The sequence below is a fragment of the Mesoplodon bidens genome (genome assembly GCF_964165515.1).
Source record: "Mesoplodon bidens genome assembly, chromosome: 17".
NCBI lineage: Eukaryota > Metazoa > Chordata > Mammalia > Artiodactyla > Ziphiidae > Mesoplodon > Mesoplodon bidens.
In genome coordinates, this window is record NC_138174.1 from 4,813,020 (window position 1) to 4,957,198 (window position 144,179).

General features: G+C 42.9%; 2 protein-coding genes across 3 annotated transcripts; one reads left to right on the top strand and one right to left on the bottom strand.

Moving 5' to 3' along the window:
• Positions 1 to 7,617: 7,617 nt before the first annotated feature.
• Positions 7,618 to 87,306, bottom strand: USP12 (ubiquitin specific peptidase 12). The gene is made up of 9 exons (XM_081214714.1): positions 87,064 to 87,306; positions 51,908 to 51,988; positions 40,104 to 40,317; positions 26,165 to 26,394; positions 22,159 to 22,235; positions 21,962 to 22,045; positions 15,143 to 15,340; positions 12,320 to 12,398; positions 7,618 to 10,793 (listed from the first exon to the last, which is right to left on the bottom strand). Exons 1-9 carry the CDS (start codon positions 87,109 to 87,111, stop codon positions 10,692 to 10,694), a joined length of 1,113 nt encoding a protein of 370 aa, XP_081070840.1. The 5' UTR covers positions 87,112 to 87,306; the 3' UTR covers positions 7,618 to 10,691.
• A 45,048-nt stretch (positions 87,307 to 132,354) lies between these two features.
• Positions 132,355 to 139,672, top strand: RPL21 (ribosomal protein L21). 2 transcript variants are annotated; one of them, XM_081215057.1, is made up of 6 exons: positions 132,355 to 132,582; positions 135,173 to 135,251; positions 135,567 to 135,628; positions 136,428 to 136,540; positions 137,311 to 137,461; positions 137,574 to 139,672. In XM_081215057.1, the coding sequence occupies exons 2-6, from the start codon at positions 135,185 to 135,187 to the stop codon at positions 137,661 to 137,663; spliced, it is 483 nt and encodes a 160-aa protein (XP_081071183.1). In that variant the 5' UTR covers positions 132,355 to 132,582; positions 135,173 to 135,184; the 3' UTR covers positions 137,664 to 139,672. The 2 variants fall into 2 exon arrangements, with proteins under 2 accessions (XP_081071183.1, XP_081071184.1); XM_081215058.1 differs by having other exon boundaries at positions 132,578 to 132,637.
• Positions 139,673 to 144,179: the final 4,507 nt, after the last annotated feature.

Below are 144,179 nucleotides of genomic sequence, written 5' to 3' on the forward strand. Positions count from 1 at the left end.
TGGATGGTGTGTCCAGACATTTTACTTCCCTTTGCGAGTTTGTGATGATCTCTCCACTTGGATGCTCTCAAACCCTGGACCCGCAGCCTGAACCCTGAGACACTGTTCCATGGAAACAACGGATACATCTGATGTTTAGCCCCGTGCCTCGGCGGGAGGTTCGTAAATATCTCTTGAGTAAACGAGGGAGGTGGGGGCAGGTGTGGCGCGTGCCCAGGACTTTGGTGGGGGCCGTACTGCGTTATTGCATCACGTAAACGTCACTGCTCTACCCAGCTGGCCTCGCCGTGGAGGGTCTTGGGTTTGGGAGGCAGCTCCATACGTTCGTGACGATCCGTCCCGCCCGCAGGGGGCCCGGCCGGCCACGGCCCTCTGGTGGCCAGGAGAGCCCAGGACACGACGGCCCAGCGCGGCAGTGGCATCCTGCTGAGGGATCCCTGAGGGCACGGCCTGCTCTAAGGCCCGGGGCAGCAAAGCTGGGCCTGGGAGTGGAGGTGGGCTGAGGGCGGTCCACTGTGCAGGCTGCAAACTCGAGCCCGGCGTCTCCTGGGTCCGGATCCCAGCTTCGCCGCTTCGTGAGCAGCGGACTTCACTCCGCGTCTTCCTCGCCTGGAAAACGGGAACCCGCTCCTCCTGTGAGGCTCCTCCTCTTTCCCAGCTCCCGCAGGGGAGAAGTGCCAGGCGGTGCGAGGGTAGGGCGAGACCCGGCCTGCTCACAAGTGCTCCCTAAGTCGCCCCGTCACTCCTGTTCCTGGGGCTGCAGCCACCGTGCGGCGTGACTGAGGACAGTGCGTGGGCAGAAGCTGCCTCCCGCCCCGGCACTTGGCACACGGCTCGGTAGGTATTAGACGTTCGTCGGAACACAGTCCCTGAATCTCCCACGCTTCCCAGTAAAACAGAGGGCATGACCGCTGCTCCAAGGGGTTGAGGTGGAGATTAAACGAGACGAGACACCTGAACGCTTTCCTGCACGATGCGTGGCCGGAGCAGGTGCACAGTAAAAGCCACGTGAGTCTGACCTCCTCCTGGGTCAACAGGCCTGCTGGGCCTTTCTAAAGCAAGATGTACAAGTTCAGTATTTCTCAAATCCAGGGAATGCCTGTGTTCCATGGGACGCCAATAGTGTTCTGAGAAAAAAAAAATCAGTGCCCAAATACTTTCTGAAATGTATTAAATAGTCAGACACAGAAAGCACCAGGCACTCCGGTGTGCTTGTCTGTATTATTTTTCACTGAAGTGCTACTAAGACGTGAAGACCATGGGGATCACAACTATATGGTCCTGGGACTAGACAGGCAGATCTGGAAGCCAAAGAGAGGGCCCCAGAGAGCTCCAAGTTCATGCGGGATTTCAGGACCTGATGGAGTTGGCATTTCTTCAAATCAATGGGGCAAAGAGGTTTTATCCAGGGAATGACATTGGAACAAGTAGCTGGCTGTCTGATTTCTCCCTTGACTACTTCCAGGAAACATTCTATGTTGTGCACAGAAGACAGATGTAAAAATTTTTAAGCCATTTTTCAAAATCCCCACCTAATGAATATTCAAACATTTGCACTCAGCAAAACACTTGCTCCGTTTAAGACACAGCAGTGAAGCAGCTCGTGCTGAGGATTCCCAGTGAATCAGCCACACGATCTCATTCTGCACTAGCTCGGTCCCATTTCATGTGTGCATTTTAGATGAGTTCTTCCGGCATATATTCAGAAAGTGTGCGCACTTTAAAAAGAGCCCTCAGGGGCTTCCCTGGTGGTGCAGTGGTTAAGAATCCGCCTGCCAATGCAGGGGACACGGTTTCAAGCCCTGGTCCGGGAAGATCCCACATGCTGCGGAGCAACTAAGCCCGTGCACGACAACTACTGAGCCTGCGCTCTAGAGCCCGCGAGCCACAACTACTGAAGCCCGTGGGCCTAGAGCCCGTGCTCCACAACAAGAGAAGCCACCGCAATGAGAAGCCCGTGCACCGCAACGAAGAGTAGCCCCCACTCACCGCAACTAGAGAGAGCCCGTGCACAGCAACGAAGACCCAACGCAGCCAAAAATAAATAAATTAAAAAAAAAAAAAAAAAAGAGCCCTCAAATTTCATTGTGGGGAACGGATTTACCGAGGCCAGGACTGGAGGCCGAAATGCTGATTCGGAGGCAAAGGTGGTGGCGGCCTAGACCAAAGCCATGGCCTAGAGATATCAAAGTAGGTGGGCTCAGGAGCTTTAGAGGGTCGTCCTGAGAGGACCTGAGGTCTGGATGTATTGGCAGGATGGACATAAATGCGCGGAGGACGATTCTGTCTCTGACCTGTGTATGTGAGTGAGGGCAGGATGGGGGTTGAGCCAGTTGAGTCTGAGGTGTCTGTGTAACATCTGGACGGAGCTGCCCACGTGACAACGGGCTAGAAGGGCCTGGAGCTCAAGGCACCTAGGCAAGAGGTAAAGATTGGTCACTAGCATTGCTGATAGTCGGGGGCGTGGAGTAGGTGAGGTTGCCCCAGCAGAGCGTGAAGAGAGGGACAAAACAGCCTGCCTGCAAGAGAAGCCGCAGGAACCCCACCACGGCCGTCACGTCCTAAAGATTCTACCTCAGCGTCTCGTGTCCCAAACCCGCCCCCCGTCCCCAAAGCCACCCCTTGGCCAGGCTCTCACGCCTTCTCAGCTGGATGCCCACAGCCTTCTCACGGGTCTTCCTCTTCCAGGCAGGAGGAATCTACTAAAAGGCTCTTCGCAAGCGTCACTCTGAGAAATCAGTCCTCTGCTTAAAACCCTCCCGAGGTCCCCTCTCTCCATTTTAGAAAAATCCAGACTCCTTACCTGACCCGTTAGGCTCTTGGATTTAGAGCCCTACCTTCCTTGACTCTTGGCTCTGGCCACACGTTACTCAAGTTTTGTCTTCTTCAAATATGAGCTTATTTTCTACACCGTGAGTGCTGTGAGAACAGAAATTGTGTCTTAGCCATCTTTATATCCCCTGCAACAACTGAAGTGATGCTTTTCACATAATAACCATTCAATATCTAAGAAATCAGTACTAGGTTTCTGCTGAAGTTTCTAGACAACGCTGTTGAGGGACTGTCGCCCTGAACTGTACCAGATGTATCTTACATGTACCTCAATTCCATTTATGACATTCCCACAAGATAGCCTTACTTTTGCCATTTTATAAATGAGGAAAGCAGGCTTATGGGCTATGGGACTGGGTCCTGAGGCTCTGAAGGGCTGGCTCGCTGTCCATTTAATGTGTGTCTGATTAGTTCAGCATATAATGGAGAAGGCAATGAACATTACGGTCACCAAGTGACCACCAGTTCAGATCTAGATTGGTGCTAGGAAAGACACCAAGAGACCTGTGTCAGAGAAACTTGACGTCTCAGCAGCTATCTCTGACAAGAGTTCCCCCTGCAGAGAATGGGAGCATCTTTGATACCAGTGAACCATCACACAGCAGGGGGGACTGCAAGGCTGCCCTGGAATCAGCCCTCCTCCTATGGGACTGCAACGCCTGCATCTAACAGAGTGGCACCCGGGTCCTGGGGCAGGTCCATCAGACTCATTGGACTGGACTTCAATCTGTCGAGCAGTAAATTCACTTCACAAAACTTCCTTTGAAAACTTTGCAAGTTGCCCTTCAACTGCATTTTTTTCTCTCGTTCTAAAGCCCCTCCACGGTCCTTAAGACGTATCATCTTTCCATAGAAGGAAATTATTTATGCCAGAGCAGAGGATAGATATGATTCATTTCCAATAAAAGCTTTCAAGACACCCAACATTCTTCACCACGAGGCTGCTACTCTTATCAATCTGTCCTCAGAATCACTGTAGACCTTGTAACACATTCTGGGAGTTCCCTGGCCACAGAGTAATTATCTCAGAAGTACAAGAGCCATTTCAACTTTGTACCTAATCTCAAATTCTAATGTTAAAGCTTTGCCCCGTGGCATGTGGGACAGCGGCTAATAGATCCTGAGCATGTGGATTCCAGTGATTCCCCGGCCATCAGGGCTAGGCCTCCCCAAACTGCCAGGCAACGTGAGTTTGTTAAAAGCAAATGCTTATAAAGAAACGGTGGTACATTCATACCGTGGAGTACTATGACCTAACCCCCAAGCCTGGTCCTCCTCCAGGGTTCTCAGCAGAAGGCTTCTGTCTCGTAAGCTGTGCCAGCGAGACAAATCCAGGAGTCCTCCTGGACACTGCTCCCCTCGCCTGCACCCCAGCCAGCACGTGGCAGAGTCCTGTTGCCCTGAAGCTTCATCACACACACCCACTCCGGCACCTCCAGACCCCTCTCCACACCACAGCTCAGGATTTCCTTCTCAAAGCACAAATCTCCCCACCCCTGCCTGCCTGCTTTGGGTTAGGATCTTAAGCCTTATCTCACTTTGTAACTACATTCAGTAAATCAATGTAATTTCAAACCGGTTCTCGTCAATAGCTTAATATATAGTAAAATAGAGTATATATGATGTATAGAAGTCCAGACACTACATTGCTCATACTTGGGTTCACGATAGGAACTTAAAAAATACATCTGTTGGGCAGAGTGCAACAACTGAGATGGCTTTTAGAACGATAAATCCATGTAATGCTGGGAAAATAGGTAAGATGCTTATATTTTCTGAAGCTTCCATTATCCATCTAATCATCTTATACACGGACAGGCCATTTTGTAAGTCTACCTTCCTCATCATCCTATCATCACTTTTTATTTTTCCTTAAAATAAGTACGACACTCTGGCAGGTTATTAAAAACTAGCCAGTCAAGTCCAGCCAAGAAATTCATTTTTGCCTCCTAAAACAAACTCCATTTGGAAAATGGTTCCTTCCTGAAGGGAAAAGCTACCAGCAAACAGAAGTTTCAGTAAATAGGTTATAAACACCACAAGTAATCATTGCTTTTATCACCCCAAAATGTGCACAGACAGTATGCGATCACTGTCTTGTTCCTGGGCCTTGCAGTGGGCGAGGCTTTGTGACGACATGGCCGCGTACAGTAAAATCACGTCTCTTCTTCGGCAATCTTGTCAATGACCCAACATGCACTTTCCAGGATTTACTGGGCAAGGGCTGCACCACCGCACAAGGTGAGCCTTCGCTCCTCGGTCACTTTTTAATGTCTTCTATCAAGTTGGCCACAATTCGGAGGTTCCTAAATCTGAAGAACCTGAGTGTTCTCCAAAGGAAAGTATTTTGAGACGGTGGAGTGCGTCTTTTATGCAGGGTAGGTCCACCCAAGGTTGTTGTGCCCGCACAAACTGAAGGAATACGAAATCAACTCCTGCCACCTGAAACCTAGAGACTCGTGTGCTTTGCTCAACCCACCTACCTGTTTTCAAGTCAGGGACAGGCAAAGGGGCAACTTGCAAGGAAGCACCCCTTCCTAATGACCAGTGCAATCTAGATTCTCCCTGCCGTAAATGAGAGCACCCTATGTCCAGCTAGTTTAAAAGATGCAGGGTAGGCTTCCCTGGTGGCGCAGTGGTTGAGAGCCCGCCTGCCGATGCAGGGGCCACGGGTTCGTGCCCTGGTCCAGGAAGATCCCACATGCCGCGGAGCAGCTGGGGCCGTGGGCCATGGCCGCTGGGCCTGCGCGTCCAGAGCCCGTGCTCCGCAACGGGAGAGGCCACAACAGTGAGAGGCCCACGTACCGCAAAAAAAAAAAAAATGCAGGGCAGTGAGATGTGGGGCTAAGACGAGCCCCGGCCTGGGACGCACGGCTCCCTGCCCATACGAGCCCCGGCCTGGGACGCACGGCTCCCTGCCCATACGAGCCCCGGCCTGGGATGCATGGCTCCCTGTCCATACGAGCCCCGGCCTGGGACGCACGGCTCCCTGTCCATACGAGCCCCGGCCTGGGATGCACGGCTCCCTGCCCACCCTGTCTCTGCAGCCTCACGTGGGAAGGAGCCTGTGTTTCTAGCACAACCTCTGAGCCGGTCTAGGCACTCCACCTGCCAATGGCAAAACGCGTCCGCTCGAGGCTTCATTTCTTGTCTTCTGTCACTGCTGAACCAACAGAGAGCTTTCCCTTGTACTTAAGGGCCTTTCTGCTCTTCCCACTGCTCCGTCCCAACTCAACCGTAGAAGCAAAACACCCCCTAGACGGCAGCCCTTCAAATGCCGTATTGTAAAGACAAGAGTTCTGTCCCTCTTAAGTATCCCATGAGTGTTCCTTAGATGACTTCACTTGTTGACAATGCTCCCAACAGGCCAACTCTGGATTGGCAGTGAACTTATAGAAACCGTGATCTAGAACTTCAGGTGAGTTCTAACACAGGCCCAAACCTGGATGATTAGAATCACCTGGGAGCCCTTGAGAACTCGATTTCTCATCTTCGGTCAAAATCTTCGGGGATGGATCTCGGGAATCTGAACGTTTGTAAAATTCCTCCAGTGATTCTGCTAATTATCCAGATTTGGGAATGAGCTATCAGTAAAGTGGGACTGTTTTTTTGATCTTCAAAGAGTTTTGCTTTTTGAAAACAATTAGAAGGTATGACGTTTTCCTTAAGTCCTAGATCACTTTAATTATAGGGCAAATCATTGACAGCAGGTGAGGAAATTTAAGAAAGGAACCCATTATTAAGGTGGATTAGAGTAAGTGGCATATGATGAATAGTGTAAGCTTGTTTCTTCAGAAATCAGGGGTCCATAGTGGCTGCTTGAGGGAGAATTCCTGAGAGTAATTTAGAACCTTCCACAGGGAAACAACGGGTTAAGATCCACTGTCACCTGGATCTACTACCTTCCAGCTGAGTGACTTTGGGAAAAATCACGTAACCTCTGAAAAGCCTTAGTTTCTTCTTTTGTAAAATGAACCTCATAGACACTGTCTTCAAGATGAATCTTTAAAAAACGTAAGATGCTGAGTACAGGGCCTATCACATGCTCAACTCAAAGATGATGGGTTATTTCAGCAGCTCTGGAGATTTTTTTAAAAAGGGTTATCACAGAAAACACATCAATGAGAAGAGGGAAAGCTTTCAAATAACACGCACAGGTACTGGAAGACAAGGGAACTTGGAAAAAGGGAGGGGCGGTCTTGGCTTTTCAACAGTCCATGAAAAACTCTTGAAAACAGACCATGTCATTTACTCAAAGTTCAACATGATACAGATGATTATCTCAGCTCCCCACCTCCGGGTACTGTGTCACTCTGAGAACAGTCCTTCAGAGACGTGGATAAACAAGAGCACCTCCAGGCCAGGGTTCCCAAGAACGGTGAGGATAAATAAACAGCCGTCACTCAACGGCTGACGAAGCTTCAAGTTCTCAAGTTCACATGCTGATTTTACAGGAGCAAGTACTACCCTGGGAGGGAGGAGGGGTGCTAGCAACAGTGACTGTTAAGATATTTTGCCCTTTGAGATTCTAAGTTTAAATTTCTAAACTTGGGATTTGGGGAAAGACAATGCTACTAAATAAAGACAAATAAATGCAAGGTACGTGCTGAAGAAACACGCAGGCACGTATAATGCTATTTTACACAAATGGGATGTGTTCTGGGAAAATCTCTTTGGGTCACAAAAGTAGTAACTTTTGAGCAAAACCAGTAACACAGAGTCCAAAGTGTGTACTTCTAGTTTGCAAATGCATTTGAGGAAAAAAGGAAAAAACACACAAAACCCCACAAGCACAAATAAACCAACTTTAATAGATATTATTTTGAATTTATATAGCGCCTTCTTCAAGAACCTTAGATGCTTTACAGACATTATATCTAATTAATCCCCACAACAACCCTGTGAGGTAGGTATTACTCCCATTTTACAAGATAGGGAGACTGAAGCACAGAGAGGTTAAGTGACTTGCCCAAGGTCACACAGTTAAATTCACTGAAGAGCCAGGACCTGAGCGCCTTAGCCTCCCAACTCCCAGGTAAATACCTCATGAGAGAATCTTTATTGAAAAGTAGCTTTAAAGAAAGTATCAAGAGTAGTAAGTTATGGAAGTGAGGTCTTTCTACTGCCGTCAAGGAAAGAAAAAACCCGACACGGATGGTTAGAGGCGACGAGACCCATATATTACATTCCCCACCTCTTCCCTTTGCCTAAAGTCTCAGGGCTCCTGTCTCGAGCCAGCTTCTAAAGGTAAAGCCGCCAAGACAGAAGCCATGTGACTTAGAAGTGAGACTTAATTTAGAATATTTACTTTCAGTTATGATAATTTATAGAAATTTTTATTCCAATATACAAAATATGGGATAGCCATCCCGACAAACATGTACACAGTTAGACAGCAATCAGCCACCATTTACAACGGAAACCCGCCCCCTCATTTAAATCAGTCAGACCAGCACACAACCTCACAACGCGTTCTATATGGGTCACTTTTCTTACTTACTATATCTGCATTTCCCCACCCCGACCCTAACCCTACATGTTTTTAAAGTATACTGTATTTCTGAGAAGCTTCAAAACATTTTATGTAGATGCAGCTACACTTAGAGTGTACAAAGAAAATTGAGAACCATCACCCCATCGTCCCCTCCTGACAAGTCATCCTATTAAACAGGGTGTAGATGTGAACAGTGTGTGACTACCATGGAACTCAAAAACAACGCTAGAACTTGCTTTAATAGGAAATTTAACCTTGGCTTTTACTTCACTGTATGTTTTTCTAAATGCAAAATGTAAAAACAAACACAACATAGTATCCCAATGCTGTACCTTTATGCAAATGACTTCATCTATCTTTCTCATGCACGTTGTGGCCCCAACGCCAAGTAAAAACTGGTTCAGCTTCACGTTCCTCCTCGTCTCCATACTGAAAGCTGCAGAAATTTAGCTTTAAATTCCAAGACAATTTGGCTGAAGCCCTCAAAATAAAAAATGCACCCACCTCCGCAGCTGCCACCCTGCCCACATTCTTGGTTGCGATTCTCTGTGCCATGCTGGTAGATCAGGCAGGCCATGTAATTTGTACAGAACCATTCCAGCCAGGGTAAGGCGTTAGAAACTGTCTCTTAAAAAGCAATCTGTCAAAATATATCATCATTTTCTCCCAGTACATCTGTTTCAACAGCCCAATTAGCTATGCGACCCTGTTAAAGATCTATTCATGGAACGAACAGGTGAAGTCATTTCCTGAGCTAAAAGATACAGATAATAAATGTTAATAATAGCAGCAGACAAAACATTTTTTTTGTTGCTTGTTTTTCAGATTCAACAGTATTAGTGAAATAAGTTTACAAAATTACAACGATTAAAAAAAAAGATTACTGCCTGGAAAAACATGGATAAAGAACATCTAAGACCTGATTGCTATTATCTTGAATACATATTCAATTATTTTCAGCAAGTTACACTCGGCCACTGTCAGACAACTTCTTGATGCATGGAAAAGTGTCAACTGCAACGGTTTACATACATCGTACATCACACATATTACTTCTTGAAACTCCCAAAAGAATGAAGTCTTAAACACAAAGTTAAATTCCAATAACATTTGTAAAGGTGGAAGGGGAAAAAAAACACTTGCTTTCAAAGTACTTCTGGTCGACCTCATTAAAACGTAATCCTCACAGGGTCTGTTAGCTCTCCAGGAGCTGGGGCTGGGATGAATCACTTCTTTCCAGGATAAAGAACATTTGAAAATATCGTTAAGTGCTATGACATGAGTTATCCAAACGTGGCCTCAACCTGAAACAGAGTACTGAAGAACTCTCAAGACCAGCACACCACCACTGCACCAGGATTTCTTAGATCATTCCACAATGACAGGGAATTTTTGATAGTTTTTAATTTTACTGAAATTAAAACTGAATAAAATAACTGACAACTAGACAAATATTTAGCCAGAGATATCAGTTCCTCCTGAAAAAGAATATGTACCTCCTCCCACTGCAATTTTTCTTAAGGTAACTTATGATTTAAAACACGAGTTTAAAATTCACCTTAAAAACAGAAACAAACAAAGGGATTAGTTAAACTGACAAAAACTAATAAAAATATGCTCAAATTTACTGACAGAATCATGGGCACTTCATACAATACTTAGACTCTACCAGTTTTAAGTAAAATAAATAAGGAAAAAAATTATAATTACAAAGCCAGTCTTTCCCCTTGGGGAAACAAAAAGCCACTTTTGACCAACTGTTCCCTAGATATACATATACTGTATATTATTATAAGCTTCTTCAGAGAAGCAAACGTATTTGTCTTCCTGACACTGGATTCTAGTATCTGTTAGTTTCTTTACATCAGGAAGGCAACTGCAAGTGTTGGGCCCAAAAGTATTTCTGGTTTACGCTTGAAAAGACCACCCAGTATTGCTTCTCGACGTGTTCAACCAGGCAAATGTATGCAGTGTGTTCAACATCATCTCCTGCAATTGTCAGTACAATCTCACAGATTCCTTTTCTTTCTACTGCACCCCCAAGGAGTTCAATCATTATTGGTGCAATTAATGAAGAGAAAATGCATGTCAGTTACTGGAAGGCTGTTTTACAAGAGGAGCTGGTATCTCTGATTCCACTGCCTTGTTGTACGGAACTGCGCAGACAGCATGATACCTGAGCAAACCAATCAACTACCATGGTAGGAAGAGCGTGTTCATCCAGTCTTTGCTTTACTGCGTGCAAAGTGTCCTACTGCCCCCTGAGCTTCCTGCATTTCTCTTTTCTTGGAAAACTGGTGCTCGATCCTTTCCCAAATAACCAGAGAAGAAATGAGGCAGAAAGTCTCTCTTCATCGCGGTTCCCTCAGTCCCGGGACTGATAGAAAAGGATGTAACCAGACTCAGAGTTCTTTGAGATATCTGACGTCAACCCGTAGAATTCTTCGATAGCTTGTGCATCTATTTTCTGTGAGGCAAAACATCAACGTGAGTACAAAAACGAGCTCTTTGAACTGCTTAAATCCAATAAAATCTCCAACCTTTCTTAGAATAATGCCTTTCATTTTCTCGTTCATAAAACAGCTCTGTACAATCCAAATGGCTTAAATTAAAAAGACGGATGATGCCAAGTATTGGTGAGAATGCGGAACAAATGGAACTCTCATTCAGAGCTGGGAGGAATGTAAAATGGCACAGATGCTGGGGAAAATGTTTAGCATCATCTTCTAAGGCTGAACATACACAATTACCCTGTGTGTGACCCAGCAATTCTATTCCTGGGTATAGGCTGAACTATAGGAAACCACTAACTGTCAACCATTTGGGACCTACAAAAATGGCTATTTCATATGGTTCAATCTAAAATATACCCAAGAAAAATGAGGGCCTATGTCCAACAAAAGACTTGTACAAGGATAATCAAGGCGGTTTTATTTGTAATAGTCAACAATGGACAAAAAATCAAGTTTCTAACGTGGTATATCCATACAATGGAAAATTAGACAGCAATAAGGAAAGAACTACTATTGCAGGCAACAAGATTGAGTTGCATAGGTACTGACGAGTGAAAAAAGCCAGACACAAAAGCAGTCACACTGGATGAGCCCACTTATATCCAAACATAGGCAAAATTAATCACAGTAACATAATAAAATTCAAAATAGTGGATTCCAGAGGATGGTGGGTAGGGGAGGAAAGCTGTGGGTACTGACCAGGAGGAGGAATAAGGGAGCTTGTTGGGGTGCTGAAAATATACTATATCTTAATCTAGATGGAGGTTTCGTGTGTGTGTGTGTGCACGTGTGCATTCACATGTAAAAATTTAAGTTGTTTAAAATTTGCATACTTTACTGTGTCTTATAGCTCAATAAATTATTTTGTTAATAGTGTTTTTTTTAAACTAGCTCTGTTGTTGAAAGATTTCCTTTGTTTTATTCTAAACATTTTTAAAATTTTATGTATTCATCTATCTATCTATCTATGGCTGCATTGGATCTTCGTTGCTGCACGCAGGCTTTCTCTAGTTGTGGCGAGCAGGGGCTGCTCTTGGTTGCTGTGCAGGTGTGAGGGCTTCTCATTGAGGTGGCTTGTCTTGTTGTGGAGCACAGGCTCTAAGCATGCAGGCTTCAGTAGTTGTGGCACGCGGGCTCAGTAGTTGTGGCTCGCGGGCTCTAGAGCGCAGGCTCAGTAGTTGTGCACAGGCTTACGTGCTCCACGGCATGTGGGATCTTCCTGGACCAGGGATCGAACCCGTGTCCCCTGCATTGGCAGGCGGATTCTTAACCACTGTGCCACCAGGGAAGTGCCTATTCTAAACATTTTAAAGGTTAGCTGACCATTCCAGCAATGGGACTGGATGTTAGGGAGTAAGAAGTAGAAATTAGACTACAATCTGAAGACCTGTCATATACAATGAGAAGCTGGAAGGAAAAAGTCAAGAGCAAAATACATACACAACTTTGAAGAAAAACAAGAAATTAGGAAACTACTTACTTCTACAATGTCGTCATCGAACAACAACCAAAAATCATGACTCTTAACTATTGCAATATAATGGCCTCGATTGGGACCACTAAAACAAAGAGAAATAAAAGTTAATTTTATACAAGGTTTATTAGCATTGCTCTTCTATGCCCTATATTCCACGTTCTATAAAGTAGAAAAACTGAAACAGATAAAAATATTCCTTACCTATTCTTTCCCCCAAAAGATCAAGCTACATTGATCTGAACTGGCATTCAATTTTAAGACCAAATAATCAGTACTCTACTTTGAGAGATATAACCAGTATTCTCTTTATATAAAGGTGTACTATAAAATTCTTTGTTGCCTTTTAAAATTATTATTTTTATTTTTTATTTTTTGGCGATACGCGGGCCTCTCACTGTTGTGGCCTCTCCTGTTGCGGAGCACAGGCTCTGGACGTGCAGGCCCAGTGGCCATGGCTCATGGGCCCAGCCGCTCCATGGCATGTGGGATCTTCCCAGACCAGGGCACGAACCTGTGTCCCCTGCATCGGCAGGCGGACTCTCAACCACTGCGCCACCAGGGAAGCCCTAAAATTATTATTTTGTAAGTAATTTTCCAATTTGCTTCTATAAAAGATTTAAATAAAAATTTCTAGCATTTTTAGGGGGGAGGAGAGGCGATCACAGCCAGAACATGCTGAATTAAACTACAAAACAATGCATGTAGAATTATTTCTGAGTCTTAACCCTTGGCAATAGTTTTTCTCGAGGAAAGATTCCATGTGATGCTTGAAAAAGTAAAGATATCAAATCCTTGGCTCTGAAATCAAGCTCCAACTTCATAAACTTCTTTAAACAAGTGACTTTTTTTAGTATTATTAGTGCTAGCTTTAAGTACTTAACTCTTAGCACCATTATAATTATTATAATTGCCTCTGCATCTCATTTTCAACAAATCTGGAATACAGAAATCTAGAAAAATGTAAAAATAAAGGTGGGATTATTTCTTTTAAAAGAAATTCTTTTTTTTTTTTTGGCTGTGCCTCGTGGCTTGCAGGATCTTAGTTCCCTGACCAGGGATCGAACCCTGTGTCCCCTGCAGTAGAAGCGCAGAGTCCTAACCACTGGACCGCCAGGGAAGTCCCTAAAAGTTCTTTATAAAGAACACGTGAAAGATTTTTAACCTCTCCCAGTTTAAGTATGACTCACTACAAAACCTTATATATAATTTTTAAATCAAATTATAATTCTACCACAATTACTATATTACAGACTTTGAAGTAATTTTCAACACAGATTATTCTTTATGGTGAATACTATTTTAAAAGTAGCAACCTCAGATATAAGAATAAGCTGCCTCCAAGTTTCCTCAGATCTTTGATTCCATAGTTGAGATGAATATCTTAGGTGACAAAATGACACAAAGAGAGTACTTTTTCACTGTAGAGGAAAATACCTCAAAACTTAAAAAAAAAAAACCCACTTTTAATGCTAAAATAAGCCTCCAGTCTGATCACTACACCAGGGTTCTGTAAGGTACCCGATATTGTTTTCCTCTGTTCAGATGTCATCACTATTTCTTTAGAAACATAATGCTCCAAAATGGAAAACAAAGATTATTGCCGAGGATCAGAGACAGGAGATGGGCTGACACAGACCACGGAGGTTAGAGACTGTGACAGAAGTGGACTCCCTCCCAGCCGTCCTGACATATTCTGAGCAGAAAGCTGGGAGAGGGAGGGACAGCTAATGAGAGGCTGGAGTACAACACGCTGTTAGTACAAGTGTCCAACAGCCAGGGGGAAAAGGATGAGTGACCTGTTTTTAAATTATTACAGGAGGAAATTCCCTGGAGGCCCAGTGGTCAGGACTCGGCACTTTCACTGACAGGGCCTGGGTTCCATCCCTGGTCAGGGAACTAAGATCCCGCAAGCTGCACGGTGTGGCCAAAAATAAATAAATAAAAAATAAAATTATTACAGGAAATTCTAAATAGTCAATGAAGACTGTAAGTTCCAAATATAAATGTCGATTATGCGATACTCTTGTGGTTTGAGAATTTTTTGAGCTACTTTATAAATTAAGATCTATAGATGAGATAGTACACTATACTGGCTAACAGGAAACAAACACAGAGACTTATAAAATCAGAAAGCTTGTCTTTGAAGATTATCTCCAAAACCTTTTTAAAGTGTTTTTCACAATCATTAACATGATGAACATATCCAATTAATCTCAGGAATAACTTATTTTGTAAAATCTCTTTAAGCAGTGCTTTTTTTTTTTTTTTTTTACCAATAATCAAGAAAAAAGAAAAGGAAAAGAAAAACTAACAGGACTTAAAGTTCCCAGAATAATATATATATATATATATATATATATTTTTTTTTTTTTTTTTGCGGTACGCGGGCCTCTCACTGTTGTGGCCTCTCCCGTTGCGGAGCACAGGCTCCGGACGTGCAAGCTCAGCGGCCATGGCTCACAGGCCCAGCCGCTCCGCGGCATGTGGGATCTTCCTGGACCAGGGCACGAACCCATGTCCCCTGCATCGGCAGGCGGACTCTCAACCACTGCGCCACCAGGGAAGCCCCCCAGAATAATATTTAAATAATAAGAACAAGTATCAAGTCCAGGCAATAACACACTATTTTAATATATAAAGGTTTTAAGAAGGAAATGGTAAAATGTATCTGAAATACCCATTAGAAATAAACTTATTTTCGTCCTATAGCACCGAGGGCTACAGAAACCTCCAAAAGGCCTGCATATCTGAGTGGCTCACGAGCATCCTGTGCGTGCACTTGCCCACCACTGAGCATCTTGCCAGCATGGCCCACGGCCCTGTTACCTTCCACAGTGAACCACGACGGCCACGAGGTCGTACATTCTGTCAGGATTGGTTGCATCGCCTGAAGTGTTAAATAGACGAAGTTCTAAAGGAAAAACTACCCGGTAAGAAAGTTTTGTATATCGATGAAGTTGATCCATATATTTAAATCTTTTCAGATGCAGAGCTAGAATCATGGGCAGCTTTTTAACTTTCATCCTGTTAAAATAAACATGAAAACAAAATTTCATAAGATATTCACCATGTCCTTAAAAGAATTATCAAACTTCACGATTCAAGTAACAGTTGATAGCTTTCATAGCCTGGCACTGCCCACTTTTGCATATTTCTACCCATGACTTTTGTATTAGCAAAGCAAAATTCTGAAAGTCTTAAGACGGCCCCTGCCCCCCATCATCACCAAACCACATAATCTGACACAGCACTCGGTACGGCTCCCAAAGAGATATGATGGTACATTCCTTTATTAAGAACTCTGTACTTCTGAAATATAGGTCACTGTGCCAGCTGCAGGAAAAACCAGCTCCTTAAGGCCGCTCACTCCTTCAGAGGTGAATGGAGGCTGAGATCCATTTGTTCTATTCAGCTATACAATTCAGTAACAGACTGAGAGCAGGAGACAGTGAGAAAAGCATTAAAGACCATCCATTAAAGGCATTTGCCAGAGACAAGGAACAGCTCCTTAGTAAAAGCAGTGGCTGTGTGCATCCTGGAAAGGGAATAAAATAACCTGGAAACGCAGGAGTGAAGCTTTTACCTGTAAAGCACGGGCCTCCCCATCCCCAAATGCCCTGAAGACCCCTCCGGGCAGCCTCTCCCCTAGACACCACTGCTCCCCAATTTCACTTCAGCGCCAACGCTTGATCTTCTGGCACAAATAACTGTTCTCCTCAACCGTCCATCAGCACTTTACACATTCACTTCATATCTGTACAGTTTATTACACTATAAAACATTTAGATGATTATGGGTCTTTCTCTTCTAGTGTCTGGATTCCGGATGGACAGATACCATCTCTTTTATTATGTTTCTCCACCTAGCACACATAGGTACTTGACAAACACTACAGAACTGAATTCTGTGTGTGTTCAGTGAAGCAAAACACTTTTCATAATTAAAAAATGAAACTTATTAAACCTCTGCCTCTAATGAAGCGAAAACAAATCATTTTATAGCATTATTCTAGATCTGCATTCTACAGATCTTAAATGTGGTGCGGCAGCTTATTATTCCAGAAATGTTTATTAACCTGGCTTTTGGAAAACATTAGCGAAAATAAATGTAAAACCTAATCATTCCTGGAAAGCAATCTAGCAATACGAATTAACAGCCTTTACGGCCTTTACCTCAGTAATCGAAACTAAATATATCATCTCAAATACAAGACTTCTGAAAAGAATTCAGTTCTGGAGTTATTTTATATTGTGAAAAAGTGGGAGAATCCTAGCTATTCAACAACAGGAAATGCTGAAATACATAACAATACAAACACAACAGAATATTATACAACTTCAAACAATGTTGTTGAAAGTTTCTAAATGGCATGGGAAAATACTTACGGAAAGTAAAAAAGTCAAGATATATATTTATATATACAGTAATCCAACTCTTAAACATCAGATGTTCAATTAAACTGGTACAGAGTTGCTAAAACAAACTCTTTCAAAACAGTAAAAGCAAACTATCCTTTGAAAATGTCCAGTGAGGTGCAAACCCACAAGGATTTTTCTAAGTGTTAAATATGTTAGTAGTGTATTAGATGCAGTCAGTTAAGATTAGGAAGAGGAGACAGGTATGGCCCGGGGATTAGGAAAAATGTGCTTTTAGAAATTAAGGCAGAGCAGAGGGGAAAAAGCCCAAATGGAGAAAAGAGAACATGTCCAAATGCTGGCTTATAAAATACGCCCCATCAGACAACACGGGAGGAACACGAATCCTCCCAGCAGCACTTCTTCCCAGAGGAAACCCAACACTTGTGAAGAGACACAGGATAAAGTCAAACACAAATATTTGTGGAGCCACATTTTAAAGATGATGAGAGACTATCTCACAAAATCTTTCTCATACTGAAATGGCTCAGGAAGAAATGAACACATATATAAGCTGAGTCAAATTCATTATGGAGATTGTGCAGCAGAAGGAAGAACAAAGAAGTTGATTTCCTGCTTGAAACACCAATTCCACCAACACACCAAAGAATTGATAGGATTCTGGTTTTCCTTCCATTCAAACGTGTGGAGAAAGGTGACCTTAGGGAGCTCTTGATCTCTGTCACTGTTGTTAAAAAAGTGGTCTCAGAATGTAATGTTTTCTCCAAAAGACAAATATGCCGAAGAAAAAAACGGGAGGACAGAGAACTTTTTTTTCCTTTTTAGTTAAAGTTTGAAATAGACATTGATTTTTAAAGAAATATTTATTTATTTATGCACGCATGCATGCATGCATGCATGCTGTGCCGGGTCTTAGTTGCAACACGTGGGATCTAGTTCCTTGACCAGGGATCGAACCCGGGCCCCCTGCATTGCGAGCACAGAGTCTTAACCCCTGGACCACCAGGGAAGTCCCCGACATTGATTTTTATCTTCTGTAAACTGACTTATAAATTAATTTTCTATTTAGATTTTTTTAAATGGCATTTACCTACTACACAATGATTAAAATTTGGATAAATTTATGATATACATTTTCTTGCTTTTACATCTTTAAAACAATAAGGTGTGTTCATTTTGCACTAACATAAGAGGTATTTACCTTTCTATTATCTAATTATAATTAGATAATATCTAATTATAATTTAAAACTATTTTTAAAAAGTAGAAGGATAGAAAAAGACATTAAATAACAAAGTCAGCAAAGATGGCTCTGGCTGATTCTAATATCAGACAAAGTAGAACCCAAGCCAAGGAGTGTTACTAGAGATAAAGATGGACATTCCATAATAAAGAGGGCCAACTAATCAAGAGGACACAATCTTCAAGTACCAAATACCAAAGCTTCATGCTCCAAATACCAAATTTGATAGAATTAAAGAAATAAACAGATAAATGCACAGAGTTAAAGTCTTTAGCAGACTTCTCTAACAAAAAAAGTCAGTAGGAATAGGGAAGGTATGAACAACCAAATTATAGATCTAATCAACATTTATGGAACACTCCATTTCAAACTGAAGAATATATGTTCTTCTCAAGTACAGCTGGACATTCATTAATGTACTGGACAATGAAAGAAGTCTCAATACAAAAGACAGAGATCACAGGATATATTTTCCTGACAAAAATTAAAAAACAATAAAATAGCAAAAAACCCCTGAAATATGGAAACTAAGCTATATACTTCTAAATAAGCCACGGGACAAAGACAAAATCACAAGGGAAATTAGAATAGATTTTTAAATGGATGATGATGCAAATACAACATGTTAAAATTTGTGGGAACACAGCCAAAGCAGTGTTTAGAGGAAAATTTATAGCTTTAAATTTTTATATTAGAAAAGAAAAAGGGCAAGTCTTGACCACACAGAAAAGCTTAATAATTGTACATAAAATTCCACAGTTTCCTCTTATAAACTTAATGTCAAGCAGGACTAACTGGGGCACGTGGTGCTGGGGGTGAGTGGAACGCGACCTATGACTATGTGTGACTGTCAGCAGACATTTAAGTTGCTTCCACCTCTTCTTGGTTATTGTAAATACTAGAGCAATGAACATGGGAATGCACGTATCTCTTTGAAAATCCTGTTATCAGTTCTTTTGGATATGTACCTAGAAGCAGAATGCTGGATCATACGGTAATTCTATTTTTAATATTTTTGAGGAAGCTTCACACTGTTTTCCACAGTGGCTGCAACATTTTACATTTCCACCAACAATGCACAGTTCCCTTTTCCACACATCCTCATCAACACTCATTATTTTCTCTTTTTATTTGAAAGTGGCCATCCAAACTAATGTGAGGTGGTATCTTATTGTGGTTTTGATTTGCATTTCCCGGATAATTAGTTATGTTATCTTTTCATATGCTTGTTGGCCATCTGTATGTCATCTTTGGAGAAATGTTTACTCAAGTCCTTTGCCCATTTTTTAATTGGGTGATTTGGTTTCTACTGTTGAGTTGTGTGAGTTCTTTATATTCTGGATATTAACCTCTTATCAGATATCTGGTTTTCAAATATTTTCTCCCATTCGGTTAATATTCTGCAAATATTTTCTCCCATTCATGTCACTTCATTCCATTGTTTCCTTTGTTGCACATAAGTTTTTAAGTTTGATATAGTCCCATTTATCTGTTTTTGCTTTTGTTGCTTGTGCTTTTGGTGTCATATTCAAGAAATCACCGCCATACTCAACATCGTGAGGCTTTTTTTCCCCTATGTTTTCTTCTAAGAGTTTTATAGTTTCAGGTGTTATGTTTAGGTCTTTAACCAATTTTGAGTTAATTTTTGTGAATGGTATGAAGTAAGGATCCAACTTCAATCTTTTGCATGTGGATACCCAGTTTTCCCACCACCATCTGTTAAAGATCACTGAGCATATAAATGCGGGTTTATTTCTGGGGGGCAGGGGTGCGGTGATAAGCCTGGCTACCTATAGGGGCACTGACCAAACTATTAAATATATAAGGATAATGGGAGCCAATCTGTACTGTCAGAGGAGGGGCTTACCAATATTAAAAAGGAGAAAACCAGAATAAACCCTATGGTGTTGGATGAAACTGGAGGTACTGTTGTGAATTTGTGGTTTTTCGATACAGATAGACCAACAGATAAATAAGTACAGACGTAAATGTGTGTACATATGTACACACACGAGCACGCATGTCCTCCAGCTCTGTTCACTAAGTGGGCCCAGGAACAGTGACACGGCAACGGCAACGAGCACACCTATACCACAGTCCTGGTTTTTAAAGGTTATTCTCCCCCTAAAAGGAATCAGGGCTCCTTCGAGAAATGGCTGGTACCAGTGTGGGGGGCAAGGAAGGTACAAAGCGAGCCTGGACATCTTGTTGCACTACCGAGTAAAGAGGGGCCGGAGAACAAAGGGACAGGGCAAAAGACACAGGAGGCAGCGGGAGGGGGCTCCTGCCGGCCAAATCGGGATAATGCGGACCTGAAAGTAAACGAGACATCATTACCCACGGGATACAACAGGAGTCCCTGAGTCCTCACTGCGATTTAAAAAATGAAAAAAATTGTAGATATCCCCATTTCTCATCAAACTTTCAATCTCAAAACACGTATGAATTACAACTGGGGAAAAGCACAGCTGCACAGTGAAGGATCCTGGGAGACAGCACCTTAGTCCAGTGTCCAAAGAGAACAGTACCAGTCACGGGATGTGCGAGACAGGGTCCCAGAGCAGGCCTCAGACCGTCCTCGGAAAGGCCGGGTGCAAGGAGGGTCCTGGGTTAACACCTGGGAACTTGACTGGGGGGTGTCCCCACTGTTCCCTAACGGACAAGCGTGTCTTGATGCCCCTGAGAACTGTCTGCAAATCACATGGTTTATGCTGAACACCTGCTTTCCTTCCGGGAGCCTGGAATTTCGGTACAGGCCAGGCAGAGGATGCCTACGTGTCCAGCCCCCAGTAAATCTCGGTCACCGAGTTGGTGATGAGCTTCCCTGGGAGACAACACTTCTCCCATGTTATCACATTTGATGCTGGAGGGACTAAGTACGTCTGTGTGACTCCACGGGGACACGACTCTTGCAAGCTGGCCTGGCTTCCCCTTGGCTGACTGTACTTGTCCCCTTTCCCTGTAATAAATCTCAGCTGTGAGCACGATGATATATGCTGAGTCCTGCAAGTCCTCCTAGTCAATCACCAAATCCAGGAGTGGTCTTGGGAACCCTGACACTTGACACATATTAAAATTGTGTGCCATTTAAAAGAACACAGTGAGAAGAACACAGCATCACTTCTGTGTGATTCGTGCCCAAAATACATAACCTGAACCTAATCATACAAAAAACATGAGACAAACCCAAAGAAGAACATTCTATAAAATAACTAATCTGTAATTTTCAAGTGCCAAGATAATGAAAGTCAAGAAAAGACTAAGGAACTCTTCTAAATGTAAAAAAGACCAAAGAGACATGAATACTAAATGCAATGTGTGATTCTGGACTGGATCCTTTTTTCTATAAAGGACATTATTGGGACATCTGGTGTCACTAAAATAAGGTCTATGATAACAGTAACACATCAGTGTTACTTTCCTGACCTGGATGGATACAGTACATAGGAGACTTCCTTTTTGGTAGGAAACAGCTACCCAAGTGTCCAGGATCTTGGGACGTCATATCAGGAACTCACTCTCAAATGGTTCAGGGTAAAAAAAACATTGTTAGTATTGTTAATGCAACTTTTCTGAGTCTGATTCAAAATAAAAAGTACAATAATCAGGAGGATGATGATGATGATGATGATGATGATGATGATGATTCAATTCCTTGATACCAAAATACCGTCTTTATAATAATATACTGAGAGAAGGTACAAAATCCTATGTAGGAACAGTGGAAACCAGGGTGAGGGTGAGTGAAGTACTTTCCCCTCATCCTTCCTCACCAAGAAAGCTTCAAAGCAAAATATTTTAACTGTATTGGTTTATGATTATTAAACAATCACTAAATGCAGAAAATCGCCTGAGGGTACAGAGTTGAATACTGTTTATCTAGTAATTATCTAATGAATCTGAGCTGTTGGTGATAAAAGAAAGAATGTTTTCTCATTGTAAATTGTCATAGATCGCTTTCAGCTAGAAAAGCCCATCTATTACACTGCCAAAGAATCACTATAAATGTTAAAAACACTAACTTACCGTTTGTGTGCTTCCTGTTTGCTGCGGCATTCTTCACAGTAGTATTTGTATTCACTGCATAGAGTTTCTGTGTTGCTAAAACCCCTGTGTAAAACACAAAATAATTTTGTCTATACCAGAAAATTGTGTATTCATTTAAAAATATTCTAAACCTAAAGACAGTCATTACATGTCAAAATAAATAACTCTGCACTTACCTTAAGCAGTGAGTAATGGATGTGTTTTGTTCCACGTCAACAGAAAGGTCTAAAAAATCTTCATCTTTGCTGCTTATCTGTAAAAATAGGGAAATACCTTTGATTTCTTTTTTTTAAAAACATCTTCACTGGAGTATAATTGCTTTACAACCTTTGATTTCTTTAATCACTGTTCCAAAATGATAGAATTAAGTGCACTCTATTATTAGTATTATTATGTATAATTAAGTATATAAAGAATTCTTTTTCCCCCAAGTTATCCAAAAGGACACTGAATGAATAGCTTTCATTATATGTAGAGGTAAAACACCAAAGTGCACCTGTGACTGATTTTCTTACTGGCAAAGGCTAGTATGATGTGAAATTCCATTACTTCCCCTAATCTTGGTAATACTGTGAAGCATAAAACAAACTGTACCATATACACTATTTCTTAAGAAACGCAGGCCAAGACTGAATGAGAATGTTTGGCAAAGGATGTGATATCTGTATTGTTTTATCATTTAAGAAAAAAATTTAGCCCCAAATGCCAAACTATAATCTTCACTTATGACTTTTTATTTCCCCCCAAAATTGAACAATGTTCTGTTTGAATTATGAATAAATCATCTTATAAAAATGAAGTTACTCTTTATTCATCTGAACTGGCGTAGGACAGAGCTTTAGTCATCACTCTTCCTACGTGCAAGGAGACGACGCGATGCAACGGGAGGGACCTCGACTCGGTTCCCGGGGCCTCCCACTCGCAATGACTCTACACCCATTGATGGTTTGTGATGACTTTTCAATACAACACCGAAAGCATTTAAAGAACATCGAAAGCATTTCCATGAAGGAAAAAACTGGACTTTATTAAAATTAAAATTTAATACTTAAAATTAAAAACTTCTGATCTACCAAAGACACAGTTCAGAGGATGAGAAGACAAGCCACAGACTGAGAGGAAATCTCTGCAAAAGAACACACCTGATAAAGGACTGGTATCCAAAATATCCAAAGAACTCTTAAAACTCAACAACAGGAAAACAAACAACCTGATTTTAAAAATGGGTCAAAGACCAGTACAGATACCTCACCAAAGAAGATATACAGATGGCAAATAAGCACATGAAAAGATGCTCTGCATCACATGTCCTCAGGGAAATGCAAATTAAAACAACAACAAGACACCACTACACATCTACAATAGAATAGCTAAAACCCAAAACACTGACAACAGCACCTGCTGATGAGGATGTGGAGCAACAGGAACTCTCACTCACAGCTGGCGGGAACGTGCGATGGTGCAGCCACTCTGGGAGCTCCTCACACAACTAAACATACTCTTTTTTTTTTTTTTTTTTTTGCGGTACGCGGGCCTCTCACTGTTGTGGCCTCTCCCGTTGCGGAGCACAGGCTCTGGACGCGCAGGCTCAGCAGCCATGGCTCACGGGCCCAGCCACTCCACGGCATGTGGGATCCTCCCAAACCGGGGCACGAACCCGTGTCCCCTGCATCGGCAGGCAGACTCTCAACCATGCACCACTAGGGAAGCCCAAACATACTCTTCTTACCACACGATCCAGCAACTGTGCTCAGCGCTGTACTAACCAAAGAGGCTGAGAAGTTATGCCCACACAAAAACCTGCACATGCACGTTCATAACAGCTTTGTTCATAAAGCAACCTAGATGTCCTTCAGTAGGTGAATGGATAACCTCTGGTACCTCCAGACAATAAAGCATAATTCAGCAGTAAAAAGAAATGAGCTATCAAGCTGTGAACAGACATGCAGCAACCTCAAGTACATACTGCTAAGTGAAAGAAGCCAATCTGAAAAGGCCGCATACTCTACGATTCTAACCACATGGCATCTGGAAAAGGCAAAACTATGGAGGCAGTAAAACAACCAGTGGCTGCCCGGGGTTGAGGAGGAGGGAAGCAGGAATACATGGAGAACAGAGCGAAACCACTCTGTAGGATACTGTAGTGACTGACACAGCATTATACATTTGTCAAAACAAAGAGAAGTCAAAGAACAGACAACACCAAGAATGAACCCTTATGTACACTATGGATTTTAGATAATAACGTATCGACATTGGCCCATCAATTGCAACAAATATATCTTACTAATGCCAAGGATGTTACCATTGGGGGAAGTGGGGAGGGGGGCAATCTGGGAACTCTCTGTACTTTCCACTCCATTTTTCTTAATTTAAAAAGAAAAAAAAAAACAGTTCCTTATTAGTCTCTGTCAGTGTAAGTTTATCTGATTCAGTTAACCGAGTAGACTATGTTATTCTTTCCAACATCCATCAAGCATTTCCCTTACTTTTCTAGCTTGTGGACTCTTTTCCAGTTGACCACGCTACTCTCCTCTGCTATTAAAAACTAGCAGTACAACCATCACAGTAAAGACTGGATTGGGCAAAAATCATCAGTGAATGCTAAGTCTGGGGGGAGATTTTGATGAGGAACAGGAATATTTGTGTTGGGCTTCCCTGGTGGTGCAGTGGTTGAGAGTGCGCCTGCTGATGCAGGGGACATGGGTTCGTGCCCCGGTCCGGGAAGATCCCACATGCCGCGGAGCGGCTGGGCCCATGAGCCATGGCCGCTGAGCCTGCGCGTCCGGAGCCTGTGCTCCGCAAAGGGAGAGGCCGCAACAGTGAGAGGCCCGCGTACCGCAAAAAAAAAAAAAAAAAGAATATTTGTGTCTCCCACAGTCTGCCTACTAGTTACAAGGGCATAAAACACAGTCATTATGAAGTGGAGAAACTGAACAACATCGTGAATCGGAGATCAAAATTAATTTTACCCACGAGGGGCAGAAGGAACTGTGTGCCTGTTTGTGATATCCTGACGAGGACACATTAACTATGAATTGTTCCAGCCAAGAATGTACAACCGGGGCTTCCCTGGTGGCGCAGGGGTTAAGAAACCGCCTGCCAACGCAGGGGACACAGGTTCTAGCCCTGGTCCAGGAAGATCCCACAGGCCACAGAGCAACTAAGCCCATGCACCACAACTACTGAGCCCACGTGCTGCAACTACAACTACTTTAGTCCGTGTGCCTAGGGCCCGTGCTCCAGAACAAGACAAACCACCGCAATGAGAAGCCCGCACAACAAAGCAAAGAGTAGCCCCCGCTTGCCACAACTAGAGAAAGCCAGCATGCAGCAACGAAGACCCAATGCGGCCAGAAATAAAAAATTAATTAATAAAAGAAAAAAAAAGAATGCACAACCTGCATCTAATTAGAAGGAAACGTCAGACAAACTTGATATGAGGAACGTTAGGTTAAAAGGGGGAGGGGCATAGTCTTTAAAAATGTAAGTATCATAAAAGACAAGAAGACTATGAACATGTTCCAGATTGCAGGAGGCTAAAGGAAGCATGGTGACCACATGCGATGCCAACCACTAAACTCTAAAACCAGACCCTGTGCTGAGAGGAGGCTGTGCTGTAAAGGGGGTCACTGGTAGAACTGGATAAAGGTGCCTAAGTAAGAGTCTGACCTTTCATTCGTCAAGGGAGAACAAGGTAAGAACAGGAGGCCTGCGTTATCCGACCCTATGAGTAAATCATTTTCAAGAGATTTACCTACTGCTCGTCTTTACAAACTACCCAGCAAGTGGGTAGTTTCCCTCCTTGAGTGTACACAGTAGGCTTCAGTTTTTATTCCAACCATAAGCAACAAACATAATTGTAGGAAAAGGAGCAACAAATTAATATACTTCCCTGACCTGTAGGTTTCTTATGAGCTCAACTGACTGTAATTTCCAGAATGTGGCTCTATGGTCTCCTGTAGTGAAACAAACTCAAATAGTTCAAACTGCAGCAAGTATTTCTCTGCCACCTCAGTATTCACTATTAATAAGCAGACAACTGAGAGGCACATCTGTCACAGTCATATACTCCACACCTGAGGATTACAACTTTCAAGTTCATCTCTCATACCCATTCTCAAAGAACACTTAATATAATGGATTAGATTTGTTCTATACGAAATTTTAAGATATACTTACAGTTTCACAAGTAAGACATCTGGTTTCATTAGTTAATGTTCCCTGAAAAATCTCATGAACCCACGTTGGGTCTGGTGTGCTGTTGTTATTTTCACTGTCAATATTACCGTTGGGCAAACGACCATTTTGTTTTTCCTGCTTTCTCTCTTCTTGTAAAATATCAGCAATTGTATTTAGTAGGTAATTTAAGAATTCATGGGCATCTTGCTGCATGTAGTTGTCAAAAAGCTCTAAAAATAAGAATATACAGAGACTTATTTCAGAATTAATAACTTCATTAAAAAACTAAATTAAAAAAAGAATAGTAGTCTATCAGAGCTAAGTAAAATGTTTGGAACTGTTATAGTAATGTACAAGAAATAGGTATCTTTCATATATACACATTATGACTGAATTTGGAGAAAATAAAGTTATGATTAAAGAGAATCTTTAAAAAAAATACTAATAAATCAATGAGAAAAGAGCAAAACCTATCCTCACACATAATGTACTGAGAAGATAAGAAACAACTGCTTTTTATTAACTCACTTAATCTATTACTCCACAAATATTACAACATGGCAAGTTTTTTTTTTTTTTTTTGGCTGCTGCATTGGGTCTTTGTTGCTGCATGCAGGCTTTCTCTAGTTGCGGCGAGCGGGGGCTCCTCTTCATTGCGGTGCGCGGGCTTCTCACTGCGGTGGCTTCTCTTGTTGCAGAGCACAGGCTCTAGGCACATGGGCTTCAGTAGTTGTGGCACATGGGCTCAGTAGTTGTGGCTCGCGGGCTCTAGAGTGCAGGCTCCGTAGTTGTGGCGCACGGGCTTAGTTGCTCCGCGGCATGTGGGATCTTCCTGTATCAGGGATCGAACCAGTGTCCCCTGCATTGGCAGGCGGATTCTTAACCACTGCACCACCAGGGAAGTCCCAACATGGTAAGTTTTAAAGTAGAAGCTGGACAACCTCTTGGCAGTGCCAACGCAAATGCATAAGAACCACAGAGGAAGTTGTTAACATTAAAAAATACTGGGCCATACATGCTAGAGATTCTGATTAAGTCAGAGGTGAGGCCTGGAACCTGCACTTTTCAAAGCTCCTCCAGGTGACTCTGCTGTGCAGTCAGGGTTGGGGAACAAAGGCATCCTGAACTACCTATTTAATCCAGAGAATCTCTAAGGCCCCTTCCAAAAGTGAGGTCTGTAACTCTGTGGAACGTTCCCTGTAGTTACAGGAATAAGTAAATGTCGTGGAAACCTGAGGGTCGCTAACATTAAGTGCTTGACCTGTGCTTGCATCACGCACCCTGAGCCTGAAGAGGAAGGACTTCAGGGGCAGGGTCTCATGCCCTGTGACACTGCTATTAACGGTATTTCACAAGCGAGGAAAGGGGATCAAGTGGTAAAGTCACTGCCAGGAAGCGGCAGGGCCCGGATTCAAGCCAGGCCATCCGGCCCCAGCGAGCCACACACAGGCAGCCGGGGCCACCTGGTCACACAAGGCGCCCGCGGTCCAGCCAACAAAACGCACTCAGATGACCACCCAGTCAGGAAGCTTCACCTTCAGAGCTTCCGTAAACATTTAATAAGTGCCAGGAAGTTCACCGTTTACATTTTTTTTAATGATAGAATAGAAATTGAGAAGAAAATTTAGGGAGAGCCTTCCTAAAATAAAAGGAATTAAAAAATTACATTTTAGAAGAGCTACAGACATGACTGCATAAAACTAAGTTCCATGCATTGAACTCATTGAAAAAGTTAAAAACAGTGAAACCTGAAAGTTATTAACATCTTCAACATATAATATAAAGAGTTTATCTCAACACAACAGAAAATACAAAGTTGGCAAAGGACTTGAAATCAACAATTTATAGAAACAAAATTCAAAAGTTTAAATAAAACACATGAAAAAACATTCAACCCCACTGTAACGAAAAAGGTCTTGATTTTCCTGTCTCTAAAATGGAATACCATCTTCCTCTGCAAGGTTATTATAAAGATAAAATGGGAGTGTGAAAATATTCATTTTCATGAATATTAAAAGAAAATAATGATTTTAATCTAGGTGTCAAGAAGACCTTTGAAAAGTATCACATTTAAGGTGCAGGTGCTAGAGCAAGACTGTCTGGATCTATCCTGTGGTTCCACCTCTGGTCACGGGCATGTCACAGGCCAACACAATGATGCTAGGACTGCACCTGGAGCCACACTTCACTTCTCTGCTATAAGTCTGTCCTGAGGGGTTTGATTAGCCTTAAACAACCTCCCTATGTTATTTTTAAGAACAATAAAAGCCCTGAGTCCTAAGAGTTACTGCATCAGCCCATGTGTACTTAACCTCTAACTGATCTTTAATTTGTTGTACTGCGTGTCTTCTGGGTTTTGCCCACGAGGGACAGTGGATCCAAAGCATCTGACACCACTCCCACCACCTGCTCCGGCCGAAGTCACCGCACGCCACCCACATAGTGAGACGCCTGCACCTCTGCAAACACTCCAGCCATCCTCTCCATCTCCAAGATCAAGCCAAGTCATGCTCGGAGCCCTCAGATGGTGCCGCCAATGGACTGGTCTATGCCAAAGTTGAGATACCTGAGGTCAACGACCTTTGCCCTTGCCTCTCAAGGCAATAACCTCCATCCCTAAGAGCACCACCCTGCCCCTCACCCCAGTCTCCTAGTCTCCACTATTACTGTACCTCATTTCCTTCCTCATCCTTGGGATTTTCTTCTTTCACAACCCTTTGTCTGCTGTTCCTTCTAAGAGCTGTTTTAAACTCCCCATTTCTTCAACCTTTGGCATCTTCTAGCTTCCTGCCGCCACCCCTAAACCACTACACTTTCACTTGCATATGAAAACTCTCCCTCAATCAAGAAAGCTCGTAAGATCTGGCCATCCTACCCCTAACCCTCACCCTTCTGTGGTCATGGCTAACCTCCCCTCGCCCACTAATGGCCTGACCCATGGTTTCTCCATCCACCCCGACTCCTGCCCTAACCTGCTCCGTGTCCAGGCAGCTCCTGGACGTGAATGGGACCCCTCAAAAACCAAGAGCTTCCATCTCTCACTTACCCCTCCCCAGGTCACAAATCTAGAATCACCAACCTCAGGAGGCCCACTAAGATGAGGACTGCAGGGAGATTATGCTAGAGGTGATCAGGGGTCTTGAGCAAAGTGGAAACAGACTGGGGGAGTCATGGAGAGTACAGAGGGAGGGATGACGGGAGAGGACCAGGAAAAAGACTTTATAACCACTGCTAAGGGCCTGGTTAGGGTGAGGGATGAATAATTCACCACAGTGGATAGCTACATGATGGTCTAATGCCACAAGCTAAACTCACTCTTTCCTCTTAAAGTATTTTAGCATATATGCATGTTTTTCAAAACAAATATTTTTTGTAAAGCAGAAATATGCAAATGTTTTTATTTTTTTAAAAGATGAAATATCTTTTTTGGGGGGATGTTCCTTTAATACAGAACAATGACATCATATTCAAAGAAAAACCTCAATTGACCTGAATGCTCTACAAATGAGATGCAAAGCAAATCAGAAAATACTCTATTTTGTTAAAAAATTTTAAATATTATAGTCCATTTTCTATAAACATAGTAAACCGAACATACCAGAACTTTGCAGAGTCTAAACTAAGAGCAGCCACTGTAGTTTTAAACATCAACCAAGACCACATAAACATCCGAACATCATCAACTAAATGGCCTCACAACAATCCCTGTAAACTGTATTATATTTAATTTCTAAACTCTTAGCTTTCTTATGGGTGGCTTTCTTCCCTGCAAAGCAGCGTAATGGGCAAGGCGGGCCTCAAACTTGCTTTGGCAAATTAAACAAATTCACTCATTCATTCACTCATCCAACAAATATCTAGTAAGCGTCCCCGATGTGCCAGGAACTGGATTAAGTCCTCGGACTACAAAGGTGCATAGAAACAAATGGGTCCCGGCACTGAGGAACTCACAGTCTAGCGGGAGAGACAGACAGTGTCAATACTAAATAAACGTATATGAAACGTATAAGCTATCGAAGTCCCGGTACAGCTGCAACATCAATACAAAGATATAAAAGAGGTAAACTGAGTCACTGCCTAAAAAGTAAGTTTTCTTCATAATTCAGAAATAGCTACAGCTTTTCATCATACAAAATATCTTTCATGCTCTTTTGGAGAAAAAGGAGTAATGAATATGAGAAATTATTTACTAAAATCTATTTAATAGCTGTTATTTGTGAACAACTGGTTATTTCCTCGCTTGAGGAAGACGAATACTTGAATATGTGTTTATTTTTGTATCTGTGTCTCTCCATAGCACCTACAATGCTGCTGTGTACATACAGGTTCCCTGAGAACAGCACCCTTCCGACTGCATTCACTGCTGTATCCGCAGCACTCAGAACAGTACTGCCACACAGTAGATGTGCCTGACATTTCTTGAGTGAATGAATGAAGGAACAGATAACAGGGGTTGAAACAGCTAAGACGACATGAGAAGAATAAACTTGGCCCCGAACAACAGTGTGAAGAATGCACTTTGCCTCGAGCCAGCTGGTCTGACTCCAAGTCCTCCTTAGATGATCCAGCTGAGTCAACTCTCGGTAAGTCAGGTCACCAACCTGTGTGTTAGTTCTTCTAAACGAGGGAGAGCGGACAGGAGTCAATCATCATAAGCAGACGGCTTCGTCTCCTACCTCCGTGACCGCAGGGGCCTCCCGGCCGGTCGCCGTGCTTCTCCTCGCGCTGCCCACGGGCGCCCCTTCCCGCCGCCAGGCCCCCGGCAGCCAGGGGACCTTCTGATGCAGAGCGGAGCCCTCCAGGGGCCTCCGTGGCTTTCACAATAAACCAGGAGCTGCCTGGCCCTTCTTTCTCTCTGACTTGAGCTTCATCTCACTCCACTCGAGCTGCAGTAGTTTTCTTGCTGTCCTTCAAGCACTCAGGGCAACTGCAGTTTCTGTTCCACCTGCTTGGAACAACCCTGCTTCTGATCTTCAAATGACGTGTCTCTCGCTTCACATCTCCGCTCTCACGTCACTTATCAACGCCCTCATCCTCCACCGCCTTGCCCTGCTTACTTTTATTTGTGGCGATGACACATTATCTTACGTAACTGTTTGTCTGTCTTTCTCGCTAGAACGTCAGCCCCGTGAGGGCAGAGGTTTGTATTATTTCATCATCCCTAATTCCTGCACAGTGCCTGGAACACAGTAGGGACTAAGCATGTGATCATTCGTGCAATGCAAGTATTCCCTGTCGTCAGAGACAACATCCATATGGAGCAAGTGCCGTCACACCACGTGCAGGAGCACCGTGCCACAGTGTCTTCTGCTTTGATTAGGTAACAGAAATTAAAAATGTAAAAACAAAAATCCATTACTGAAATTAAAATAGATTCTTTCCAAGGGATATCTAAATGATTAGTAATATAAAGCAATAGTGGTTAAAACAATATAGAGCTAACATCCACTGGGAATACAGAATGGGAAGTTTTTAACATAACATGGAAGGAGACCGATTTAAGAACACTCCAGAAAATACATTCTAAAGTGGCGCTGTGGGAAGATGCTGAGTTAGCATCTCCCAACTAGGGTGCCTGCCAGCCACTGGTGGGGACCCTGACGCCCAAGGAGACGGGAGGAACCCCCAAGTGAACCGGTAGGACGTCGGGGGACTGAAGGGGGAGGAAAAGTGGAAGCCAGACAGGATCGGAGCCCCTGAGGCCGGGGAGATCAGGAGAGGCAGGCGGGAGGGGCCCTTCGGGAGGAGCGGGAGAGGAACAGAGGGCGATGGCCTGGCCCACTTGGGCCGGGGAGCCTGCTAAGCTCCTAGGCTGGTGCCCCGGCTCCAAAGCCCCCTCCAGGCCTCGTGGGTCCTGGGGACATAGGAGGGAAGACAGGGAGATCAGGAGAGGCAGGCGGAAGGGGCCCTCCAGGAGGACCAGGAGAGGAGCAGAGAGTGACTGCCCCGTCCACTTGGCCCGGGGAGCTTGCTGAGCTCCCAGGCCGGTCCTCTGCCCTCCAGGGCCCACCCCTCCCCCTGGCCACACTGGTCCCGAGGGCATAGGAGGGAGGCCGAGGGGAGAAGAGGAGAGGCAGGTGGGAGGAGCAGGAGAGGAAAGCAGGGCGTTTGCCCCACCCACTCGAGCCCAGGAAGCCTGCTGGGCTCCCAGGTGAGATCCCCTGCCCTCTGAGACCATGGGTGGGGGGCACGCCTGGGCCCCTTCTGTTCCTTGAGCCTAAGCCCCACCCCCCCATAGCTCCCGGGGCCTTTTCCAGCCCTGTGGGTCCTAAGAATAGGCCCCGCCCACCACCCAAACCTCATCCTTGCTTAGGCCCTGCCCTCTACACCCAAGGGCTTTTCCTCCTGTTTTTTCTCCTTTTCTTTCTTTTCTTTTCCTTTTCCCTCCTCCTCTTTTTTTTTACTATTGTGGTACTGATGTACCTTCCGGTTGTTGATTCATCTATATTTTTATTTTTATAGTCTTTCTAACATATGTTAGTTTCCTACTCTAATTTTATCTTTTACTTTGTTTTTGTTTTCTCTCTTTTTTTTTTTGCCACCCCACGTGGCTTGTGGGATCTTGGTTCACGAGTGGGGGGTCTGGCTGAAGCTCCTGCGGTGGGAGCTCTGTGTCCAAACCACTGGACTAACAGAGAACCTCAGACCCAAGGGAATATTCATTGGAGTGAGGTCTCACAAAGGTCCTCATCTCAGCACCAAGACCAAGCTCTACCCAACAGCCTACAAACTCCAGTGTTGGAAGCCTCAAGCCAAACAACCAGTAAGACAGAAACACAATCCCACTTATAAAAAAAAAAAAAAGACTGAGATGACAAAAAATATGTCACAGATGAAGGAGCAAGGTAAAAACCTACAAGACCAAATAAATGAAGAGGAAATAGGCAATCTACCTGAAAAAGAACTCAGAGTAATGATAGTAAAGATGATCCAGAATCTCAGAAATAGAATGGAGGCACGAATTGAGAAAATACAAGAAATGTTTAACAAAGATCTAGAAGAACTAAAGAACAAACAAACACAGATGAACAACACAGTAACTGAAATGAAAAATACACTAGAAGGAATCCATAACAGAACAATTGAGGCAGAAGAATATATAAGTGACCTGGAAGACAGAAAGCTGGAATTCACTGCTGTGGAACAGAATAAAGAAAAAAGAATGAAAAGAAATGAAGACAGCCTAAGAGACGAGTGGGACAACACTAAACACACTGACATTCAAATTATACGGGTCCCAGAAGAGAAAAAGAAAGGGTCTGAGAAAATATTTGAAGAGATTAGAGTCCAAAACTTCCCTAACATGGGAAAGGAAATAGTCACCCAAGTCCAGGAAGCACAGAGAGTCCCATAAAGGATAAACCCTAGGAAAAACACACCAAGACACATACTAATCAAAATAACAAAAATTAAATTCAAAGAAAAAATATTAAAAGCAGCAAGGGAAAAACAAAAAATAACATACAAAGGAATCCCCATAAGGTTATCAGCTGATTTTTCAGCAGAAATTCTACAGGCCAGAAGGGAGTGGCAGGATATACTTCAAGTAAGGAAAGAGAAAAACCTACAACCAAGATTGCTCTACCCAGTAAGGATCTCATTCAGATTCAACAGAGAAATCAAAAGTTTTTCAGACAAGAAAAACCTAACAGAATTCAGCACCACCAAACCAGCTTCACAACAAATGCTAAAGAAACCTCTCCAGGCAGGAAACACGAGAGAAGAAAAAGACCCAAAAAAACAAACCCAAAACAATTAAGAAAATGGTAATAGGAACATACATATCAATAATAACCTTGAATGTAAGTGGATTAAATGCCCCAACCCAAAGACACAGACTGAATGGATACAAAAACATGACCCATATAAATGCTGTCTACAAGAGACCCACTTCAGACCTAGGGACACTTCAGACCCACTTCAGATTGAAAGTGCAGGGATGGAAAAAGATATTCCATGCACATGGAAATCAAAGAAAGCTGAAGTAGCAATACTCGTATCAGATAAAATAGACTTTAAAATAAAGACTGTTACAAGAGATAAGGAGGGACACTACATAATGATCAAAGGATCAATCCAAGAAGAAGATATAACAATTATAAATGTTTATGCACCCAACATAGGAGCACCTCAATACATAAGGCAAATGCTAACACCCATGAAAGGAGAAATCAACAGTAACACAATAATAGTAGGGTCCTTTAACATACCACTTACACCAGTAGGCAGATCATCCAAACAGAAAATAAATAAGGAAATACAAGCTTTAAATGACAAAACAGACCAGATAGATTTAATTGATATTTATAGAACATTCCACCCAAAAGTGGTAGAATACACTTTCTTTTCAAGTGCACAGGGAACATTCTCCAGGATAGATCACATCTTGGGTCACAAATCAAGCCTCAGAAAATTTAAGAAAGTTGAAATCATATCAGTCATCTTTTCTGACCACAATGTTATGAGACTGGAAATCAATTACAGGAAAAAAACTGTAAGAAACACAAACACACAGAAGCTAAACAGTGCGCTACTAAATAACCAACAGATCACTGAAGAAATCAAAGAAGAAATTAAAAAATACATAGAAACAAATGACAATGAAAACATGACGACCCAAAACCTATGGAATGCAGCAAGAGCACTTCTAAGAGGAAAGTTTATAGCAATTCAATCTCACCTCAAGAAACAAGAAAAATCTCAAGTAAACAATCTAACCCTACAGACTTAAAACAACTAGAGAAAGAACAAAGAAAACCCAAAGTCAGTAGAAGGAAAGAAATCATAAAAATCAGAGCAGAAATAAATGAAATAGAAATGAAGAAAACAACAGCAAACATCAATAAAACTAAAAGCTGGTTCTTTGAGAAGATAAACAAAACTGATAAACCCTTAGACAGACTCATCAAGAAAAAACAGGAGAGAACACAAATCAATAAAATTAGAAATGAAAAAGGAGAAATCACAACTGACACTGCAGAAATACAAAGGATTATAAGAGACTACTACAAACAACTATATGCCAATAAAATGTACAACCACAAAGAAATGGACAAATTCTTGGAAAGGTACAATTTTCCAAGAGTGAACCAGGAAGAACTAGAAATAATAAACATACCTATCACAAGTAATGAAATTGAAACCGCAATTAAAAATCTTCCAACAAACAAAAGTCCAGGACCAGATGGCTTCACAGGTGAATTCTATCAAACATTTAGAGAAGAGCTAATACCCATCCTTCTCAAACTCTTCCAGAAAATTGCAGAGGGAGAAACACTCCCAAATTCATTCTATGAAACCACCATCACCCTGATACCAAAACCAGAAACAGGTATCACAAAAAAAGAAAATTATAGACCAATATCACTGATGAACATAGATGCAAAAATCCTGAACAAGATACTAGCAAACAGAATCCAACAGCACACTAAAAGGATCATACACCATGATCAAGTGGGATTTATCCCAGGGATGCAAGGATTCTTCCGTGTATGCAAATCAATCAATGGGACACACCACATTAGCAAATTAAGGAATAAAAATCATATGATCATCTCAGTAGATGCAGAAAAAGCTTTTGACAAAATTTAACACCGATCTATGATAAAAACTCTCCAGAAAATGGGCATAGAGGGAACCTACCTCAACATAATAAAGGCCATATATGACAAACCCACGGCAAGCATCATACTCAATGGTGAAAAACAAAGCACTTCCACTAAGATCAGGACAAGACAAGGATGTCCACTCTTGCCACTCTTACTCAACATAGCTTTGGAAGTCCTAGCCACAGCAATCAGAGAAGGAAAAGAAATAAAAGGAATACAAACTGGAAAAGAAGAAGTAACACTGTTTGCAGATGACATGATACTATACATAGAAAATCCTAAAGATGCCACCAGAAAACTACTAGAACTAATCAATGAATCTGGTAAGGTTGCAGGATACAAAATTAATGCACAGAAATCTCTGGCATTCCTATACACCAACAATGAAAAATCAGAAAGAGAAATTAAGGAAACAATCCCATTTACCATCACAACAAAAAGCATAAAATACCTAGGAATAAACCTGCCTAAGGAGGTGAAAACTTGTACTCAGAAAACTATAAATCACTGATGAAAGAAATCAAAGATGACATAACACATGGAGAAATATACCATGTTCTTGGATTGGAAGAATCAACATTGTGAAAATGACTGTACTACCCAAAGCAATCTACAGATTCAATGCAATCCCTATCAAACTACCAATGGCATTCTTCACAGAATTAAAGCAAAAAATTTTACAATTCATATGGAAACACAAAAGACCCCCGAAGAGCCAAAGCAACCTTGAGAAAGAAAAATGGAGTTGGAGGAATCAGGCTCCCCAACTTCAAACTATACTACAAAGCTACAGTTATCAAGACAGTATGGTACTGGCACAAAAACAGAAATATAGATCAATGGTACAGGATAGAATGCCCAGAGATAAACCCACGCACATATGGGCACCTAATTTATGACAAAGGAGGCAAGAACATACAATGGATAAAAGACAGCCTCTTCAATAAGTGGCGCTGGGAAAACTGGACAGCTACATGTAAAAGAACAAAATTAGAACACTCCCTAATACCATACACAAAAATAAACTCCAAATGGATTAAAGACTTAAATGTAAGACCAGACACTATAAAACCCTCAGAGGAAAACATAGGAAAAACACTCTTTGACATAAACCACAGCAATATCTTTTTTGACCCACCTCCTACAGTAACGGAAATAAAAATAAACACATGGGACTTAATTAAACTTAAAAGCTTTTTCACAGCAAAGGAAACCATAAACAAGACAAAAAGACAACCCTCAGGATAGGAGAATATATTGCAAATGAACAACAAAGGATTAATCTCCAAAATATACAAACAGTTCATGGAGCTCAATATCAAAAAAACAAACAATTCAATTAAAAAATTGGCAGAAGACCTAAATAGACATTTCACCAAAGAAAACATACAGATGGCCAAGAGGCACATGAAAAGACGCTCAACATCACTAATTATTAGGGAAATGCAAATCAAAACTACAATGAGGGGCTTCCCTGGTGGCGCAGTGGTTGAGAGTCCACCTGCTGATGCAGGGGACACGGGTTCATGCCCTGGTCCGGGAAGATCCCACATGCCGCAGAGCGGCTGGGCCCGTGAGCCATGGCCGCTGAGCCTGTGCGTCCGGAGCCTGTGCTCTGCAACGGGACAGGCCACAGCAGTGAGAGGCCCGCGTACCGCAAAAAAAAAAAAAAAAAAAAAAAGAGTGTATAATTAATAAACTAATATGAAGAAAAAAGAACACTCCAACAATGAAAGTTAGTGGAGATATTGAAATAGGTAATACACTTTCCAGAGATTTAAAACAAATCAGTCAATAAAATCTCACTAGAGTTATGCAGTGGATACTTTATTAAATCTTCTTTGATTTGCATGCTCTCCTCTACATTAATTAGCGGGAAAAAAGTCAAAAGCCAAAAATCAAAACATATTTACAAAAGCCAGAAACATCATGTAATAAACATGCTTGTCTATTAAATATTATTTCTGAGGTACAGAAAAATGAAACAAAGCTTATGAAAAGATGGGTTTGGAATATTCATTCTGGAATCAATTTCATTCAACAAAGTAATTAAGAAGTCTATTGTGTATCAACTGACTCTGCCTAAACACTCAAAAAAATTCAAAAAAATTGAACTACTAAGAAATAACAAATACCGGAAAGATATCCCAGCTTTGATAAGCCAACATATAAAGCTGCAAGTATTGAACCACAAAGAGCTTTCAAAACACAGAAACGTGGACTCTGCGTTCAGCAGGAGAGTTGATCTAAATTTAAAAATCATTGTTCATGTAACGATACTGTTATGGACTGCATGCACCTGCCCCTCTCCAAATTCATATGATGGAACCCTTATTGCCAGTATGATGCTATTTGGAGATGGGACCCTTGGGATGTCATTTAGGTCTTAAGGGCTGAGAATAGTGCTCTTAGACTCGAGACCACAGCGAGAAGGTGGCTGTCTGCAAACCAGGAAGACAGCCCTCACCCGTCAGTGAATCTGCCGGCACCTTAACCCTGGACTGCCTGGCCTCCAGACTGTGAGAAATAAATGTTTATTGTTTAACCCACCCAGTCTATGGTATTTTTGTTACAGTAGCCCAAACTAAGACAGAATACATGCGATATATTATTAAACAATAAGGTCAAGGAAAATGTACTATTACATGAAAAGGAAAATAATATGCATTCTGTATAAGTTTATGTTTCCGATGTTGAACATTTCTAAAATACTAACAAAATCACTGAGAAAGGATGGCATGTTCAATTATCATGTACAGCTGACCCTTGAACAAAGCAGGGGTTAGGAGAGGTGACCCTCTGCACAGCTGAAAATCCACATATAACTCACAGTTGGCCCGCTGTATACGTGGTTCCTCTGTACCTGGACCGCACCTGTGGATTCAAGCCACTGCAGATGCTGCAGTGCTATAGTACTGACTATTGAAAAAAATCCTCATATAAGTGAAGCAGCGCAGTCCAAACCCATGTTGTTCACGGGTTAACAGTACATGAGTTTTCTACCAGGACAAAATTTTCTAAGTTTACTACCAACACAGACAAAAAGACTCTCTGAGAAGACTTGAATCACTCAGTCCACATTCTAACAGAGTTGTACTTGGCTTTCTTACCAACGGAAGATACTATACACATCTGTAATTCAAGAAGGTAAGTAGGTTTAGCTTTAGTCAGGGGAACACAAAAAAGATGTGTTTTTGTGATCAATTAATCAACTGATCTATATTTGTATATGGAGAAAATGAACAAAATCTTTAACATAGGTATCAGATTCAAGAGTAGTAACCTAGAGCCATATTATTTCAGCATCTTCATATGTTTTAGGGAACGAGATATGACCCATGCTCATCTCAATTCATGTGATAATGAACAGTGTCAACTGACTTAAGGGCAGGCCTCCCCATTGATGTGTTTAAAAACCAACACTAAAGACTTCTCAAGTCATATTTCTGTGCACATCATTATATTTAATAGATAACAAATCAAACAAAAAATACTACTCAATTTTATTTCTACAATGACTGAAATGCCTACATCCGAACAAACAGAATTCTACCTGTTTCTTGAGTCCATCTGAACCTTCTGAGGTAGCACACCACACTGGACAGAACACTGGGCTCAAATGTCAGGAAGAAGTGTGGGGCTTGACAGGTGACGTTAACGTCTCTGAGAGCCAGTGACATCATGTAAAGTGAGGAAGTAATGTCTAACTTATGCGCTTGCTATGAAAATTAAATGAAAAGTATTTTAAGAGAGAAAAGGGAAGTGGGATGCAATCAGTAACTATTTTTAAAAGCGGGGTGGGGACAGGAGGTGAAGTTAAAACTACCTACACTAAGCCAGAAAGTTTACTTTATTGTGTTAGGTCTTTCCTCTCCCTGGGGTGTGACTCCTGGCAAGTCTTTTAGCTTCTGTTTTTTTCATGACTAAAATGGGGGAAATAACATGCTCTCTCATCAGGTTATCGTAAGGATCAAATGAGTTAACACACATGAAAGCATTATGAGAACAACAAATGAACAATAAGAAAAAAAAAAAAAAAACCCACAACTTTTCTTGATAGAAAAGCCAAGCAGGCAAAAAAGAAATTATGATTTCTCACTTCCTGGCACACAGAATTTGATCTTTGTACAACATACTTCAAACAGCAATCACACCTCACAGTAATCACTGTGACTGTCTCCTCACTAAACTGGCACTGCATTAGACACAGGAATATCACCGTTGGCTTTTCAGCAGCTAACGCACCATCAGGCATAAAGATGCTCAGCTGATGCTTGTTGCACCTGATCTTCCTGTTACGTAAGCAATACATTAAGAAGTAGAAGAATTACCATTTTCTTTCCGTAGCCTTGTTATGAACTTCTTAGGAGGTATGACTCCAACCTTTTTCTTCTGGGTAGCGATGCTGTTGAAGAGGTCTGCTAAGCATGTAAGAAGACTCTCCTTCTTCCTAGGTTGACTCTTGTATGCGAGAACTTTTTCCCGAAATGGACGACAAAAATAAAGTGCTTGAAGAACTGAATTGCAGTAGCAAGTATTCCCAAACTAGAAGAGAAAAAAACATTTTTGTTAAATTTGAGGCAACACATTTTTCAGAGAAAGAATTTCTATGTCTAAAACTGAGAGAAGAGAAAGACAAGATAGGGAACTGATGATCCTCATAACTTAAAAGGTATCTGAGAGTACAAATAATTGTCCTGACTGCAAATTACCCATTCTAACATTAAATGGATGCTCTTGGCATCAGTTTCAGGTTAAAACTGAAGAAAAATACATGGAATAAATGTGGCCTTTATTAAAACTGAGTTAAAGAACTACATAATTTAAACAGCGAGATTAGTTAAGGTTTAGGTTTAGGCTTCTGGAGAATTCCTTTTCCAATTCCCATTGTTATGATAGTATTGGTTGTATACAAAGCATTTTCTATACTGTACATTTAAAAATGTAACTCTCAAAAATTCTTTAAAAAACCCATAAGAGTCAGGTTTACTATCAGGTTCTTCAGTGCCATCCAAAAAATAAACAAAAACAAAAAATAAGGAAAAACAAGATGCTCTGAAATATTAGATGAAAAAGTCATCAACGTGACAGCCTAACAACCACTGAAATGCCGAAATGCCAGGTCACATCATTTTCCATCCGTCAGAAGGACGTGGACTCGGCTCCAGAGTTGAACCCTGAACTGCAGCCCCACCTCTCACTGGCCACGTGGCCTGGAGCAGGTGACTGATCGCTCAGCCTCAGTTTCCTTCTCTTTAATAACAGGGGAGAAAGTCATCCTACTTTACAGAGAAAATAACACAGGGTTTAATAAATATTTTTTGCATTTTTTCCTTCCCATTAATAGACATTGACTCCCAAAGCTGGATAATAAAACCCCTAAAAGTCCATCACTGAGGACCTGGGGAGTAAACAAGGAACGAGGACAATTCTCAGAGAACTGCCATGGGGTGGGGCATACAGTAACCAGAAACAAGCAAGTGGAGAAGAGTGTTGAAGAACGGGCACTCTTCAATTATGTCCATAAACACATGCACACGTTTGCTTATATTTTAAAACTAGGAAGGATATATCCAAAGCTAATAAAAATGGTTATTTATAGACAAAGGGAAAAGAGTAAGAGCAATGAAAGTGAGACTGCTGTACATGTACGTGGTTATAAAAAGTTTACGTTGTACCCATATTTTTAAAAACTAAATTAAAATGAAAAAGAAAGAATATATTCCTAAAATTGAAAATAAATAGAAATAAATCAGACCTAGACGTGTAACAAGTTGGTGGTAGAACTACCTAAAGAAAAGAGTGAGGGCTGCCCTGGTGGTGCAGTGGTTAAGAATCCGCCTGGCGATGCAGGGGACACGGGTTCGAGCCCTGGTCCAGGAAGATCCCACATGCTGTGGAGCAACTAAGCCTATGTGCCACAACTACTGAGCCCGCAAGCCACAACTACTGAAGCCCGCGTGCCTAGAGCCCGTGCTCCGCAACAAGAGAAGCCACCGCAATGAGAAGCCCGCACCACAAGGAAGGGTAGCCCCCGCTCGCCACAACTAGAGAAAGCCCGCGCACAGCAAAAAAAACCCAACACAACCAAATAAAAGTAAATTTTAAATAAATAAATAAATAAATAAAGCTTAAAAAAAAAAAAGAATGACTTCAAATAACTTTAAAACACAGGATTTTTACTATCCATGCCTACTGAACTACAATCTAAGAACAAAAAGAAGTCTTAAAACAGCATTCAGTACTCACACTGTTAGAATTAACCCATTGATATTGCTATTTTGAAACCACTAAAGATATACTGTAAGACAAAGCAAGGAAAGAATTATGTTAATATCCCCTAGGAATCAAAAACATTTTTTTAAAATTTAATTTTGGCTGTGTTGGGTCTTCGTTGCTGCGTGCGGGCTTTCTTGAGTTGTAGCTAGCGGGGGCTACTCTTCGTTGCAGTGCATGGGCTTCTCATTGCGGTGGCTTCTCTTGTTGCGGAGCACGGGCTCTAGGCGCGTGGGCTTCAGCAGTTGTGGCGCACAGACTCAGTAGTTGTGGCTCGTGGGCTCTAGAGTGCAGGCTCAGGAGTTGTGGCGCATGGGCTTAGTTGCTCCGCAGCATGTGGGATCTTCCCGGACCAGGGCTCAAACCCATGTCTCCTGCATTGGCAGGCAGATTCGTAACCACTGCGCCACCAGGGAAGCCCGTAATCAAATTTTTTAACGTAAAGGAAAAAAGATACAATAGTAAAAATCAGAAGAGTAAAAGTCCTTTAAAATTAAATTGGAATTAGAAATAGCAGTATAAACTCATGACTCTTCGTAAATCTTAAAGTAAGTGTGTGTGTGTGTGTGTGTGTGTGTGTGTGTGTGTTCTCAGGTTCTGTGCACTGAAAAGGCCTCCACATCAATAAATTTCCCCTGCATCCAGATTGTGGCCTCTAAAAACCCTTTTCCCACAAAAAGGAACTAGGGTGACTTACAGATATGGCTATACAACATAATGGACAGGAAATGTACAATGTACAAGATTAGCCTGGAATATCTTTTTGTGTGGCTTGAAGAGCCAACTTTCATCAAAAAGAATTACTGCAATGGACTAAAAAGCACATCAACTACACAAATATCTATGTGGTTTATTAGTCTCCAGTGGAAGTTGTAAACAAGAATATAAAAAAGGAAAACATCAAAGTTTTACTCCACCTTTCTCATAAAAACCATATTTCAGGGGGCATTAAAGTTATTGTTTAGAGAATAATTCTGGCTAATAAATCCAGAAGAAATCATTGTAAATAATGGATTGGGTAATAATTATCCCTGGGTACCTAAAACATTTGGTTAAAGGTTGGTGGGGAACTTTAAAATGGGGGGCTCAGACCTGAACGCCCAATGCGTTCCAGCATCATTCAAAATGAACAGCCAAAACTTTAAATCCCGTGATGTGGTGCACCAAGAAATATGTAGCAATTCCTATAAAGTATTCTTGCCTTAAAAAACAAAATAAAATCCCCAAACTTTAACCAAGTGTCTAGATTGAGCTACGAATTTACAACATACTCAGGGAACAGAGGGAGAAGTTAAATACCCCAAAAAAGGAACAAGACAACAGACTCAGCGAAGATTTACAACTTCTATGTTCACATTGCTAGTCGGAGCCAAGAACTGATTTCGTAAAGACAGATGTGTTTACAGGCTTTCCAGAGAAATGCTACAAGTATATGACAATGATGAATTCATATTACTGATCATGAATACAACCATGGATATCCTTCAATAAAGCCTATTCAGGGGCTAAGTACACCTGCAGTAGAATCTCCAATACTACTAAGATTATCTTACCAATTAATCAGTATTAATTAGTCTGAAAAATACTAGTAATTGTACATCTTCTAATGACTCCAATGACCAACAAACTATGGCTTTGTAAACTGAAGAGAAGATACAATCTCCATAATTTGGACATTTGATTAAAGAATAAACAACAGGGAACTCTAACAACTTCCACAGAGCAGTTAGATGAACAAAAGACAGCATCTCACAGTATATTAGAAACATTTATGATGATGAAGCTTGACCTACTAATAAAAAAGCAAATAAAATAAGCTAAGGAACTGCCATGTGGAGAATGCTGAAGTCAGCCTCGTGCTAATCTTCTGACTACAAGCAATAGGTAACATTACAAGCAGTCTTCGAGGCTTTCTATTATGGTCTTGTTTACTTACCTTCATCCACCCCATTAAAGAAAACTTAAAGGTTGAAACTACTACTATTTCTCCAGAATAAACTAACTTTCAATCTTATTGATAACTTTGAAGCTTTTCCTTCAATTTCCCTGATTTTTAGTAGGAACTTTCACTGAAGTCCCTGAAACCTAAAAACATATCCTTCAAGTATACAGCTTTCATGCAAAAGACTGTCCGGGATGATTTCCTCTGCACTCTTGCTTCTGAATAGGGTTGAAACCTACCCTGTGCTTTTTTAGCTGGTTCTGAAGATCAAAGGCATGACCAGGTTTAAAATCAGGGGAGACAAATATTAAAGGTCTGATCACTGACTTCTCAATTGTTTATTGAACACAGTGACCTATCCCTGCTTTCTCTAAGTCTTGAAAAAAAAAAAAAGATTTCTCATATCCCCATCAATAAGATCATTTTGAGCACATATCCCTAATACATGCATATTTGTTTAGAAATAATATATGTACTACATTATGCACACTAAAATATAACAAATGTGATTAAGATGAACATTTCAAATTATTATATTAATTTTTTGTTTTCACTAAAAATTATTAAGAGCAATGAGACTTAGTGTGCTTTTTTGTAAACTATGGGTTACAGATTTTAATAGAGTGATTGACAGTTCAGTTATTTGGCTATGTAGTTTTAAGGGATATCAAAGTTGAAAAAGGGGGCTTCCCTGGTGGCGCAGTGGTTGGGAGTCCGCCTGCCGATGCAGGGGACGTGGGTTCGTGCCCCGGTCCGGGAGGATCCCGCATGCCGCGGAGCGGCTGGGCCCGTGAGCCATGGCCGCTGGGCCTGCGCGTCCGGAGCCTGTGCTCCGCAACGGGAGAGGCCGCAGCAGTGAGAGGCCTGCGTACCGCAAAAAAAAAAAAAAAAAGTTGAAAAAGGTATCTCCGTAAAGATACATACATGGGTCCAAGTGGAAAAGACTCTCTCCTTGACAGCCTTTACTTTCTAAACTATGGTATTAGATAGTCGATCCTAACTACCAAATTTGTTTGAATTCATTTAAGTAATTATCTGTCTTGGTAGCAGCAAAGCCTGGCCACTGAGCACACAGGATCGGAAAGCAAGCTATCTAGGTTCCAGTCTGGTTCTGCTACCCGACCCTAGGAAATTACCAAGCCACTCTCCCTTCATTGGTTTCCTCATCTGTAAATGACATTTCTAACAGCACCCACCTCTACAACCTCGTAAAGAATCAAATGAATGATCTGCATGAAGAACCTGGCCTGGCTGGAATACCTCATCACCACGTGGTTATGTTTGAAACAACCTTTCGGAGCCGTCTGTCCCGTTTGAAGAATTAGCTTAGCTGAAACAGATTAAATCCTGCCACCCCTAAGTCTACACTGGAATCCTAATAGACTGCAACAGCACAAATGAATAGGAGGGGTGATACTGTCAGCCTGTGGTACTATGCAACTTGCAGTGACACAGGACCACTACACACGTGGACAGAGTAGTCTGGGTGCCAGTGTCAACCAATTATTAAGAATTAGTAAAGCTTAGCCTATATCTTTCCTTTTTAGATAAAAAGAAACACTAGAAATGCTCATATTTTGGTCCCCAATGAATCATCTTACATATTTCATTTGGAAACTACCAGCTGTAATCACAATTATGTCAACACTATTACCTTTAAAATATGTTTTTAAATGTTTAAGTGCTCCATAGTCCTCCACACTGGCTGGCGATGGTGCCATCCTGTGAACACCCTCCCTTCTACGGGAAGGCCCTCCTCCCCCAACCACAATCTGTTTAGGTGGCCCTGTTTTACATAAGTCTAGATCCCACATGCCCCTACCCACCCCCTCTCTGCAGCCAGGTGAACCTAATCCAGATTCTCATGGACATCTGTTCCTCCCCCCTCCCTTGCTCCCCTGCCCCAGGCTTCCTCACGGGAACCGACTTCTCTGTGCAAGTTCTGTACGACTGTCAGTCACAAGCTCTTTTGTAGACCCTGCAACAGGGTCGGGCACTGGATCCAATCTGGCCAGAGGCCTTGGGGCAGAGTTCTTTGTCAGGTTTGATATGGACGGTCTGGGATCTCTGATGATATAAGATGGCCATCAGGTGGAGAGAAGCTAAAGGAAAAGGAAACCAATGCAAAAGAAAACAGAACCAAGAGACATAGACCTAATCAACTTTACAACCTACAAATGGAAAGTTCCATTTTTAGTTCTGGCTCTCTTCCATGATGGCCCCCGTCCCCTGGATTCAGAGTTCCAACTAGTGGCTACTAGTAATTCAGGTTAAAAAGACTTTCATAAGATAGTCTAGCTCCACAAACCTACTTGTGTTTGGGAACCTATTGTGTTAGAAAATTAAAATAAAATCATATAATGAAATGATTTTTAAAAGGCTATTAAAAATGGAGAGACTGGGCTTCCCTGCTGGCGCCGTGGTTGGGAATCCGCCTGCCAATGCAGGGGACGAGGGTTCGATCCCTGGTCCGGGAAGATCCCACATGCCGCGGAGCAACTAAGCCCGTGCGCCACAACTACTGAGCCTGCGCTCTAGTAGAGCCCGTGAGCCATAACTACTGAAGCCCACGCGCCTGGAGCCCGTGTTCCGCAACAAGAGAACCCACTGCGGTGAGAGGCCCGGGCACCACAACGAAGAGTAGCCCCCGCTCGCCGCAACTAGAGAAAGCCCGCGCGCAGCAACGAACACCCAGTGCAGCTAAAATAATAATAATAATAAAATTTTTTAAAAATGGAGAGACTGCACAGAAAGTAGGAAAGGGATACTACTAGTCTAAATCACTACTATCAACTTTACTAAAATAAGTACTCATTAGCTACAAGACAAAGGAAAAAGGCAATCTGGTTTATCAGATTAAACAATTTGTTTTCAAAGAATTTAGCTGACTATAAACAGCAGACACGTAACGGGGGTATTTCACAGCAAGAGAAAGCTTCCAAAGGCTCCTCTCCCTCCTCAAGATGGCTTCTGCACCCCGAGCCACACAGTATTTCCCCTCTCCTAACATCCTGTACCATCAGAAATACTAACGTATTCACAAGAGTTAAGCCAACAGGAAATCCCCACTCTATGTATTATGCAAATCACAGTGATGGCATCAGAGTTACCATTAAGAGTAAACGGCCATAAAAGCTATCATTTGTGAAAATATTCCTCCAAGATAAAAACATCTACAACAGAAAATAATGGAGAACAGACTGTTATTAACAAAGTGAAGAGTAACCACTCTGAATTTTCTGGTAGATTAATTAACTGTGGGGTTTCGGGGTTTTTTTTTCCTCTTCTCCATTAAAAAAAAAAAAAAGTCTAATTTTCTAACTGCCCAAATACACACACTATTTCCCCAAAGCAAGTGCTACTGAGTGATTCTACCACTTACTGGTCGGTCGCAAAAAGGGATCCAATCAGGCAGATCTAATGGGAACCCTTTTCAGTATTAGCTTTTTGGAAGAGCAATTAAAATGAACCTGTACACTTAGCTAAGAACAGACTGGTGGAAAGAAAATATACACGTGCCTCACTTTAACAGAATCCAACTGCTAGGGAAGATTAACCACCAAGTGCCTTAAAGCAGCTACCTTCCACGTTGTTTATAACACTAACTACTTGGCAGACAGGCACAGGGACAGGAGGAAGATGTTAAAATGTTCATCTCTCAATTAACTAAGCCATCCCCCCAACCGCTCAAAGCTCCAACCTTAATTTTTTTTTTTTTTTTTTTTTTTTTTCTTTTTGTGGTATGCGGGCCTCTCACTGTTGTGGCCTCTCCCGTTGCGAAGCACAGGCTCCGGACGCGCAGGCCCAGCGGCCACGGCTCACGGGCCCAGCCGCTCCGCGGCATATGGGATCCTCCCAGACCGGGGCACGAACCCGTATCCCCTGCATCGGCAGGCGGACTCTCAACCACTGCGCCACCAGGGAGGCCCTCCAACCTTAATTTTTAAGGGACTCTATAACAGGGTGATAACTCTACAAAGAAAAAAGGGGGAAGGAAACGAGAGAGAAGGGTGATGACAATTTAAGAGCTGAAAACAGGGCTTATGGAAAACGGTTAAAGGTACGCAACACAGCTGCAAAGTAGCCTGAGAGCACAGATCAAAGAAGAAGTTCATCACTATCCTAGTTCTGCTGCATCTACTCGGACCACCAATTTATTTCTGCGTATAATTCAAGGTGTTCCTCAATCTTTCACAGCTGGAGCCCTGGCTACCTTAGGGATCTCAATTCTTCATCATAATAACCAGGCACAGAGATCAGAAACTGTTATCAGAAATTCCTGCTTTCCTTGGTTTTATCGAATCTCGGTTACTCAGCTTCAGGGAGAAATACAAATTCTACCTTTTGAATTTAGATCGATGCACATGAAGTAATAAAAATGATACCTTCTTAGAAACTTTTTTTGTTTTTTTACACACAATCAACACTGGTATTTGGATACTGGTATCCAATTAAAAACAACATATCAGCAGAAGAAAAAATAATATAGAGCTTTAAGACTCATTTACTTGTTTTGAGGTGATCTGCAAAAAAGTCAGTTAGACACAAAATGGGGAGATTGGAATGTTTATGCTGGAGAAGGTAAAGGGAAAACAGCCTTCAATATAGAACATACTACCATTCTAAGGAAAATGGGTTCTTCTGGGACACTAAAAAGGGCACAACTTTTCTACAAGTTAAGACACAAATTAGCTTTGGAGGCTGAGCCGAATAAGGGTGGTAGCCAGCCACAAGGAAAGGGCAATGAGACTGAAGGACTGGGATCTGCCACCCCCAGAACTGAAATGAGGCTCCTGATCACTAGACAACTCTGTAAGTATGAGCACTTCAGATATTAGAAGTAGAGGCCAGACTGCTCAATAAACAAGAAACATTAAATATATTCATTTAACTCTCCTCCCCATGATACCCCAATAAAATGACAGTAAAAGAACAGATCAGGCAAAAACTCAAAAGGCCAAAGAAGACAATGACAGAGTAGAGATACCAGCGAACTTCCAGAAAACAGAAGGCGGACGGAGGAGAAGTAGCCCAAATGCCTCTAAGAGACAAATGGGTAACAACGGACTCACCTCTAAAGGGTCAGAGATGTTTTGTGGGGTGGGGATCTCTGAGAACACAAGTCTGGTCGTCAGTCTTTAAAAGGACCATTTAGACCCCCAGGCACTCAACTCTTCCTTCAGCTGCAGGGTTAGTCTCCACAAAAGATGAAGAGGAGACTCTGGGTGGAGAACCCTTAAGGACAGCAGTGAGGCACCGAGCAGGAAACAGGACCAAATAAAACCCCGAAAAACGCCCCCGCCAGACAGGCACTGGAGGAGGCCTCCCGGCAGAAGATAAACAGCCCCGGAGAGACAGCTCCAGCTACTGAAATGGGATGGGGGCCGTGGGAGGGAGGGGCATTCGCCAGGGGCCACTCCAGACTGAAAGAGCAGCCCCACCACAACACAAGAAGCCCCTGTCACCCTTTCAGCATTTCCCCCTTATAGATGAGTACAATTTGAGGAAAGCTTCCAACAGGAAAGACACCAAAGTTTAAAAGGGCGCGGGGAATAAACTCCAAGGTCTCAGAAGCAATCCAGTAAGCAACAGAAAGCCTCAGCAACAACAAAAACGATAAATGACATCCCGAGAAAAGGAACAGAAAATACTGCCCCCATGAAACAAGAGAAGAAAAAAAAGTAACGTTCTAAGAAATAAAAAATGCAATGAGCTGGACAAAAAAGTTGAAGATATAGTCTAAAATGTAGAATAAGGCAGATGATCAAAAATGGGAGAATAAGAAAAATAAAGAATCAGTCTAAGTGTTTCAATGTACAACTAACCATATCAAAAAAAGACAAAACAGAGAAATTACAATGATAGGAAGAAAATTATCCCAATAATAGTATCAGAAATGTTTTACAACTGAGGGAAATAAATCATCAGTCTGAATGGGTCCATAAACACTCAGCACAACAGGGTCCCCATCAAGACACAGGATGAGATTTCAGAACACTGTGGATAGAGACTATCCTTAAGGCCGCCCAAAAACTTTTTAAAGGGGAAAAAAAAAGCCCTGTACGTAAGAGATCGAGAACCAGAATGGCATCCACCCTCTCAGCATCAGCAGAAGCCAGAAAGCAGTGGAGTAAGCCCTGAAAAATTCTGAAGGAAGGTTGTAACCTAGGATGGATATCTAGCTCTAACAATAACCAAAACAGTCTTAAATATACAAGACCTCCAAGTTTGTATCCATGCACATTTCCTAAACAAGCACCTACAGAAGGTGTTCCACAAAGCAAGGGAGGAAAAACCCGGAAAGAAGTCGGGATGAAGGAAAGGAGACAAGTGCAGGGAATGTGAAGGGCGACGGAAGAGACGTCGCCAGGCACAGGCTGCACAGCAGGAGCACAGGGGGCTGGGTGGTCCCTGACAGGCACGGCTCCGTGGAAACGGATATTGAGGAGGTCTTTGTGGCTCTCTTTAGTTCTGCTGAAGGCTTTGGGAAGAATGAATGAAAGTTCAGGACATGGAAAAATACAGCAATGATTCATTCCATATTGGGAGAACGGGGGAAAGTGAGGTTGGGCGGGGATGGTGAGAAAAGAGAGTGAGGTTTCTTATCTGCCAAAAGAGGAATCAGTAGTTTGTTTTTTCTTTTTTAATGGCAGTATAAGTACCTTATTTAGGCTGTAAGGATACGTTCCTGAAAAAATAGCCCAAGGACTAATGAGTGGCCTCCTCCAGGGAGGGGAAGAGGAGGAGGGTGGGCACTGCTGATCCTGCGCTACTAGCTTATGCCCAGCACAGACAGAGAAGGGTCCCCAGGCACGGCGAGACACACATACCACTGCAGCTGCCCTCCTCCAATGGCACAAGAAATCTACGTGTACATGATGACGTGCCTGTACTGAGGGACACACCGATCTGGTCAACGTAACTCGCTTCCTTACCTGCGTTACCACCAATACACGTGTCCGGACACTCACCATGGAGCCACCTAACGGTACATACAGCACAGCATAAACTGCCGTGACAACCACATAACAAAGGTTTGTGGTGTTTTCTCGTGATGCAGGAAAGAGTTACAAACTCTAAAGGAAGTTCTTCCAAACTTTTAATAATCTGTAATTACAATGAGTACCTCCACAAGGGCAAGCCTATGTTGTTTTCTTATATTTCACCCTTTTTTACATCTATACCACTGGGACAACGCCAGAAGCAAACTGACAAAGACGCTATAGACACGTGGGGGGCATTTACAAAACTATATTTATATCTGTACATTTGGACCGCTTATATTTAGACACGTAAATAATTCTCAAAGAATCGAAGAGATCATTGGGTCTAGGCCGTATGAAATTTTGGTTATGAGAAAATTCTGACACAAAGTAGGAAAAAAAATAAGGCTGACAAGTTAGAAACTCTTCCCAGACTCTTAAGACTTCAGGCAATGGGGACTTCCCTGGGGGCGCCGTGGTTAAGAATCCACCTGCCCTTGCAGGGGACATGGGTTCGAGCCTGGTCCGGGAAGATCCCACATGCCACAGAGCATCTAAGCCCGTGCGCCACAACTACTGAGCCTGTGCTCCAGAGAGCCCATGAGCCACAACTACTGAAGCCTGTGCACCTAGAGCCCGGGCTCTGCAACAAGAGAAGCCACCGCACTGAGAAGCCCGCGCACCACCACAAAGACCCAACACAGCCAAAAATAATAATAATAATAAATAAGTAATAAATTAAAAAAAAAAACACTTCAGGCAATGTCGTTCCCCTCCCATTAGAGATAATTTTGAAATCCCAAGTCACGTTTCTTGGCATCAAGTCTACTGATACAAAGGAACAAATTTCCTTTAATAAATTATGAACGGCATTCATCATTCTTAACACTACTTCCAAGCATAATTGGAAGGCTACGTATCAACAGATACTTACGTTGACTAATCCAAAATAGTGCTCATTGACTGGAAACTGTTCTGGACCAATCTCTTTCTCTAATGCCGAGGCATTGGCGCCCTATAAAATGAAAAACAGAAATCTTAGTATTTACAGTATTTTCCCAATACCGTCACAATTATATACACATTACAGAGAAACCCTTAAAATAATTTTCTTGTTCCCTATAACTACCTAACATTATGGAAAGAAAATAAAGGGTGAGAGTGAAGAATAAAGGCTTTTAATAATATGACCAAAAACTAGCTTGCAGGAACATTCTCATGGACAAAGCCTGGATCAAGGAATTATATCAAATCCTGTTCCTTGTTTTAAGTAATGGATGAGAGCCCCTGCTGCGTTACATGGTCTAACAGGAGTGTAATCTCAGAGCAGCCATCTCAGAGAGCTGAAATTTTGTGAAATTAAATATGCATATATTCAGTGACCTCACACTTTTTCAGAGGTATATACCTGGAAAATTCTCACACAGAATTAAAGGTGACAAGAACGTTTGCTGAAACGTCACTGACGACTGCACAGCTGACTGCAATCTAGATGGTCTATACAATGACAGCATACTATGTAGCAGTCAGAATAAATGAACTAGATTTACATACAAAAACATGGATATTTGTCAAAAACATAATATTCAGTAAACAAAGTAAAAACGAGATCAACATAGACCACTACCACATATATATATAAAACAGTACATGGCAAACGGGCTGGAAGAATGTACATGAAACACACTTGAGTAGGGCTGGAAGAAGAGGGCCGGGATGTGGAACTGCAGGGTGAAGGACACAAAGGAAAAAATAAAATAAAGCCCAACAAAAGAGGGGCCTTGCTCAAACAGTAACTGTGTGTCATGGTCTCAGGAATACGACCGACTCAATTCTGTGCATCTGAGGTCTCTGAAGGAAAAGGGACGGGGAGTCAGGGGAAGTGGTGGGCAGCACACAGGCCCTGAGCACCAGCACACACTAGCAAATGGGCTCAAGACGTAGCCTGAAAGGGAAGTAAAAGCAATTCCGAAAACATAGTAACTCTGCATACGTCTACCTGGAAATTCCCAAGAACACACACTACTAGACAAATACAACTGATACTACTCACAAAACAGCCCACCACCACCCTGCGGAGCTGCACACAAGATGACAACACGACACACACACCATGCCTCCCCAAGGGTGCGACCACGGTCAACACCACCAGGTGCCCATAGCCCGCCCCTGCTGTTTCCTGAGCCTGGGAAGCCCAGACCTCTGTCAGACGACGCCTCTTCAACTTCCTGACGGTCCAGGCCTGAAATAAGTGCTGATGAAAGGGACCGGGTGGGTTGGTCGTGGAGTTCCACCAAAATGAGACATTTCCTCTAAAACGCCCTCCAGCCATCCAGCACTTGTATACATACATGATACTGTCTTTATTTTTTTAATTTAGGAATTACTATTCGGCTTTCTATAAATCCCCGACACAGTCACTGGTTCACAGATACTATTTATTTCTAAATTTGGCCCTCCATGAACTGTTTTATAACGACATGAAATTCAGTTATTACAGCAACTTCAAGATCTACTGAACAGAACCGTCCTGGTGGAAGGCTACAAGCCCACTCTCCACCCCCGCAAGCTCAAGTATCTTGTCACAGAATTTCCTCAGGTATGTTGAAAACTATCACTAAGCCAGATGTAAGAATTTAAACTGATATTGGTGTATTCAAATGAGTATAACCCCTTTCCCACACACACACAAAAAAGACAAGAAAAGGTGCTATTATCCAAAGTACAACCTCATGCGTCTATGTACTCGGGACAATAAAATGCCAGTACACATACCTGGGGAAAGCATTTCTGGCCCTCGGGATGAAGCAAGAACAGAACACCACGTGAGCATTCTCCGCTGTAACACCGATCGCATGCCACACCCGTGTGCTCTGACCACCCCATGTCCCACTGGTGTCCCTACACGCTTCCAGGCGCTGCTCAGAAAGCCCTTCCCCCACCCATCCTGGCCTCAGGGTAGTTTTGACTACGATTCAAGTTCTTAGCTTCTCCGTGCCTCAAGTTCCTAAGGGTAAGAGGGAAATGGCACCAACTACTTTACAGAGTGGCTACGAACAAACTGAGTTGAAGCTTTTGTAAACGCATCTGGCTGTGCCTTGTACGTGAGCCGGTGTCCGTAAATGCCGCTTCTCTTCTCTCCCTTCCCTTCAATTCCAAGGGGAAGAAAAGCTACTCTCACTGGCCAGTAATATTAATAAATATGACCGGCTCCATGCAATAGCTAAGAAATAACAAGAGAAGGAAACAAAAATCAGAAGGAGAAAATGAGGAAGCTTCATAAAAAAAAAACAGATCATCTCCCCAGTCTGGCCAACTCCACAACACGGCCCCTGGAAGAACCCTCATAATACTCCCCAAAAGCCGAACCACCAGCAGAACCACAATCCAACGAGGCTGGATCGAGGAGGAGGTTAAGTGCGATGAAGTGGAAACTCAGACCACTGTCATTTAACCTTTCTGGTAATTTAAGAATTTTTATTTGCAAAATAAAAGGGCCAGTCTCCTCAGCAATTTTCCAAACCCCCAGCTCTAAGCTTATCTGTTGGGTTTTCAAGTAAGCCTTTACACAAACTTAGGTTTTCACAGCCGAAGATCAGGTAATTTCTGAAGTGTCTTCCAACTTAACATTCTGTCATATTTCCAATCACTTTTATCGACACTTCTGAGGACACTACTGTAGTAACACAAAGCTCCAGGGAATTCTAAGCCAACCGACACATGCCGAGCAACACGGTTTGACAGGGAGGGATTGTGGCTGCAGATACAGCAAGGGCAGCAGATGGAAACGGACAGTACAGAGAGAACAGAATTTGCCTGGCGACAGGTCTAAAGCAAGGCACAGCACAGTAAACTATACCTCAGTACAGCATAGTGACGCCGCAGAGAGGATTCTGTGAACTACAGGAGGATAGCCCCACGGCAGGAATTCAAGACTTCCTTGCAGAAACGACCAGAGCACATGCCTACCTCTAGCCAAATGCTAACTACAAAGGCAAAGTGTAGACAAAGCAATCCAGTTTCCGATGAGTGTTTTTTTTTAATTTAAGTGTTTTCAATACTACAGTTAGATATAACTGGTGAAAAAACACCACGAAGCCGAAAACTTGCCACACAATTTTTAGTACGTTTACCAGAGTTCTCAAACATCATCCCTTGAAGATTTTATTGAAGGCTGACACACCCTATCATGTCAAACAACAGTCAGTCAAGCACCGCAAGATTTAAATTGAGCCTAGAACAAGTCAACATCCAATAGTAATGGCTCTGAACAGCCTTGCATCCCCACACTTGAGAAATATGACCCTACTGCAATTAACAATGCTTTATGAAATCACGATTCTCTACTGGGATAAAGGGAAGAAATGTTGGTGTTCTCAGTTAGGAATTTCTGCTCTAAAGCTTTCGTGAGGAACAGGATTCATTTGTTTAGTCTGAGAACACAGCACGCTCAGAAGGAAGAAGACATCCTGACTGTTCTGTCTCCGTTTTTGTAACTTACATAAGATTATTTTAGACTCAGGACCTATGACTACAAATTCATCAAGAAGAAGTAATTAGATATTCGTGACCCTCCTGATGAAAACAACCAAAAGGTGAATGAATCTTTTAATTAAAACAATAATAATTTACTGAGCTGGTGAGAAAATAAGGAATCTGCAGAAACCAAAAAACGAAGCCATGGGAGAACCCTGGGAGATAAGCAAATGCCAAAGATAGATTTTACATGGAGGTCACCTGCCAACACTAATGATGACCTGTGCACCCTACTCTGACAGCTGGATGGAACAGAACATGGTAACCGGGTGCTGAAGCTTAGGGCCCACCAAAGACAGGGAGGCCAGCAGAAGACCCCAGCGTGACAGTGAGCCCAAGAGGGCTGCTATGTCTTCAGCTAAGGGGGAACAAGAAATAACCTTGCACCACAGAAGGAGACAGCAATGAAACCTGCCTGACGTGTCCTTGGTGTGGGAGTGGGCGAGATGATAAACATCTTCCCAAGAGTCATAACGACAAACTGGCCCTAATCAAAGTTTGTGACCCACATTCGCACGTGCTATATGATCTTACCAACAAACAAACGAAATCAGGCAGAAAATGTAATTCAGAGAGGTCCTGAGTTGACAGTGCCCTCCTCCACCCTACAACTAGCAACGGACGGAATTACAAACTCACTCTACAAGACAAGGTCAACCCACCCCTCGAAGAATTCCCACGAACGCAACTCCAAGAGAGCTGAGTCCGCAATCAAAAATCACACATACACAGACAGACAGACAGAGCACCACGAGTAGAAGCCAGCAGAAGCACAGATGGCAGAATGAGATTCAATATATTAAACACCAGGACTATGTCAGACATGATATAAAACAAATGCTTAATACGTGCAAAGAAACAGCAAAAGCTTGATTATAAGAACAAAGATGAGAATTTAAAGCCTAAGCTGATTGTTTTAAAGAACCAAATAAAACTTCTAAATATACAAATTATAAAACTTTTAAATATAAAAATTAATTGAAAGTTTAAAACTCAATGGTAACTATGAAGACAGTTCAAAACAACAACAAAAAACAACAGTGGTTGCCAGGGATTAAGGAGAAGGAGGGATGAACAGGCGGAGCGGAGAGGCTTTTTAGGGCAGTGAAAATACTCTGTACGATACTATAATGATGAATACATGTCATTATACATTTGTTCAAACCCACAGAAAGTACACCAAGGGTACACTGTAGGATAAACTATGAACTTTAGGTGATTATGACGTGTCAGCATAGGTTCATCAATTGTAATAAGTGTGCCACTCTGGAGGTGCTGTTGACAAGGGGTGAGGCTGTGCACGTGTGGGCAGGAGGTATATGGGAAATCTCTGTACTTTCCCTTCAATTTTGCTGTGAAACTAAAACTGTTCTTAAAAAAAAAAAAGTTTAATAAAATAAATAAATAAATAAAATCAGAAAGAAAAAAACCCTCAATGGCTGTGCTTCAGAAACAAGGTTAATATTGGATAGTATTTTAAAATCAATATCCCTGTCAATATAATGCTACTAACTGAAACTAAAGGTTTATTAAAAATAGGAAGTATTGTTTTACAGAAAAAATTTCATGGAAAAATGGAGCCATGAGGGAGCTACGGAGAGAGACCAGGGTACACTAAAAATAGCACTCAACTAGCAAAGCTACAGGCTTGAGTCTGGCTCTGGCCATGCCACTAACTACCTGTAATACCTTGAGAAAAAATGCTTCTCTCTCGGGACCTGGGTTATCTCGTATGTAAGATCTTGATCTCTATAGTACCTCCATCCCCACATTTCTAACAATGTGTGAACCTACTGGCTCTTCCAATCTTATTAAAACATTAAGGATAGGGCTTCCCTGGTGGCGCAGTGGTTGAGAGTCCGCCTGCCGATGCAGGGGACACAGGTTCGTGCCTCGGTCCGGGAAGATCCCACATGCCGCGGAGCGGCTGGGCCCGTGAGCCGTGGTCGCTGGGCCTGCGCGTCCGGAGCCTGTGCTCCTCAACGGGAGAGGCCACAGCAGTGAGAGGCCCGCGTACCGCCAAAAAAAAAAAAAAAAAAAAAAAAAAAAAAACATTAAGGATAAAATGTTGCACAGTCTATTCAAGGTCAGACACTAACAAGGTTCTGGATGAAAGTTAGTACAGTATCATCCTCAGAAACAATCATCCCATGTAAGACTTTGCAGGCCATGGAGTAAGTGCCTCCTTAAACCTACTTAGTATGATTCTTAGAAAGCTGAATCATGCCAAAAATAACCACCCAAGTGAAAGAAGAGTAAGCTGAAACTATAAGGATACCCTTTATTTGTTAAGGGTACCTATGTTTTGAAGATACCATCTGCAAATAGGAAAAAAGAAAATCACTTGGGAGACAGCTGCTTCTGATTAAATAATGTTTACACAGTCAACCGTGGAAAACACACATCTGACTGCCCTGCATGTGCCATTATGAGAAAGAAACAATTACACAAAAGGAAACTGATACCCAGGAATGTTTTCAAGAAAGTAAATTAAGGAAATCTCTTCCACAATCTAAAGCTAGACTATGGTAAAAAATGGTATCTATGAAGACATATCATTTTGAAAAGCTAATTATGTTCAGTGTATACTGTTTAAGAAAACAGGGTACTTAATACATTTTAGTAGGAAATAAAAAATGATGAAAACCTAAAAGATGAACATCTCCATCAAGAAAACATACTTATCAAGAATACAGTCGTCCCTCAGTATCTGTGGGGAATTGGTTCCAAGGACCTCCACGTGTACCAAAATCCAAGGATGCTCAAGACCCTTATGTAAAGTGGTGTAGTACTTGAGTATAACCTATGCACACCCTCCCGTATGCTTTAAGTCATCTCTCAATTACTTATAATACTCAATGCAATGTAGATGCTATGTAAATAGTTGCCAGCACACAGCAAATTCAAGTTTTGCTTTTTGGAACTTTCCAGAATTTTTTCCCCAAATATTTTCAATCCTCGGATGTGGAACCCACAGATACGGATGGCCGGCACTTCCTTCTTTACATTAGATAGTTACAGTTCTTTATAGCAGATAGTTTGTATTTAATACAAACATGAGAAAATACATTTTCCCCACTTCTGTGTTTCAAGTCATATCTTAGAATCCAGTGTTTATCATTCCAAGTTTAACACTGAAGTGGGTCAGATCAGGTCAGTACCCAAAGGAGAACTGCCAAAACAGGCAGGAAAGGCTTCCTGATGATCAAAGGAGCAAGCGACCTTAGCAAATTAAGAACAGTTCTGGAGGCACAGGAAGAGCCGATGTGAGGATGTGAACACATCCTTTTACTGCTGTAAAAGGATGATTCCAAAGTAAGAAGATGTAAGAAACAAGTTTCTGTCTCCTAAACAAGAAAACAGAGAAGAAAGAGAAGGCTGAAAGTCCATGCCTGTTCTCCCGGAAAACGCTGTGCCCCTGAAACTAAATCAAAAACAACAAACATTTTAATGAAAAAACAAACCATTTCCATACCCTCAGTTTCAGGCATCATAAAAATCCTCTCAAAGCAGCAGTCCTTCAGAAAAGATGAACCTCAGTAAGCATCTGAGTACTTCTGCCCAGCCCTGTGCCAAAAGCTGTGGAACGTTATTCTCAAACAGTCACACCCATTAGTGGCGGGGTGAGGACAACTCAGGGGATCACAACCACCATTTTCTTTTTCAGTAAAATAGAACAGATGACAGTACATCTCCCTACCAAGAGAAAACAATGGTTTGTGGAACTTTTGTTCCAATATTCCAGTATGCATGTATTAGGTCTAATTGTAAAGCTAATTTTTACTGTGGGTGCAAATCAGAAAACTTTTGATATACATTAAAAAGGATAAAGAGAAACTACCGAAGTCATAATCCAACTGGGGAGCACACAGTGAATAAAAATTAGTTTTTCATGATGACAGGTAGAAAATTATTTTTAAAATAAATCTAAAGTTATAAAGGAGAGAACAGATACCAAACTGCTCTGCTACAACACAGTACGCACTACAGGGTGTCAGGACAGGAAAGACGCTGAGAGCTGGAGAACTGGGGGAAGCCTTCACAAACAGATGGAACGAAAAGAGCCAAGCCTCGATTTTCCTTCAGAGGCATTTTCATCAGCGCTTTGCACGTGCCCCGATGCACGTGAGCGCGCGTCCCCCTCCAGCTCAGGCTGTGCGGCACTGAGCGAGGCCCACAAACCAGGAGGCCTGCCTTCCTGGCCTGGTTCTAACACATGAACAACTAAGCGGCGTCACCTTCTGCAAATCACTGCTCACTTTCCTCACCAGCAAGGTGAGAGAGACCAGATGTGTGGCACCTACTGAAAACCTAAAATGCTTCAATTCTAAAACAGCGGCAATACAGAGTCACATTGAAGGTGTGAATTTAGGGCAAGCTATTTCACCCCGAACCCCACTTTTCCCATCTCCCAAACAGGGCAAACGACAGCCCCTCCGTGGCCTGTTTCCATCAAATGGACGGGAGGCGTTCCGAGCGAAGCCTGGCACAGAAGGCGCTGAATACGCAGTCCCTTTGCCCCTTCCTACTCCCACCTTGGGCTGGACCCCTCGAAGACCTGAAATTCCCACAGTGACTGAGGAAGGATCTGGGGGTCCCACACTCAGGACAGTCATTCTAAGGATCTTAGGCCCGCCACAGTGGTCTTCTCTGCTTGTAACTCTGCCATCAGAGTTAAAACGGGCTCCAAAGAAAGGACAAAGGACCCCGGGACTGGCCCAGACCTAAGACGGCGCTGCCCTGCTGCAGAAGATCACAGGGGCTGCGAGTGCTTTTGAGAAGCAGCGGCCACACGGGGCAGAGCCACCCTGGCGAGACGGGCTGTGCTGCCAGCAACACTCAGCCGCGCAGGGAGGTCAGAGCCCAAGGCCAGCGCACGAGGCAGGGCCCGAGGCAGGTCCTCCAGAAGCCATCTCCGTGAGCTCCTCAAAGAAGGGGAGGGCTTCCCTGGTGGCGCAGTGGTGGAGCGTCCGCCTGCCGATGCAGGGGACACGGGTTCGTGCCCCGGTCCGGGAGGATCCCACATGCCGTGGAGCGGCTGGGCCCGTGAGCCATGGCCGCTGAGCCTGCGCATCCGGAGCCTGTGCTCCGCAACGGGAGAGGCCACGGCAGTGAGAGGCCCGCGTACCGCAAAAAAAAAAAAAAAAAAAATGCTCAGTATCACTACTCATTAGAGAAATGCAAACCAAAATCACAAGGTACCACTTCGCACCCAACAGGATGGCCAGAATCCAAGGGAAAAAAATGGAAAATAACAAGCACTGGTGAGGATGTGAAGAAATTTGGTGGTTCCTCCAAAAATTAAATATGGCATTACCATATGGCACAACAATTTCAATCCTAGGTATATATCCAAAAGATCTGAAAACAGGAAGTCAGACACTTGTATGTCAATGTTCACAGCAGCATTAGTCATTATAGCCAAAAGGTAGAAACAACTCCTAATGTCCATCAAGAGAGGAATAAACAGGGGCTTCCCTGGTGGCGCAGTGGTTGAGAGTCCGCCTGCCGATGCAGGGGACACAGGTTCGTGCCCCGGTCTGGGAAGATCCCACATGCCGCAGAGCAGCTAGGCCCGTGAGCCATGGCCGCTGAGCCTGCGCGTCCAGAGCCTGTGCTCCGCAACGGGAGAGGCCAGAGCAGTGAGAGGCCCGCGTACCACACACACACACACAAAAAGAGAGGAATAAACAAAATGTGGAATAATATAACAGAATATCATTCAGCCATATAAAGAAATGAAGTACTGATTCATGCTACAACATGCATGAACTTTGAAAACATTATGCTAAGTGAAATAAGCCAGACATAAGAGGACAAACAGTATATGATTCCACATACATGAAATACCTACAACAGACAAATTCACAGAAGACAGAAAGCAGACTAAAAAAAAACAAAAAAAGAAAGCTGACTAGAGGGCAATGAAGTCTGCAGACAGGGAGGACAGGGAGGAATGGGGAGTTTTACTGAATGGCTACAGAGCTTCCGGTTGGGGTGATAAAAATATTTTGGAATTAGATAGTGGTGATGGTTGCACAATATGCTGAATGTAATTATGTTACTGAAATCTACACATAAAATTAAAATGGCCAATTTTATGTTATATATATTTGACCACAATTTTAAGAAAAAAAGACAAAGACAGGTGATCAAGGGTCAAGGATGCTACACTGAGATCCCAAAACAAGAGTTAATAAATACACTTCCTTTCCCACCATGGTTTTTCTGGAGGGCAAATCACTTGCTGAAATCCAAAATTTCTTGGGTGAAAAACGTAACTGCGGGGATCAGATAAGGCCAAGTGTTGCTTGTTTAGTGTCACAAGCCCCAAAAGATAAGTTAATCCTTGAAGCAAACAACATCTACATTCAACTGCTTTGATTCAGCAAGCTGCAACAGTGCAAAACAAAGACATCAGGAAAATTCTGGGAAGCACCTATGTCTGAGAAAAGATCCGTTCAGCAGGGCAGAGACTAAGTGTCGTCCAGCTGCTGAAACAGCAAGAGGCTGAATGACACCCAGTGTTCATGGGTGGCACTTCTTAAAAACTGCAGTAAACTTCATCTTTTAAAATAAACACAGATTTACATATTTTCAATACAACTAGAATACGATTTTCAGAATGCAGGGAGACATCCGTGTGGGAACCTGAGCTTGGCGACAGTATAAACTTCCCGTGCGCAGGCAGCAGGACCAGCGGGGGCCCGGAATCGGGGACGGAGTCCGAGCCCAAGGTCGGCACCACTTCATCAGCCATGAACAAGTCACTGTAGCCGGCTTGGTCTCCTCACCTTTTAATACAAGGAAACACCTACTCTGCCGAGCTCACAGGTGTGGAAATCAAACAACGAGGGTGAAACTTCACTTTGTAAAGGAATTGGAAGCATCAGTCACTCGAATTCTCCTGAGTGATCATTTTACCAAACTGATCAACACAATGGAAAATTCCAAGAGAAGACAGTTAAGTACTTTACTTGTACTTTGTTTTGGAAGTTACTTGTGTAGGTAGAAGGAAAATACACAGCTCTTTTTTGTGGCCTCTCCCGTTGCGGAGCACAGGCTCTGGACGCACAGGCTCAGCGGCCATGGCTCACGGGCCCAGCCACTCCGCGGCATGTGGGATCTTCCCAGACCGGGGCACGAACCCATGTCCCCTGCATCGGCAGGCGGACTCTCAACCACTGCGCCACCAGGGAAGCCCCACAGCTCTTTAATCTATCCCAAAGTCTGAAGTTAGCTCCCTCTGGACAGCTGTAGTAAAGACTAGAACGAGCATCAGATCCCTTTTCTTCTATTTAATAAATATGGCAGGTTCACACACTGAAAACAATGCCAACTGTGGAGGGTAGAGAGTAAAACCTAAGTGTTAATTGCCACTCCCTCCCTTCAGGTCCTTCCCCAGAGACACCTGCTGCGAACAGCTTGGTTTCAGCTGTAGGTGGTTATTATCGCAGGTGTAAATAATCGCTATCTTGTCAACAGCTTTAAATCTGCCCTGCAAATGAAAAACTGGCACACACACACTCCTCCAACTCTCCTTCCCCACGTCACCTCCTAATTTTTATTACAAATCATTAGATATAATACTGCTTTAGGGAATCTAGTAATTCTACATTTAAATCTCTAGCTAGATTAACCAATTTCATAAAGGACTAAATTCCCGCTATGCAACCAGTTGCCTCTCCCTCTACCTCTCTCCTTCCTCCACTTGTTTACCTACGCAGGGACCGTGACACTTACATTTGCTTCTGTAGTGATAACTAGATCTGCCACCCTTTACTTAAAACCCAAGAGTTCCATGGACAGCAGCCCAGAGGGCAGCTAATGCCGCTCAGGAGCTCGACTCAAAGCAGACGGGGAGAGAGGTGCCGAACAACCTCGACGTAAGAAAAGCTTAGTTACACATGCGAAAAACTTTACAGGTAACTGCCAGAAAACAAAGAAAATATCATCACTGCAACAAACGGCGGTACAGGAAAGCCAAAAAGAAAAAAGCGAAGGAACAGAAATGTGGCCCTTGGTCATTAAACCACTGCCACTTAAAGGAGAACCAAGTTTCTTGTTCTCTTTCAAGCTCCCGCTTTTCCTTAAGTTTCTGGAAATCCTCGCTTAGCTCTTCTGACTCGTGAATGAAAGATGACCAGCATCGGTATCTCTGGCTGGGATTCCTCTGCATTTGTCCTGAAAGCGCTGGTTCCCAGTTCCAAGGAAGCGGGTGCTTGGAGGAGTGGGGAGGCTGGGTACCAGGGGGCGCGGCTGAGGGTGGCTGCATCCCAGCCCCACGTCTGCAGGGACACCGGCCCACCCTACGCCCCTCCCTGATCTCTCCACTCCTGAGCCCTAACGGCCTATCCGCCCCCAGACAGAAGGTCATCCGCTCTCTGCAAAGACCACGTCTCTGGCCTGACCCCACGTGCCAGCTACTCTGTGCGAACAGGAAGAGAGAAGGCTCCCCTGAGCCAGCTCTTCCAGCGATTACCATGGTGATGGCATCACAGCCACACGCCAACCGTGAACTGCAGGCTCCAAATTCAAGCTTCCACAAGGGCTCTCTTGGGAGGACCACAGTCAATTGTTCTGTTTAGTGGTTCTTTTCTTTCCTGTCACTACTTTTCAATCCTCTAGGAATTCCTCAGAAAGATCTGGTCCATCGGTAGCACCATTTACCCTCTACCTCTATTGAAGTTTAATAAACTAAGCACAAACAGCCACTCCGCACACGCGTGCAGACACATCTTTCTGTTACTCCCACAGACACTGCTGAAGAGGTGGATGTGCACAGACTGGCCTCAGGGTCCTTTACGACAGATTTCTTATAAAACAAGAGTTTTTATTTTAACAAGTATATTACTTCAAGTAGTCTACTCTCCACAGAATATATTATCTAAATCATATAAAAAAACTTTGCTAATAAACACCTACAGTAATGGAAAGAGCCCCTCTGGTGCTGAATCAGGCTCAGCAGAAACTCGCAGCCCACACCAAAGGCTGTTTCATTCAGACCACTGTTCCCAGCAATGATTACCAACAATGTTCTCTTAAATATTACATATAGAAACGTGTAAGAAATTTATAGATCAATTATCTACTTCAGAAAAATATTCAAATTTGTTCTAATTTATAAAAAATAATTTTACTAGTCATACATATAATTGAAATGTGTCACCACACTCAGACAAAAAGGACTAAAGAAGTTCTCTTTATAGGGTTGCTAAAGCCCCATGGACAGAACTTGGAGGCAATGCCCAGGGAAGTGCTTTGACCACAAGCAATTCAATTTCTAAAATTTCTTTATCACATGTGGCTTGCCACCTAGACTCACCTTCTGTTACATTCTGAAACTGACACAGGAAAAGGGGGAAAAAAGGTCTCCCCTATTAAGTCTGAGAGGAGGGAAAAGTTAAGAGTTCAGTGAGTCCCGGGTGAGAATGCACACATCACCTGCCCAAATACACGCGGCACCCTCAGAGAAGAGGGAGCTTCTTTCCATCCCGGTCCCCTAGAGTCTCTCCTATTACCAAAAAATACTCTCACAATTACTTCACTTTGAACAACAAAGGGTTATCCGAGGAAGTCTGAAACAACCCCAATAAATGATAGTTCTAATTCCTTTAGAGAAGAAGTAAGAAATTTGAACACATGTATTAATTATGCTAGAGATATGATCTCATTATAGTACGTGATGGATGTTATAACAAAGGCGCCTTTAAAATCACTTTTATAAAGGGTAGACTAGGTCAGCAATCAGTGAAACATTATATGGCGATATTGGCAAATGAGCAAGCAAAAACCCCGTGGTCAATATTACATGAATAGATCTGCCATTCCAAGCCACAGTATCCACCAATGCTTCAAGACAAATTTAGCAGTGCTGCCCGTAGGGACAGATGCACTTAAACGAAAGTAGAGATGATGCGCTCTGACCAACTGCGCTGGATGTCACAAAAGTATCAAGAACAAAACGCTGCTGCTAAAGATGCCTACGAACAATCCGAAGGTGAATAAAATTACATCATACAATGAATGAAAACATTCACAATTTATTTTTTATCTCAAATCTCTATGTGTAACAAAACTTATAAATTAAATATACGTAACCCTTTACTATATCGGCCACATCCCTAAATATTTACATATTCAAACACTTAAATATCGAGGTCTATGAAATATACAAATCCTAAGATATCTGCTGTTTTCTACATGGGATACAACCATATATCAACATGCGCGGCCAGGAGCAAGCTGGGGAGGGGGGCAAAGGAAACATTCTTCCTTCACTGTCAAGCTGGGTGAGGTGTTCAGGGGGTTCCTTCCGTCTAGAAGTCAGGCAGAACTCCATCTAGAATTCTTCCCACCAGAGGCCTGAGTTACTGCGGAGCTATGTTATCAGGGGACTGTCTCCCCAGCACAGGTCCATGTGAAAAGCAACTGCGAAGAGCAGGCGAGGCCCCACCGCCGGGGGATTCTGAAATGACTCTGTGCACGTGCGTGTAGCTGCCTACCCACTAGGCACCACTAGGACAAAGCAAGGTATGGACTAGACAGTCCATATCCGCAGGGAACACACAGTACAGAAGAGGAGGACCAGGATCCAGCACATAAAACGTTGTCACACAATATTTCAATAATAAAGCGATACCTGGGATTTGCCTCAAAATAATCCGGGAGGTTTACAGTAGGTGGGATGGTAGAAGACACAGGCTGGTCAAGAGATGCCCTGTTGGCGCAGTGGTTGGGAGTCCGCCTGCCGATGCAGGGGACACAGGTTCGTGCCCCGGTCTGGGAAGATCCCACATGCCACGGAGCGGCTGGGCCCGTGAGCCATGGCCGCTGAGCCTGCGCGTCCGGAGCCTGTGCTCCGCAACGGGAGAGGCCACAGCAGTGAGAGGCCCGCGTACCGCAAAAAAAAAAAAAAAAAAAGAGATGCTCTGGGCCGCAGCCAGTGGATAGGTGCACGGCGGCACATGATACTATGCATCTACCTTAGATGTTTGTTTTTCTATAATAAAAAGAGACTACGCTTGGTTAAAACAAAATGCAAAACACGATTAACTGCCACATAAGTGATACAGATAACTGATTAGTTCAGAAAGAGGCAGCCCCTCCACATAATATAATCACAAGTAAGATGTTTACCACACAAAGCAAGAACTAAACCTCAGTCAGACTGAGACTGCTCACTGCCTGTGAACGCATCACTGTGGTGGACAGTATTAAAGTGCTCGCCTCAGATGTGGGCAGGGCCAGTGACTTGCTTCCAACCAACAGAATATGATAAAGTCATGGGACGACAATTCTGTGGTTGTAGAAGAGTCTGCATGGCTCCCAGGCTTGCTCTCTGACTCAGTAACTGGCTTCGAAGAAGCAAGCTGCAGTGCTGGGAGACAGCCCATCCCATGGCAGAGAGGGCCATGGCAGAGGGGGCCACATGGAGGAGAGGATTACATGGAGGACAGGTTCCATGGAGGAGAGGGCACGTGGCCAGGAACTGTAGGCAATCTCTCAGCGCTAACAGCCAGCCAAAAGCCAGGGCCCTCACTCAGCCTTGCCCTCTGCAAGGCTGCAATCAGTGTGCTGGCCAGAGCTCAGTTCTCGTCAGAGCCTTAGCTGGCAGTGGATCTGTTATATGATAAATGTGTGTTGGCTTAAGCTGCTAAATTTGTGACTATTTTCAGTTCCAAAGCTCTACATTTGCCACATTTTGTATAGTATTTGCCCCTTTAGTTGTGCTATTATTCCTTCTCTTGAGTTTAAAGAAATAATGATTCTAGAACTCTAGGATACGGCAGAGAAATCCATGTTCACTTTGCAGTAGGACAACGACGCCCCGCCCTGCCTGAGACAGTGTGCCAGGTGTCACGGCACACCTTTCACTTCCAAAGGGCCCCAGGTGAGACAATAAATGATCCCGCAGCCTTGCATTCACATTCTGTATGTTAATCATTCTCTTTCCAGGCACAATCACCTTATTCTTTTCAGTTTTCTCCTACTGAATATACCACACATCTCTAACTATTACTGTTAACATTTTGCTGGACTTTTCCCAGATTGATGATTTCTTTGGCAAAGAAGTTCAGCATACAGATCAAAATATAATATTGAAGATGCAGACACACTTAATAGAGCTTGCCGTAGTTTACATCTGAATGGAGTATGATTAGTTTCTATAATGCTGATATACCCTATATTCCTACAGCTGTGATAAATTTCCTACAGCTTATGCTACACACATGTATAAAACTTTCGAAAACAGTCGTTCTTAGATAAATTTAAAGTCTGAAACTCCTATAGAAAGACAGAGTTTTCCCACAGCAATTCTAAACATGCAAGGTCCACCTTAAATTATTTTACATGGTAGGATATAAATAAATGCAGGTAAAGTCGTACACAAGTACTTGCCTATACTGATTCAGATATTTAATTTAAAAACAATTTCTGGGCTTCCCTGGTGGCGCAGTGGTTGAGAGTCCGCCTGCCGATGCAGGGGACACGGGTTCGTGCCCCAGTCCGGGAGGATCCCACATGCCGCGGAGCGGCTGGGCCCGTGAGCCATGGCCGCTGAGCCTGCGCGTCCGGAGCCTGTGCTCCGCAACGGGAGAGGCCACAACGGTGAGAGGCCCGCGTACTGCAAAAAAAAAAAAAAAAAAAAAAAAAAAAAAAAACAATTTCTTATATGGCTAATGTGTACTAGGTACTATGCTAAGGACAGAGTATACAGACTTGACTTATCCCCACAGAAAAAGGAAACTGAACTTCTGCCTTTGTTGTTCACCATCGATGTACAAGTGACAGTGAAAAAGATATTCTAGTATTATTGTCCCTCAAAAAGGTTCTACTAATTACCCTATAATAAGGTAAAATACAAATTAAAAGCTCACTTCCTACTTGCAAAACATATTATTAGGGTACTTTCATTAAAAAAATCACAATATGCAATGTAAAAAGCTATTTACAAAGCCCATTTAAAGTTTCTCATCTAACATAATTCTAATCTCAAAAACAGACTACTTCTTTTAATACATACAGTATGTTTTTGGTAGGGCCTAATAGAGAAAAAATAGAAAAATTCCTGCACTGTCCCATGAAAGAGAAGATGGTGGGAAGATGGTAGGTAGTGACTGGGAGGGAACATGATGGTGGCATCAAAAGTGCTGATAAGGTTGCTTCTTAATATTGGAGCTGGTACATAGGTGTATTTAATCTGAAAATTCACTGAGGTTTATACTTATATGTTAAGCAAATCAGTATAGTTATGAAAACATATAGAAGGTCAAAAGTTTTAGATTATGAAATCTTGATCTACATCAACAAGGTATATTAATCAAACAAGTAATTTTTTTTTTTTTTTTTTTTTTCTTTTTGCGGTATGCGGGCCTCTCACTGCTGTGGCCTCTCCCGTCGCGGAGCACAGGCTCCGGACGCGCAGGCCCAGCGGCCATGGCTCACGGGCCCAGCCGCTCCGCGGCATATGGGATCCTCCCAGACCGGGGCACGAACCCGTATCCCCTGCATCGGCAGGCGGACTCTCAACCACTGCGCCACCAGGGAGGCCCCAAACAAGTAATTTTTAAGGCTTATTATGTCCCCATAGGCAATATAAGCTACAATAGTATTATAATAATAATAAGAGGTACCATTTATTAAGTATCTATAATGGGCCAAGGAAGATACTAGGTACTTTATATATATAATCTATTTTCTCTTCAAAACAACCCTTTTAGATATTATCCTAATTTTATAGATAACAAAACCAAAATTAGCACTTTGAATCCTTAAAAGACTGGAAATTTGACTAATACTACTCTTTCTTCATATGTAAATGAAGCAATAGCTAGGTATAACAAATTCATTTTAAAAGATCTTAACTTGAAATTAAAAAATTTTAATTGCAAAATGTTCATTTGCTCTAACAAGAGACTGGAAGATCTCACAATTATTTCCGTGTCAGCTGACAGTGAGTATTCTGCCAAAACAACATACTAAAACTACAGACTACATAACTTCAAAACACTACACAAGAATTCCACTAAAGCCTTCTGTAAGCATCCCAATTAAAAAGGAAGAAGATTCAAAGAAGTTAAGGGGCAAAAACTAATGTTAAATCTGATTTGAAAATATTAACGTGAACTATTTAAAAATATGATTTCCTTCATCGAATATGTGTGTAACTTTTAATCTAAAGGTTAATTTTTTTCACTAGAACCTATATTAAGAAAGAGGTGAGTATAATTCAAAACTACAAAGAGAAGGCCCTGCTCCCCGGCGGGAAGTGCTGATACATCAGGGTTTACAGGCGCTGATGATCCCTGACATCCAGTGACTCCACCACTGTGCTGGACGGACCCTTCCCTGTGTCTGTCCCTCCCCCTTTCCACTCACCGCAAAACTGCCTAAATTTTTTTTTTAAATAAATTTATTTATTTATTTTTGGCTGCACTGGGTCTTCGTTGCTGCGTGCAGGCTTTCTCTAGTTGCAGCGAGCGCGGGCTACTCTTCGTTGCGGTGCATGGACTTCCCCCTGCAGTGGCTTCTCTTGTTGCAGAACACGGGCTCTAGGCGGCTCAGCAGTTGTGGCGCACGGGCTCAGTCGTTGTGGCTCGTGGGCTCTAGAGAGCAGGCTCAGTAGTTGTGGCGCACGGGCTTAGCTGCTCCGCGGCATGTGGGATCTTCCCGGACCAGGGCTTGAACCCGTGTCCCCTGCATTGGCAGGCGGATTCTTGACCACTGCGCCACCAGGGAAGTCCCCGACACTGCCTAAATCTTGACTGGGGATTTCCACCTGCAGTGAGAAGGTAATGTGTAGACAAATCAAGATAAGTGCTAGTATGTTATTAAAACTTATTTTGCTGGTCCAGGGAATTCATAATTTGTGACTGAGTACCCAGTGAGCCATGAAAATACAGGGTTGCTCGCAGACACCTCAGGAGTTGAAGAAGGGACCTAACATTGACTGAACCAGACCCCTGACATACTATCTTATTTACTCCTCGTAGTAACCTCAGAGCAGTATTTTTGGACAAGCAGTTGAGTATGGCAATTATAAACAAAGACTCTGGATCCAGACTTCCAGGGATTTGAATCCCAGCTCTGTATGACACTGGGAAAACAGCTTAAGCTATCTGTGCCTCAGTTTTCTTATCAGTAAAAGATAACATCAGTTCCAACCTCAAAGAACTACTGTGAAAACTAAATGAATTAATATATGTAAAGGGCTTAGAATAACGTCAAGCACACAGTAAGCACTACCCAATTGTTACACGTATTATTTTTGGCCCATTTTACATGTAAAATAAACTCAAGGGTTTAAGGTAATATGCCCAAAGTTGTAACTAATAAATGGCAGAGGGGAAACTTGAACGCGGGTCTGTGTCAGACACAGAACTGCTACTCTTCATCACACTACCCTCTCCAAACGTCAGGTTCTCCTCAAGTAACCATACAAGTGTAAGACACTTCCCAGTGAGTCTCCTTCTTGAAGAATGACAGGTAGCAAAAGACATGAAATTCTGAGCCCCACTTTTCCACGTGGCAACGGTAGCCCTTCTGCGGGAACCGTGTGCCATGATGCTGCTGAGCCAGAGGAACTGATCAGGGCTAAAACACACCTTGTCCATTTGGCAAAGGAGCTGAATTTATACACTGTTTCTATGGGAGAATCAATAATGAGTGCCAATCAACTGACTTTAAAAAAGACGTTTGAAAAAAAAAAGACCTTTGGAAATCAGTCTGTTAGTTGAAGACTTCCTGCATAACCACTTTCTTCCAATGCTTGCTATTCCAGTTTGGCAGCTTCTCAGAAGGAAGGACAAATTAATAATAACATAAACTAGTTCCCACATAACTTCAATCTAAACCACTATGTTGAAGGAGTTCATTTAGAATCTGCTTATCACTGTGAAATATCGGGATCGCAGATTTAGTCCCCCTGTACTACTCACTTGTTACTATAAAGGGCTAGTTGTCACAAGGTCCTTTTTTAACTCCAAAACTCTAAATCTGTTACACCAAACTTCTGTTATCAATAGAGAAAATGAGAAACAACAAAAATAAGTACATCTTGGTTTCCAAGACGTCACAGAATAGTAAGATATAAGAGCAAATATATTAAAATGTCTGATTTGAGAGCACGAGCATTAATAATTAAGTCAATTACCCGCAGGACAGTAAAAGGATATTTAATACAAATTGTGTTTTAAAAATCATGTTTGCCACGTACGGAAAAGACCAAGAGAACATACAAAAAACATGTTATCAAATACTAGTAATTGATTAATGGGTTATAGGTGACTTTTAGTTTCTTATGTTACACAGCTGTGAAAGACTTGGGTGTGGGAGGCTGGGTAGAAGGTGACGGATTGAGCAGTCACAAAGAGGAAAAAAAAACAAGCAGTCAGCTAACTACTGATACGTCGACTTCCAGAAAATGTCAGCCATTATTAGTTTAATGCAAAATTAAGTATAAATTCTACCAACTACAGAGCTCCAATCCTGGCTCATAAGTGAGGTTAGAGATATTTAAACTAATTAGTTTAAAAGATACCCAAACTGGGCTTCCCTGGTGGCGCAGTGGTTGAGAGTCCGCCTGCCGATGCAGGGGACGTGGGTTCGTGCCCCGATATTGGAAGATCCCACATGCTGCGGAGCGGCTAGGCCCGTGAGCCATGGCCGCTGAGCCTGCGCGTCCGGAGCCTGTGCTCCGCAACGGGAGAGGCCACAACAGTGAGAGGCCCGCGTACCGCAAAAAAAAAAAAAAAAAAAAAAAAAAAAAAAAAAAAAGATACCCAAACTAACTAATTGCTACTCCCCTTAAAAAACTACAGTTCCGGGCTTCCCTGGTGGCGCAGTGGTTGAGAGTCCGCCTGCCGATGCAGGGGACACGGGTTCGTGCCCCGGTCTGGGAGGATCCCGCGTGCCGCGGAGCGGCTGGGCCCGTGAGCCATGGCCGCTGAGCCTGCGTGTCCGGAGCCTGTGCTCCGCAGGGGGGTAGGCCACAACAGTGAGAGGCCCGCATACCGCAAAAAAAAAAAAAAACTACAGTTCCTTGAGTCCCCATCTTATTTCTGAAAGAAGTTAAGATGGCAATACTCCTTTAAGCCATCTGTTATGAATTGAACTGTATCCCTCGCCCCCCAAAAAAGATATATGGAAGTCTTAACTCCCAGTAGCTTGGACTGTGACCTTATTTAGAAACTGGGTCTTTACGGAAGTAATCAAGTTAGAATGAGGTCATTAAGGTGAGCCCGAATCCAATAACTGGTGTCCTTATAAAAAGGGGAAATTTAGACAGAGACACACACAGAGGGAAGATGATGTGAAGGGACACGGGTAAAAGTGGCCGACAAACCAAGGAACACCTGAGGCTCAATGCTTCCAAGCGAGGCTATCAGAGGCTAGGAGAGGCCTGGAACAGGTCTTTCTCTAGCACCTTCAGAGGGGGCATAACACTGCCAACACCTTGGATTTGGACTTCTGGCCTCCAGAACTGTAAGACAATAAATGTCCCTTGTTCTATGCCACCCAGTTTGCAGCTCTTGTTACAGCAGCCCTAGAAATCTAATACGCCATGCGGTAAACATGCAGCGGGACAGCCTCGTAACCACTGCCTTTCCAAAGAACACTGAACCATTTTATCTGTAGAATACATATACAGTGAAGCTAATCCACAGGCACAACAATTACACCTCACGAAAGGGATTCATACTGTCATTTCAGTTTAGGGTGTGTCCGATTTTCTCACCAATGTCTGCTGCGAGAATGTGATATTTAACTACAGTAATATGTTCTTGGTTGAGACGTACTGATTCTGAATTAATCTAATCATTCTGACCTACAAAGTTCATATACTATAGCTGAAATGTCCCCCCCCCCAAAAAAAAAACAAACTCCCAACTGAAAGGTACAGGCATTCAACATAAACCAGAATTTAAGAATATATTTGGTGGCGCAGTGGTTAAGAATCCGCCTGCCAATGCAGGGGACACGGGTTCGAGCCCTGGTCCAGGAAGATCCCACATGCCGTGGAACAACGAAGCCCGTGCGCCGCAACTACTGAGCCTGCGCTCTAGAGCCTGCGAGCCACAACTACTGCGCCCATGAGCCACGACTACTGCAGCCCACGCACGTGGAGCCCGTGCTCCACAACAAGAGAAGCCACCGCAATGAGAAGCCCGTGCACCACAACAAAGAATAGCCCCCGCTCACTGCAACTAGAGAAAGCCCACGTGCAGCAACAAAGATCCAACTCAGCCAAAAGTAAATATAAATAAATAAATTTATTTTTTAAAAAAAGAATATATAGCTTATAAACACAAAGAGACCCACAAACAGGCACATGATAGTGAAAATGCTGAAAGTCAAAGACAAGGAGAAAAACTTGAAAGCAGCAAGAGAAAAAGGATGAGTCGCTTAGAAGGGACGCCAATAATACTGACAGCTGACTTCTCAACAGAAACAAGGCAGCAAGAAGGCAGTGGGGTAACATATTCAAAGTGATCAAAATAAAAAAACCGTCAACCAAGGGGCTTCCCTGGTGGCGCAGTGGTTTAGAGTCCGCCTGCTGATGCAGGGGACACGGGTTCGTGCCCCGGTCCGGGAGGATCCCACGTGCCACGGAGTGGCTGGGCCCGTGAGCCATGGCTGCTGAGCTTGCGTGTCCGGAGCCCGTGCTCCGCAATGGGAGAGGCCACAACAGTGAGAGGCCCGTGTACCGCAAAAAAAAAAAAAAAAAGTCAACCAAGAATACTAAATCTGGCAAAGCTTTCAGACTACATGTGAAACAAAGATTTTCCCAGACCAAACAAAACAAAACAAAACAACCCTGACAATTTTTTGCTAGCAGACATGACTTACAAGAAATACTAAAGGAGGTTGTTAAGGATGAAAGCACATGGCCTCAGATAACAATTGCTGTCCACATGAACAAAAGACGAGGACCCGTGACAGTAACTGTTTCACTACAGAGGACGCCATAAACACATTTTTTTCTTTCTTCTCTTAACTGACTTAAAAAGCAATTGTATAAACGAGTATGTATGTACAATATATAAAGTATTACTGGGCCTATAATATAGATAAATGTAATATACGTCATACATATACCAGTAACAGCACAAAGGGGCGGGTTGGAGCAAAGCTGTAATGGGCTTAGCAAATAGACGGTAAAGTACTCATTATGACAATGTATTGCTGTGTTTATAACACTAACAAATATAATATATATAAAAATAAAGCCCTAAAAGGGGAGAAAGGGAATGGACCTATATAGGAATAACATTCCTATACATCACTGGAATTATGCTAGTATAAAATCTAAAGTTGATTCTAACAAGCTAAGATGTATATGGTAAAATTTATAATTTTATAAATGTTTTCCGACTCCTGTCTTTTTTCCTCTCTATTTCCCCTTTATTGCTTTCTTTTGCATTAAGTATTTTCTAATGTAGCATTTTACTTTCATTATTGATTTTTTCATATATATGAAAAAAATATATATATAAAGGACTGCAAGTCCTCTGAGGACAAAGTCTGAAACTTAAATGCAACTCTAGTGTCTAGTACATAACCTACTTAATGAACATCATTGATACTGATTTGTAAAAATGAACCTGACTGCTCCATTGTTGCATTGGGATAAATCGTATCCCCCAATAAAAACATCTGAAAGTCCTAACCCCCAGTACCTCAGAATATGAACCTTATTTGGAGACAGGGTCATTACAAGGGTAATCAAGTTAAAGGTCATCAGGGTGAGCCCTAATCCAGTATGACTGACGTCCGTATAAAAAGGGGAAATGTGGACACAGAAATAGACATGGACCGAGGGAAGACGATATGAAGGAACAGAGACAAAGTGGAGGACATCAAGTGAAGATGAAGGCAAAGACTGGAGTGACGCATCCACAAACTAAAGACTGCCTGGGAACCACCCGAAACTGGAGGAGAAAGGCAGAGAGCAGTCTCCCCAAGGCCTCCAAAGGCGCCACCTCTGCCGATTTTGGACTCTGGCCTCCAGAGCTGTGAGACTGTAAAACTCTGTTATTTTAAACCACAGTTTGGGGTTCTTGGTTTTGGCAGCCCTAGGAAACTAACACAATTGATGTTAAAGAAAATGAAAATATGCAATCAGTATTATATAATCCAATATAATCTAATATGATCGACACTGAAGATGATGGAGAATTAAAATGAGCACAGTTTTGACCTAGAATGAAGCAATATAATGACAAAGAAAAATGTCCAATATATTCAATACATTAAGTGAAAAGAGCAAGTTGCAAACTTTATTGGGGGGGGGGTGATGACACACACAATACTGTATGTTTATATATGCTCCGGTAATGTCCAGCCATACAAACACACACACACACAGACTCTAACAAATAATTAACTCTTGGAAAGGGCTGCCCCTCCTTCTCTTTGCAAGAGATAGGTTTTTTTACTTCACACAATTTTGTACTTTTTAAAATAATAAAATTTTTTGACTTTTTAAAAATGAAAAATTAAAAGAAACTACTATTTCCAAGGAAACCAAAGGTCATAATATTCTTTAACAATGCATACAGCTAAACCTGAGTGGTTTATTTCACTTTTAAAATCCTCATTTTGATAGCTCAAAACAATTCATTCAACCTCAAAGGCATATATACCACCCCATTTCTAAAAGTGACCACGTCATTATAGTTCAGAATCAGTACTAAACATAGACAGAAGGAAAATAAGATAAAAATAGGTCTATTAATAAAAAATTTCCTACAGGAAAGTTTTAAAGAGGCGTTCTGCGGTATTACAAATAAATAGATGAAGAGATAAATACTTTTGAATACTTTTTTCTTTTTTTTTTTTTTTTTTTTGCGGTACGCGGGCCTCTCACTGTTGTGGTCTCTCCCGTTGCGGAGCACAGGCTCCGGACGCGCAGGCCCAGCGGCCATGGCTCACGGGCCCAGCTGCTCCGCGGCACGCGGGATCCTCCCAGACCGGGGCACGAACCCGTATCCCCTGCATCGGCAGGCGGACTCTCAACCACTGCGCCACCAGGGAAGCCCTGAATACTTTTTTCTAGCATTTAAATTCAATAAAAATATATAATTGACAGCTTTAAAAAATATATTTACCAACCACTCCATGTCTACCTGGAATACAATTCTGAAGGTTTTTACAAATATTCTATCATGAAATTTCATTTCTCAACTGGGCCACGCCTATTCAGCCCAGCCTTCACCACATCCCATTTAGAGAGGGCTCATCAGCTTTATGTCAACCAAAAATGGACCCAAATATCCTAATTCTTGTTAACGATCCAGCCTGGATTTATCATCTCTAAGTCTGCTAAACCAGTTTGCAAAGTACTCAGGACCAGCACCACTAAGGGCCACCGAGTGCCAGATCTCCACACACATTCCCCGGGAAGCTGAAAATTACAGAAGTCACCTCCCACTTCACTAAGTTTGCTGAGATGACCCTGGTCATCATTAACAGAACACACTGAGGTGGTATAAAAACCACAGTGCGGTCCCAGAAGTAAAAACGAAAGATGGTGACATCTGGGGTGAAACACTGCAACTGAGAGAGAGAGTCGGCAGGACACGAGAAAGGAAGGGCAAGGCAGCCATGCCACCGTGAAAGGACGAAAGTAATAGGACAGACCACAAACAGAGAGACAGAAAAGGTGGAAGAGTCCACTGACATCTGTTCAGTTGAAAAGGGCAATCTACAAACAAGAAGACAATGATGCAGACTTTCAAGTGTGGTCATCGGGCGAAGGCTGGATTTTCACAGGGAAAACCCACCAGAAGTTGGGTGTTCTCTGCACGACCATAACCCATTTGGGACACACTGAATGGGAAGCTCTGTAAGACCAGAGCTTATCATGGTCATCTCTGAATTCTCAGGACCCGCATACACCCTGACAGAATGCAAGCTTCCATGAATACTTCCTGAAAGTACTCATGAAGAAAGGCACTCTTTACAAAAAAAAAAAAAAGAGAGAGAGAACTCGTCGCTGTTAGCTTAAAAATAATAAATCCACCCCTCCTTCCATGAAAAGCACTTATATACTTACTCACCATCAGGCAGAAGGCTTACTTAGGTCACTGAAATAAAAAGCACTAAAATAACATCAAAGGCAGTCATATTCTAACTCCATTAAAGTACACCACTATTCGCAAGTAGGAAATGCTGGTTGGTTCCTGCACCTAGGAAGCATTTCAATAAGAACATCTGTCCGTTATCACTGGAAGAACATCCACTTCTTGTTTTAAGTTGGAAATAAATTTATTGGCATGCAGCTTTAGATGCATGGATGACTACAGATGGAGATTCTAAGCAAGCTTAGACATTCTGTAGACACCACACAACTCTTAGGAAAAGCTAATGATCTTTCTTTTGAAGCAGCGGCAGCAAAGGATAAGCCAGTGAACACAGGAGAGTGAAGACACACGGCACCTCATGCAATCATGTTCTATATTAAACACATGTACCTCACGCTGCAGTATCACAAAGTTCTTGACTGAGTACTTCTGTGAAAGTAAAGACTTCATAGTTTTTCTTCCAAAACGAATTACGTATATAAACTGTCTCTCCCCTTCTAATACAAATTCTATGTACAAGGTTTTAAATGATGAAGTCTTATGTATAGTTATTTTCAACAATACTGGGTCTCTGATTAAATTTTTAAATTCAGCAACCCATTAACGCCTCATAACATCTAGCATTTACCCTTTTCTACCGACACCTTATTTTACAGATATTTAAATAATCCTCTTCTAAAAAAAGCAGGTTGGGTAACTGCACCGCAGACCAACAAGAGATATCATTCCAGTGGGGGCAGAGGCATGAGTGAATCAAGTGCAACAAGATGGCCTCAGGAAAGAACAGGAAAATCTGAAAGGAAATGAGGCCTGAAGCTAACTTTAAAACACATGCTTCGGGCTTCCCTGGTGGCTCAGTGGTTGAGGGTCCGCCTGCCGATGCAGGGGACATGGGTTCGTGCCCCAGTCCGGGAAGATCCCACATGCCGCGGAGCGGCTGGGCCCGTGAGCCATGGCCGCTGAGCCTGCGCGTCCGGAGCCTGTGCTCTGCAACGGGAGAGGCCACAGCAGTGAGAGGCCCGCGTACCGCAAAAACAAACAAAAAACAAAACAAAACAAAACAATTCTAACAATGACAAAAAGTTGGTATGCTTTTTTTTTAGTAGAAAAAATAAGACGTTTCTTCTGAAAGTAGTATTCCCAACTTATCTAAACTTCTAGAACATATTTGAGAATGTTACAAATTAGAACATTTTTATTCCCATACGAAAGGAATAAAATCTTTCTACAAAATATTCAAAACAGGGAAAAAAGATAATCTACATTCTTAGTTTGCAATATTAGAATCTAGCTCACTTAACTTCAAAGTAAACGTCTGCTTTCTCAGAGGCATATACTATTAATAAACTAATTTTTCTTATGATGGAAATGAACAAAAATAACTGCATTTTACTCTAAAAATTTCAATTTTCATTACTAGTATTAGTAGCGCCAATGAGTCCTTACCTCATGGAGGGGAGCAAATCACTTTACAAAGGTAATAATAATAACTACAAACACTACAGATGATTAACCCTGGGCCAGGTACCATTCTATAACCCTATGAAGTGGACATTATTTCACCCCCATTTTACAGATAAGAAAACCGTGGCACAGTGAAGTAACTTGTTCAGGGTCGCACTCACACCCACAAAAATAAATGAGGAATCTCAAAAAGGGCACAAATTCAAATCTTTTTTTAAAATTTAATTTATTTATTATTTTTGGCTGCGTTGGGTCTTTGTTGCTGTGCGCAGGCTTTCTCTAGTTGCTGCGAGCAGGGGCTACTCTTCGTTGCGGTGCTTGGGCTTCTCATTGTAGTGGCTTCACTTGTTGCGGAGCACGGGCTCTAGGTGCGTGGGCTTCAGTAGTTATAACTCGCAGGCTCTAGAGCGCAGTCTCAGTAGTTGTGGTGCACAGGCTTAGTTGCTCCACGGCATGTGGGATCTTCCCGGACCAGTGATCAAACCTGTGTCCCCTGCATTGGCAGGTGGATTCTTAACCACTGCGCCACCAGGGAAGTCTCTCAAATCTTTTTTTAAAATGGCATTGGAAAAGAAAAAAACGTCAAAAATAAGTAAACAGTGTGGATTAGCCTGTTAATGAATAAAATGGTGATATCATTAACCTCCAGTAAACATTTTTTTTTTTTTTTTTTTTTTTTTTTTCTTTTTGGCGGTATGCGGGCCTCTCACTGCTGTGGCCTCTCCCGTTGCGGAGCACAGGCTCCGGACGCGCAGGCCCAGCGGCCATGGCTCACGGGCCCAGCCGCTCCGCAGCATATGGGATCCTCCCAGACCGGGGCACGAACCCGTATCCCCTGCATCGGCAGGCGGACTCTCAACCACTGCGCCACCAGGGAGGCCCCAGTAAACATTTTTTAAGGAAGAAATATATTTACTTTGGACCGTAATTTTCCATGAATTCTATAACATTAAAAAAAAAAAAAAAGGGGGACCTCCCTGGTGGTCCAGCGGTTAAGACTCCACGCTTCCACTGCAGGGTGTGAGGGTTCAATCCCAGGTCAGTGAACTAAGATCCCACAAGCCAAGCAGCGTGGCCAAAAAAAACAAACAAACAAACAAGAAAAAAACAAACTAGGAAACTAAGTATAATTCATATTTAACTATATCTAATTCCATGCACCTTATATTATCTAAAACATGATCAGATGCAACCTACTGAATGGGAGAAACTACTGCAAATCATATATCTGATAAAGGACTAATATCCAAAATACATAAAAGAACTCAGACAACTCAACAGCAAAAAAAAAAAAACAGTGCAATCAAAAAATGGACAGAAGATCTGAATAGACATTTTTCGAAAGAAGACATACACATGGCCAACAGTAACATGAAAAGATGCTGTACGTCATTAACCATCACGGAAATACAAATCAAAACCACAATGAGATATCACCTCATACCTGTCAGAATGTGTCAAAAAGACAAGAAATAACAAGTGTTGGTGAGGATGTGGAGAAAAGGGAACCACACTGTGCACTGTTGGTGGGAATGTAAGTTGGTGCAGCAACTATGGAAAACAATATGGAGGTTCCTCAAAAAATTAAAAATAAGACTACTATATGATCCAGCAACTCCTCTTCTGGATATTTATCAAATAAAACAAAAATACTAACTCAAAAAGATAAATGCATGCCTATATTCAATGCAGCATTATTTACAACAGCCAAGATATGGAAACAACCTAATGTCCATCAATGGATGAATAGATAAAGAAGATGTGGTACATGTATACAATGGAATATTACTCAGCCATTAAAAAAGGACTAAAAGTCTTACCATTTTCGATGACATGGATGAATATCATGGGTATTATGGGGTATGCTAAGTGAAGTAAGTCAAAGACAAATACCATATTATCTCACTTATATGTGGAATCTTTAAAAAAAAAAAAAGACTCATAGAACAAAGAACAGACTGGTGTTTGCCAGAGGTGGTGGAGGTGGGGGGGTGGAGAGAAATGGGTGAAGGGGGTCAAACAGGTAAAAGAAAATCAATTAAACACAATTAGCATTCCCAAAGTAATGATATCAACAATCATTTATAAATTCTCAAAGGATCAGAGAATACTGAGTTTTCGATCTAGAAGGAAACAAACACAGAAGGAATATTTACGTGTCTAGTCCAACCCCTTTATTTTACAGATGAGAAAAACCAACTCACAAAGTTTTAGGAGACTTTCCCATATGTACAGATCTAAATGTCAAAATCTGGATTAGAAATTTCCTTCTGGTCCAACTGCTCTTTTTAATATACCATGCAGTAGGATACATTACAAAATACTATATTAAGTTTCTGGAACTGAGCTACTGAAAGAGAATTCAAAACAAAATCAGATTATTTAAATCTAAAAAATGAAGGTTTCTGGAAAGGAATTAATGCTAGCTAAACAAATGCTTAAATCATCTTTCCTGAGACAGTAAAAGTTTCAGGAGAGCTCCAATAAATCTGGCTTTAAAGGTAGAAAGAAAGAACTTGTGAGAAAATGGAAGTGGACTCAGTCTCTGGGGGCCTATCAGAAGCCCAGAACCAAGGAAGAAAACTAGGTATGCAGCGATCAAGTCTGGCTGAACTGGCCACGTGGGGCGTGGGACAGTAAATAATTAACCTACTCAGAGATCTATTATAAAAAGATTAGTTGGAGGAGGAAGGAGAAAACCACCAAGAGGTAAGCAAAGCCAAAAGATATGAGACTAGAGTCTTTACACCTGTTTCACCTAATTGAATATGGTATTTAAAACCATACTTTTTAAGCATATGAAAAGTTTCAAATCCCAATGGTCTTACCTTTATTTGTGGTAAGTGCCAATAATTCACGTGGAAAACTGAACTGTGAAATTTTACCTAGGGCATAGTTTTTTTAAAAAGACAAGACGGACTTCCCTGGTGGCGCAGTGGTTAAGAATCCATCTGCCAATGCGGGGGACACGGGTTCAAGCCCTGGTCCGGGAAGATCCCACATGCCGCGGAGCAACTAAGCCCGTGCACCACAACTACTGAGCATGCACTCTAGAGCCCACGAGCCACAACTACCGAGCCCGCATGCCACACCTACTGAAGCCCGCATGCCACAACTACTGAAGCCCGTGTGCCTAGAGACCGGGCTCCGCAACAAGAAGCCCGCACACCACAACGAAGAGTAGCCCCCGCTCGCCGCAACTAGAGAAAGCCCGTGCGCAGCAACAAAGACCCAACGCAGCCAAAAATAAATAATATAAGTTAAAAATAAATTTTAAATAAATAAATAAATAATAGACAAAAGCTCTGGGAGGTAAAGTAAGTTATTTTCTTTTCTGCTGCATTAAGAGTTTCCAAACTCTTTTTTATAGAATACTTTCCAAATTTTCTATAATGAGAATGTGCAATTTTTAATGTCCAATATTTTTTTAGCGAAATTCGAATGATCAGCAGGCTTAAATAAAACATTCTAAACGATCTCTCTGCTATGGTCCTCAAACAAATGTTCAAACATTCCTTATCTAACCATTTATATGACAGAAGTCTCCTTATTTTTGAAGTTTTCATCTCTCCTAAATTAACATTAAAAACAGCAAAATTGGGCTTCCCTGGTGGCGCAGTGGTTGAGAGTCTGCCTGCCGATGCAGGGGACACGGGTTCGTGCCCTGGTCTGGGAGGATCCCGCATGCCGCGGAGCGGCTGGGCCCGTGAGCCATGGCTGCTGGGCCTGCGCGTCCGGAGCCTGTGCTCCGCAACGGGAGAGGCCACAGCGGTGAGAGGCCCGCGTACCGCAAAAAAAAAAAAAAAAAAAACAGCAAAATTAGTAAACCAATGGCAACCCACTTTGAATGTTCCCATCATAGAAAACACTTTACTACTCAAATATTAATAAAAATTAATTCAATATTTCGCTAATAAAAGAATCACACCCACCCTACTTCTCAAGAAGGAACGAGGGCTGCTATCATTTACTCTAATATTCGGACGACATGAAGAGCCTACCCCGCACCCCGACGAGCAAGGCACCGCGGGGTTTGAGGTTTTCCTCCTGTCCCTCCCTCTGGAGTGATAAACTGCACTGACCACACACGCATCTGACTCTGCGTGAGTGACCCCAGTGAGACTCAAACAATAAGAAAAGACAAAGAGTCAGTCTCACCTGTGACTTTCCTGCAGTAAGTACAGTCAGCTTAAAGTTTCCCACGCGCAGGGTGCCGTGCTGGGTACAGGCTTTTTCGAAGCAAACCTGTCAGACCCACCGAGCAGCAGACTTGTGGCCTTGGCTTCAACGACACCATGTTCTAGGGGATCTAGCTGACACCCAGTGACTGGGGGTGGGCAAGGAGCCAGGCCACCCCACGCTCGACCACGTTCCCCTGCAACGACTTCTCCTTTATCCAACCCCCGCCCTGCACGCCCTCCCCCGCCAGGACTCCTACAACCCAAACAGGAAGCGAGGATGCTTCTCACATCCGTGGAGCCCCCAGCGCTGTGCTTCCTAACAGCCCTGACCCGTATGGTCAACTTCTAGTCCTGGGCCACCACAAGCTGCTCTACAACGTCCACTTCAATTTCAAAACACAGGCCATCCCTCCACATGCATTCGGTCACTTTCCCCATTATTTCACAATTATGAAGTATAATATTAAATATTAGGTAGATGCTCTGTGCCAGGCCCTGAAGTCTGAAGCTACTTCATCAGCAAAACAAGCACCATGTGACACTGAAATTATTTCATGGGCAAACAACAAGAGGCATTTCTGGGCTTCCCTGGTGGCGCAGTGGTTGAGAGTCCGCCTGCCGATGCAGGGGACACGGGTTCGTGCCCCGGTCCGGGAAGATCCCACATGCGGCAGAGCGGCTGGGCCCGTGAGCCATGGCCGCTGAGCCTGCATGTCCAGAGCTTGCGCTCCGCAACGGGAGAGGCCACAGCAGTGAGAGGCCCGTGTGCCGCAAAAAAAAAAAAAAAGAGGCATTTCTACAGGTATCCTGCAAATTGATTCACTGCAACCTAAGCATAATCACTCACGCTGTCAGGCTGTAACACTAACTTAAGAGAAACAAACTTAACTGACTTTCGCATATCAGAGGAACAACTGTGATCTAGAATAAGACACATCAAAAGAGATTTGCTTTTAACGGTTACTTAATCCTATTAAGGTATTGCTATTTGCCCAGGTATCTTGTGTTGACATGTGAAAAAATTATGTCAACGTTATTATTTATAGAATAAAACGTCAACTCATTATAAGCGTTTTCACAGCTGCTGATTCTGAAAGATCATTCTCATTAGGACCAGCCCCTCTCCTCCGCTTCACCCCACACACGACCTCAATCTCAGGCATGTTTAACCAAACTTACTCCCCCCAGACATCAGCAGAAGACATGAAGGATGCAGGGAGACTTTTACTGTATGCAGAAGGCACTGCTCCACCAAACCGTAGAATTAAATGATAGTCCCTTCGCTTAAGGCCTTCAGAATCTAATAAGGAGATAAGAGAAAAATTTACAACACAGCAAGTATGGTAAGTGCTCCTGAGATCACAAAACTGCTGTGAAATTGTATGAGGGGGATGGAGGGTGGGGAGGGACGGAGCTAAGATTATTCACAGAAGGCTACCTGCTTGAGAGACAGCTGTGACCAGGTCAGAAACCTACAAAGGCACAGAGATAAATACCTTTGCTTTTCTTGATTGTCATTTTTGTAGTATCTCAGAAGACAGACTGAAGTTCTCTTTAAATAATAAGATTGCAGGATACTTTGATATATTTAGCACTACCTTGGGAGTGCATCAGAGTGTATTCAAATATGAACACAGGCACATACAATTTTAACACTACGTTTGGAGCAATCTCATTTGGCCGGCCACTGATGTTTCCCTATCTGCCAACAATACACACACACCGCATGTAATTAATGCACCTGAGCGGAAGCCCTAGAGAGAGTTTTGGAGTCTAAAATTCTTGAGATCAAAACCCACTTACTCAGTGTTTGACGTGGCAAATCTCTCTCTGCCTCATTTTCTTAACCTGATTAGAGCGTATATTAATACGTTTACGTGAATATTGTTTGTCTCTCTTAACTAGAATGTAAACACTATGAAAGCAGAGACTGTCTTGATCACTGCTGTATCCCCAGCACTCAGCACACTCTGTTGTACGTAGTAGGTGCTAAACGTATACCTGATATACTTGAGTGGATGAAACAGTAAAGAGCAACATTTCACTCCAGAAACTCTAGACTTTGACAGTGAACTATGACCTGACAATCTGTGTAGCTCAGCAATCTGGTAAGATTATCACTTTTAAAGACTTAATTATCACATTCCTTTAGAAAGAGAATAACTGGCATATCTAAAAATAATTAATCTACCTGACCCTTGGAAATCCTTTTAATACAGTCCCTTTCAGCTTCCCTGGTGACGCAGTGGTTAAGAATCCGCCTGCCAATGCAGGGGACACGGGTTCAAGCCCTGGTCCGGGAAGATCCCACATGCCGCGGAGCAACTAAGCCCGTGCGCCACAACTACTGAGCCTGTGAGCCACAACTACTGAAGCCCACGCACCTAGAGCCCATGCTCCGCAACAAGAGAAGTCACCGCTGTGAGACGCCCACGCACCGCAACCAATGAAGCACAATGAAGACACAACACAGACAAAAATAAATAAATAAATAAAATTTAAAAAAAATACAGTCCCTTTAACATCAATGGTTCCTAAAATATGAATTGTGCAAGAAAAACAAACATCCATTTGAGGAAATGGATTCTTCATGATTCATTCTTCAGTGTGATGTCTTTAATACTGTAGATTTTAATCCCACTTGATTTCAGCCATTTTTATACTGTTCCTTAGCGTGCAGTACAGAATCTGCTTCTAAAGCACCTTTTCGATCTGATTCACCGCTCCTTAAAGAAAGGTATATGAAACGTACCACCCTTAAATGGAAGACTGCTGGGGGGGAATCTCCCACACGCATAAAAAGGTCTGATAAGACATAAAACAGAAGGAAAGATTTCAGAAGTCTTTAATAACATCATCACTAGGCCCACGTGGTGAAAAATAACTTTTTTTTCTGTGATGGCTCATACTTAAGATCGCAATATGTAAGTCATAAGGAGCTAATGAAACGAATTCGCCCCACCGTGTGGAAAACTGGTCCTTCTGACCAACCACAAAACACCAAGATTTAAACGCACCCACGTTCTGCTCAACTCGGGACTTTTCCACAGGCATTAGCACTTTTCCCTTAAAGTCGATTTAAAAGCCCCAGTAAAACACAGACAGCAACCCTTGCCGTCAGTTCCTGCACAGAAACACTTCAAGCCACACACTGATGCGTCTGGGGCGTTCAAGTAAACAAATGACAGGAATGCTTAAGCTGTTTCCAAGATCAACGTGGATTCCCAAAGACAAGATTGCCACCTGGACACGCGGCTGGAAACGGGAGAGCTCGTTCCTCTCAGAAGAGGAGAAAAGGGGGAAATTTTCGACAGCACTTATTTAAAGTTTCCACCTTCACACACACCCCCTTCCCCTCGGCGCCGGCGGGGACTCAGCCTCGCCAGAGGCGCGAAGAGGAAACCTGAGCCGACTTCCGTGCCCTCGCGGCCGGTAAGGGGACCCTGCCTTCCCGCCGCAGCCCCTCGCCCGCCGGGGACCCTCCGGGCCCGGCTGGCCCCGAGCGCCGCCGGACGGAAACGCGGGCGCCGCTCGCGTGCTTCCACCTCCGGCCCCGGCCGGGCCCGCGGCGCGGCTCGCGCGCCCACAGCCCGGCGCCGCGGGGACCCGCAGCCGAGCACGGGCACCGACGACCCGCGCCGCCCCCGCCGGCCACCCTCGCGCGCCCGCCTCCCGGGGCCGCTCCGCGCTTGCTTGCGCCCCGCCGTCCGACTGCCCCCGCCCGGCCCGCGCCGCCCCCTCCCGGCCACAGCCCCGCGCTAGGCCCCGCGGGCGGCGAGGGCGGGGACGAGGGTCGCCCGCCGCCCTCCCGCCTCACCTACCATGGTACAGATGGAGGCGAATTTGGAGACTGTCATTAGGATTTCCATCCGCCCAGCGCCATCTTCCACCCAATCACAGCGGCGGCGGCGGCGGCGGGCGGGGGAGGAGGGCAGCCGGATCGCCCGCTCGCACCGCAGCCAGCGGGCGGACCCCGAGCCGCCGCGGACCCAGGCACCGAGCCTGCTCAGCCGCCGCTGCCGTCGTCGCCGCCGGCGCTCCGGCACTCCCTGCCGCGGGCCCCAGCCCCCGCCTGCCGGCTGCCCGCCCTCCCCCGGCTCCTCCCCGGCGCAGGGCGCAGCCGCTACCTCGGGGCCCGCGCCTGCCCGCGAAGCCGCCCGCCACACACCCCGCCCAGCGCGCTGTGGAGCGGGCTCCGCCGAGGCCCTAATGCCCGGCCTGCTGGCAGCTGCGCGGCCCGGCGGCGCGCCCCGCCCACCCCCTCGCGGCACCGCCCACTCCCCGCGCTGGCACCGCCCTCTCTCAGCGGATGCCTCCCAGGCTCTCGAGCGCGCGACTCGGGGAACTCCCGCGCCGGCTCCACCCCGCGCTCAGCCGGGGCGGGGCTCGGAGGGGCCACCGCCTCCCGCCCGCGGCCCTCGCGGTCCTAGAGCCCGCGCGCCGAGAGAGGGGCAAGAAGGGTGATGGGGGCGACCAGTGTCAATCCTGGAAGGGGCTGACCAGCAGCCTCTACCAAGGGCGAGAACAGCTAGCCCAGACAGAAAACTGAGGGGGTGATCTCGATAATTCTGGGTGCGGCGGGAGGAAACCTGCTTCTGAACGGTTAAAATAGCCCAGGTCATCCAATGTCCCAAGCACCTAAAATGCAAGGTGGTTTGTTTCTTTTTACATACATTGGGTAAATAACCTGGGTCAGAACACCGTAATTTCGCGAAAGACAAATTAATTAATTAAAAGTGAAAGAGGCAAAGAAGAAACTATATTTGGCTCCTTGAATTAAGAAAGGTAAATTATGGGGAAGGGGGCGAAGCTGATTTCCGCCCGCTTGTTGGCCATAAATTTAGAATTTGGTTATAAATATAATATCTAAATATACTTGTTCTGAAAGTTGAGTTGCAAAATAGGGAAGGATCTCAACCCAGCAGTGATGATGTTATTCCCAGGGATAAGAAGTCCCACAAGTAAGAAAAATGTCCTGTGAGAAATGCTGAAGCAGTATTAGCCAGGGGGGATAGTTCCTATTTTCTGCTTTGATAAAATGTATCATTGCACCCTGTTCATGTCAGACAGCTCAGCTTCCTTTCTTCCTATTTGAGAAAGAAGTTCAAGTTAGTAGAATAACTTTATAAATTATTGTATTAGAAAGCTTGTGATTTTTCACGATTGAAGAACTGATGGGATGCTTTTTTAGTTTCCCCCATTTCAGTGGGGCAGAAATGACAAATGACATATGAGTCTCTAAAATCAGATATGCCTTAACTCTTCAGTTCAAAACATTTAAAACACAAAACATTCAAACAAAATTTAGGTGAAAAATAGATTTCTGGTACATGCATGCTGTTTCCATAGTGATTTCCATTATAAGCTTGCTTGGGGGAAACAAAATTGCAAACAGAATATAGCCAAGTCCCATAGTAGCTGGCCTGCTGCTCCAGGCACCTGCCTCCCTGGAAGCCGGGACTTCCCTCTTTGCCCTGATACCCGAGCCAGTGCCAGAATGTGCCAGAACCACACATTCAGGTAGCTGGGGTGCTCACCTCCCCATTTCCCTGCCTAGACTTGGAAGTATCACCCACCTGAGTTGTTTCTTGCTATGTTCCATCCTGCTTAGACCTCCAGGGTATGCCTGGGCCTCCTACCAGTGTTGCCATGCCCATGACAGACTGGACCCTGTCCGTCTCATCTATTTGGATGAAAGTCTAGTTGTCATTCTGTCCCGTTGAACAGGTCTAATGTGTCAGAATTTGAGCCCCATCTCCATCTAGGCTGCCCACCAAGATCTCTCCTTGTCCATGGAACAGAGGCCACCAGCTTTATACGTAAGCGTATGTAAGAACAAGGGCTTTTCTAAATGGATTTCTGGTGGAATTATCTGAAGTTGTGTTTAGTTGATGTTATAGCCATCTAAATTCACAGATGAGGGACTTCCCTGGCAGTCCAGTGGTTAAGACTCCACGCTTCCAATGTAGGGGACACAGGTTTGATCCCTGGTTGGGAACTAAGATCCCCCGTGACGCATGCCATGGCCAAAAGATTTAAAATTTTTTAAAATTTAAAAAATAAGTTCACAGGTGATAACACAGATCCTAATAGCAAACCTCTCAATGCCTCGCCTCCCCAGCGTCAAGGCTGAGTGGAAAGGCACAAACGTAAAGAGAATCTTCCATGTGCTAGGTGCTGCACTGGGGTGTTTTTTTGTTTGTTTGTTTGTTTGTTACCATATGTAATGCAGATGAAGATAAGATATAGCTGAAATGTCACACTTGTGCCCCCAGAGCTTGAAAGGGATCATCTGGACTTAGAATACAGTTTTTACCTGCAGCCGTATCAGCTTTACAAAGAGCTTCATTGTATATAGGGAAAGATGAGTTTATGTACAACTGACCTCTTTCAGGCCTTCCTGAGTGTATCAGCTACAAATTACACCCAGATAACTTCAGGGACCAAGCAAGTAAACAAATTAGGGCAAGCTCATTCCATTTGGTTAGCACAATGTTTTTAAATGGTTTTGTTTAAATAATTTTACACAATCCTTTACGGTCCAGTTCCTTGCAAGCCACTTCATCTTTTCTGTTCTCTTCCCGTCTCCAGTTAACCACGTGCCACTTCATATATTTCTGCCACCTCTCTTTTCCACGAAGCCATTTGGGTTTGCACCAGCTGACATCAATGAGTGAAATGCTGCCCTTGATGGGGCGAGGAAGGATGTGGTGGAGAGGGGGTGGAGAGGCATGTAAGACAGCCACAGCGACAGGGAGTGCTTATCGAGGAATTACGCGGGCACCAAGCATTTCCTCAAATCCCCATAACCCGATGGAGTAGGTGCTATTATCGTCCCCATTTTCTAGATGAGGAAACGGAGGCACAGAGAGAACTTTCCCAAGGTTGCACAAGTAATAAATGATGGAACAAGGATTTTAACCCAGCTCCAGAGGCCACACTTGTATCCACCCTGCTAACCCAGCTCAAGTCAAAGTGCCTCATTTTGATTCTAACAGCAGGAGGCTGAAAGGCACTCACTCCTTTGGGACCAGGTTACAGCTACAAAATAAACGCAGATAAGTATTTCTTTGTCTCACTTCCCTCATCTGGAAAATAAGGGTAATGATTATGCCCACCCCAGAGGGGTGTGACGAGGCTAAAACATGGAGACACAGTTAGAAAAGTGCCTGGCACTCAGCATAGACTGGAGAGCTTTGAATGGACATTCAGTATCAACATTTTAAAAGTCAGGATGGGCAAGCACTGCCCTCAGGCTGCTGGTTTACTCTCTCTGATATAACAAGCCTCACAAGCCATGTGCCAGTAGCCTGATTAGTATTTTAGATGCATTTTGTAATGTAACCTCCCAGGGCCCTTGGGGCTGGATCATTTTGTGATCATTTTACCATGTTCACCATGGCCCTGCCCAGCCAGGGGCCACACCCAGACACTCCGACTTGAAAACCCAGGGTCTCTCCCCTTCTCTACCCTGCTCCTTGACAGCTGAATGAATTAACCTTCTTGGTAGCGTTAATTAACATCATCCAGCTGTCCAGAGGTGGATGTTAATCAAAACAGTGATGTTCTGGGCTTCCCTGGTGGCACAGTGGTTGGGAGTCCGCCTGCCGATGCAGGGGACACGGGTTCGTGCCCCGGTCCGGGAAGATCTCACATGCCGTGTAGCGGCTGGGCCTGTGAGCCATGGCCGCTGGGCCTGCGCATCCGGAGCCTGTGCTCCGCAACGGGAGAGGCCACAGCAGTGAGAGGCCCGCGTACCACAAAAAAAAACAAGAACAAAACAAAAAAAAACCCAGTGATGTTCTTTTGTTGGTTTGAATCAACAAATCAGTGACTTACTTTTCAAGGCTGATTTCTAATTCAGATGAGTAAAGTCAAAGCATATGCCCTATGGATATATGACTCTGATTTGCCGGGCAGCATGGCATATAGCTAATGTATCTAAACCTTTGTTGTTATTTAAATCTAGGTTTTCAAAGAGGGCCAAAGGCACAGCCCCTTTACATTCTATTTAAAACCGAAAAATGAGTTCATTCATTAAAACAGGTTATCTATTGGTCATCTCCTGATGATTAAGAGAACTCTGTGCGCTCAGGGAGCACACAGTCCACTGGGATAGACAGATGAGTTGTATGGAAGATGAGCTGGGAGAATGGAGGACTAAGTGCAGTCAGCTCTGAGGCAGGTGCGACTAACCCTGCCTGCAGGAGGGACAAGCTGAGGACAGCCTCACAATCCAGAAGAATAGGATGGACAGTGGCGGGGGAGGGGAAGGCAGAGGGCAAGTCACATGCACTGACCCATAGGAGCCAGAGGTACGTCTAAGGCTGGGGCACTGAGTGTTCTGTGGAGTTTGTGGAGATGAGTGTGGCATGTTAAGGGGACCATCTGACCCACAGGGACACCAGCAGGGATTATGGTCTCTGGAACCTCTACCATCATATCCATCAGTACTAAGTGGTGGAATCAGCCTACCTGCAAACCTGTTCCTTGTTCTTCATAATCTCCATTTGGATTCCCACCCTGGAATCTGTTGAGGCTAAACATGGCAGAGAATCTCAAGGAGGCATCAAACTAACAGGTAGGTACCTGGGGAGAAAACCTTGACTTCCGGGGAGCACAGAGGTAAACTGGAATATTTTCTTTTGTACTTAGCTCCTCACTAAGCAGGGCCTGACTACAGGAGGCTGGGGAGCATCCCGGCTGTTTAGGAAAAGTGCAAAAGTTGCAGAGCTTAACTTGAGAAGGGGACACCTTTTCAAATGCTTCCATCAGCCACCCCTTTCTTCTGTGAAAAGGGGAGAACAGAGAGAGACAGAACCATAAAGCGACAACCCTGGATACAAACATGATCCATTCCAGTCATGTAATTACTCAGCAGTGTGCATCTGAATTGCTTTTTTTAGTCAATACATATCTGTTGAGTACCTCCGACTCATGAAGTCTTGTCGGAAACAGGGAACAAAGAAGCTTGTTCCTTCAAAAAGCATGCCATCGGGACTTCTCTGGTGGCTCAGTGGTTAAGAATCCACCTGCCGATGCAGGGGACACAGGTTCGAGCCCTGGTCTGGGAAGATCCCACATGCCGTGGAGCAATTAAGCCCGTGCACCATAACTACTGAGCCTGCGCTCTAGAGCCCACAAGCCACAACTTCTGAGCCCGTGTGCCACAACTTCTGAAGCCCGCGCGCCTAGAGCTCGCGCTCTGCAACGAGAAGCCAACACAATGAGAAGCCTGCGCACCACAATGAAGAGTAGCCCCCGCTTGCCGCAACTAGAGAAAGCCCGCGTGCAGCAACGAACACCAAATGCAGCCAAAAAATAAAATAAAATTTTAAAAAAGTAAAAAGTAAAAAAGCATGCCATCTAGTTGAGAGAGAAGACTTGTACACAAATCACTTTAAGTACCAGTTGTGTGATTTATAGTATTATAAGGGTTCAGAGAAGAAAGTGATTGTTTCTTCTTTGGGTCATCCAAAATGCTACCCCTTACTAGAGAGTAGGGTCACCTGATCCAAAGGGAAAAGTTGGAAAATCTCAAAGAGTAACATAATTATATCTTGTAAGTAACACTTGCCTCTGTCTTATTCCTCAAGCACCGACAAGCTCCATGCCACCTCTGAGTGTTTGTTCTGGCCGTTCCTTCTCCCTGGAACACTCGCCCTCCTTTACAGGGTCACCTCCTCTGGCCCTGATGCCACCAGATCCCCTCCTCTCATGTAAGCTCAAGAGAACTGGAACCCTGTCTATTTTAGAGCTCTGTCCCCAAGGCCTGAGAAAGAACAGTAAGTGCTCAATAAATAAATGTTAGTGAATGAACGGAAACTGATAAAACACCTACACTTTAAGTATGTTCGCCTCCAGAGCAAATAAAAACAGAAGAATCCTGGTACATAGAGCTGATTTATCTTGACTAATCAACAAAATGAATGTGAAGTCTCAGAAAGTGCTTGCAGACACTCTGCTGTTTCTCTGACTGCCTTTGGTCTGGAGTTTCCCATTTTCAGTTCAGCATTTGCTCAGCTCTTGTAAGAAAGTTCATCAGAAAAAAAAAAGAAAAAAAGGAAAAGAAAAGAAAATGTACTTTCTGGACTCCAGAAAGTCTCAGGCATCTACAACTTCCTTCCCCAATCACAGCTCTGATTTTCTTTACTGTGCCTTTAGGTTTTTTCCTCTGGAGACAGCTTCTTACTTCATCCTGCCCTCTCCTTAACAACCTACTTCTCAAAAATGTCAGGGTGGTTTTTCTATATGATTTACCAGAGTTTAACCATACACTTGGAGTTTGTATTGTAAACGTTTGACTCTAACTTGTGATTTTACTGCCACTTTTGCATCTTCCCGCCCACCGGGCCTCCTGGGCACTTGACCTTGAGCAGCCTGCCTAGGGCACCTAGTACGGGGCAGCGTACCCGCTGGGGGTTTCCTGAGACACACAAGCTCTGTCATCACTTGAGACAAACAGGCATGGTTCCCACTTCTTCTTTTTAAAAATTATTGAAACAGCACAGCATAGCAATGTTAAACAAACGCAAAAATTCCAAAATATATTTAGCATACAGAAAGTCCTGTCAGACATACAAGAAACTGTTCATGGTGATTTCCCAGGATTGTGGAAGCGGGAATGGGTGAATTGGGGAACAAGATGGAAGAGAGAATTTTACTGCATACTTTTTATGCTTTTTGAGTTTGGATACATGCAAATGTATAACTATTTCAAAAGTTAAGTAAATTGAATTTTTTTAAACTTAAATAAAAGACAGTTATGTGACAATATTTTTAAGTTACTAGGCAAAATCCAAACCAAAAAAAAATTTTTTTTAAGTAACTTAGTGCAAGCCTAGTTCAATTCTGGTCTGTCTCTGCCTAAATAGAACACACACTTGAACTCTGACACTTCCTTCCTTAGGACTCTGTTTGGGCTCTTCTGCCTGCGTTGGCTCAGACTCTGCAAGTTAAGAAAGATAACAGTCTCTTTACAGAAGGGCAAGCTTTTGTTTGCCTGCTTCAAGAGGGCTAGCAATGGGTGTTTCTCCTGCTCTGTCAAAAGGAAGAGGTTGTGGAGGAAATGAGAGATGGGATGAAGGGAGGTGAGCCCAGAAAATCCTCTCTGTTCCTGGCGCTCCATCCTCAAGGCCCAAACAGAAAAGAGGTGAAGTGATCACAGTTCCTCACGTGATCACATAATCAATGATCACATGACCACCATTACCCAACACCTGTCCACAGAACAGTCCTGTGCTTTTCTCCAGCACAGGAAGAGTGCTCATCTGCCCAGGCATCTTAACCTTTTCTGGGTGTTTTTGTAGGGCTTGATTTTTTCTTTCCTTTAGCCTTTCCCAATTCCCTCTGGTCAATTCTACTAAACGTGGTAGAAATTTTACTTTTTTTTCCTTTTAACAACAGTTACACATAGGAGCAGATATATCTGCTTTCTGACACAAAACCTGAGGATACGCAAACGACAGATGATACCAGAATATCTTTTAATAGGTCTTCCAGGTAACAGGGAAACACATGCCCATCTTTCCAAGGCTCAAGCCCAGGGCTGCTCCTTTTGACAACCTGGGCACACAGTGTCCCCAGAGGAACTGCTTCCTTGTCTTTGTTGCCTGTAAGCAGCAAGGAGCTTTTTATTTTAAGAATTCCACTGTCAATCATTACTAAGAAATAGGAAATAGATGACAAAAATAATAAATAAGGGAAAAACAGATTTTATAAAGCTCTACGGTTGTTAGTAGTAGTCGACTTCTGAGATACCAATGGGCTTCAAGTTAAGAATCAGGGTGTCGGGCTTCCCTGGTGGTGCAGTGGTTGAGAGTCTGCCTGCCAGTGCAGGGGACACGGGTTCGAGCCCTGGTCTGGGAGGATCCCACATGCCGCGGAGCGGCTGGGCCCGTGAGCCACGGCTGCTGAGCCTGTGCGTCTGGAGCCTGTGCTCCGCAACGGGAGAGGCTGCAATAGTGAGAGGCCCGCGCACCGCGATGAAGAGTGGCCCCCGCTTGCCGCAACTGGAGAAAGCCCTCGTACAGAAACGAAGACCCAACACAGCCATAAATAAATAAATAAAAATAATTAAAAAAAAAAAAAGAATCAGGGTGTCGCCTTGGCTGAATCCCTCCCCTCCACCCACAGAGGATATCCAGTCTGTGATCCTGAACAAGCCCTTTACCCTCTAAGCTCCAGTTTCTTCGTTATACGAAGGGACGATCCCTACTTCATCAGGTTGTTGGGGAGATTAAATGAGATACTGCACATAAGGACTCAGAACTGCAGCTGGCCCCCAGGATGAGTGAGATAAGAGTGCCTGGCTGCTTCCCTGGATTCTTTCCTCTTTTCTCCTCAACAAGATGATTCAGAACAGTGTATGGTTGCTTGATTCAAAGAGTAATGAATTCACAATCGCCAGATGTGGAAACAACCCAGGAGTCCATCAACGGATGGGTGGATAAACAAACTACGGCAAATATATATAATGGAATATTATTCAGCCTGAAAAAGGAACAAAATTCGGACACATGCTACAATATGGATAAGCCTTGAGGACACTATGCTAAGTGAAATAAGCCAGTAGCAGAAGGACAAATACTGTATAATCCTACTCACATGAAGTATCTAAAATAGTCAAATTCCTAGAGGCAAAAAGTAGAACAGTGGAAGCCAGGGGCTGGGAGGAGGGGGAACGGAGAGTTGGTGCTTAATGAGTACAGAGTCTCTGTTGAGGCTGTTGAGGAGGATTTGGGTATACACGGTGGTGACGGTTGAACAGGAATGTGAATGTACTTAATGCCATTGAACTGTATACTTAAAAATGGTTCAAATGGTAAATTTTATGCTACATATATTTTAGCACAACAAAAAACAATCATTAAAAAATCTCACCAAGGACTTACAGATAATGCCAGTGTTCCTTTATACTGACTTTGCCCTCTGGTCCCACAGATCACTTCAGTTACGCTGACTTGCCTCCAGATTCACCTCTTCTGCCACCCTTAGATGCTGTCTTCTCAGCGCTCCCAGGGGTCTGCCCGGGGATCCCTGCTCCATTCTGAAGCATGACCGGGATGCAGAGGCTACAAACACGCCAGGTATGCCTGTGGCTCAACTGGAAACCAGGCCTCGGTCCCTGCCCCTCTGCCCGTCTGCTTTAGTGCTTCTCCTTCACAGGCTTCCCCGGTGTCCCTCTTTTCCACCTGTGCTGACCCTTTGGATCGAGTGACTTAGCTTTTGGCTTGCCCGCTTGGCTGGGCACTTGGCCCTGCGAGGTTCAGCTTCCTGTACCTGCTCCCCGATGACTCTCCGTCTGCCAGGCAGCTGAGGTCATTTTCTGCGTGTCCCCAGCAGGAGCCACCAGTCACCGAGGCTGGACAGGACACTTGAGCATCACCCGTCTCTGCTTTCCCTCCTCTGCCCTTCCATCAGTTCCACCTCAGGAACACCTAGTGTACGTGCTTCCTTTGGGACCCGCCCTCCCATCCCGCTTGAGATCAGGGCCCAGCATCCCCTAATGAGCCACCGCAGCAGCCTCCGTTCTGGTCTCCCTCCTCTAGTCTGGGTCCCTCTGGGCCTCTCTCCCTGGGACAGCCAGAGCTGTTGTCCCCAGATGCAAACCTGGTCCTGGTGCTCTCCTGCCGAGAAGCTCCGCAGGTCCCCAGGGCTGCAGGACCAAGCTGAAGTTCTCTGCTTGCCGAGACAGGTCCCTCGCCTCGGCGCCCACCTGCCACACCAGCCCCTCGCCAACCGTGCCCACCCCTCACCCCAGCACACTGAGGTCTCCCTCTCCCCTCACGTTGCTGCCACCTCTGCCTTCGCCCATGTTGCTCCTCCCGCCAAGGAGGAGCACGTGGCCAGGTTTGCCCAGAACAGTCTCTGTTTACACCTGTTGCTCGGTGTAATTTTTAATAGCCTTCCTTTCGCTCTCCACAATGTTCTGTTAGGCAACGAATCGCGTGGTCACTGCATTTGCCTTAATTCTTCACCTGGCAAACCTCTGCTCGTCCTCCACGACCTGCTAGATGTCGGAGGTGCTGGGAAGCCTTGCCCGTCTCCTGCAGGCAGTGCCCACTCAGCCTTCTCCCTTCAACTTCACGACAGTGTTTACCGCGGCGCATAGTTAGGGAATCGTCTGTCTCCCCCGCTAGACTCCTGGAGTCTTATGTATCTTCTCATCCCCAGCACTCAGAAGAGTCCCTGACGTAAAGTGGGTGATCAGTTAAAGTTTGCTGAAGAGGAATGAAAAAGATAAATTCATTTACTAAGTGAGAACTATGTGCCCAGTGCTGTTCCAGATGCTTGGCAAAGCAGATGACCATCCACATTCTCGTGGAGTTCACATTTAAGGGGAGGAAATGGACAAAAGTTAGTTTCTGAACAGATCACTGGCGGGGGGTAGAGGTATGGGATTTGCTTTGACTAAGCAGGCTCACCCCCAGAACTGGGCTGTCCCCTTGAGGCACAAGGCTGTCTGAGGGATAAAGACCACCTTGGCCAAAGCAAGCATTCGGTCAGAAGGGGAGAAGCAAAATGTGTTGATGAAAGCAGAGTCAGGGAGATGCTAGGATGCTGGCTTTGAAGACGGCAAAAGGGGGCACAAGCCAAGGAAAGTGGGTGGGCCCTCAAAGCTGAAAAAGGCAAGGAAATGGACCCCTTCCTGGAGTGTCCAGAAAGGAATACAGCCCCATCCAGATCTTGAGTGTAGCCCAGTGAGACATGTGTCAGACTTCTGATCTTCAGAACCAGAAGATAATAAATTTAAGTTCTGAAAAAAGAAGGGAAGGAACAGATGCTGGGTAAATGCATCCATTTGGTAGGATTAGGGGAACGATCCACTTCCAGGCCAGAGCTGCCTCTGGTAATGTCTTCTTTCCATCCTGTCAGCGTATCTCTGGGGCAGTATGTTTAACTCGTTTGAATGTAATTCAGAATGTTATCATATACTTACATTAAGCACCACTGATAGTCATTTTTTAAAAAGTCATCATAATGTCAAATCTGTACAAAAATATTCCCAGACAGATTGCTCCCATTCAAATATTAAAATAAAAACAAATCAACAGCCATGTAAATGGCAATATGGTCTATCCCGTGGACATAGTTCCAACAGAAGAAGGCACTCAGGGCACAGTAATTACCGGGCCAGACCTCTTCAGGATTAGGCCTACCCTGGAAAGCCCTAAATACCTTTCCTCCTGGGTCTACTATTAAATGGCCTGAGAAAGGCTCAATCCTATAACCAAAGCACGTAAGAGAAATTTTCTTCTTTTTTTTTTTTTCCTTCAGAGATGACGGAGCAACAGTTTTGTGGATGAGACTATCAAGTAGGCATTTTGATGATGCTGATAATGAAGTTGGTTGCAGAAAATGGGAGCTGCATCGGACAATACCGAGTAAATTATTTTGTACTGTCCCCTTTTAATGCCTGGGTTAAGGCAACCCAACCCAAGTGCACTTCCGCAACACTGTGTGAGTGCTCCCGTGAGGCAGAACCCTGCTCCATCCAGCGAGCCACCACCTGCTTGAACCTGGGGTGTCACTCTTTATCTGCCCCTCTTCCTTCCATGCCTCCACTCGCATTTAAGTAATTTTCCTGCTTCCAATACTGCAGTAGATTTCTTCTCTTTCTTTTCTTCTTTTTTATGAAAATTTTCAAACATATAAAAAAGTAGAGGGAACAGTAAAATCAACCCAATTTACCCATCACCCAATTTTTCTACAAAAAATTTGCATATGGTAAAATGCATGGATTTTAAGTGTACGATGTTTTGATAAATGTATATACTTGTTTAACTGCCACCCCTAATCAATATATAGAACTTTCTCATCACCCCAGGAAGTTCCTTTGCCATCCCCCAGTTTGGCAGTTATCAATACATAGCCATGCTTGTTTCATCGGTGCCCCTACCCCTGGACCCTCCAGGATGATTCTGAAGTAAATCCAGATATCATATTATTTTATCTGTAAATATTTCCTTGTATTTAAGAGATCACCAAAATATTATTATGACACCTAAATGAACAATAATTCCTCGAGGCTTCCCTAGTGGCGCAGTGGTTAAGAATCTGCCTGCCAATGCAGGGGACACGGGTTTGAGCTCTGGTCCGGGAAGATCCCACATGCCGCGAAGCAACTAAGCCCATGCGCCACAACTACTGAGCCTCTGCTCTAGAGCCCACGTGCTACAACCACTGAAGCCCATGCGCCCTAGAGCCCGTGCTCTGCAACAAGAGAAGCTACCGCAATGAGAAGCCCGTGCACCGCAGCGAAGAGTAGCCCCCGCTCACTGCAACTAGAGAAAGCCCATGTGCAGCAACAGACCCAAAACAGCCAATAAATAAATAAATAAAGTAAATAAAATAAATTTAAAAAAAAACAATAATTCTTTAACATCAAATACACAGTCTGCATCCACATTTCCCCAATTCTCTTTTTTTTTTTTTTTTTTTTGCGGTACGCGGGCCTCTCACTGCTGTGGCCTCTCCCGTTGCGGAGCACAGGTCCGGATGCGCAGGCTCAGCAGCCATGGCTCACGGGCCCAGCCGCTCCGCGGTATGTGGGACCTTCCCGGACCGGGGCACAAACCCGCGTCCCCTGCATCGGCAGGCGGATTCTCAACCACTGCACCACCAGGGAAGCCCCAATTCTCTACTTTAAAAAAATATATTTATTTATTTAGGCTGTGTTGGGTCTTAGTTGCAGCCTACGGGATCTAGTTCCCCAACCAGGGATTGAATCCGGGCCCCCTGAATTGGGAGCACGGAGTCTCACCCACTGGACCACCGGGGAAGTCCCTCCCCAATACTCTTTTAATAGACTTACACTTGGTCTCTTCACTTTTGATCTATTCCATTGGTTTTGAAAACCACTCCAGATGAACATTTCCAGTCCACCATCATGATTACCTACTGTGTGCTCCTTAGTCTAGCATACCTGGACTCCGTATATAACTTTCCAGTTTAAATTCCAATGTTCCTCCTCATCCAGCTATCCTTCCACAAAAGAAAAGTAGCTCTTGTATGAATAAACCTGTTTCCCCACTGCTGAGAATATGATTATGTGTCTCTTCTCTCCACCCTGCCCACAAATGTTCATTAAATGTTTGCTGGACACCGACTCAGCACCAGGAATGAGCCAGTAGCTACAGAATAAGTAGTGAACAAGATAAATACAGTTCCTGCCCTCAGGGAGATCATGGCATCCTCCCCTCTCTACCTGTTGGAACCGCATTTACTTTAAAGTCCAAATGTCACCTCTACTGTGAAGACTGCCCTGATCTCTTCAGGCAGAAGTATTCTTTCGCTTCTCTAAAACTCCCGCTTTGCTCATTTTTTTTCTGCTTCTAGCTTATGTGCCACATAAGGACTTTGAACATAAGACGTGTAGACATAGTTACTTCGTCTTTGTAATACTTTCACCATCTAGTGGGAGCACGGTGAATGACTGAATGAATATGTTAAGACTAGTTATTTAAAAAAACGCCCATGGACAGCTAAACCTGCAACAACTGTTTAAGGAAATATATCTGACACAGTTTCAACTCGGCATAGGTGACTGCAGTGCCTTGAGGACACTTGGGGAGAAAGTTCATCTATAAAGCAACTGGCAGTTGGCCTGGAGATTAAGAGGATGTACCCTGAAGTCTTGTCATCTTTTAGTTATTTTATCCCATTATAGTATGTTTCTGAACTTGGCACAGGGAATTAAAAAGCTGATTGTCTATGGTCAGAAATTCTTAAAAATACTTCTCTGTCATTATGAAACTTAGAAAACATGTAAAAGCATGAAGAAAGAAATTAGAATCATCCATAATCCACCATTCAGACAAAAATCACGGTTAACGTTTTGGTGTATTTCCTTCCAGTCTTCTTTGTCTGCAGTTTGAAAAGAGTCTGCCCTGGAGTGCTGGATCTCACTCTGGTGCTGAGGATGGGCGGACTCACGGAGGAGAACATTCTGCTTTCCGTATGAAAGCAGTGTGGTCTCTGTCGCCTCCACGTTCTGCCTTTCCTCGCTGATGACTGTTTCTTTTTCCCTACATTGCGTTCTACCTCTTCCCCCACTGAATGCAGAGCTATGGTTTTGTGACCCTACTTTGGGTCTTCACTCAATCTCTGGTCCCCACATCATGTCCCTGATCAGGATCTCAGAGCCCTGTCACTTCAAATCCATTCAGCGCACCTCCTTGACTCTGAAACCAAGTTCCTGGGCCAGATCTTGTCTTTATCATACTTTTGCCCCACTTGTAAGCATTTTCGCATGGCATTAAAAAGACTCTGTAAATTGAAATTGAATGGTTGCATATTATTCTCTTTTATGTTTGGCCATAATTATCCTAACCATCCTCCAATATTGACCTTACGTTAGTTTCAATTTGCCACTATTGTGAATAACATTCCAATGAATATCTTTGTAAATAAATCTTAACCATATATCAGGTGACTTTCTTAGGTCAGCTGTATAGAAACAAAAGGACTGACATAAAATATGGCACAAAATATTTGATACATATTGCTAACTTGATTTCTAGAGAGTGTGCAGACTTACACCCCCACAGCAGAGTATCGTGTGTCTTGTTGCACTGTTTCCAACCTTGAGCATTATTGTCAAAATAGAGAACAAAAGGGAATTTGGGAATAAAAAGATTTCTCAACCTGATCAAGAGCATCTGAGGTACAGTAGAAATGAACACAATATTGTAAAGCAACTATACTCCAATAAAAAAATTTTTTTAAACTGAAAAAAAAAAAAAAAAGAGCACCTGAGAGATGGACTGGGAGTTTGAAAAAAAAAAAAAAGCAACTGAAAAATGTACAACTAGCGTCACAGTTAATGGTTTCAGACCCAATCCTTTCCCACTAAGATCAGGAACAAAGCAAGGCTGTCCACTCCAACCACTTCCATTTAATGGTGCATTATTTTAAAATATTTGATTATATGAGATACTTAAAAATCACTGTGCATTTTAATTTGCATCTCTTTGTTTTCGAGAATAACTTTTCTTAAGTTTATTAGCTATTGGTGACTGTTATTTTGTGAATTATGTATCTGAAGTCTTTGCCCATGCTTCTGTTGGTATCCTACGGTTTTTAAAGTTGTGTGGGCTCTCTATATTTTTGTCTTAAATATTTATTTTTACAAATTTGTAGTTTGCTTTTTTTGAATGCCACGTTTGCAATATAGAATTTTTATTTTATTTTTTAATAGTGATCAAAACTATAGAGTTTGTCTCTTTTTAAGTTGTTTTTATGCTTCACCATTTCTTCTTACAACTGCATGATATTACAGAAACAATACTGCTTCCATATTCAAGAACTAGTTAGGGAGTTCAAAGCCCTATAACCAATTTTCTTATGAAAAGTAGTTCTTATATCCTGCAACTGATATTATTTGTGTCATTATAGTGCATCAACATGAAAAAAAAAGGCAATATTGGTTCAAAGTTACAATGTGTAGGATTTATATTCAGCTCTGAGTCATGCTTTTATCTATAATTCTTAATTAAAAAGATGGTGAGGTTGATTATTCAAGAAGCCAGAAAGGAGCGTAAAAATTTATGAAAGAATTTCACCAGGAAGGATAGTTTAGCTAAAGGAGAATAAATAAGAACGGTTATTTTCATGTGTCATCAATCAATAGTTTATTGACTATATTGAGTATTGAATTTTCCAAAGGTTGTTAGTCTAAAAGGGGATGATTTTTTTTTTTTTTTTTTTTTTTTTTTTCTTTTTGCGGTATGCGGGCCTCTCACTGTTGTGGCCTCTCCCGTTGCGGAGCACAGGCTCTGGATGCGCAGGCCCAGCGGCCATGGCTCACGGGCCCAGCCGCTCCGCGGCATATGGGATCCTCCCAGACCGGGGCACGAACCCGTATCCCCTGCATCGGCAGGCGGACTCTCAACCACTGCGCCACCAGGGAGGCCCAAGGGGATGATTTTTTAATGTTAGTCTGTTAGTTTATGAAAGTGACACTAACGAATCTTTCATTTGACTTTATTTGTAGCTTAAGTCATGTATAATATCTCCAGGTCAATAGCTGATAAATTACTGTATTTTTATCATACTTCATATTCTGTTGTCTCATGAGTTACTTCCCAGAATTAATATCAGCATGTGATGAATAAGATTTTTATGACATCAATATTCTCAACATAAAACAAAGGGAAAGTCCAGGTGAAGCAATTTAAGAGAATAATTTAGAGGAAAGAAAAAGAAAGAATCCTGGATGACTGAGCTTCAAAAAGCATGCATCTATCCATCACAGTTTCAAAATACATCAGTGGAAAGAGGAATATTGCACTACACAGCACTGCTGAACGGCGCTCTGAATTTGGAAACACACGATTTGAGCCCCTAGCTACCTTGCCTGCTCTGCTTCCCCTATGCCCATTCACTCCAGCCTTTCTAGAATTTGTTTTGTGTCCCAGCACAATGCCTGCATGGAGCAAGGACTCAACGCACGGTAACTTTTATGAACACCTTTTCGGTAGGTCCTTGGGGAACAGAATCAATGCTCATATGCCAGGAGGGTGGGCTGTAGGGATGTGACCTTGAGCATGGTTATTTAACCTCCGGGTGTCAGTGTACTCTCATTTAAAGTGAAAATAAGAATAGCATCCTAGGTTTATGTCAGGATTAAGTGAAACCAGGCGTACCAAGTACCTGGTATATAGTAAGCATTTGGTACGCTTGAGCTGTTCACACACAGAGGAGAGAAAAACACAACCAGCTGGATATTCTCTGTCTGTATCATCCTCTGCAAGTGAAACAAAACATATATAAACACATTCTAAGGGCCGCTTAATCAGGTTTAGCTTCATGAAATAAATAAATACCCTCCCCCCACACACACATACACACCAGCAGCTTAGGAAAATAGAATTTAATTTCTCTCACACACTAAATAAGCCAGAAGGTAGCCAGGGCTGCTCTAACCGGTACGTGATTATCTGGATCCGGGGGCCTTTCATTGTATTGCTCTCCATCCACAAAGAGCTGCCTCATGGCCCCCAGAGGGATCCCTACCATCTGATCTCCTTTTCCAGGCAGTGAGAAGGAGAAAGGGGGGGGGGGAAGGGCCTGCCCTTACCCTTTAAAAATATTTGTCAGTAGTTGTATCCAACACTTCCATTAACATTCCATTGGTCAGAACTTGGTCTCAGAGTCCCATCAAGTTATGAGGGAGCCTAGGAAACGGTCTTTACTCTGAGTGGTCATGTATCCAGCCAGTAACTGGGGGTTTGAGCACAAACAAGGGAGAGAATGGACACTGGAAGGAAAACAGCCCAGCAGATAACAGACTGGCTCAGAGCAGGAAACAGAATGATAATATTTAAGAGGAATGAGGGCAACCCCCCAACTTTATGTATTTGCTTCCTTATTTGTTAGGGCACAGTTGTCAGTGGTTTGCTTCATTGTGTTTTATGTTTTAATCCTAAGAATTATGAAAAGGATCACGGTCTCAGCCCTCCTGGAAATGCTTACCAGAAGAGTATCCAATCCATTCCGACCTCGGCGCTTAGCGTGGAAAAGCGCCTAGGAAGGATTTCGAAGAAAAGCCACCAGATGACTAACCGCTCAGAATAAGACCTAGGACGGACCTTTAAGGAAGGGGCGTGAGCCGGCCAGGGAAAGAAACGGCTAGAGGGTGACTAAACACTGATCTCCTGCCACCCAAAGGACTCTGCCCCAGAGGAGAGGGGAGAGGAGAAGGAGACAGAGGAGGGCCAGCTGTTCATCTCCGCTGAGACTGGAGAGAAGGGAGGAAGCAGAAGTGACTCAGGGTGACCTGTAAGGAGAAATGTGCTGACCGGGCGGGCGGCTGTTAACACACCGCAGGTGGAGATCATACACGGACCTCTCCAAACTCTTGAGATATTTGCATATGCTCCTCCCCGAAGGCGGGGTTGAGGGCGGGAGGGGCGTGGCACAGGTTGAGGGCGGGTGAACCACTTGAACATCAATGGTACCCTCTCCCGTGCCTCGGTTTCCCTCATGGAATATACTCTGTTTCGGAGTTCAGAAAACGGATACTGTGTTGATCTGAAAGATAAGTTCTGGTTTTGCATGTGTATAAAAACCAATAAGTACACAATGTCAGTATCTTGCAGATTAGATTCTACAAGGAGAGAGGAATGGATTTTCCATGTTTTAAGATATCATTTTAAGAATTATAGTAATAATACAATGGCTTTCCAGTCAAGATGGTACAGCAAAGTGCATTTCATCCTCTGTGAAAACAGTAAGCAATGCCAAAAGAAATATACACAGAGGACATTTTTTTTTTTTTTTTTTTTTTTTTTTTTTTGCGGTACGCGGGCCTCTCACTGCTGTGGCCTCTCCCGTTGTGGAGCACAGGCTCCGGACGCGCAGGCTCAGCGGCCATGGCTCACGGGCCCAGCCGCTCCGCGGCATGTGGGATCTTCCCGGACCGGGGCACGAACCTGCATCCCCTGCATCGGCAGGTGGACTCTCAACCACTGCGCCACCAGGGAAGCCCCACAGAGGAAATTTTTTTAAAAAAAGATAGAACATGGCTCAGAAATAAGACAATTACTCATGAGGACAAGAAAGAGAAAAGAAACGGTAAGAGCCGAGTGGGGCCTGGGCTGTGGGTCTCAAAACAAGCAGTGGTGGCTGAGAATCTGACTCCTATGGTGATGAGGGCAGAAAGTCCCACCTGAGACTAAAGACCAAAGCCATGGTCACTGCTGAAGCCAGGCGCTGGGGTACAAAACCCCCTCCCCCCCTTCCCTTTCCCTTCTCTAGATCCCACTCCGCAGGGGGACGGGGTTTCCCTCCGAGCTCTCCTAAGCTCTGTAAAAGGCGGCCACCCTGGGAGCTGAGGTCACCATGGACCTGCAGGTCTTTCTGCTTCTCTCCCATTCCCTATTTGTTCAAGTTTGTCACTGCTCTTACATCTTCATTCTGCCCTACAACTATAATTAAGTCTTCTGTGCTCTGTATAGAGGTTCAGTGCAAAAACAAGTGATGTGGCTGAACCCACAGAAAAGTATAGTGTCATGACACCTGCGTCATGATTAAAGACTTTTCTGAATTCTCTGTACAGCTCAAAATCACGTTTTAGTTAGCTTCCTGTTCGGATCATGACTGCTTGTACAGCATTTGTTTTGTTTTCCCCCGTTTCTAGTTTCCTTTTGTGTGTGTGCGTGTTTATATGCAGTTATTGAAATATCTTCGCCTTGTCATTAAGTATTTCCAGGTTCCTAAATATTCAATGTGTGTAATGGAATCTATTTTCTTCCTAAAGACATCTTCTTGGAGGCCTTCTACTTCCTGTTTTAATCTGAACTGGCAGCTTTCCAGGCCTGTTACACACATGACCCCCTGTGGTTCTTTTCAATGATTTCCTAGGCTGATTCCTGGACTTCTGGGATTCACACGTCCCTCTTTCTTGGATTCCTTCTCCCTTTGGGAGGAGCATATCCTTGATTAATTTTTCCAGAAAGGGAATATGTAGAGATAAACTTTGTGAGTGCTTAACACTTTAATTTTATCCTCACATTTGCTTCTCTGATTGGATGTGGTTTTAAGTTTGGGGGTCGTTGCTCCCCTATGTTTTAGCAAACGATGTCACTTTAGATATTTCTGATTCTAATTTATTCCTTATTTCCTATGAGAGACTTCTTTTCTTTCCTCACTGCAAAATTTAGCGTTTTTCTTTTTAAACTTAGCATGCTGAACCTTAATCAAAATACGTCTGTGTGTGTGTGTATTTAATTCCTTGTCTTTGGTACTAGTCAACTTTTTCCATCTGAACACTTAAGTTTGTTTCAGTTCAGGGAAATTACCTTTAGTTATTTCTTTAAACACTTTCTTTTCATTCACTGTTCTCTCCTTCCAAAACTCCTATTAGATAGATATCGAATCCTCTATGTTTCTTAACTTTCCCTCATTTTTGCTCCATATTTTGGAATATCTCTCTGTCCGTATCTTCTGGATCACTGTTTGATCTTTTACTTCATTCAGACCTTCTACTTTTGAGTTTTCATTTTAGCAATCATGTTTTAATTTTTGAGAATTTTGAATTTTCTCAGGCCTCTTTTTTCATGGTCATCTGTTCCTATTCTTCTTTTCAATGGATACATAGTCTATCTTTTGGAGTTTAGATTAGAACGGTTTTTTTTAAGTTTTGTTTCTTGTCTCCCACTCTCTGAAATGATGGCTCTACTTGTTCAAATTGGTCTTTCACAGCATTAGTTGCTTTTAAACCTCTTACGATCTGTGATTGGCATGGCTTGGCTTAGGAATGATGGCATACCTTGATTTTCACAGGCAACTTACATGCATTTCCTTTGCAAACAGCTATAGACCCATTTACCTGAAAGGCCTCTCCCCCACCCCGCTCCCACCCTCCATCCCCACCAGAACTGGGGGCTGGCTAAGAAGTCTGTGTAAATGGCTCCGTCCCCTTCACAGGCAGGCTCGGAATTGTGAGAACCAACAGGAATCCGCTCTGATAGTGGAGACCTTGACCTGGGGCTCCGTATGGGGGTCCCAAGTCTTAGGTCCCGTTCTGCCTCAGTCTGCTGCCCCCACCCGTTCACGTGGGATCTCCGCAGACACAGCTTTTACACTGTCGGAGTCAGGACTCCCAGGGCTGCGGCCCCAGCAAGTGGTGCCGCTCCAAATATTTCATGGAGGGGAGGGACTAACTGTCTGAGCCAGTCTACAGATGGCCCTTCAAGTCATCACTCCTTCTCTCCCAACTTGCTGACTCCAAGTCCTGGAATTGCTCCAGGGCTCTGCCAGGAAGAACAGCCACTACTTCCATGGTGGTCTGGAGTTATCATTTTGTTCTGCTATGATCCACTTTCTATCTTCTATAAATCTTCTAAAATGTCTTGTCCGAAGATGGTGCTTTCTTGTTCTTAAGGCCCCCATGTCTTTCCACTGTTTTCCTACATCCTTTCCCATTTCCCTGGGATCGACTCGGCTCTGGGCTTACAAGTGGTAAGAAGACAGACATGGTCCCTTTTCTCATGGGGTTTATGATCTTGAGTAGCTGAACAGACAACTCATGGCATTAGCACAGTGTTACAGGAGGGATGCCCTGACCAGGTGAGAAAAGGCCTGCAAAGGAAAGGGTGTTTAAGCTGAGGTCTGAAGGATGATCAGGTTTTCTGTCGGCACAAGAGGAGGGGCGTGGCCAGAACAGAAAGGAAGGAGGAACCGCACTCTAGCCTGAAGGAACAGCATGTGAAAATGTGTAATCCCTGTAGGCGAGGGTGGCCAGCACCTAAGGGATCTATCTATACGTGTCCTTATGCCTCATGGGACAGGATGGGCCCAAACAAGCTGCCTCTGAGAGCTGCCTGCCTGTCCTAAGATGGTTCCTTTCCTGTGTTTTTCTTTCAAAGGACAAAGGGCATCAGGGTCTATAAAGGGCTTCTGCTGGAAATGCTTATGCATATATCTCCCTAATTCTCTCAGTATCCCAGTGAGATAGGCATTCTCAATACCAGTTTAGAAGTAAGGAAATTGAGGGTCTGAGAGGTTAAGTAACTTGTCCAAGGCTAGTAAGTGGTAATGCTGGGATTTTAATCAGTTGAGGAATCTCTGAAGTATGCTTTTCTACAGCAGGTACCAATGTCTTTTCCCCCCAATTTTTAAAACTGTAGTAAAATACAGGACATACAATTTAACATCTTAACCATTTTTAAGTGTACAGGTCAGTGGCATTAAGTACATTCATATTCTTGTGCAACTGTTTCCTCCATCCTTCTCCAGAACTCTTTTCATCTTGCAAAACTGAAACTCTGTACCCATTAAATAATAACTCCCCATTTCCTCTCCCCCTAACCCAGGGCAACCGCCCTTCTACTTTCTGTCTCTATGAGTCTGACTACCCTAGGTACCTCATCTCACTGGAATCATGCAGTATTTGTCTTTTTGTGACCGGCTTATTTCACTTAGCATAATGTCCTCAAGGTTCATACACTGTACCTCTTGATAATCTCCAGAAGGAAGAATGTGCCCCAGCTCGAGTGGAAAGTGGGAGGAATTAGGTTGTGATAAAACTCAACCTCATGAAGGAGACTGTTGAAACAGTGGTGTATCAGCAGAGGATACTAGAATTTTCAAAATCTCAAATCCTGCACTCGCTAGCATATAAGATCTCTGACTCCATTGTATATATTAAATAGTCAGAAAGTGCATCCTGTCCTGGCAGTCTAACTTTAATCAGTTTGATCCAGAAAGCTTCCTGCCCAGTGACATGACTCCTAAATTCTATTCTTGAGAAAGGACCCCTCCTTTAACATTGGAGCAGGATCGAATTATTCGTTCGTTTATCTGGTGTGTGCTATGTCATGTGCCAGTAGGGTGGCTGGTTTCCATTTGCATCTCTGACCCAAGCTCCACCTTCTCCACTCTGCCTGTGTCTTACGGGCTGACCTGTAGGATTGGCTTTCAGTTGGACTTGGGTAACTGGAGGCACCAGCAGGAGATTGGAGACCGGCTGGCAAATTTATGACCCTGGCTTTCTCTCAGCAGGGTGGCTGTGGGTTGGCTGCTCGAAAGGCAACACTTCCGGGCACCTAGTATGCACCTAATTATCTGGAAAGTGCTTTCACTATGCCCTTTCTCTATCGGCAAAAAAAAAAAAAAATTAAAAGTAGTTTGCCTTGGGGCTTCCCTGGTGGCGCAGTGGTTGAGAGTCCGCCTGCCGATGCAGGGGACACGGGTTCGTGCCCCGGTCCGGGAAGATCCCACATGCCACGGAGCGGCTAGGCCCGTGAGCCATGGCTGCTGAGCCTGCGCGTCCGGAGCCTGTGCTCCGCAATTGGAGAGGCCATAAGAGTGAGAGGCCCGCGTACCGCAAAAAAAAAAAAAAAAGTAGTTTGCCTTCATGTGCCAAGGATAGCACTATATCTTAACTGTCCTGCCTTAGAGCTAAATCAAATCCTGCTATCGTAATATAATCTGGAGGGAGCTTGCTTGTCTTGATATTCTATGGGACATCGCGCTGGCCCGTTACACTGATGGCATTATGCTAATTTGATTTGGGGAGCAGGAGGTGGCAGGTGCCTCAGGTGCGTTGGTAACACATGGACTTCAAGAAGTTGGGAGATAACCCCCTGGGAAGTGCAGGGCTGCGACATCACTGATGGTTCCAGGGGCCCAGTGGTCTGGGGCATGTTGGGGTGTCTCCTGCTACATGGGAGAGATAGCTGCTGCATCCCGCCCCATGTACCACATAGGAGACACAACATGTAGTGAGTTTAGAGGCAAACTAAACCATATTTTTCTGTGTGCCGCTCTGACCTAATTACTGGGTATCTGACAAGGCTACTGGTTTTGAGTGGGCACAGGGTATGAAAGCGGTTCAGAAACAAATCCAGGCTGCGTTACAAGCAGTCTGAGCAGCATACCCAGGGGCGTGGAAGGATCTGAGGCAGACAGAGATGCTATCGGGGGCTCCTGGCAAGCCCAATAGGACCCAAGTAAAGTCAACTGCTGGTAACTAGTTTTTCAGTTGAAAAGCAGCTCCTGGACTGTTGGAGAGCCCCATAGGGACTGAACATTTGACCCTGGGTCACAAAGGACTATGTGATTTAAACTGCCCATCACGCCCGGGACATGCCCAGCAGCATCGTTGTAAAGTGTGCATGATACATTGAGACCAAGCTCTGCAGGTCTGGAAACCACAGATCAGTCAGTCCAGGCTCCACGGTACCTCTTCCTACTGCTTGACTGCCTCTCAACACATCTGGTGGCCTGATGGCAAGTTCCCTGCAGCCACATACAGAGGAGGAAAAGCGGGGCTGGATTTATTAATGGATGCACATGGTAGGGTGGAACCAGACAGCAGGGATGAGCCGCTGAGCTGCAGCCCTGTGCAGGGATGGCCTGAAAGTAGGGAGGGAGAGGCGGTCCCCCCAGTGGGCAGAACTCCAGGCATTCCTTCTGGTTTATTCTTTATGGAAGGGAAGGAGGTCTGAGGAATGCCATCCATCCAATTCATGGCCAGTGGTAACATGTTCACCACATTGATGGGGGACTTGGAAAAAATAAATTGTCTGTTTAGTGACAGGAGAGCTTGGGGAGAGACATGTGGCTGGACTTTCTGGAATGTGCACAGAACATACACAGGCTGCCAGAATACAATTCCACAGACTGGGAGGCTTAAACAACAACCATTTATCTTCCCACAGTTGTGGAGCCTCAAAGTCCAAGATCAAGGTGCCATCAGGACTGGTTTCTGGTGAGGCCCCTCTTCCTGATTTATAGAAGGTGGCCTTCTCTCCGTGCTCACCTGGCCTCTCCTCTGAGCATGCATAGAGGGCTTTTTGATGTCTCTTGGTCTTTTTTTCCCTTTGTTCCTCATTTTTGTTTATTAAATTTTTTTCCAGCTTCACTAAGCTATCATGAACATATAATCGTCCTCTTCTTCCAAGGGCAACAGTCCTATTGGATTAGTGCTCCACCCGTATGACCTCCTTTAACTTTAATTATCTCCTTAAGGCCCTGTCTCCAAATACAGACACACGGAGGGGTTAGGGTTTCAACACATGGATTTAGGAGGTTACAACGCAGCCCAGAGCGTTAATCAGGTGGTCAAGATGATCCACCCCGTGGATGTGTATAAGTCTCTTCCTCTCCACCCACGTGCCTGCTCCATGGGCCCATGAGCAAAGGACACACGAGGTGGGGGTGGAAGCTGCGCACAGGCCAGTAGCCTACTCTCTCTCAGCAGCGCTGGTCTGGCTCCTGACAAGGCTGAGTGTCCAATCTGCCAGCAGGTGATCAACACTGAGACCCTAAAATGGCACCGCTCCCCAAGGGGACCAGCCGGAGACCCCTTCCATCACGGAGGGGCCAGAACCAGCCTCAGAGAGACAGATCTTTGCTCCCATCACGGATTTTCCTTCCCTGCCCCCAGGACTTCTGCCAGCACCAACATTCCTGAACTTAGAGAATATCTTATCTATCACCATAGTGTTGCAACTCAGCATCTCCTCCCGAGAGAAGATGCATTTTCAGAGGCTGTCGTTTGCCAGTGGGCGCTTGGCCATGGAATTCACTGGCTTTATCACATGCTTCATTCCCTAGAAAGAGATTGCTTAATAGAGGGGCCTGCTGAAGACAGATGTGGTGACAGCTGGAAGGCAAGACCCTGCAAGGTGGGTACCTGCCTAGTGGATGCAGTCAGTTCCCCAAACCAGCAGCCAGCATTTGGCGCCACTGCCCTCATAACCGGACTGCAGTGGTCTGGGAACCAAGGTGGGGGGATAGGAGTGGCCCTTCTCACTATGACACCAAATAACCACCAAAAGAAGACCTGCTTCCTGTCTGACCTTGGGCTTGTGGCCTAGGAAGGATACTTCTGCAGGGAACACACAGTTCCATTCAATTGCAAGTTGGAACAGAGTCTGACCCTCAGCTATTTGGGGGTCCTCATGCATGAGAACTTTTAAGATCTACTCTCTTAGCAACTTTCAAATATACATACAGTGTTATTAACTAGTCACTGTGATGTACAGTGCATCCCAGGATTGATTGATTGATTGATTGTGGCCGCACCGTGCAGCACGCAGGATCGTAGTTCCCCAACCAGGGATCGAACCCGTGCCCCCTGCAGTGGAAGCGTGGAGTCTTAACCACTGCACCGCCAGGGAAGTCCCAGGATTTATCTATTTTAGACCTGGAAGTTTTCACCTTTTGACCACCTTCACCTATTTCACCCACCCCCACACTCATTTTCAGGTTAAAGTGGGAACAGAATCTTAAAGACCTGTCCCCAACCTCCTGATCCAAGATGTAGCAGAATAGCATGCAGGATGGAAGGCAATTCCGACTCCCCAGAGCTTCTCAAACTTTAATACTATTACGTGTCATCTGGCGACTTTGTTAAACTGCAGAGTGATTCAGCAGGTCTGGGTGGGGTTAAAGATGCTGAATGATAACAACGTCCAGGTGACGTTGTCCTTGGATCCCACTTTGAAGTCATATAAGGCTGTAGCTCTGTGGTTCACAACCTGTTACAGTTTAGACTCATCCCGGGGCTTTTAAGAAATACTAATGTCTAATCCCCTCTCCTAGAGATTCTGATTCAATTCACCTGGGGCTTGGGTATCATTTTTTTTTTTTTTTTTTTTTTTTTTTTAAAGTCTGCCATATAGGGCTTCCCTGGTGGTGCAGTGGTTGAGAGTCCGCCTGCCGATGCAGGGCACACGGGTTTGTGCCCCGGTCTGGGAAGATCCCACATGCCGCGGAGCGGCTGGGCCCGTGAGCCATGGCCGCTGAGCCTGCGCGTCCGGAGCCTGTGCTCCGCAACGGGAGAGGCCACAACAGTGAGAGGCCCTTGTACCGAAAAAAAGAAAAAAAAGAAAGTCTGCCATATGATGCTAATAGTTCCTTAGAGGAATGTTTTTAGGACCAAGTGACACAGTTGATTATTTCCAATTCATTAATGATGCATTTTGAAACAACCTTTCATTCAATCATCCATTCATTTATTCAACCTCCAACTCTATGACTGAATGTTCCACTTTAGAGAAATTATGTCTATGACTTCATTTTTCAAATAATTTTTAGCATTTTCTAGAAACACCTACATTTTTTCTGCTGGATTTTCATTGGGTTATTACATAATGACATTAAACTCTGAATAGCACCCTTCCCACAAATTTCACACTAAGCTGCTCCTTTTGGAACTAGACAATAGCAAAGGAGAACAAAATTAAAAAGCTTAGACAACGAAGAAAAAAAAATCTATCTTCAGTTTACATTTTTTTTTTTTTTTCTTTTTGCGGTATGTGGGCCTCTCACTGCTGTGGCCTCTCCCGTTGCGGAGCACAGGCTCTAGACGCGCAGGCCCAGCGGCCACGGCTCACGGGCCCAGCCGCTCCGCGGCATGTGGGATCCTCCCAGACCGGGGCACGAACCCGTATCCCCTGCATCGGCAGGCGGACTCTCAACCACTGCGCCACCAGGGAGGCCCCAGTTTACATTTTATTAGAGGTGACTTGCCAATCTGATGATAGGTTAAAATTATCCAGAATAAAAAAAAGAGTGAGTAGTTCTACAAAAATCTTCTTTGTTAATTTTTAAGCACTTCCCTAAGGAGTTACGCATATAACTAAAATTCTAGGTGACTTCATCCAGAGAGGTAGACTTTGCATCTATTCAATGCATGCAGGAAAGAAGGTAGAAATACTGTTTCAATCTTGCTATGAATGTCCTTATGGATGGCTTCTTGTGTGCACGTGCAGAATTGCTGAGTTATAGGGAATGTGAACATTCAACTAGCAAGGTATTATCAAATTGTGTCCAAGCGGTTATGTATATTTATCATCCCACCAGCAGTGTGTAAGAGTTTCTACTGATCTTTGAGACTTGTGATTATAAGACTTAGTTTTAGCCAGTTCAGTGGGGTTTATGTGGTATGTCATTATAGCCTCTTTTTGCATTTCCTTAATTACTAATAAGTGGAGAAACTTTTTGTATGTTTACTCACCATTTGTGTTTCTGCTTCCTGTGAAATATCTGTTTTCATGTGTTTGGACCGTGTTCCCATTGCTTGTTTGTCTTTTTCTGTTTGTTTTATACGATTAATCTGAATACTACTTTCTTCTTCAGCTCTATGTGTCTGCAAATACATTCTTCCAGTTTGTAGATTGTTTCTGCACTTTCTTGTCGGTCTGCTGATGAACAGAAGTTCTTAATTTTAACATAGATTAACACAGTCAATCTTTCCAATTAGAGCTTCCTGTGTCTCGTTGAAGTACTTCTTTCTTACACAGAGGTTAAGAAAAGATAGTCTCCTGTTTCTAAATGCTTCAAGGTATTACCTTTTACAATTAAGTGTTGAATCCTTCTGGAATTACGTTTCGTAAGCCCACTCTTATGGGCTGAGTCACATGTAGAAATGATGCCCACAAATTCCCCCCAGAAGAAATTGCCTAGTGTCTGCTCTGTGGCTTATGAAATCCTCCCCTTACACACGAGTCTGCCACTTCCTTGCAGGCCAGGACCAGGAAAAACCTGGGGAGCCTTACAGTCATAATTACTTCAGCCCAACCTGGTAGAGTAAATTAGTTTCTTAGTTCCCAATCCGAATTGATCTGATAATGGCAGTAAACGTTAAAGGAAATTATAACACTAAATACCGAGCAACGCCCACCCCCCGCCCTCCACCAAAGTGTACTTTTAAGCCTCCCTACACTGCATTTTGATAACCATTAAAAGGACTTTCTGTAAAAAGAAGAACACTAGTTACTCCTATATAAGTAAATTAGCCAAATAGCACAAAATGACCAATTAAAGATACGGAATTTAAAAGCAACAGCCAGCTCTGCAGTCAAATCCACACCTCAGCGGCAGGAACTTGACCAAGGAGGGATGCCAGAGGCCAGCACTGCTGACACATTGCTCTGTTTCCAACATGATGGAGCACTTCAGACGGCAGTCAGGAGAAAAGTCAAGCACTCTGCACTGCGAGATAAACCAAACATTACAGGGTCATCCTAACTGGTTCAGATCTTCCTCCAAGATACTAAAATATTGAAAATCCTATAAACTTGGATTTCCAAACAAAAACAATTTGAAGCCTGATTTCGTTATGTTGATGTCTGAGAATATATTTGGTCTTTATGACTATAATCTCATGAGAGAGTTGTCTATAGCCACCATTAACAGACTAATGTAAACTTGGGAACCTTGATAACTCTGTGGTTTACTTGATTACATACCCGTCCAGTTCTCTGTTTGAGGAGTGAATTCCTCAGAAGTTTGACTCCCTTGTTCTCTTTGCAAGACTTCCCTTTTAAGAACCTTCTGACTCTTGAGTCCCCCTTTGCCTTGTTCAGTTGGATTCTTCGTTTGCATTTTGGTCCCCTTTCTCATTTGGTAGTCCAAGCTTTCAACAAGATAATGTTTCTTTGTTCACGTCTCACCCACACATCTCTCGTTTTGACTGGGAGCGTTTTCAGTGACGGTTTACACAGATCCTCCTGGATACCGTTCAGAAACAGGCTCTTGGTTTCCTCTGGAAGCAGCAATTCATGGACATGTCTTCTTGGAAACATACAAGAGGAAACCTAACCACACTTCTAATGGTACCTCTTGGGTTTGTTCCGGGTCCATCCTAAGCAAAACCTACCACTTAGAATTAATGACTTATTTTAGCAATTTCTATCCTAAGACTTCCTTATCAGGGAGAAAAAAACAAAATAAAACCCGCTCAGTATTCCCAACCTTATAAACCCCTTGCCATAACAGAAGAGCTTGGGCACTCGTAAGCCAACAGTTGTCTCCCATTTGCTTTTCATTTTAGCAAGAGTTTACATGTTTTCTCGGGATGGCTGTGGCCAAACGGCAGTATTTGTAGCTCACTTGGGACGGACCTTCATGGGTTCCACATTCTCACCCTGTCTTGGGATCCTAGGACAGAAGGTTAATGCCAAGGCCCTGAGGTAAACACAGTTTTGAATGCGTACAGATGGAAACCATCAGAAGCAGCCCAAAAGGAAATGGCTTTCGGGTCAAAACCAGGAAAACGCTCGCCTTCTGAAATTTTAAGGTTCATGGGTCCTGGGTTGGGATAACGGCAACTTTTTATCCTCTTCTGAGGCTCCCAACCCAGAATTCAAGCTCTAAAGACATGGAGAATGTCCCTTGACAACAGGCGGACTCCGTGCAGACGCCACCCCATGTCAACCCTCCTCCCCGTTTCCATCCAACGTGGCAGCCAGAGCTGAAGCGGAGCCCAGGACACAAGCCGCAGAGAGGAAGGAACGTCTCAGCACTCTCTTTTGGACTCAGCAGGACACACCGCAGGTCGCACAGAGTCCGAGGGAGCTGGCGGTGGCTGGATCCAGACGGTATTCACACGGAATTTCAGCATCGTGCGGTGCGCGCTCAGCGCAGGCACAGCACTTTGATCTCAGCCGCCAGCCTCCAGGGCTGGGCTGATCTGGATGCTCTGTGTCTGAGGTATATCGAGACACCATGGACAACTGAAAAGCCCATCCTGGTTCTCTCTCACCAAATGCCCGAGGCAGGTGAGGCGTGAGTGATGTTTGCAGGATGTCAAACAGGGGTCTTCAAAAGAGTCCAGGCAAAAGGACGGATTGATTCTTTTCTGGATCTTCTCCCAGGTCACATAAAAGTTCACCATCCCAGGGCCCGTGTCCAGTGCTGAACTTTGGAATCTGTGAAGACCTTCACCAAGTATCCCAGTGCCAGGTTTTCCTGGGTTTACTTATTCCAGGAAAACTGAAAACCTTCTAGGCAGATGAAAAGCCTTTTGTCAGCCTGCACGCCCGAAGAGTGAAGGCCCCTGAGGCAGAATCTGCGTCCATTCCTCAAAGGTGACCCCACACAGGGGCCCGGTCAGTGCCTTCCAACTCAGAAGACTCCCAGCCAAACCTGAAGGGATCTGGACTGGATGCTACTCTTTTATTGGGACCAGTAATATCACACCCACCTCACCCACTCTCTCCTTTGGGCAGAAATCAGTGAAAACAGCAGAGTAGAGAACCTTGAAACTTCATTCCTCAACAACAACGATGAAGAAGCTGGGAAAAACTGCCACAATGCACGTCTTCAGCACTCTAGAATCTAATTCTTAAAACTTACAACAACAAGGGGAAAGCTTAACGAAGAAAAAAGCTGAATTTTGGTAAGAGAGCTCTGTGGCATTTTAACGTGCCTTGTTACCACCCTGACTCCCCAACACAGCTACACACTTGAGGACAGAAGCCCACTTCCCTGGTGCAGGTTACTGGTACCAGAGAAACCAATACTGACCTTATTCTCAGACAACTGTAGTTCTGCATTTTGACCTGTATGGTAGCTCCCTGAAAGATCTGTTTAAGGGCTTGCCCAGAGCTTCCCCAGGGTTAAGGCAGCTTCCTGGGTGACATTTGCCAAAAACATTTAAAGACAAATGTATTAGCTGCTGCCACGTGCAACAAAGGATAACAATTAGGTCAAGCAATAGAAAAACCAACAATCCTGGGAAAAAAGAGGCTTGAGAAGGGCACACTTCAGGGAATCAAGGCTTTGAAAAGTTTCCATGTATTCCAGGGCTCTGGAAGGACACATGGAGGCCTGGTCTCAACACGTGCTCAGAAAAGACCTGAGAAGGCTCAAAGCTCTCAGCTCCGGCTGAGCTACAGGCTCCCTGTGAGCAGGAAGTACATGGCCTGGGTGGCCACTGAAGGAGCACCCGACACAGAGCCAATCGGAAAAGACCAAAAAGAGTCTTTAGTGCCTTGTTTTCGGTTTTTCTGGTTCCAGGCATTTAAGGAAATCTGTGCCAAACCACTGTCTGACCACTAGTGGAAAAGGGACTTCAGTGGCCACACATTACAAGGAATATGCTTTAAAAATTAGTTCAGAAAAGTCATTTAAAAAACAAGCAACATTTATATATAGAATAGATAAACAACAAGGTCCTACTGTACAGCACAAAGAACTATATTCAATACCCTGTGATAAACCATAATGGAAAGGAATATGAAAAAGAATGTATATGTGTATATATATATGTATGTATAACTGAATCACTTTGCTGTACAGCAGAAATTAATATAACATTGTAAATCAACTATACTTCAACAAAAAATATTGATAAAAAGAAAAATAAAATAAAAAACAAGCAACAACAAATCATGGGGAGGGGGGGAAAAGCAATTTCCAGAGTTGCCACATTACAATATTAAAAAAGTCAAATTTTCAACAAAAAATTACAAGGTGTGCAAAAAAAGAAGAAAGTATGGCCCATTTACAGGAAAAAAAATTAACCGTCCTTAAGGAAGCCTAGACATTGGACTCTGGACATTGGACACTGAGTCAGAAAAAGCTTTAAATCAGCTATCTTAAATATGTTCAAAAGGCTAAAGAAAACCATTGAAAAACAACTAAGGGAAACTAGGAGGATAATGTCTCACCAAATTGAGAATATCAATAAAGAGACAGAAATCACAAAAAAAGGAATCAATTTAAAATTCTGGAGTTGAAAAGTACAATCACTAAAATGAAAAACCAACCTTCAGCAGTCAGAAGAAAGAATCTGTGAATATGAGATTATCTAGTTTCAGGAGCAGAAGGAAAAAAAAATGGAAAAAATAAACAGAGCCTAACAGGTCTGTGGGACATGATCCAAAACACCAACTTACACTTAACAGAAGCCCCAGAGAAAAGGGCAGAAAGAATGTTTGAAGAAATAATGGCCAAGACAACCCAAATTTGGTGAAAGACATGAATCTACACACCCAAGCTCAGTGAACTCCAAGTAATATAAGCTCAAAGAGATTCACACTAAAACACGTATAATCAACCTGGCAAAAGCCTAAGACAAAGAGAGAACCTTGAAAGCACCAAGAGAAAGACAACTCATCCCATACAAATGATTCCCAGTAAAATGAACAACTGATTTCTCATGAGAAACAATGGAGGCCAGAGGCAGTGGATTACATTTAAAATGCAGGCAGACCTCATTTTATTGCTCTTCACTTTATTGTGCTTAGCAGATATTGCATTTTTTTTTTACAAATTGAAAGTTCATGGCAACCTCCTGTTGAGCAAGTCTACTGGCACCATTTTCCAACAGCATTTGCTCACTTCATGTCTCTGTGTCACATTTTGGTAATTCTCGCAATATTTCAAGCTTTTTCATTATTAATATATTTATTATGGTTATCTGTGATCAGGGATCTTTGATGTTACTATTGCAAAAAGATTATGACTCACTGAAGCCTCAGATCATGGTTAGCATTTTTTAGCAATAAAGTTATTTTTTGAATTAAGGCATATACATTGTTTTTTTAGATATAATGCTATTGCATACCTCATAGACTACAGTATAGTATAAACATAAGTTTATATGCACTGGGAAAACAAAAAATTCCTATAACTCACTTTATTGTGATATTACCTTTATTGCAGTGGTCTGGAACTGAACCCGCAATATCTCTGAGATATGCCTGCCTGGAAAGAGAAAAACTATCAACCAAGAATTCTATATCTGGCAAAACCATTCTTCAAAAATGAAGTAGAAATTAAGACACTCCCAGAAAAACAAAAATTGAGGGAATTTGTCAGTAATAGAGCAGCCCTAAAAGAAATGCTAAAGTGAATCCTTTAGGCTGAAGTGAAAGGACAATATATGGTAACTTGAAGCCTTACAAAGAAATAAAGAATAGCAGTAAAGGCAACTACATAGAAAAATACAAAAGCCAGCATTATTGTATTTTTGGTTTGTAACTCCTTGTTTTTTTTCTACATTATTTAAAAGACAAATGCATAAACAACAACTAAATATCTATGTGAATTAGCACACAATGTAGAATGATGTAATTTGTGACAATAACAACATAAAAGGGGGTACGTAACAACATATATGGAATTACATAGGAGCAAAGTTTTGGACACAATTGAAAGTAACTTGGTACAAATGCAAACCAGATTGTAATAAATAACAATGTTAATTGTAATACACAGGAGAAGCACTAGGAAAATAACTAAAACAAATGAGTAAAAGAAATGAGAAGAGAATCAAAACAGTATAATAAAAAAAGTTAAACACAAAAGGAGGTGGGAATGAAGCATTGAGGAACAAACATTATATAAGATGTATAGAAAGCAAATGGCAAAATGACTAAAGTCCTTCCTTATCAATAATTACATTAAATGAAAATGTATTAAACTCTCTGATGAGAAGGTAGAGATTGCCATAATAGATTTAAAAACACGATCCAACTATAAACTGTCTACAAGAGACTCACTTTAGATCCAAAGGCATAAATGGGTTGAAAGTGAAAAGATGGGAAAAAATTCCATGTAAATAGTAAACAAAAGACAGCTGGGTAGCTATACTAATATAAGACAAAGTAGACTTTTAGAAAATAAATTGCTACAAGAGACAAAGAAACATACTCTATATTGATAAAAGGGTCAATCCATCAAGAAGCTGTAACAATTGTATCTAATTAATGAGTTCCCAGTAAAAGAACTCCAAATATAAAACCTAATAAAAGACCTAATAAAATAGCTCCAAAGTATATGAAGCACCTAATAAAAGAGCTCCAAAATACATGAAGCTAAAATGGATGAAATTAAATGGAGAAATAAACAGTGCTACAATAATAGCTGGAGATTTCAATTTTTTTTTTTTTTTTTTTTTTTGCAGTATGCAGGCCTCTCACTGCCGTGGCCTCTCCCATTGCGGAGCACAGGCTCTGGACGCACATGCCCAGCGGCCACGGCTCACGGGCCCAGCCACTCCGCGGCATGTGGGATCCTCCCGGACCGGGTCACGAACCCGTGTCCCCTGCATCGGCAGGCGGACTCCCAACCACTGCGCCACCAGGGAAGCCCTGGAGATTTCAATTTTGAGGAACTGCCAAACTGTTTTCCAAAGTGGATTCACTATTTTAGATTATCATCAGCAATGTATTTCTCCACATTTTTCCACATCCTTGTCAACACTTGTTAATATCTGACTTTTTAATTATAGCCACTACAGTAGGTATAAAGCAGTATCGCATTGTGGTTTTTATTTGCACTTCCTTAGTTACTATTAATATTAAGCATCTTTTTATGTGCTTATTGGCCATTTGTATATCTTCTTTTTAGAAATGTCTATTCAAACCCTTTGCCCACTTGAAATAAATTGGGTCTTTTTATTATTGAGTTGTTACAGTTTTATATTCTAGATATGAATCCCTTATTGAATATATGAGTTGTAAATATTTCTCCCATCCTCAGGTCTTTTCACATTCTGGAAAGTGTTTTTTGAAATGCAAATTTTTAATTTTGAAAAGTCTAATTCATTATATTTTGTTTTACCTCTGTGCTTTTGGTATTGTATCTAGGAAATCACTGCCAAAACCAGGGTCACAAAGACCTTGTTTTGTTCTAAAGTTTACAGTTTTAGCTCTTACATTTAGGTCTGTGATCCATTGTGAGTTAACTTTTGCGTATGGTATGAGGTTGAGATATAAATTCATTTTTTTGCATATGTGGATGTTCAACTATCCCAGAACCATTTTTGAAGCCTCCTTCTTCTCCATTGTGTTTTCTTGGTAGTTTTGCTAAAAATCAATTGACCATAAATGTAAGGGTTTATTTGGGGCTTCTTAATTCTATTCTATTCATCTATAATTTATCCTTTTGCCAGTATCACACTGTCTTTTTACTGTAGCTTTGATTTAAATTTTGAAATGGGGAAGTGTAGGTCCTCAGACTTTATTCTTCTTTTTCAAGATCATTGTGTCTATTCTGAGTCCTTTGCATTTCCATGAGAATTTTAGCTTGTCAATTTCTATCCTCCAAAAAAAAGGCCAGCAAATATTTTAATAGGGTTTGCACTGAATACGTAAACCAAATATTTTTGGCCTTTTAAACAATATTAAGTCTTTCTTAATCTAAGAACATAAGATGTTTTTCCATATATTTAGGTCTTCTTTAATTACTTTCAACAATACTTTGTAATTTTAAGTTTTTTAGTCTTGCACTTAAGTAGATTTATTCCAAAATATGTTAACTAGACTTATTGTGGTGATCATTTTGCAATATATACAAATATCAAATCATTATATTATACACCTGAAACTAATATAATGTTATATGTCAATTATACCTCAATTTAAAAAAATTTGTACCTTAAATTTTCCTGTAAGTACTGCTCTCATTGCATCCCATAAATTTTGGTATATTTCATTTTCATTCATCTCAAAGTATTTTCTTTTTTAAAAAAACATATTTATTTATTTATTTGGCTGCACCGGGTCTTAGTTGTAGCATGTGGGATCTTTGTTGCAGCATGTGGGATCTTTTAGTTGCAGCATGTAGGATCTAGTTCCCTGACCAGGGATCGAACCCCAGCCCTCTGCATTGGGAGCGTGGAGTCTTAACCACTGGACCACCAGAGAAGTCCCTCTAAGTATTTTCTAATTTCTATTATGATTTCTTCTTTGATCCATTGGTAACTTACAGTGTATCATTTAATTTCCACACATTTGTGATTTCCAAATTTTTCCCTTATGTTTCCATTGTGGTTTGAGAACATACTTTATATGATTTTAATTATTTTGAATTTTTTGAGAGTTGTTTTATGGCCTATTATATGGTCTATCCTGGAGAATGTTCCATGTGCACTTGAGATGTCTATTCTGCTATTGCTGTTTGAATATTCTATAGATGTCAGTCAGGTCTAGCTGGCTGATATAGTCTTGCTAATTTTCTGTCCGATTGTGCTATCCATTATTGAGATAGGGTATTGAAGTCTCTACCTTTTAATTCTGAATTTTATATTTCTACCTTCAGTGACCTTCTGTTTAATCTTAACACTAACCTCAGAGTAATCTTTTACAAAAGTAAGTCAGATGTCACTCCTCTTCAGAATTCTCTAATGCCTTCCCACCTACCTCACTCATAGTTCAAACCAAAGTACATACAATGCCTAGAGGTCCCCCACTACCTCTCACCGCATTCCATGCCATCTCCCCTCCTCTTTGGTGCAGCCCATTGCCAACACCCCACCTCCAGCATTGCTTAAGCATGTAGGACACTGACATCCACAGATACTCTTTGTCCACAGGATCTTTGCACTTGCTGCTCTCTTTGCTTGAAAGGCTCTTCTCTCAGGCATCTGCATGGCTTCCTTCGTCACTTTCTTCAGATCTTTGCTCCTTCACAGTGAGGTCTTCTCTGATCACCCTATTTTAAATAGTAATGTCTCATCATTCCCCTTTCCTGCTTTTTTTTTCTCCATAGAACTTGTCTACATGTCATAGTGTGTATATCATAACATAATCATGTAAATGGTATATTATTTATGATCTGTCTTTCACCACTAGAATGTAAACTTCAAGAGCACAGGGATTTTTGTCTGTTTTATTCCTCTGTATCTCCAGCGTTAGATCAGTGCCTGTCACATAATAGGTGCTCAGTGAATGCATGCTCCATGAATGAATGCCCTGAGTACTGCTGAGGAAACCAGTCAGCTGGGCAGCAGACTAAGTTGGATTCATTATCAATCTCAAGTGGACCCTAAACCCCAATTCATCCTGTTACTATAAGACTCTGCAACTGTGAACGAGTTTTCTTAAAACTCCATTAATACTATTAAAATCCAATTGGGCCATCATGTTGCTTCCATCCATTTCCATCTTTTCCATCTCTATTTCCAAATATTTTTTGAACATTTACTACTTGCTAAGCACTGGATACGAAGTGGTATGCCTATAGTGACTAAGTCCTTACCTTTATGACGCTTATATTTAAATTTTCTGAAATCCATTGTGCCAAAGAAATCAGACCACTAACCCCAGAAATTCCCTATCCAGTTTACCCTCTAGTTTCAAATATCTTCTCCTAAATCAACTAAAATTAAATAGAATTCTAGCAAATTATTTAAATTGAACCTTACCAATTTCATGCATGTAAATCAGCTTTCAAATACTACAGAAACCAACTTTTAAGTATCACTGATTTGTGAAAAATAGTTTGAAAAAAATAATTGGCAATGGAATTGTATTTACAAAATGTGAAAGCTTTGTGAAAATTAGCAGCATTAAAACAATGTCTGACAAAGATTATTCACATAACACCTTTTGCTTCAGCTACAAGTCCCAGTGCTAAAACTTTTAAAAAGCATTTTGTATCAGTTATTTTGCAGAAGCATATTGATGTCATTGTGGTTCATTATAATGGTTAAAGTTATTATCATTTTTCCCAAAAAGTCTATTTCAAAAATTCCTGGCATATATGAAACTGTAGCCAGAATAATTTTTCTAATGGCTAAAAAGGTTTTAGTCTTTTGTCAGCAAGTACTGTGGTCAAAATACTTCAACCACAAATTCTTCTTCATTCCATCAGAGTACAGCCAAGTACCTGAATGACAGCAGAAGGTAGAGACAGGACACTGCGCTAGTCAGCAGAAAATTCTGAATCTAATCAGAGGACAGAGGCCTAATTGCTCACCTATTTCATTTGACAGCCAGAAAGACTGTTTTGAGAAAATGTCTGTGGATTTCTTTTTAAAGAAATCCAAGAGAAATTTTGGATTTTGTCTCCAAGAGAAATTTTAACAAGCATAATCAAGTGTGAGTTCCATACCTATCTGATTTTCCCACAAATCTGACCTAACAAGCAGTTTCACTGGAAATATAAGGATGTGAGAGAATAACAGTGAAGCAAAATTAGTCTAATTACAGGATAAATTAAAAATCCAAGAACTTGAACTTCCCTGACAGCACAGTGGTTAAGAATCCACCTGCCAATGCAGGGGACATGGGTTTGATCCCTGGTCCGGGGAGATCCCACATGCTGCGGAGCAACTAAGCCCGTGAGCCACAACTACTGAGCCTGCGCTCTAGAGCCCATGAGCCACAACCACTGAGCCCATGAACCACAACCACTGAGCCCACGCACCACAACTACTGAAGCCTGCACACCTAAAGCCCATGTTCCACAACAAGAGAAGCCACTGCAATGAGAAGCCCACGCACCGCAATGAAGAGTAGCCCCCGCTCGCCGCAACTAGAGAAAGCCCACGCAGAGCAACAAAGACCCAACGCAGCCAAAAATAAATAAATAAATAAATTTATTAAGAAAAAAATCCAAGAACTTCAGTTCAAGACAATTCAGCAGTTGCCATTGCAATTTTGATAGGAATTGCATTGAATCTATAGATTGCTTTGAATAGTATGGACATTTTATCAGTATTAATTTCATTCCAATCCATGAGCACAGAATATCTTTCCACTTATTTGTGTCTTCAATTTCTTTCCTTAATGTCTTATAGTTTTCAGTATACAGGATTTCACTTCCTTGTTTAAATTTATTCCTAAGTATTTTATTCTTTTTGATGCAATTATAAATGGGATTGTTTCCTTAATTTCTCTTTCTGATAGTTGTTAGTGTATAGACATGTAACAGATTTTTGTATACTGATTTTGTATCCTGCAACTTTACTGCATTCATTTATTAGTTCCAACAGTTTTTTTGATGGATCTTTAGGGTTTTTTTGTACACACACACACACAGATGCTCACACACACACACACATATATATATATAAATATACATATGTAGGGCAATATTACTCAGCCATAAAAAAGAAAGAGATCTTACCATTTGTGACAACATGGATGGACCTTCAGGGCATTAAGCTAAGTTAAACAAGTCAGACAGAGAAAGACAAATACTGTCTGATCTCTCTTATACATGGAATCTAAAAACAAACAAAAAAACACACCAAGGTCCTAGATATAGAGAACAGACTGGTGGTTGCCAGAAGTGGGGGGAGGGGTGAAGGGTGGGAGAAATGGGTGAAGGGAGTCAAAGTGTAAAATTTTTTAAATAAATAAATAATAAATAAAACAAATTTAAGGTTAACTTAATCCACTGTGCTGACTCATTTACACTTAGCTTATCAAAATGTATTTTGTTGTAAAATAGATAGCTAGTGGGAAGCAGCCGCATAGCACAAGATCAGCTCGGTGCTTTGTGTCTACCTAGAGGGAAGGGATAGGGAAGGTGGGAGGGAGACGCAAGAGGGAGGGGTTATGGGGATGTATGTATATGTATAGCTGATTCACTTTGTTATAAAGCAGAAGCTAACACACCATTGTAAAGCAATTATACTCCAATAAAGATGTTAAAAAAATAAAATGTATTTTGTAAGACCCATCTATTATCCAAGAAATCTTCTGAGCCTTTTTTTTTTTTTTTTTTTTTTTTTTTTTGTGGTACGTGGGCCTCTCACTGTTGTGGCCTCTCCCGTTGCGGAGCGCAGGCTCAGCGGCCATGGCTCACGGGCCTAGCCGCTCCGCGGCATGTGGGATCTTCCCGGACCGGGGCATGAACCCGTGTCCCCTGCATCGGCAGGCGGACTCTGAACCACTGCGCCACCAGGGAAGCCCTGAGCCTTTTTTTTTTTTTTTTTTTTTCTTTTTGCGGTATGTGGGCCTCTCACTGCTGTGGCCTCTCCCGTTGCGGAGCACAGGCTCCGGACGCGCAGGCCCAGCGGCCATGGCTCACGGGCCCAGCCGCTCCGCGGCATGTGGGATCCTCCCAGACCGGGGCACGAACCCGTATCCCCTGCATCGGCAGGCGGACTCTCAACCACTGCGCCACCAGGGAGGCCCCCTGAGCCTTTTTAAGACAAGTCTTTTGTCTCTGAACCAGTGAGTTCTAATTTTCCAAATGAATGATGCTTGGACCTTGAAAGATAGGACGATCAGTTGATTTTCAACTTAGATTCTTGAAATTTTAAGTGAAATGAAAACTTGATATTCTGTTTATTGATGGGGCACTGAATAAGGTCATAAAAAAAAAATTTCTCAACTCAGGTCCAGATAGCCATATAATCAATCAAACAGGGTTAACAGACGTGAAATTTGTCTGTCATGCATTTCCAAGTTGTGCCTTACTGTCTAAACATAACTAGGTCTCCATAAATCACTGCAATGTCTTTCCCAACTCTCACTTCAATACTTTTTCTGTCTGAATACTCCTGATATTTGATTAGGTTCTTCCTCATGTTGCTCTGGCCTTAAAGTCTAGGGCAGTTGAAGATATTTTAGAAGCTGGAGCAAGAAATAGGATTTGAGAACAGAAAAATCTGGATGCAGATAATGAGGATCTGAGTTATGGGGTTGAGATTCAGTTTGAACGTCTAATCACATGGTCACAAGCTTGTTTATGCCTCTTTTCATGTACAGAATCAAGTTCTGGAAGGGTACAATCTTTGTCTTACTTGACTTAAAAAAAAGTTTATCTTCATTTTTTTCTGCTTCTCAAGATCTCAAATGAAAATTTTCATTGAAAAAAGATTATTTTGTGTAATTATTCTTCATCATGTTTTTCAATTAGTCATAGTATTTCTGCCTCATTACTTTGGCTATCATTACAGTGACATTTTCTTGGAGACAAAATTCTCATTATATACTTTCTGGGTTTTTTTTTTTTTCTATAACAATTTAATTTCTGAACTCACCCAAACTTCAGCTATTTTTGCTTAGGATTGAGTCTACATGCCAAGGGTCTAATGTATTTTTTTTCTTTTTTTTAACATCTTTATTGGAGTATAATTGCTTTACAATGGTGTGTTAGTTTCTGCTTTATAACGTAGTGAATTAGATATACATTTACATATGTCCCGATGTCCCCTCCCTCTCGTGCCTTCCTCCCACCCTCCCTATCCCACACCTCTAGGTGGTCACAAAGCACCGAGCTGATCTCCCTGTGCTATGCGGCTGCTTCCCATTAGCTATCTATTTAACATTTGGTAGTGTATATATGTCCATGCCACTCTCTCACTTCATCCCAGCTTACCCTTCCCACTCCCCGTGTCCTCAAATCCATTCTCTACGTCTGCGTCTTTATTCCTGTCCTGCCCCTAGGTTCTTCATAACCAATTTTTTTTTTAGATTCCGTATATATGTGTTAACATACGGTATTTGTTTTTCTCTTTCTGATTTACTTCACTCTGTATGACATACTCTAGGTCCATGCACCTCACTACAAATAACTCAATTTCGTATCTTTTTATGTCTGAGTAATATTCCATTGTATATATGTGCCACATCTTCTCATCCATTCATCTGTCAGTGGACACTTAGGTTGCTTCCATGTCCTGGCTATTGTAAATAGAGCCTCAGTGAACATTGTGGTACATGATTCTTTTTGAATTATGGTTTTCTCAGGGTATATGCCCAGGAGTGGGGTTGCTGGGTCATATGGTAGTTCTATTTTTAGCTTTTTAAGGAACCTCCATACTGTTCTCCATAGTGGCTGTATCAATTTACATTCCCACCAACAGTGCAAGAGGGTTCCCTTTTCTCCACACCCTCTCCAGCATTTATTGTTTGTAGATTTTTTGATGATGGCCATTCTGACTGGTGTGAGGTGATACCTCATTGTAGTTTTGATTTTCATTTCTCTAATGATTAGCAATGTCAATTGAGCATTCTTTCATGTATTTGTTGGCAATCTGTATATCTTCTTGCAGAAATGTCTCTAGGTCTTCTGCCCATTTTTGGATTGGGTTGTTTGTTTTTTTGATATTGAGCTGCATAAGCTGCTTGTAAATTTTGGAGATTAATCCTTTGTCAGTTGCTTCATTTGCAAATATTTTCTCCCATTCTGAGGGCTGTCTTTTTGTCTTGTATCATTATATATTTTCTACCCTAGAAAATCCTAATTGGTTCTTATTTGAAATTGTCCTCCTGCCAATACACCAAGACAAAGGGCAAATCCGATGGAGTTGATTGATACTCAGAGTTTCCAACTAGAGCCTCACACATAAGCGGACAGATCCATGTTTCCTCCTAGCTTATAAAATTTGCCCTGCTGGAGTTAAAATGCCAATGTCTCCTGAAAACCAAAATAAAACCAAACATATACTTTGTTAATCTGTTTCTACAGGGAAAAATACAAAAATGGAAATAGAGATGTGAACTTACTTTAATGACCGAAAGTTATGGGTTTCTCTTAGTAGTTTACTTAAGCCTGGTGTAAAATCATAAATTGGCTTCATTTTAATGTCACATTCCTGTTCATTTGTTGACCTTATTTTCTAAGGCTATTGGATGGCTTTCATTTCTCTGAGTTTTTAAAGTTGTTATCCATCTGTACGCCTTTACATATGCAAAAATACTTTCTGCCTAAAATACCCTTAGTACTTGTTCTCTGGTCAAAGTGTGACTCCTTCATCAAGTTCAACCTCCTCTGTGAAGCTTCGTTTTTCATCCAGGGATTCTTCTCTCCCATGCCTTCCTCTAATCTAGGCACAGTGGATCATCCACAGAACACCCACACTACTCAACTCCGTGTCGTCTGCTTTTCCACTTAGAGTAGTCTAGCATCTTCCTCTTCCACCAAGCTCTCTGTGGAGTGCTTGAGGGCAAGGATCATGTTTTATTCATTTTTATAGCCTCATTATGCACTTCAGTACCTTATTTAATCTAGATGCTTATAAATACTGAATGAATTTTGAGTTTTCCTACTTTCTACATTTAATTTACTTCACATTTCTTTAAGTTTCAATCATTTTCTTATTCTTTTTTACATTAATGATCTCAAACTGGAGGTAAATTGACCTTTAGACACTTAGGAAACCACTTTGGTTTTCAGATCTGTATGACAGAACTAATGACACAAACCTACTTTAAAAGCCTGTAGTAAAAATAAATGCCTTACTCTCTTCAGAGGAAAATGGTAAATAAATAAAAATAGAGGTTCACTTTGGAAAACCATTTGGCAATTTCCTATGAAGTTAGAGATACCTTATGATCAAGCAATGCTCTAGGTATCACCCAGAAGAACAGAAAACATATTCACAAAAATATTTATGGCAGCTTTTTTCATAGTAGCATAAAACTGAGGGGGAAAAACCAAATTTCCATCAAGAGGAGAACGTGTAAATAAATTGTGGTATATTCATATAGTAGAATACTACTTAGCAATAAAAAATAAAATAAACTACTGGTACAAGCAACAACATGATTGAATCTTAAAAACACTAAGCTGAAAAAAAAGAGCCAGACAAAAAGTGTACATACTGTACAGTACCATTTACATGAAATTTAAGAATAGGCAAAACTAATCTATGGTTATAGAAATCAGAATGTTGGATTGTTCTAGTTGGGGAGGGGAACATCTGGGACAAAACACAGGGAATTGTTAATGGGAATGGCAATATTCTGGATCTTGATTGGGGATATTGGTTCCAAGGCTATATATTTACATTAGTCAAAAATCATCCAAATGGGATTTCCCTGGTGGCACAGTACTTAAGAATCCTGCCAATGCAGGGGATACTGGTTCGAGCCTGGTCCAGGAAGATCCCACATGCCACGAGCAACTAAGCCTGTGCGCCATGACTACTGAGCCTGCACTCTAGAGCCCATGAGCCATAACTACTGAGCCCGTGTGCTGCAACTACTGAAGCCCGCATGCCTAGCGCCTGTGCTCTGCAACAAGAGAAGCTGCCGCAATGAAAAGTCTGAGCACCACAACGAAGAGTAATCCCCACTCGCCGCAACTACAGAAAACCCGTGTGCAGCAATGAAGACTCAACACAGCCAAAAATAAATTAATTTTAAAAAATGTACAATATTGTTTCACTAATTGAAACTGTAGCATACTAATGTTAAGATGTTCACAATAGGGTAAACTGGGTGCCAAGTATATGGGAATTCTCTGTACCATTTTTCTAAAAATATTTTTTTGCTAAATCTAAAACTACCCTTTAAAAACTATTAATATTTATTAATATTAATTAAAAATAAATTATTTAGAAAATATTTATTAAAAAGTATAGTGATGAATAAACAATCACCTCCCATGTATTCAATAACCAGCTTAAAATTAGTCAAAATACCCCTTTCTTTACAGTCCCCTACCAGACAAGACCACGTTTCTAAATTTGATTTTCATCCCCTTGTATTTCTTGACTACTTTCACTACATATACATATATGCCTAAGCAGTATATAGTAGTTTTGCATGTTTCAAAATTATACGTGTATAAATTGTCCTATTATGTATGTTCCACATCTCCCTCTTTTTGCTTCATCACATTTGCGGGCTCAGTCTTGACCTACGGGCATATAATATTTCACCGTATGAATACGCCACAATGGGTTTATGCTCTTATTGGTGGACGTTTCCAACTTTTTGCTTCTATTCCTAGTGCTGTTGTGGATATCCTTGTCTACATAGCAAAGTTCCCATAAGATAAGCAGTTAGGAGCGAAATGCTGGAATTTGGTATTTGCATATTTTCGGTTTCACTATATTTTGCCAAATTGCTTCACAAAGTGGTTGTAACAGGGGTACGTACCTACCAGCAGGTGCGTAGTGTTTTGACGCATTGAGGGCAAAAACGTTTGAAAGACATATAAACCGTACAACATGCTTTCTTCACCATAATTTTGCTCTTGTGCCCACGTAACCATTCCCACAAACTGCAGTTCGGAGCACAGAAAAGAACTCAGACAACATAGGACCAGACTGCTCCGATACCCGAGGACGCAGGCACACGCCCACTTCCCGCGTGGCGTCTGACGCAAGGGATGACGTCAGCACGCTCGCGACGTCTGCGCCTGGTTGACGCCCTTGAAGGCCCCTTTCCGGGCTGTCTGGCAAGATCCAAGTGTCAGCTTGTGTCGGTCGGTTACCTCTTTTTCGCAAGAAAGGAAAATATCCTCACAGGTTCTTCTGGTTCTCAGGGACGACACTCTTACCCAGGAAAGTGTGGCTGTTGGCCGGCGTTTTCTCAGGCAGCGCCGCGGGCAGCCCGCAGGCCCTTGTAAGGCGCGCGCGCGGCGCCGCCTCCTTCTTTTCGGCCGGAACCGCCATCTTCCAGGTACCGTACGCGCGTGGCTCCCGGAGCGTCTTGACCCTCCCCCTGTCCCTCAGGCGTGAGTTCCAACCCTGTGGCCGCTGAGGCCGTGCATTGGAGCCCTAGGGAGATCATTTAGCCAGCCTGGGGCCCGCTGGCCTGGGCGGTGGAGCTGTGTCCGTCCAGACTCGGCGCGGCGGGCGCGGGGCCGGGGACCAGGCTGCGATGCCGTGGGTTTGCGGGGGGACAGGCTCTGGAAAAACGAGGCCGAGGCAGCGGGGTGAGGCGATTCTGGTCCATCGGGAAAGGAATTCGTCCTTCCAGCGCCCCCACGGCTTCAGCTCGTCTCTCCTGGGCTTTCTCGGATCGGCTCTGGCGCCGCGTGGCCGCTTGCTTTTCCAACGCCTTCAGTGTGTCATCTTAACCCCTGTTGTAGGACCTAAACTGTAATGCTCTGGCGTAGGGGCTTCGGGGCAGTAGGAGCGGGTTTAGAACCAGGCGCCGGTTTTAATCTCCCTTGAGACCTGGGGGTGTGTGTGTGAGCAAGTCGGGGGTCGTGGTCGGAGAACTGCAGAGGTGCCCCTGAGTCGCCCTGGATGAAGAAGCCCAGCCTATTCGTCGTTGACGTGGGAGATTTCCGGTTCTCTTAATTCTGGCCCGGGACCGCAGTTGGAGAAAAGGAAAATACTTTGTTTGCCACGGGTATTGTTTTGTCCATGCCAGGGCAGCAAGTGTTAAGTGAAGGGATTGCTGAATAGCTGTGTCTGATTTAGGCGTTTAGGGGGAACGTTAACTGAATAACCTCTTAGTCTTAGTTTTGCATCTTTGTGTCTAGTTTGTAGCAGCCAGCTGCCAGAGTTGCGGAAACAGCGTGTTGCGCCCCCGTAATGGGTCCCATTTTTGGTAGTATTATAAACTCTAAATCGTCATTGCTTGGGACGTTAAGTATTGTTTTTAAAAACTCACTCGATTATATGTGTATTGGGTCCTGATGGATTTCGAACTCGGAAAAATGGGTCTGGTGGAAGGAGCGTGGGCTCTGGAGTCAGAAAGGACTTCCAGGGTTTCCCTGGCGGTGCAGTGGTTGAGAATCCGCCTGCCAGTGCAGGCGACACGGGTTGGAGCCCTGGTCGGGGAAGATCCCACATGCCACGGAGCAAGCAAGCCCGTGCGCCACAACTACTGAGCCTGCCCTCTAGAGCCCACGAGCCACAACTACTGAGCCCGTGTGCCACAACTACTGAGCCTGCGCTCTAGAGCCCACGAGCCGCAACTACTGAAGCCCGCGCACCTAGAGCCCGTGCTCCGCAACGAGAAAAGCCCCCACTCGCAATTAGACAAAGCCGGTGCACGACAACGAAGACCCAATGCGGCCAAAAATTAAAAAAAAAAATGTGTTAAAAAAAACGAAAGGACTTATATTACTGATTGTGTCACTTTGTGTCTCCATGAAGTGAGTTGATCTGCAGAGCATGTCTCCTTGTTTATGAACTTAAGGGGAGTTTATATGAACTTAATGCAAATGTAGCCATGAGAATTAAAACAGTACTTGATAGATTCTTCTCACCATTTAAAGTGAAGTGTGCATTCGTTGTAACAGTGGTTTGGCTTTGATGGGTTAGCTGAAACATTCTTCGGTCTCCTTGCCACACAAGTTATATGAAAAAGGTACTTAGGAGTCACTTTTCTTTAAGGTTAAAATGTAATAAATTGAGAGGTTGACTTACATTAGAACACTGTCGACAACCTAAGCTGGTCTTTGGTGTATTTTGCCTTGTGGTAGTCAGCAGTGGTAGTTCTGCCCTTGGATCATCTGAGGCAATTAAAACCATTATTTTAGCCTTTTGGGAAACAAAGTGAAAGGTTCACCTCAGCCTATACGTGAATTCTTAGGCAATGATAAAGTACTGTTTATTAGTAAGTGCTTTGCATGTGCTAGGAATTGCTCAATGTTTTGTAGACATTATCCTAGTTGATTATAAAAGTAATAAGACTGTTTTACATATGAGGATCAGGGTTTAAATGTTGGTCTCCCAGGTAAGTGGCAAAACCTATGTCAAAATCAGGTCAGTGATTATAAAGCCTTCTTCCTCACATTTTCTGGTAAACAACTGAGTAATTAGATATATGAAGTGAGTTAGAGATTTTTGACAGTTCATAGGTGCGGTATCAGAGATATCCGTAGGTTGATAAGAAAAGGGATTTAATCCATTATGTATTAAGTGCAAGACTGAGTTTTGTCGTGCTTTGCAACAATAAACTGCCTTCTAGTTGGTAATTCCAGTGTTCTTGGCAGTCTAAGCTGGGTTCTACAGATGTAGTGTGGCAGAAGTCCTGTCGTGTTGTTACATTCTAACAGGGAAAATACTGGTTTGGGTTCTAAAATCCAGTTCTGCTTCTTAGGAGTTATAGGCAGTTTTGGCAGAAATCTTGATAAAATTACTGTTTCTTACCGTTACAAGAGCTATTGATTCGTGAGCCAGCTTTTTAGATAGTTGCCTAATTCTCGTGTTCCTACTGAACTTAGTGCATGTGTAATTACACATTTTTTGGTTAAAGGGGCAAATGTCAATTTTGCAGTTGTATTTGACTGTTTGATACTTTCTGGTTTCAGTAATTCGCCAAAATGACCAACACAAAGGGAAAGAGGAGGGGCACCCGCTACATGTTCTCTAGGCCTTTTAGAAAACATGGTGAGTAGATCCACCCTCCTTGGGAGCAAGCGTGGCATACATTTGTGTTTTATTACCTATGTGTTATTGTTCATATAATGTGTTCTTAATAAATGACATTAATTAATCAGCATCTACCTAACTTATTTGTAATAAATAAAAAGCATGAATTTTATATAGTGGTTCTTAACTTGTCGACTAGCAAGATTTTAAAGTACACGTAACTGCCAAAAAGTAGTGTGTGTTGAAAGCTAGTAAGGTTATATATTTCTCTTACTCTTGACTTTTTAATCTTGATATTAACTGTATTGGGGGTTTTTTGTGTTTTTTTTGCAGGAGTTGTTCCTTTGGCCACATACATGCGAATCTACAAGAAAGGTGATATTGTAGATATCAAGGTAAATTATAAAATTGGGGAAATAACTACAGAGTAACATTAGAAGTTAGAAAAGTTGTGTTTAATATTAAAATCTGAATAGGGTGTATTGCATCTTTTTATCTTCCTAATCGGGGGAAAATCCATTTCCTGAAAAAGAGCTCGTGAGAGTATAGAGTAGCTATTTTATGTTATATTTTAATTTTTGTAATAAATTTATTATTTTTTTGGGCTGCATTGGGTCTTTGTTGTCGAGTCTTCCTTGCAGTGCGCGGGCTTCTTATTGCAGTGGCTTCTCTTGTTGCAGAGCTTGGGCTCTAGGCAGGCGGGCTTCAGTAGTTGTGACTCACGGGCTCTATAGCGTAGGCTCAGTAGTTGTGGCGCACGGGCTTAGTTGCTCCGTGGCATGTGGGATCTTCCCGGACAAGGGCTCGAACCCGTGTCCCCTGCATTGGCGGATTCGTAACCACTGCGCCACCAGGGAAGTCCCTAGAATGGCTATTTTAATTTTACTTTAATAAACAAGAGTTTTAAAAGTGCTCTTCTTGAGTCCAAGAATTTTCTCATTACTTGTTTTTAACAGCTAGTGGAAAAATTAAGGAGGGGAATCTTGTGAATTTGTATTTAATCGTGTCCTGGTACTCTAGAGCTTAATGATGATTGTCTTTTTGATTGCTTAAAGCAACGTGAAAATGACATTTCACCGGCTCTGAAAGCTCTTGAGTTGCCATCTAAAAAAAACATCTTGGAATATCCTAGTTACTTTGGATTTAACTGGAGGGGGAAATTGCTGGCATAACATGTATCTCCTTTCTTAACAGGGAATGGGCACTGTTCAAAAAGGAATGCCCCACAAATGTTACCATGGCAAAACTGGGAGAGTCTACAATGTTACCCAGCATGCTGTTGGCATCATTGTAAACAAACAAGTGAAGTAAGTAATGTCATAGTTCTTTGTGCGTAGTTAGTATTCCCTCACACCCCCCTTTCACTTTGCCAGTTGGACTTATGTCTTTATTGGTCATTGAAGTGGGGCAAAGGAAATCCCCTTTTAAAACTCAAGCAAACTGGGTGTTTGTCTTGTAACCTGTCAGAGGAAACATTGTAATAAACTTACTGGAAAGCCTTGTGGGGTTTGTTAGCTAAGCCATTCTGGTTTTCACAGTGTAACACGTTTCATAAGTTGTACGTTTTATTGTCTGGTTTTGCTTAAATGATTTGGTATTTCAGAGTCTGTCACCCCATCAGAAGAGAGCTTAAAAGTGGGGATGTTTGGGCCTCCCTGGTGGCGCAGTGGTTGGGAGTCCGCCTGCCGATGCAGGGGATGCGGGTTCATGCCCCGGTCCGGGAGGATCCCATATGCCGCGGAGCGGCTGGGCCTATGAGCCATGGCCGCTGAGCCTGCGCGTCTGGAGCCTGTGCTCCGCAACGGGAGAGGCCACAACAGTGAGAGGCCCGCTTACCGCAAAAAAAAAAAAAATTAAAAAAATAAAAAATAAAAAAAAAATAAAAAGTGGGGATGTTTGCTTCAAGGCCCCATTCAGCAGGATTTAATAAACGATTATAAATTTGCCACCACCTTGTTGATTTATCCTATCTCTGGGTAAAAAAATATTCATGGTTTAATTAATAAATGAAGCTGTTGAAAGAATTCTCTGAATTTTAGCTGCGTTTTTGATGCACTTAAGTTTCTTTTTTCTCCAGGGGCAAGATTCTTGCCAAGAGAATTAATGTGCGTATCGAGCATATTAAGCACTCTAAGAGCCGGGATAGCTTCCTGAAACGGGTGAAGGAAAATGATCAGAAAAAGAAGGAAGCCAAAGAGAAAGGTACTTGGGTTCAACTGAAACGCCAGGTGAGTGCTTGGCAGGGTTTCTTGGTATTACATACGTTATTAGTTCTGGGAGCACTTTGAAGTTGAGGTACAGTACTTTTCATAATTATTCCCTCGCCTGTTTTTTTAATAGCCTGCTCCACCCAGAGAAGCACACTTCGTGAGAACCAATGGAAAGGAGCCTGAACTGTTGGAGCCCATTCCTTATGAATTCATGGCATGATGGGTGTCAAGAAAATAAAAGACCTGGACTGTATAAATGATTCTCTTAATTGAGTAGAAGTGTGTGACCCCCTTACCCAAACAAATATTTAAAGCACATTTTAATTGTGTCTGAATTCAGTGGGTGACATCTTTTTACTTTTCAAATTTAGTGGGTTTTGTTCCTGAAAGATGTGAGGTAGGGCGTTGTGCAGTATACTCCATTGGTTAATAAACTGCTAGATATTACTTATAAAATATTTGTCCTAGTTTGAAAATTGTCTCTAAATTCCTATGAACAAAGGATTTAAAACGAATGAAAGTTATCTGTTATATTATAACTAAGCTCAGGAAAAGTTGATGCTCATAATTGCATCATAAATTAAGGAGCTGTGTTTTGAGGATCAGGAACTTAACTTTGAAGCCTACTATTTAAAAATACATGGTTTAAAGCCCCTTCCTGGTCCTGTGTGAGTTACATGTTAGTTCTGAGTTGTTCAGCTCTTTTGTGCAGCAGGGCTCAGAAAAGTGTTGAAAACTAGAATACCTTTTTAATTTAAACTGGGTAAGTATTTATATAGTATCTAATATGTGGCATTCTAAGCAGTTTACATAATGTACTCATAAAAAAATTGGAATAAGTTTTATTTTGCTCATTTTACATGAAAGGAAGCTGAGGCACAAGTAACTTGCCCGAGGGTACAGGTGCATAGTGTTGGGCAAAGATTCAAACCCAGGTAATCTGGCTGCATAATCGGATTTTAGTCATCAGTTCTATATTGCTTCATATTAATAGGAATATTTTAAAGCTACTTTGTCTAGTTGGAACACATTTTAGGTTTTGTTACTTCCTGGATTTTTTTGTGTGTGTGTGTGGTACGCGGGCCTCTCACTGTTGTGGCCTCTCCCGTTGCGGAGCACAGGCTCCAGACGCGCAGGCTCAGTGGCCATGGCTCACGGGCCCAGCCGCTCCGCGGCATGTGGGATCTTCCCGGACCGGGGCACGGACCCGTGTCCCCTGCTTCGGCAGGCGGACTCTTAACCACTGCGCCACCAGGGAAGCCCTTCTTGGATATTTTTAATAGGATGTGGTAAACATCCAGTAGGGAATTGATCACATCTTATCCCCCTGCCTTCAGTATTCTGTGATGATACCTGTAGCAAGCTTATTTAAAATGAAAACCTTGACTACTCACTTGGTGTTCTGTCCCCACTATTAGACTTGAGGACAAGAACCTGTTTACAATTTTAGGAAACGCTGTGGATAGGTTAAAACCTAATGTTAGTGGCCTTCAGTTTCATCTAGTGAAGTGTGATGGCAATAGGGCTTGGAATCCAGCAAACCTTGGCTTTGAATCTTGGATTCCTAGCCTAACTCAGTAAATGGTGGTTATTAATTGCCCTTAAAGATTCACATCTAGTGGTAGAGGGTTATGTTTAAACATGACTGTGTTGGTCGATAGAAATTGTTGACCAGCACCACCACAGAAAACAAGGAAAACCTTATAAATTGCATCAGTTGGCATTCGTGTTCTGTTTTTCCATTTTAAGTTACCACTTATGCACCAGGTTGAAGTCGCTTTGCATATTTTAAAATTCTATTTCATGAATATCTTTCATAGCCGTTTCTTCATTCCTGCCCCTTTAGGCACATTTTGATTTCTCCTGTAACCTATTAAAGCAGCTTCAAGGCATGTTTATTGAGCCTCCTGCTGTATTGCATATTGCTTAACCTGTGTGTCTCTATTTATAACTCATGGTTTAGTTTTTCAAGGTACGTGTAACTAGTCTGGTTCCTACTAAATAGTTTTTCTCTTTATTTCTGTTTTCCTACGTGATGGGTTTAGCTATTAGGAGAATTGTGTTCATGGAACTGCTCTTTATTGCCCCAGTTTTGCACACGCACTTGCCTTTGCCTGAAATACCTACACTGTGCTTTGTTCATTTGATGGAATTCCTGCTTGTCGTTAACTCACCTTGAGTCATAGGTGAACCATCCCTAATTAAAGCATTTTAAGGAGAGGAATGAAAGTGTTTGGAATCAGAGATTACTTCTGGTTTGGGTTGGTGGAATAAATTCCCCCATATATTTGTGTGTTTGCTTCTCACAGTGTTTATAATTTTTAAAAACTTCTGCCTTCCTCACTAGACCCGAGGATAGGGACTGTGCCTTTTATTTTGTACTTCTAGTGCCTGGCACATAATATACACTCAGTAAATGCTCTTTAATGAGAAAAGCACTGCTTTTTTTTTTTTTTTTTTAGAGACATTTTCTACTTTATGTTCAGTTTTATTTTCCTATGTACTTTATAAAACTAGTGTTTCTGAATTTTGAGGGCTAACCAACCATTTTGCTCAGGAGTAATTGGGGTTATTAAATACTTCATGTGGAAAAATCAAGAGACCTCAAACATTCCTTTGTTCATTCTCCAGCCAGTCATGTTAACCTTGCTTTCTGTTGCTGCTTCTGTAAAATGAGGGTATCATCTGCAAGTAGGGATTGGACTGAATGATTCCTAGAGGTCCCTTGCATGCTTTGAGTCTGATTCCATGTTTAACTATGACTAAGTGAAAGGAAGTATAATTGTGACTTGTCAAAAAGGAAATGGTGGTGTAAGATAGTTCAGGAGGGCTGGTGAGGCTGGACACTGGGAAAAGGAAAGGCTGCAAACAAGACTGGCTAAGGGGAGTTATTCTTAGGGCAGGTAGTCAGAAAGTGTGAACGCTTCCATCTAGTGTATGGTGCAGCAGTTTTCTAAAATACTATCAATGGCAATACTATGTGAATATGCATAAAGCTTTTTTGGATTTTTAAAGATGGGTTTTCTCACATGCACAATACTGAGTTTAAAATGTGTTTTCCAGATTCTTGGTTCATTTTGATTGCTTTCCTAAAGGGTTGTACCAGTTAGCACTCCATGAGTGAGTGAAAATGCTTGTCTTGGCACTCTCTTCAGCATTGATTATTATAATTTAGTCTTTGCTAATCTGGTGGGAGAAAATGTTGCGTTATTGAATTTGGCTTTCCTTAGCTTCTGGAAGACTTAACCTGGTTTCCTTTTACCTCCACTGCAGTCTTTGCTGGACCTTACTCTTTCTGACCTCCAAATACTGAAGTGCCTTTATTCGCACATTCAAAGCCCTGTATCATCTGCCCTCTGCCTACTTTTCTGACCTAATCGTCTGCCACTTCCAGCCCCAAAGTCAGATTCAGTAAGTTATGAGATATTTGGAGGTCAAACACCATTAAGGAAGTTACAATCTAGGAGGAACAGTACAATCGGAAATCCTATTTAAATCAAGGCAAAATAAGGCTTCAGGGAGTGTAAAAGGACAGTAAAGGGGAAAGTTGATGTTTACAGGGCTCTTGTTTTCACTGATTTTTCATGGTTTGTCTTGTTTGCTTGACCCTTTCCACGTATTGCTTCCTTGGCTTCAGCTTACAGACTAGTGAAAGCCAGCAAATGAAGCAAGCAGCTTTTCGTTTGTCTTCCTCATTCTTTCGTAGCTTAAATTCCCAGTCTCCCACTGCAAATATGGCTTCCGCCTACACCACTCTAATGAAACTACTCCTAGAGGTTACCAAACACCTGCTAATTAAATTTAGAGACTTTTTCCAATTTGGCTTTATCTCCCTGGTATTTGTCAGAGCCAACACCTTTTTCTTCTGCCATCACACTTTAGCCAGGTTCCTCTGCCTGTCTGACTCCTCCGTCCCCCTTATTTTGGATTTTCCTTGATGTTCCACATCTGTCACTCCTAAGTTCTTTCTGGGTGATCTAAGCCAGTGGTTCTTCAAGTATAGTTTCCCAGCTCGCAGCATCAGCATCTGGGAACTTGTTACAAATGCAGACCTACTGAATCAGAAATTCCGGGGAGGGGGCGCGGGCAGCACTTAACAACAAGCTCTCTGGGTGGTGGAGATGCATGCTCCAATTTGAGAACCACCAAATTTATGTCTAGCCATCTCTAATACACCTGAGACTCAATTTCAGAGCTCACTTTCTCTGAAGCTCTAGATGTGTATTTCCAACTCCCTCTTGGACACCTCCATTTGGTGCAACTATTACACAGATGAGCTTGGAAGGTTTTATTAGTGGAGCGATGAATTAAATTGAAACCCTTGAGATTTGACTAATGCGTGTTTGCTGATAAGATTACGTGCCTGCCTGGAAATGCAGGTCCTTTAATGAGTAACCATCACAAAATGTGAATTTATAAATTAATCTCTTACTGTACAATTCCCCTTTCTCACACTTACCAATGAGAATGAAGAAAAATATTCTAACTATAAAACTTTTCATTCTGTCCTTAAGTTAATAAGAGGTATGGTTGGGAATGAGGCTGCGTGGCTTCTTGAACTTTCTCTTCTGATCTAGCCAGGTTATCTGTTAAGGCCTGTTCATGTTCAGTTGAACCCGATCCGAAGGGCTGAATAAACTACATCACACTGAAATTTGCTTCTGAACATTGTGGCCAAAAAGCCCCCCAGTTTCCTGTATCTTCTGTACTCCCATCAGGGTAGATTGGCATTTTTCTCTGCACTAGGATGGGAAAGATTCTAAATATAAACACTGGCTAACATTTAGCAGTAAGCATCGCTAAAATATAAGAAGTTAACGTTTATCTTACTTTTTGAGCACAAGAGAATTTTAAGCTGAATTTGATGTGAGGTATGAGTGTTTATAGCATATTCATCCCAGCCCCACTTAAAGGAAAAAACTGGTATTGTTCAAGCAAGAAACCTTCATAGAGTCTTAGACAAATTGCTTGGTTATAAGTAACAGTGAGGCAGCGTCTGCAGCTGTTACTGCTGAGGTGGAGAGAGTATGCAGAGGCGTGAATCAGCAGTCCGAGGTTCTGTACCTTGGTTCCTCTTCAATAGCAAAGGTGAGTGGCGAGGAGCAGCTGGTGGGCCGTCTCTCAAAGGCCCTAATGGGGAGGGCACAGGATCCTCTCAGAACTTGCCTAGCAAGAGTGCAAGTTGTGGAAATCACTCGGATCGGAAAAGAAATGCCGCGGGGTACTCTTTGCAGTCTACAGAATGAGATGATGGCTTAGCCCAAGTGAAGATGTGATTGGATTTTTGCTTCTGAGAAGGAACAGTTCAGATTAATTGCTTATGGCAGGTGAGTAAGTGAACAGTGTGAAGACCCTTGAGAGCAGAGACCATCTCCTGTCCTTTGGATGCTCCTAGCTCTGGCACTTGCATATACTAGGGGCTGCCTCAAGAACAGTTCAGTGGCGCTCCGTAGCCTGCAGATGATGCCTTACTGAGGCGTTTGTTGCCATCCACAGTTGCTCCCCAACCTTTGGGTCATCTACTATGTACTCATCTTCGAGACTGCTTGCCATATGCTTCCTGCTTTCCTGCCTTTGCTCTTGCTCTTCCCTCAACTACATGAGACATCTCTCTACCCTTGTGTTTCCATCTATCAGATATGCTCAGGGACCAGTCGTTTCTCCCTGCAGCTTTTCCTGATTACCCACCCCCCACTTCAGATTTCTAACAAGTTTCAGGCGTACAGCATTATAAATCAGCATCTTGTGTACACTACAAAGCGATCACCAAAGGTACAGTTACCATCCATCAGCATTCATTTGACTCCCTTCACCCTTTTCACCTACTTCCCAACCTTCTTCCCCTCTGGTAATTACCAGTCTTGTTCTCTGTATCCATGAGTTTGTTTTTGTTTTGTTGTATAAGATTCCATATATGAGTGAAATTATTTGGAATTTGTCTTTCTCTGACTTATTTCACTTAGCGTTATGCACTTGAGGTCCATCCATGTCACAAATGGCAAGATTTCAATTTTTTTTTACAGCTGAGTAGTAGTCTATTATACGTCACATCTTCATCCATCAGTGGACACTTCCATATCTTGGCTTTGTAAATAATGCTACAATGAATATAAGGGTGCATATGTCTTTTCAAATTAGTGTTTTTGTTTTCTTTAGATAAATACCCAGAAGCCAAGTAGCTGGGTCATACGGTAGTTCTACTGTTTTTTGAGGAACCTCCATACTGTTTCCTTAGTGGCTGCATCAATTTACATTCCCGCCAGTGCACAGGAGTTCCTTTTTCTCCACATCCTTACCAACATTTATTTCTTATCTTTTTGATAATAGCCATTCTAACAGGTGTGAGGTGATATCGCATTGTGATTGGTTTGCATTTCCCTGATGATTACTGATGTTGAACATCTTTTCATGTGTCTGTTGGCCATCTGAATGTCTTCAGGAAAATGTTTATTCAGATCCCCTGCCCATTTTTTAATCGGATTTTTTGTTGTTGTATGAGTTCTTTATACATTTGGATATTAGCCCCGTACTGGATATATGATTAGCAAATATCTCCTCCCATTCAGTGGGTTGCCTTTGTGTGTGTGTGTGTGTTTTTTAAGTATAGCTGATTTACAATATTAAGTGTACAGCATAGTGATTCAATATTTTTATAGTTTATACTCCATTAAACGTTATTACAGGGACTTACCTGGTGGTCCAGTGGTTAAGACTCCACGCTCCCACTGCAGGGGGC

Bases quoted from the DNA above. Each gene is read 5' to 3' on its own strand.
- RPL21 (XM_081215057.1), top strand. From the start codon at position 135,185: ATGACCAACACAAAGGGAAAGAGGAGGGGCACCCGCTACATGTTCTCT. The intron at 135,252-135,566 runs GTGAGTAGATCC...TTTTTTTTGCAG, and splicing joins TAGGCCTTTTAGAAAACATG to GAGTTGTTCCTTTGGCCACA. The intron at 136,541-137,310 runs GTAAGTAATGTC...TTTTTTCTCCAG, and splicing joins ATTGTAAACAAACAAGTGAA to GGGCAAGATTCTTGCCAAGA.
- USP12 (XM_081214714.1), bottom strand. From the start codon at position 87,111: ATGGAAATCCTAATGACAGTCTCCAAATTCGCCTCCATCTGTACCATG. The intron at 40,318-51,907 runs GTAAGTATCTGT...TTTCTCTTCTAG, and splicing joins ACTATTTTGGATTAGTCAAC to TTTGGGAATACTTGCTACTG. The intron at 12,399-15,142 runs GTAACAGGGCCG...TCTTTGTTTTAG, and splicing joins GTCGTGGTTCACTGTGGAAG to TGGTCCCAATCGAGGCCATT.